Source organism: Salvelinus sp. IW2-2015, linkage group LG20 (genome assembly GCF_002910315.2).
Source record: "Salvelinus sp. IW2-2015 linkage group LG20, ASM291031v2, whole genome shotgun sequence".
Classification (NCBI taxonomy): Eukaryota; Metazoa; Chordata; class Actinopteri; order Salmoniformes; family Salmonidae; genus Salvelinus; species Salvelinus sp. IW2-2015.
Genome location: NC_036860.1, coordinates 72,410,506 through 72,554,684, shown reverse-complemented (window position 1 = coordinate 72,554,684; position 144,179 = coordinate 72,410,506). Strand labels below are relative to the sequence as shown.

The following is a 144,179-nucleotide window of genomic DNA, read 5'->3' as shown; positions in this document are numbered from 1 at the left end:
GCCCTACATAATGTTGTTTGAACCAGTTATGAGAGGATGAATGGGTAAGGCCATCACTACACTTATTTTGGTCATGCATCCCTGTCGGGAGACAAGGCTTCTAGGAAGAGGGGGGGGGGGGGGGGAGGTCATAAAGGTGTCACTTCAACTCCGAGGTGGACTAGGTCAGATGGTTTAACAATCAATCCATCAAATTATGCCAATAGTGTTTTAACATTGCAATATCAAATTTATATAGCACTTCTTTCATCAGCTGATATCTCAAAGTGCTGTACAGAAACCCAGCCTAAAACCACAAACAGCAAGCAATGCAGGTGTAGAAGCACGGTGGCTAGGAAAAACTCCCTAGAAAGGCCAAAACCTAGGAAGAAACCTAGAGAGGAACCAGGCTGAGGGGCGGCCAGTCCTCTTCTGGCTGTGCCGGGTGGAGATTATAACAGAACATGGCCAAGATGTTCAAATGTTCATAAATGACCAGCATGGTCAAATAATAATAATCACAGTAGTTGTCGAGGGTGCAACAAGTCAGCACCTCAGGAGTAAATGTCAGTTGGCTTTTCATAGCCGATCATTGAGAGTATATCTACCGCTCCTGCTGTCTCTAGAGAGTTGAAAACAGCAGGTCTGGGACAGGTAGCACGTCCGGTGAACAGGTCAGGGTTCCATAGCCGCAGGCAGAACAGTTGAAACTGGAGCAGCAGCACGGCCAGGTGGACTGGGGACAGCAAGGAGTCATCATGCCAGGTAGTCCTGAGTCATGGTCCTAGGGCTCAGGTCCTCCGAGAGAGAGAAAGAGAATTAGAGAGAGCATACTTAAGTTCACACAGACACCGGATAAGACAGGAGAAATACTCCAGATATAACAGACTGACCCTAGCCCCCCAACACAAACTACTGCAGCATAAATACTGGAGGCTGAGACAGGAGGGGTCAGGAGACACTGTGGCCCCATCCAATGATACCCCCGGACAGGGCCAAACAGGCAGGATATAACCCCACACACTTTGCCAAAGCACAGACCCCACACCACTAGAGGGATATCTTCAACCACCAACTTACCATCCTGAGACAAGGCCGAGTATAGCCCACAAAGATCTCCACCACAGCACAACCCAAGAGGGGGGGGCTCCAACCCAGACAGGAAGACCACGTCAGCGACTCAACCCACTGAAGTAACGCACCCCTCCTAGGGACAGCATGGAAGAGCACCAGTAAGCCAGTGAATATGCTACAGGGTTTAAATTCAAATGATTGTCATTCATCTCTTGGCAAATAGCCTAAAAAGTGTCAGGTCAGTTTAAAATCAGTCTTCAGGTGTTTTGTGTTGTGTTCCTTCCTGGCTCTTACACAACTAATTCTCAAGTCATGTGCCTTCCTGGAACTGTCCTGATGGAACAGGTTTACTACAGGACAACTTTCTCTTACTGGAGCCAAGTTGTTCTCTTGGCTGTTGAAACAAGACTTTCTACACATCTGTAATCCTACCAACTTTAACCTAGCTCCATCTTGACGATTACCGTAACCAACAATGAACAGAAGACACGCAGTTGACAACACATTCAAGATAAATGCATGAGGCACAAAGAGTTTATCAAAATATGAGCTTTTTAATTATTTTCCAGTCACACACCAAAAAAGTTGCATTAGTGTCAGAAGAAAAAGCTGACCGCTCAGATGTTTTTGAACACCGCAAAGGAGTCACTTCATCTTCTGTAACGTATAGAAGGTCCCTTTCAAACATGAACATTTGAACAACAAACATCCACTTCCATCCCAAATAAAAAATAGTATGTACATTCAAGTAAATTCAAGTTTCTGTAATGCAAATAAATAGGTGCTTTTGTGTACATAAGAACAAAATCCAAAAGAGAAGACCCAGTCTCTTGCAGAAGGCATTCCATGTTGAAATTGAGTGGTGAGGGGTTTCAGGTGGTGGTGAGGGTTTTCAGGTGGTGGTGAGGGTTGTAGGGAGTGAGACTTAGTCCATGTGTCGGTGAGTGAGGGGCCAGGTAGGGGTCTTCTCATGCTGCCCGCCTCCTTGTTGGCACCTCCTGGTGGGGACCGCGGTGGCCCCCATATAGCTTGGCTGCCCTCGACTCAAAGGCGTTCACCATCTGCTTCACCACCTCGTCAAAGAACAGGGTGGCCAGCTGGGAGTGCAGCGGGGACCTGAACTCGAAGGATACCTGAAGAGTGAAGGGGAGAAAATAATAAGTACACTCAAATTCCATGCTGCTGACACAAGTTTACCTATCCATCTGAGGAATATTGTTTCCTTTGAAAACAGTGCTCATATCCAAAACGAGGGACCACCATCTGTATTCCTGTTAAGAGAATTTTGTTCTCAAGGTACATAACCCAATTTAATTATATTCCTCAGTCTGAAAACCAGAATTTGTAAGATCCTGGTCGAATGAAACAGACGGAGGCCCAGCTAAAATAGTCAAAAAGGTTTATTCACGGGAACGTTCTAAAGTCAAGAATACAAAACAATTCATTTTATACTGACTTCTCACGCCCACACATTCACAAAACCATACACACAAACATACACACACACAATGTCCTGCTACGCACACACTGTCTCACTACCCAGCCGACAGAGATCAGTGACCTTGTCCTTGACACGTACTCCCCGTTCTCTCCCAAATCTCTAGTCAGGTCGTTACCAAGCTCAGACAGTCTGTGTTTATAATACCATAAAGACATATTGTTTTACCCTAATTCTGACTAGGACTACACATTTATTGATTATGATTTGATACATTCTAATCACTTCCATACAATTATATGTTTCAGGGCAGAATATTCTAATCATTCAATTAACCGATAATTCTCACCTATCAATTCCTGATTTAATGGCTGGCTGACAGACAGACAATGAACTCATTCCATTCCGCACTATTCATTATTCCTGCCAAGTCATCCTAAGGCCTTTATTAAATGAGGCTGTCCAAAAGACAGTCTGTCCTCCATCTCCCAAATCCCACTACAGGTAACCTGTCCCAATATCTGGGTCACGAAGTTCCTTGACAGGGAGTAGAGAGGGAGAGATATCGCTATGACCTCTCTGGTCAGCTATGTGAAGAGGCAAGGAACACTAACAACTACTGGATAGAAATAAAACCTAAATTGCCTTTACTCAACTTCTTCCTTCCAAAAAAAGTATCTTTATAGGTTGCGAGAAGTGCAAAGCCTGGTGTAAAACTAGCCCCCTGGCAGGCAATTTGATCTCAAGCCCTTAAGTTCATTAGTAATCACTCATGTTCGCGTGAACATCGACGTAACATTCATAAATGTTAACTACACTAAGACGACGTGTACTTCAGTGGGCTATTATCTGACCTTGCCGACTTTAAGGTCTCAGGCTGACACCAAATGAAAGCGAACTGTTCTGGTGGACAAAATGGTGGTACTCACATGGAAGTCGATGTTGCAGGAGTCTGGTTGGTCCTCGGCTGCAGGTGCAAACCTCCATATCGTCTCCAGGTGGCTGAAGAGGGATCCGTCTGTACACACGGCCTGTGAGACAACACGCACACTCATTACACACTGCTCTTGTCCAGGACATGGCCCCAGACAACGCCTCTCTAATCCTTGCTCTATGGACGTAGGAGCACAATGTTAGCAGCTAGGAGGAGGATCTAATCAATGTATTACAGACGATTTAACCCATTCAGCCGGTCCCATAGTACATTTGAATCCCACAAGTTACAGTACTGAAATTTCACATGATATGCCTTCAGAAAGTATTCACACCCCTTGACTGTTTCCACATTTTGTTGTGTTACAGCCTGAATTTAAAATGAATTACATTGGGATTGTGTCACTGGCCAACACACACAATACCCCATAATGTCAAAGTAGAATTAAGTTTAGAAATTTGTACAAATTTATAAAAACGTAAAGCTGAAATGTCTTGAGTCAATAAGTATTCAACTCCTTTGTTACAGCAAGCCTAAATAAGTTCAGGAGTAAAAATGTTGCTAAACAAGTCACATAAGTTGCATGGACTCACTGTCTGCCATAGTGTTTAAGGGAACCTATTGGTAGATGGGTAAAAAAAAGAAAAGAATAAGCAGACATTGAATATCCCTTTGAGCATGGTTTTGTTATCAATTACATTTTGGATGACGTATCAAATCAAATTTTATTTGTCACATACACATGGTTAGCAGATGTTAATGCGAGTGTAGCGAAATGCTTGTGCTTCTAGTTCCGACAATGCAGTAATAACCAACAAGTAATTTAACCTAACAATTCCACAACTACTACCTTATACACACAAGTGTAAAGGGATAAAGAATATATACATGAGCGATGGTATAGAACAGCATAGGCAAGATGCAGTAGATGGTATAGAGTACAGTATATCCATATGAGATGAGTAATGTAGGGTATATACACATAAAGTGGCATAGTTTAAAGTGGCTAGTGATACATGTATTACATAAAGATGGCAAGATGCAGTAGATGATAGAGTACAGTATATACATACGAGATGAGTAATGTAGGGTATGTAAACATTATATTAAGTGGCATTGTTTAAAGTGGCTAGTGATATATTTTTACAATACAAAGATACAGGTGTCCTTCCTAACTCAGTTGCCAGAGAGGAAGAGAACCGCTCAGGGATTTCACCATGAGTCTAATGGTGACATTAAAACAGAGAGTTTAATGGCTGTGATAGGAGAAAACAGACAATGGATCAACAACAGTGTAGTTACTCCACAATATTAACATAATTGACAGAGTAAAAGGAAGCCTGTACAAAATAAAATATTCCAAAACTTGCATCCTGTTTGCAATAAGGCACTAAAGTAAAACTGCAAAAAGTGGCAAAGAAATCAATTGTATGTCCTGAATACAAAGGGTTGTGTTTTCCCCAAAACATAACACGTCACTGTGAACCACTCCACATATTTTCAAGCATGGTGGTGGCTGCTTTATGTTATGAGTATGCTTGTCATTGGCAAGGACTAGTGAGTTTTTTAGAATAAAAATAAACAGAATAGAGCTAAGCACAGACAAAATCCTACAGGAAAACCTGGTTCAGTCTGCTTCCCAACAGACACAGAAAAGAATTCACAACATTCAGCATGACAATAGCATAAAACGCAAGGCCAAAGAACACAGTGAATATTCCTGAGCGGCAGAGTTACAGTTTGACTTAAAAATCGTCTTGAAAATCTATGGAAAAACTTGGAAATGGCTGTCTAGCAATGATCAACAACCAACTTGACAGAGCTTGAAGAATTAAAAAAAATAATGTGCAAATATTGTACAATCCAGGTGTGCAAAGCTCTTAGATTTACCCAGAAAGACTCACAGCTGTAATCACTGCCCAAAACGATTCTAACATATGTTGACATAAAAATTAAATACAGAAATATATAATTTATCAATTTGCAAAAATATCATGTTTTCACTTTGTTATTATGGGGTATTCTGTGTAGATGGGTAAGAATTATTATTTTTTATCCGTTTTGAATTCAGATTGTAACAAAATGTGGAATAAGTCAAGGGGTATGAATACTTTCTGAAGGCACTCTAAATAGGGCACAATTTCCATATTGATACAGGATGTCTACCCTCTCCTTGCTATAAACCGTGTTGTACAATGTTATCCGGGCTTACCCTGACTTGGTGGTTTGGGACAACCGTGACCTCCGAGGTGTAACGCTCCACGATGGGAGGGAACCCAATCTCCAGCTGGGCCCGGACATCCCCGTTCCTTCCCTTCACGACCCGGGACTTCTTACACCAAGGGACAAAGTGCTGGTACTGGTCCACACTGGCCACCACACTGTACATCTGCTCTGGAGTGTACCTGGATGGGGAAGGAGAGGGTGATCCATCAAGAAGATGCTCAAAGGACTACTCATGTACACTTGAAAAATAATAAGTCAGGAGTAAACATTGGACTGTGATATAGGAAAGATACAATATGCACCGGTCTATTTCAATCCAACCACATGTTAACTGAAGGGTTTCGAAGTTGAGAATTGGAAAGTGGGGCTTTAGAATCACCTCTGGTCAACAGGGGCTGACAAGACAGAGGGGCAGAGAGGAGTTGTGTATGTGATGATGTCTCACCCTAGTGTGCGGCTCTCAGAGTACTCCATCCTGCGGGCAGTGATGGAGGCAGCCAGGTTAATGAAGCTGCGGGAGGGTGTGGTTCGGAGGAGGGGGGAGGACAGCAGAAGGGTGGCACGCCGTGCTGACAGGGCCCCACAGCTGCCCAGGTGTCTGGGAGGAGGAGAAGAGGGAGAAAATGTGTTAATCTTTGGTAAAGCATACTGGTCTTATGCTCACATAGGTTAAGTCACCTGCTGTAGCGAATTTCTTTTTGATAGTCAATCTTTCCAAACTCCAGAATAAAAAAAATAACAGTTTTAAAGTATCATAACAAAGACGATCTAAATTATTTTGTCCCAATTTGGTGAAAATAGTCTTGTTGTGTGTTTAAATCCCAAACTTAAAAACAATGAGATCAGATCAAGCCCTTTCAAAGAGCTCTATAACTTCCACTATGTAGTAGGCCTATCTAAAATGGTTACTGAACTCAGACGAATTTGATGGATAAAGTAAGACACCTGCGGGGTATGAACAGAGCATGTTGACTGCACCGTGTGTAGGAGCCTAGAAGACCTGCCAGAGGGACCCCCTTCCTCTCTCAGTCCTGTGACTCAAGTGACTCAACATTCCAATACAACATCTCACATTGGCCCGCTCAAAAAACATTGCCATACAAAATATCTCACTGCTTCAAAAATGAAACCCCCAGCTTCTAGCCAAATTGATAGCCTTCCCTACATAATCACCTAGGCCAGTCCTTCCTGAACTTTTTCACTCATGCCCCCATTGCCACGGGAAGATGTTTGCGGTGGCGTGAGCTGCAGATGGCTGTATCGCACCCCTAATACAGGAGTAGTAAAGGCCTAAATATTTTTTTTTAAGGGGGCCCTACTTCCCACGGATATGCATGCCCCCCTTTCATCATGAGGGAACATCTCCTGCCCCCCCCCTTCAAATGTGTATTCTAAACATAATACAGAGGAATGATTGATTCTGCTGGTCAGAGTCTGGGAGACAGGTAGGCTGCCTCTTACTGGGGAGAGAAACAGACATTTTGGAGCCTACTGCCTGACATTCAGATAAACAGACATTTTCTAATTCTGTAGCCGAATGTACGCCAATAAAGGACAAACCGTTAACAATCGCGAGATGTGCATCTTGTCACTTAGCAATAGAAACTTTCTCCATTTGGATATTTTTTTCTTTTTCCATAATTCTTAACATGTTCAATTGTACTGCACTATTATTTGTTCCAAATTAGCTCAGGATTTTACCAAACTTTAATTGTAACCGGAAATCCATCTAAATTCTCTACATTTTTTGTTTTGTTTCTTATTTTGTTAGTTTATCATCTACCTCTCTGCTGCCCCCCTGCAAACCCTAGGGGGAGCGTCTCAGATTTAAAACATATTATTTTATGTTAAAAAAAAATATTGCCGTTCTATTCAACCATTGTGAAAAATAAATAAGCCACAGGCTACAGTTGGTGAATGATCCAAACAGTCTACACGCCGCCGGTTTTCGTAAACATGCTGGAGGATCGCTCACCGGCATTTTTGCACTTACCTGATATTTGTTCTGTTGGGATTTCCTCGTATAACTTTTGAAGAGTGTACTTCAGACATCTCAACCAGTGCCCGGAAAAGAAGAGGGGTGGTTTTGATGGCCATGCTAGAGGTTTGTGGAAATGCAAATTCTCAAAAGTTTGAAGAGAAGCGTTTACTCCTCGGCTTTGTCCAAGGTCTGCTATAAAATCATGTGTCACTCAGGTTGCATAAGTTGGACCAATAATGTATGACGTGAGGGGGGTGGGGTCTATGTCAGACAACCAATCGGAAGGAAAGATAGGAGTGTTATAGGCTATTGAGTATTCAGGTTTGATCAATCAGTCATCATGCTATAAATTCCCATACAGACCATTCATTATTTTGGGTAGTTTCAGTTTTTTCTGTTCGTCATAGAGAACTGTATCTCTCTCTCTCTCTCTCTCGCACACACACGCACGCACGCACGCACGCACTCTCATTCCAGTTGCCTACTGCAGGTATTAAAACTATTTGCGCGATCAGTTTTCGATATCGCTCATTTGCACTTCACGTCAATGATATCATGTCAGCGTGTGGGACTGTGGGTCAATTAACCTTGTCGGATGGGGCGCCCTGATTCTAGTTTGTGAGCTAGGCAGGCTACTGCCTGGGAAGGTCTCCCACTCAGAAGTACGAGATGGGGACCGGGGTAGGTTGACCTCAGGTCTTCCCACTGGAAGCCCGAGGTAGGGGGAGCGGGTGAATCTATCAAATAGCGCACCTCTAACTTTGTACAGTACAAATGCAATTAGTAAAATCAGTCACACTAGGAAATGTAACCAAATAAACCACAATTCATTCATAATACTGTGAATATATAGTTCCACAGACATGTTGTTGCATTTTTTCTGGTTTGTGCGAAATCGTAAAGAATAATATAAAACCAGTCTGCACACCACCAAGGTGAATTGGTTTAGTCTTGACTCTTGGTTGACAGTGTTGGGGGATCGGCAATGTATTGATGCTCGAGTGCAAATCAACAACAAATTGTTTCTATTCGTCTTTGTTATTTCTTTTTGATATGTATTAGTCTTATTTTTGTATATATTTTTATATTTTTAAATTATGTTATTTATTTGTGGTGTTCCAAATGTCTGAATAAAAATTACAGTTAGTGCAGAATGGTGCTTTTTTGGGGAGGAGGCTGAAGGGGGGGTGCGCCCAGGGAGCCATACAAGCTAGTCACTGGGCTGGACATAAGTAAAAGTGGCTGGGCCAACATTTTCCAGTAAAAATACCGCACAAATTCCCCCCCAACATATTTCAGTGAAAATTTGTGCAATCACATTACATAATTTAACACACAACACAGGATAAATGTGACCAGGAAACACCACACATTTCCCTTGACAAACGAGCCCGTTATTATTGCAAAGTAGTCCGCGCAAGTGCACAACTGCGCAACTACACAACCGCTTACAACATAATGAAATATACAACATGTCTATCAACTACACATTCAGAGAGAGAGAGAAGAGGAGGAGAGAAGAAAAGGAAGGAAGGAAGAATAGAAAGCCCTGAAGGTGTTTTCATTCAGCCCAAAAGAGCACCATTTTTACAATTTGAAAACAGCCACACACAATACGATAGAAAGCCGTTAGGGTTATACCATGAACTGTATGGCTGGTATGAAATGAATAGCTCACTGTGAATAAGCAAACACTACAGTATAGTCACTCGGGCATAAAAAACATGAAATCATTATACATAATTCATGTATGACTAGCTCACTTGAATCAGCAAACATAAACTCGGCCTACCAAGGCAGGCATGAAAACATGAAATCATCATACATGGCCTAATATCGGGTATGAATTGTCACAACCTGATCTGTTTCACCTGTCCTTGTGCTTGTCTCCACTCCCCTCCAGGTGTCGCCCATCTTCCCCATTATCCCCTGTGTATTTATACCTGTGTTCTCTGTCTGTCTGTGGCAGTTTGTCTTGTTTGTCAAGTCAACCCAAGTGATTCTCTCAGCTCCTGCTTTCCCCCAGCATCTCTTTTTTTCCTCACCCTCCTGGTTTTGTACCTTGCCTGTTCTGCCACTGAGCCCGCCTGCCTGAGCCTGCCTACCTTGTGCTCCTCTGGATTACTGACTCCTAACTGCTCTTGATCTGTCTTTTGCCTGCCCCTGTTGGATTATTAAACTGTTTATTCGACGTTGTCTGCATCTGGGACTTACCTTCAAACCTGATAGTACGAATTGGACATGACTGACCCAGCAGACCCGGACCAGCTGCGCAACACCATCTCCTCCCAAGGAGCCACCATCGGTAGGCACAAAGAATTGCTTCGTGGCCTTATGGAGGGGGTCCAAACGTTGGCTGAACGTCATGACCGGGCGTTGGACATTTTGCTGCCGCAATTCTGAGGGTTGTCTGGGAGGCAGCCTACCACGGTGGTAACCCCACAGCCCCTCAGTGACTCAGCTGCTAGCAGCGCCGTCTCATCGGTCACTCCACCTTCTCGGGAGCCCTGCTTATCTCCCCAGAACACTTCAATGGAGAGTCGAGCAGCTGTCAGGCGTTTCTTGCTCAGTGTGCCCTCATCTTCGAGCTTCAGCCCTCCTCCTTCCCCTCAGATCGCTCCAAGATAGCCTACCTCATCACCCTGATGTCAGGGAGGGCTCTCATCTGTGCTACTGCTGTATGGGAACAACAGCCGGCCATATGCGTTAGCGTGGAGGGGTTCGTGGGAGAGGTGAAGAAGGTTTTTGATGCCCCGTTCTCCGGGAGAGAAGCTGCACGTAAACTAATCCAGCTTCAGCAGGACTCAGCAGAAACTTTTCTGCTTCCCTTGCTCATACCCCTTTTCATGCCATTCTGCTGTGGGAAAATCAGTCTAAATCTCTCCGGGTCCTCATTGACTCTGGGGCCGGTGAGAGCTTTTTGCACGCTACCCTGGCTTCCAAGCTGAACATCCCCACTCAGCCCCTCTCCATTCCCATGGATGTTAGAGCGCTGGACGGTTGCTCTATAGGCCGGGTCACTCATAATACCACTCCCATAAACCTACGGGTGTCAGGGAATCACAGCGAGACTATTCAATTTCTGCTCAAGTCTCCTCAGATTCCCGTGGTTTTGGGATTCTCCTGGCTCCCCTCATCAACTGGTCTACGGGTGCCATCATGGGCTGGAGTCCGTTCTGCCACGCCCATTGTCTGAAGTCAGCGCAGCCCGCCCCGGGACGGCTTCCTGTGGGCTCGTAAGGTGCCCCGGACCTCTCCACCATCCCCGCGGAATACCAGGACCCCGGGAGGTGTTCAGCAAAGCCTGGGCCACGTCGCTTCCACCGCACCGACCCTATGACTGTGGGATTGACCTTCTCCCTAGCACCACGTCACCCCGTGGATGTCTGTACTCTCTGTCGGTACCGGAGACTAAGGCTATGGAGACCTACATCGGGGACTCCCTATCTGCTGAATTTATCCATTCCTCTCCCGCCGGCGCAGGGTTCTTCTTTATGGAGAAAAAGGTGCATTGCGCCCATGCATTGACTACCGGGGACTCAATGACATTACGGTTAAGAACCGTTACCCGCTACCTCTCATTTCCTCGGCCTTTGAGCTGCTCCAGGGGGCCACTGGGTTTTCCAAGCTGGATCTACGGAACGCCTACCACCTGGTGCGGACACGAGGGGGATGAGTGGAAGAATGCCTTCAAGACGGCCAGCGGCCACTACGAGTATCTGGCCATGCCTTTTGGCCTCACCAACGCCCCTCTTGTGTTCCAGGCTCTGGTAAATGAAGTTCTCCACGACATGTTGAACCGGTTCGTCTTCGTCTACATTGATGACATCCTCGTCTTCTCCTGCTCCCCCCCCCCCCCCCCCCCCCCCAAGAACACGTGCTCCACGTCTGGCAGGTTCTTCAATGCCTTATGGAGAGTCAACTGTTTGTGAAGGCGGAGAAGTGCGAGTTCCATCGCTCCACCATCCCCTTTCTGGGTTACATCAACTCTGCTAGGAGTGTCCAGATGGATCCCGGGTAGGTGAGAGCGGTGGTGGATTGGCCTCAGCCTACATCCAGGGTGCAGCTGCAACATTTCCTGGAGTTTTCCAAAATGTATTGCAGTTTTATCCGAGGTTACAGCACCCTGGCTTCCCCCCTGTCTGCACTCACCTCTACCAAGGTTCCGTTCACGTGATCCTCTGCTGCTGACCGGGCATTCTGGGACCTCAAACACCGCTTCACCACTGCTCCTACCTTGGTCAGTCCATGGTGGAGGCTGATGCTTCGGATGTCGGAGTGGGGGCTGTCGTGTCACAACGTTCTGCCCTGGACCTTAAGCTGCATCCCTGCACCTTCTTCTCCCACCACCTCAACGCCACGGAGAGGAACTACGATGTGGGAAATCAAGAGCTTCTCGCGATGAAGCTGGCGTTGGAGGAATGGGTGCACTGGCTGGAAGGGGCGGAACAGCCGTTCATTGTACGGACCGACCACAAAAACCTGGAGTATCTCCGCACCTCCAAACGCCTCAACTCCAGGCAAGCGAGATGGGCCCTGCTGTTTACCCGGTTCAACTTTTCCCTCTCTTACCAGCCGGGGTTCAAGAACGTCAAGCCGGATGCCCTGTCTCGCCTCTATAACCCCACGGTTACCACCCTGGAACCCGAGACAATCCTTCCCACCTCGTGATGGCAATCAGCTGGGGTACAGGGAAACAGGAGGCGCAGCCGAACCCTTGGGGGGCCCCAGATAACCGGATGTTTGTGCCTGACGCTGTCTGCTCCGCAGTCCTGGAGTGAGCCCATTCCTCCAGGCTGCTCCCATCGGACCCTGGCCTTCGTGCGACAACGCTTTTGGTGGCCTATCATGGTTCCGGATGTCACTGCGTTTGTTGTGGTCTGCGCTCAGAACAAGACTCCTCGACAAGCTCCGGCTGGCCTTCTGCAACCACTGCCTGTCCCTCACCGTCCCTGGTCCCTCATATCTCTGGGTTTCGTCACAGGTCTCCCGCCATGTGAGGGCAACACTGCCATCCTGACTGTGGTCGACCGGTTTTCCAAAGCTGCCCACTTCATTCCTCTCCCCAAACTACCCTCGGCCAAGAAGACGGCCCAACTCATGGTGCAGCATGTCTTCCGGATCCATGGATTGCCCGTGGACATGGTCTCCGACCGGGGTCCTCAGTTCTCATCCCGGTTCTGGAAGGTGTTCTGCACCCTCATTGGGTCGTCGGCCAGCCTGTCCTCTGGGTTCCACCCCCAGTCCAATGGCCAGTCAGAGCGAGCCAACTAGGACCTCGAGACTACTCTGCACTGCCTGGTCTCTGCCAACCCCACCACCTGGAGCCAACAGCTTGTGTAAGTGGAATACGCCCGCAACACCCTTCCCTGCTTTGCCACGGGTCTATCACCCTTTGAGTGTTCCCTGGGGTACCGCTCTTCCCCGAGCAGGAAGAAGAGGTCGGCGTACCTTCTTCCTAGATGTTTGTCCGGCGCTGTCGTCGTACCTGAAGGAGAGCCCGGTTGGTCCTTCTCAAGTCCACCTCCAGGTATCGACGACAAGCGGATCGCCATCGGACCCCGGCTCCCCGATATTGTCTCGGGTGGAAAGTATGGCTATCCACCCGGGATCTGCCCCTCCGGGTGGAATCCTGCAAACTCTCCCCCCGGTTTATCGGCCCACTTCCCATCTCTAAAACTATTAGCCATTCTGCTGTTCATCTTCTGTTGCCCCGTACCCTTCATGTACACCCCATCTATTATGTGTCCAGAGTTAAACCCATATCTTGCAGGCCTTTGTCTCTTTGCCTGTTTCCAGGCCCACCTCTCGCCCCTATCTCATCGACGGCCAACTGGCTGACATGGTGAGACACCTCCTGAGTGTTCGACCGTGGGGCAGGGGTTTCCAGTACCTGGTTGACTGGGAGGGTTATGGCCCGGAGGAGCGGTGCTGGGTCCCCGCTAGAGACATCCTGGACCCAGCCCTCATCGCCAACTTCCACCGCCGGCACCCCAGGCAACCAGGTATGTGCCCCCTAGAGGGGGGATACTGTCACACCCTGATGTGTTTCACCTGTCCTTGTGCTTGTATCCATGACCTGTCTTTTGCCTGCCCCTGTTGGATTATTGAACTGTTGTTTATTCGTCGTTGCATGCATCTGGGTCTTACCTTTAAACCTGATATGAATACAGTAGGTCACTTTGAATCAAACACATATAGGCCTGGCCTACCAAGTCAGGCATGAAAACATTAGGCTAAATCATAAATAAACAGTATTCAGGTTGCCCTTTCTTGTGTTTCACGTTTTACAGCACAAGGCGTAGATGCCTAGGCTTGGTGTTGAAAATGTAGATTATTTAATCATACTGTAGTCCAAAGAGTCCTTTCAAAGGACAACGGGGCAGTTGCAAGATACGGCCTGTAGTGGAGAAGAGTCATAGGAAGGGTGATGATGGCCCTGAGTAGTCTATTGACGTTAGGGAAAATGTCAGGGCTGCAGCTGTGCAAAACTTAAATAAGGGATTGTAATTCCTGACCTCCCCCCAATCCAGCATCCTCAACAGAGATATGATAGTGATCACATGAGGCCAGCAGTGATTATTTCAGTGCATAAGTCCTATACCCTACAGGCTGCTGCTCTCATTATTCCATTCTGATCCTCCTGGAACCGGGTGTGCAGCTCAGTCAGACAATTTAGAATTTGTTGATCATATTTCGATATGAATTTATAAAAATCCCCATCCTTGGCTTTTTGAAAAGTTTACATAACTTATGACTAGCTAGCTCTAGAATTGCAGAGGGGGGGGGTGGTACCATTTGATTGTGATACAACATTAGATCCCAGGAACCTCCTATGCATGGGGTGGCCAGTGTTCAATCTGGCAGGCCTCGCCCAGATAGGCCCTGCCATGGCTGTGCCTATGGTCACTCCCCCCACCCCAATTGAATGGTCAAATTCCAATGCAGGTGCCTCAACACTGTCACAGTGATGCTCTTGTGGAGATTCAAGTGCCAAACCACCATGCATGATGTGGGTGGTGAGTGGGTGTTTCATGACGGAGGGGATGACTGAGACAGGAAGATGACCTGTCTGGTTATGATGCAAACCTGGACTTTGGTACGCTGGTGGTACACTATCTCCAACTGTGGGTTCAAACAAACTCAGGGCAACTTGCAAATGATAGCAGGTTGACATGGGTCACATGACATGACCCACTGTATGCAGGCTAGAAAAAAACATCCATATTGTATTACCAAATTCAAAGGCCATAGCCTATGTGCTATAAGTGGCATTCAGATAACATTGCTTTAATCCACTATTTGATCAAAATAATTGTGGCTATGCTGTGACTCGTGTGTGTTGACCTCCCAACATTAATTCATGTCCTATAGCTTAGGCTACTATGGTAGGTTAGGTCAGAGGCCATAGCTCGCTCTTGCTGCTGAATGGTTGGTTAGGTCAGAGGCCATAGCTCGCTCTGTGCTGTAATGGTAGGTTAGGTCAGAGGCCTAGCTCGCTCTGTGCTGTAATCGTAGGTTAGGTCTGAGGCCATAGCTCGCTCTGTGTGCTGTAATGGAGGTTAGGTCAGAGGCCATAGCTCGCTCTGTGCTGTAATGGTAGGTTAGGTCAGAGGCACTAGCTGCTCGTGCTGAAATGTAGGTTCTTAGACTAGCGTTTGGCTCTTGGGTGTTAGAACCTCACACTGTATTTTACATAACCCACAGAGCGTAAAATAAGACCTAGTTTGCTCTGTTGAGTGGTGACATTTTGTGTCAAGCTTTTTGTGCCGGTTTGGGATGGAACGAAACAGGAGCCTCAAGTGAGAGATATATTTGTCTTGAACTTTTTTTCATAGGCTTTTAGAATGACAGTGTACAAGTCGCGGTCAAAAGTTTTGAGAATGACACAAACATTTATTTTCACCAATTCTGCTGCCTCAGTTTGTTGATGGCAATTTGAATATACTCCAGTGTTATGAAGAGTGATCAGATGAATTCCAATTAATTGCAAGTCCCTCTTTGCCATGCAAATGAACTGAATCCCCCAAAAACATTTCCACTGCATTTCAGCCGTGCCACAAAAGGACCAGCTGACATCCTGTCAGTGATTCTCTCGTTAACACAGGTGTGAGTGTTGACGAGGACAAGACTGGGAGATCACTCTGTCTTGCTGATTGAGTTTGGAGTAACAGACTGGAAGCTTCAAAGAGGAGGTGGTGCTTTTGGAATCATTGTTCTTCCTCTGTCAACCATGGTTACCTGCAAGGAAACACGTGCGTCATCATTGCTTTGCACAAAAGGGCTTCACAGGCAAGGATATTGCTGCAGTAAGATTGCACCTAAATCACAGCATTTATCGGATCATCAAGAACTTCAAGGAGAGCGGTTCAATGTTGTGAAGAAGGCTTCAGGCGCAGAAAGTCCGCAACGCCCAGGACAGTCTCCTAAAGTTCGATTCAGCTGCGGGATCGGGCACCATCCGTCAGACGCTTACTCAGGAATGGCAGCAGGCAGGTGTGAGTGCATCTGCACGCACAGTGAGGCGAAGACTTTTGGAGGATGGCCTGGGTGTCAAAAGGGCAGCAAAGAAGCCATCTATCCAGGAAAAACATCAGGGACAGATGATATTCCGGCAAAAAGGTACATGGGATGGAGCTAGGCTGAGGACTGGGGTAAAGTCATTTCTCTGAATGATCCCCTTTCCAATTGTGGGTATCCGGAAAGAAGGCTTGTCCGGAGAAGACAAGGTGAGCAGTACCATCAGTCCTGTGTCATGCCAACAGTTAAAGCACCTGAGACCATTCATGTGTGGGGTTGGCTCACTCGCAATTTTTGCCTACGAACACAGCCATGAATAAAGAGAATGGTACAACACATCCTCAGGAGCAACTCTCCACATCCAGGAACAGTTTTTGGTGACGAACATGCCTTCTTCCAGATGTTGGAGCACCTTGCATAGGCAAAAGTGATAACTAGTGCTCCGGGGAACAAAACATCGATATTTTGGGGCCATGGCCAGGGAACTCCCCAGACCTTAATCCCATTGAGAACTTGTGGTCAATCCTCAAGAGGCGGGTGGACAAACAAAAACCCACAAATTCTGACAAACTCCAAGCATTGATTATGCAAGAATGGGCTGCCATCAGTCAGGATGTGGCCCAGAAGTTAATTGACAGCATGCCAGGGCGGATTGCAGAGGTCCTGAAAAAGAAGGGTCAACACTGCAAATATTGACTCTTTGCATCAACTTCATGTAATTGTCAATAAAAGCCTTTGACACTTATGAAATGCTTTTAATTATACCTCAGTATTCCATAGTAACATCTGACAAAAATATCTAAAGACACTGAAGCAGCAAACTTTGTGGAAATTAATATTTGTCTCATTCTCAACTTTTGGTCACGACTGTACCTCATTGTTTTCATTAGACTCAAATTCAACGTTTTTAAAAAACAATTTGACCATTGTTCGCAACTATATATGGCCTTCACATAGGAGACAAAACAAACCACCACTTACAGTGACGTCTTTACGCTTTAGAGACATTATCATCGGTCACCTGGCTGTATGTTTTACGTAGTTTATAGGCTTATCCCTCATTCAAATCAGGAACTGTATCAACAAGCCAACACGATGGATAGGATTACAGTATATGTCACCTGGTGGACAAAATAAAGAACATCTGTTGACTCATGTTGGATCATGTGAGAAACACTTCAGTAATATTTACAGTAAATCAGTGAATAACATAGATTACGACACATGAACAGGTTAAACAGGGATGTTGATGAGGAGCTTGTATGCGATCTCTTGGAGGTTGAAATCTCCTCCTTCAAACTGAAATAGTTGTCATCAGATTTCACGAGTCACAACATGGACCTTAACCAGAACCACAAAGACTGAAATGTACCTCCTTAGGAACAGAACATTGTGTGTGTGTATGTATGTGTGTGCGTGTGTGTGCGAACAGACATTCATATGCTTTGTTTGTGTTCAACTGTTTGTCACTTTGTAGCAATGTTTGGAGAGGAAGGACAGAGAACCTCTTCTGTTTCTCCTCTGGGTTAGAGGTATTTCAAACATGTCCATGAAACAGGTCACAGAGCTAGAAAATCACGAGGGAGAAAGTCTGTACATAGTTCAATGTCAGAACGTTGTGAACTGGCAGGGAAAACATACTGTGTTGGGGAGAAGTGACCTACACTTAGTTCAACTAGTTCAAACTACATTTTGCAGTAGCTTGGTGGAAGTTGAATTTAATGTAAATATTGGTAGTGTTATTGACTGTTTTTTACCATGTGGTGGTGTAGCTACTGTAAACTACACACTACCTCCTTTTGCAAAAATAAAATTAAATATGGGTGCAGTAGGCAAGAATTTCCTTTGTTTTTTTTACATCATACCTGTCTAATTCTCACTTGAAACATAGTTTTGTGTAAAATACACTAAATTAGACATTCTGTTGTGACTCCAGAGTGATCTGCTCTTGCAATTTGTCATTATGACATTTAGATATGATAATTTATCACAAAGTAGTTTGGATGTAGTGAACTACTTTGTCGAAGTAATTTTTGTTAAGTAAAATATATTTTTGTTAAGGGTGGCTTAACTTCTTCCAGTGTGAAGTAATTGTTTGCTCAACACTACTAATGATTGACACAAACAATGAAATACAAGAACAGTTTCTCTCATACAGTGTCACGACTTCCGCCGAAGTCGGTCCCTCTCCTTGTTCGGGCGGCGTTTGGCGGTCGACGTCACCGGTCTTCTAGCCATCGCCGATCCACCTTTCATTTTCCATTTGTTTTGTCTTGTCTTCCCACACACCTGGTTTCAATTCCATCATTACATGTTGTTTATTTAACCCGCTGTTCCCCCCATGTCCTTGTCCAGAATTGTTTATTGTAGTCCTTGTGCACGTTATGCTGGTGTGTAACGGGTTTTGTTTACCCATTCATTTATTGTTCTGTTTACGGTGGTTTTATTTATTAAACTGCGCCGTTATAAATCAGTTTTTGCTCTCCTGCGCCTGACTTCTCTGCCGCCAGTACGCACCCTCTACATACAGACAGAACATGATAAATGCCTTAACGGGATCGATTTGACAACAGCCAGTGAAAGTGCAGAGCGCCAAATTCAAACAACAGAAATCTCATAATTAAAATTCCTCAAACATACAAGTATTATACACCATTTTAAAGATAAACTTGTTGTTAATCCCACCACAGTGTCCGATTTCAAAAAGGCTTTACAACGAAAGCATACCATGCGATTATGTTAGGTCAGCGCCAAGTCACAGAAAAACACAGCCATTTTTCCAGCCAAAGAGAGGAGTCACAAAAAGCAGAAATAGAGATCAAATAAATCACTAACCTTTGATGATCTTCATCAGATGACACTCATAGGACTTCATGTTACACAATACATGTATGTTTTGTTCGATAAAGTTCATATTTATATCCAAAAATCTCAGTTTACATTGGCGCGTTATGTTCAGTAATGTTTTGCTTCCAAAACAACCGGTGATTTTGCAGAGAGCCACATCAATTTACAGAAATACTCATCATAAATGTTGATTAAAATACAAGTGTTATACACTTATTTGTTCGATAATGTCCATCATTTATGTCCAAATACCTCCTTTTTGTCCGCGCGTTTAGTTCACAAATCCAAATTCAAGAGGCGCAGGCACTTAATCCAGACGAAAAGTCAAAAAAGTTATATTACAGTTCGTAGAAACATGTCAAACAATGTATAGAATCAATCTTTAGGATGTTTTTAACATAAATCTTCAATAATATTCCAACCGGAGAATTCCTTTGTCTTTAGAAAGGAAAAGGAACGCAGCTAACTCTCACGGGGGCACGCCTGACTGAGCTCATGACATTCTGCCAGACACCTGACTCAAACAGCTCTTATTCTCTCCCCCTTCACAGTAGAAGCCTGAAACAAGGTTCTAAAGACTGTTGACATCTAGTGGAAGCCTTAGGAAGTGCAATCGGACCAAATTTTACACTGTATATTGGATAGGCAAAGACTTGAAAACCTACAAACCTCAGATTTCCCACTTCCTGGTGGGATTTTTTCTCAGGCTTTTGCCTGCAATATGAGTTCTGTTAAACTCACAGGCATCATTCAGAAACTTCAGAGTGTTTTCTATCCAAATCCACTTATAATATGCATATCTTAGCTTCTGGGCCTGAGTAGCAGGCAGTTTACTCTGGGCACCTTATTCATCCAAGCTACTCAATACTGCCCCCCAGCCATAAGAAGTTCACTGAAAAGTATCACATGTGGTTTCTTGCAATAGCCGTCTCTGACTTTAAGGAATATTTCTCTAAAAACTGTGATTCCTACAAAACGTGTCCAGAGTTTTGGTCAACTCCGTCAGATTTGTCTAAAGTCCTAAATGAATCCGAATTTAACAGATACCATGATATTCCCTTCATCTCCTGATTAACCGTAGTGTGACAAGACCACCCATGATCTGAAAAGTTCTCTAGTTTTGATAGATTTAAACAAACAATATTGATATCACCATGGTCACAACCATAACCTGTCAACTCCATCTCCATTATATATTAAGATGGAATATGAATTTTGGTTGAAATACGTAGGCTTTAGAGTCATAAAGTAACTGGGAAAAAACAAAATTGGTATTTTGTATAACACTTGAATGAAGAAGAAAAGAAGCCATAACTCCGTAAAATGTCAATTCGGTCAGATTTTTTGTCCAACATCAACTCTGTCAGAGTGCTGAAATGGTAGAATGGTTATATTTTGTTGTGGATTGTTAAATTAATTATTTACTATGTTTTACAAATGTTTTGTATTCGACTTATATTATTAAAGACAAGAATATGTCTGTTTTGAGTTTCTGTCGTTAACTCTGTCAGTGGCTTGTCAACTCCGTCACTGATTGCTAACCCCCTTAATATAGATCTTCTTTGTAAATATTCTGAAGAAATATGTTCATCGTTGTCCTGCAATATATGTCAACTATTGAAGTACAGTACTTTCTGTGCTAGTCATCCTTTATAAATCTTGTTTTATGTTCTGAATTTAGAAAAACGTGTCAAAATGCTAACACAATTAGCCTTGGAACATTATACAGTAGTATAAAACAAAAACAAAATACATTTGGAGTTTTCTATTACGTATTTGAATAGTCTAATGTTAGAATGAAACAACCAAGGCCCTTAAACGCATGTTGGACAATAATAATAAATAAATAATAAATAAAATGCCTTTTATGGTATCTGACTAAGTTGAGATAAATCCAGTTAGGTGCATTTTATGAAAAAGGTTTTAGTTAGGAGGTTGTTCATTTATATTGTGTGGTAGCTGATACTTTGGTTTATGAACAGTTATATTTCAAATGTTGTTAATATTAAGAAAAATACTTGTAAAAGAAAAGTTGGGATTGTCTCGTCTTTCAAGAATCCCTGAGAGACAAATTCACCTCACTCTCAAATGAGTAGTACTGCTAGGTTTCACACAGTCAAATGTAACAATAACTACATTTTTAATAAAGAACTGTATGAATGATACATTTGTGACATCAATATTTTAAAAATATATTTTAAAAAGCATTCAATACAATAATATGAGATCTACATATTTTACATTGTAATAATTTAGCAGATGCTCTTATCCAGAGCGACTTACAGTAAAAGTGCATTCGTCTTAAGATAGCTAGGTGAGACAAACACACATCACAGTCAAATATACAGGATACAATCATTTCATTCCATGCTAAACAATGGATATATCGAGTTTTGCAAAAAAAATACACATTTTCATACACATACACTAAAATCTAAGAACAGTAATATCTTACACACACATGAAGGTACCCATTAGCAATCATTTCTGATTGGTGGATATAGAGTTTTGGAAATAAACTCTTCAAATGTATAAGAAAGTTGTGACATGATAGCAAAACCTCCACCTCGAAGTTGGTGGTTGAACATTGTGTGTAAAGAAGACGATTTTGGCCAACTATGTTGTTTGCTGAAATGATGTGCTTGTGTGTTGCTCCAATGCAAATCATGTGTATAACCTATATACAGCCAAAAGTTTGGACACACCTACTAATTCAAGGGTTTTTCTTTATTTTTTAATATTTTCTATATTGTAGAATAATAGTGAAGACATCAAAACTATGAAATAACACATATGGAATCATGTAGTAACAAATCTAAATATATTTTATATTTGAGATTCTTCAAAGTAGCCACGCTTTGCCTCGATGACAGCTTTGCACGCTCTTGGCATTCTCTCAACCAGCTTCATGGGGTAGTCACCTGGAATGCACTTCAATTAACAGGTGTGCCTTGTTAAAAGTGTGTTGTGTTGTGTTGTGACAAGGTAGGGGTGGTATACAGCAGATAGCCCTATTTGGTAAAATACCAAGTCCATATTGTGGCAAGAACAGCTTAAATAAGCAAAGAGAAAGACAGTCCATCATTACTTTAAGACATGAAGGTCAGTCAATGCGGAAAATTTCAAGAACTTTGAAAGTTTCTTCAAGTGCAATCGCAAAAACCATCAAGCATTATTATGAAACTGGCTCTCATGAGGACCGCCACAGGAAAGGAAGATCCAGAGTTACCTCTGCTGCAGAGGATAAGTTCATTAGAGTTACCAGCCTCAGAAATTGCAGGTCAAATAAATGCTTCACAGAGTTCAAGTAACAGACACATCTCAACATCAACTGGTCAGAGGAGACTGCGTGAATCAGGCCTTCATTGTCAAATTGCTGCAAAGAAACCACAACTAAAGGACATCAATAATAAGAAGAGACTTGCTTAGGCCAAGAAACACGAGCAATGGACATTAGACTGGTGGAAATCTGTCCTTTGGTCTGATGAGTCCAAATTTGCGATTTTTGGTTCCAACCTCCATGTCTTTGTGAGACACAGAGTAGGTGAACGGATGATCTCCGCATGTGTGGTTCCMACCGTGAAGCATGGAGGAGGAGGTGTGATGGTGTGGGGGTGCTTTGCTGGTGACACTGTCAGTGATTTATTTAGAATTCAAGGCACACTTAACCAGCATGACTACCACAGCATTCTGCAACGATACGCTATCCCATCTGGTTTGCATTTAGTGGGACTATCATTTATTTTTCAACAGAACTATGACCCAAAACACACCTCCAGGCTGTGTAAGGGCTATTTGACCAAGTTGAATGATGGAGTGCTGCATCAAATGACCTAGCCTCCACAATCACCTGACCTCAACCCAATTGAGATGGTTTGGGATGATTTGGACTGCAGAGTGAAGGAAAAGCAGCCAACAAGTGCTCAGCATATGTGGGAACTCCTTCAAGACTGTTGGAAAAACATTCCTCATGAAGCTGGTTGAGAGAATGCCAAGAGTGTGCAAAGCTGTCATCAAGGCAAAGGGTGGCTACTTTGAAGAATCTCAAATATAAAATATATTTTGATTTGTTTAAGACCTTTTTGGTTACTACATGATTCCATATGTGTTATTTCATTGTTTTGTTGTCTTCACTATAATTATACAATGTAGAAAATAGTCAAAATAAAGAAAAATCCTGGAATGAATAGGTGTTCTAAAACTGTTGACTGGTACTGCATGTATAAAGTAAAGGGTTATATTATATTATATAGTTTGATGGCTATTTCTGTTCCCCTTTCCCATTGGTTGAGAAGATGATCTTGCTCATATTTCTGATGTACTGGGACCCGTCCAGTGCTGAGATCTTAGGGCTGCTGAGCGGAATGAGGGCATTGTTGGTGTAGTATCTGAATGCAGGGTTCGATGACTGGATGGCATCCAGAAATACCTGTATTGAGAGGGGTCCAGCTATTAAATCTACTCATCAGTACTACTTACACTTCCATAGAAAATCTATAAATATCTAGTATCATATGTACATGCAGTATGCTCTGGAGACAGGGAGGAGCACCTTTATCAGATCAGCTAAATAACTAATAGATGTCAAGTAAGCAGAACCTGTACCTTCACAATATCCTCTGTGTCCTGAGCTGCGTTCTGGAACACCATCCCACAGTGTTGCAGGTACGTGTCATAGAGGCTGCGTGTGTGGGCGTCGACCTGCTGCAGCGAAGAGTCCCCTGGCTCTGCCCTCTGCAGGTTGTCCAGGAAATCCGTGTTGACAGGGCCGCACTCAATAAGACTCACACTGCACGATGGTGGATGGAGTCAATCAGTACCAACACAGATACAGTGCACATCCAAAATGAAACACTGACAAAGGGATACATGAGCTGATGACTGTCTGCACTCACTGGATGTTGAAGTGCTGCAGGAGAATGGCCAGACTCTCACAGGCGCCCTCTACTGCAAACTTACTGGCACAGTACACCTCATTAAAGGGGAGTCCTATAATACAATAACACACATAGATATGTGACTATCATGGCAATAAATACTAAACAAACCACCAAATCTGACCTCAGAGCAGTGTCTAARGGYAATTTCATYCCAYTCCYCCYCCTGTCACYCCAGCCCTGCTCTCTCTCTCTYACCCTGTAGCCCACCGATGCTGCCAGTGACCAGGATGCGTCCATGGCCCTGGGCCTTCATCCCTGGTAGGAAGGCCTGGATGGTGCTGATGGTGCCCAGGAGGTTGACCTCCAGGATCTGCCTCATGGTGGCTAGGGACTGGGCCTCCAGCGGCCCCATCAACCCCACACCAGCATTACACACTGCCAACATGAATACCACAGACAAACAGAAAGCCAGAGCACATGACATCCTGTATGCTGTATACATGTAAAGAAATTGTCGTTGATGTAAAAATATGAAGGACATCTGTTCTTCTGTTTCACACACACAACCACACACACACAAATTAACACTATTACTGTAAGTCATGACTCTGGTCGTACCCAGAATGTTCACCCTCTTCTCCCTGACCCTGTCCCTGGCATCCAGAATGGACCGCTGGTCAGTGATGTCCATCTGGAGGATGTCCAGGGTGTCCTTGTGCAGGCCCTTCACACAGTCCAGTAGACGCTCCTTCTTGGCAAGATTCCTCATGGTGGCATAGACTAAACAGAGTTGATATCAGTGGTCAGGGACATCAGAGATTTCCCCATCAGAGGTTTACCATTAAACATGTACGAAACAAAACGGATGAAATACAGAGCTTGACATTGACATTATTGTTGTCACCATAGTTTCCAAAACTAGAATTTTCTGTAATTACATTGTGACGCAGATAAACCAACCAAAACATGTTTTCTAATATGTGGATGCCATGTAGTAAACAGGCATAATACCCAGAGTGAGCTTACTGCTTCAAAGCCCTCATGCAACGAACACGCCACGTATTGTATCCATACTGTTTATTGCATGATCTTATGGCACTGAACAAAATGAACGCTTTCTGTACAGTGATGTCCTTGCAAGTCAGTCACTGCTTACCTTTGTACATTTTCGCTGGATCCGAGGCCAGCCGGACGGCCAGACTGAGGCCTATCCCCGAGGAGCATCCTGTGATCAGCACCACTGTCTGCTCCATTGGGCTGCTGGTGTACACGTCCTCTGGGTCTGCTAGCTAACGGAGAGATGAGGTCTGAGGGAAGGAGACCAGGAGATACACGGAGCAGCTCAGTAGGGCTTGATGAGGGGTGTGAGGTGAGATGGTATGGGAAGAGATACAGTTTGTGTTGTTTGCTGATGCTCAAAGTCATGTTTTCACTGTCATCCCTATCACAAGGTCCCTAGAATGTAAACAAGGTCCCTAGAATGTAAACATGCTCTCATTTCCCAGCCCAGGATGAAGTTTTGCCAGGCCAGGTGTTCCCACGAGGTCTGTCTGTGGCCATCAACTCATGACCCGAGCCCTTTCACTCCCTATTTGGTTCAAAACATTTTCTAAGACCTAAACCTCACCTGGAGTTGTGGACCGTTGAGCAAGTTGAGGAAGCTAACCTCCTAGGTATAACATTGGATAGTCACTTGGATGGTCATACTGACAAAGTTGTTGTGAAGATTGGGGAGGGTTATGTCTGTTATAAAAAATATGTTCTGCGTTTTTGACACAAATCAACTGTACTAGTTGTCCAGGCTCTGGTCTTGTACCATCTTGATTACTGTCCGGTAATATGGTCAAGTGCAGCAAAGAAAGACCTAGCAAAGCTGCAGCTGGCTCCCAACAGAACAGCAGGCCTTGCCCTTAACTGCACACACAGAACTAACATCAACAACATGCCAGTGTTTCCTGGTTGAGGGTTGACGAGAGATTCATTGCTTCTCTTCTAGTTTTTATGAGAAATATTATTGTGATGAAAATTCCTGATTCTCTGCATAATCAAATAACATTCAGCTCAGACACCCATACATACCCCACAAGACATGTCACCAGGGGTCTCTTCACAGTCCCCAAGTCCAAAATGAATTCACGGCAACGCACAGTATTATACAGCACCATGATCGCATGGAACTCCCTTCCATCTCCAATTACTCAAGCAAACAACAAAATGACCTTTGAAAAACGGATTAAACAACATCTCATGGAACGGCAGGGACTGTGAGGGGACAGGCACACGCACGTGCGCGCACTCACAGACACACTCTAACACACACATTCTCTTTTAGTTGTGTTGTTTGTATTCTTTTTTTGTTGTATGGTGTGTATATAGTTGTATTTAAAATGTGTGTGACTGTCCTTGTCTATCAGTCTATCAGTGTTTTGTTACTTGTCATGTTTTGTGTTTTTTTTGTGGACCCTGGGAAGAGTAGCCGCTGCTTCTGCTAAAGCTAATGGGGGATGACCCACTGATAGAGACTGGTGCTTTGATTTTGTCCTCAGTGTCAGCCAAACTATCACATCATTTGAAAACAAAAAATGCCAAACCTGAGAAAAATGATCTGGAACAATAAAGATCCCTACAGCAGTTAGTTACTTTAACCAGGAGATGGAAGCACTGTCATTATCAATGTGTGCAGCACAGGAGCCCTAGCCAATGGGCCCTCTCGTCAGTATCTGGTCACACTCAAACCCACACTGACCACACATTCTCCAAGAATACACAGTGGACCGCTAACACTCCACCTAAAACAATAATGTTGAGAACAGCCAGTGAAGAACAAAAGAATCTTGGATAAAAGGAAGAATAGAGACATTTTGGAGTATAATTAGTCTCTCGTTGGCTATACTGGCCAACTGACACCCACAATTACCAGAAATGCATTGGCTGAAATGACTACAGTCATTTAAAGCCTGTAAACCCCTGGTAGGATAGTTATAGGGTTCGTAGTGAGTGTCATGTGGATGCTCTTTGTTTTGGAAAGCTGCAGTCTAGTGCTATGGTAGGGTAGGCTGAAACATTGTTTCAAATCCATCCTAAGAACTGTGCCATTTAAGTCCAGACCTCTAGCCAGAGGAACTAAGTTATAGCACAAATGTTAATATATAGGCCTATGCATTATCTTGCTGGAATAGCAGATAGCAGAGGCCAGTGCTGAAACCTTGACATTTTACTACTGAGAACTTATGCAGCAGGTTAGGAGAATTAGGTTAAGTTTAGGAAAAGGGTTAGGGTTAGGGTTAGTTTGGAAAAATTGAAAGTATGCATCTTAGAAATAGTTTTCACATACAAACATTATATGTCCGAACTCCAAATCAAATAGGCTTCCAAATAATAACATGGTGTGGGTGAACGTTTATTTTTATTGGAGAATTTCTGCATGGCTCCGGAGTGGCGCAGCGGTCTAAGGCACTGCAGCTCAGTGCTAGAGGCGTCACCACAGACCCTGGTTTGATCCCGGGCTGTATCACAACTGGCCATGATCGGGAGTCCCATAGGGCGGCGCACAATTGGCCCAGCGTCGTCTGGGTTAGGGGAGGGGTTAACCGGGGTAGGCCGTCATTGTAAATTAAGAACTGACTTGCTAGTGGCCATGACTGAATTCAATCTTGAGTTAGTTTTGGGGTGTGGTTTCATGTGGGTGTCGCTTGTGTGTGTTCGCAGGTGGGAAGAGTTAGCCAAATTATTTCACCAATTAGCTTCAGCTGGCTGGTGTGCGACCTGTGGCAAAATTGGTTTCCCTTTGGATAGCCTGTCTCCAGGGCTTGTTAGGGACCGTCAATAAATTGCACAATGTAAATGGACAATATTTTCATGTTGCACACCTTTTAGTCTTTCTATTAAATGCTTTCAATATTTGTATATGAATTTCTACAATTTAAAGTTGGTTTGAGATTTTTAAGTCATTGAAATGTGGAACTATTGGATTTTTTTTTACATATTGTCCCATGTACATTGTGTAATTTACCGATGGTCCCTAACTAGCCCCATTGGGATATCCAAAGTCAACCCAAATTTACCACATGCATTACGATTGGATGCATGCAGTTGCACTCCGAATTGATGATTACTTATGTGTTGCCAGCTGTGGCATGTGGGTAGGTTTGAAAAAACCCAACCTTCATGTACATTGTGTGCAGTCAGGAACACAAGTCTCACAAAACTCAGTTTCGGATGAGACTGATGTAGTTTGAGGGTTCTTTCAATGGGGGATGGATGACTCTCCATGTGGATACAAATAGGATGGAGACTGATTACTCATTTGTAGATTTAATCATCAACTGACCATTGTTACAGCCACTGAGATATAAAGAACTGGAGACTGCATCCCAAGATGTCCGACCGTTGTTTTCAACTTAAAGTACTCACATTCGCCGAGTCATGGACCGTCTATATACAGGTTGCATCCGGTTTACATAGTCCAACTTCCCATGCGCACTAGCACTTAGTGAGCACAGGGAACAGAACTAGCAGTCATCACGTCATCCGAAAACATTGCAGACATTGGATGAATATAAAATGTTAATGTCTTCGGCTGCGGGTAATGAAAAGAATCTGTTTCAGTGACAATTGAAATAATTCTGTGGATGTTTAGTGCACAAATGTGATGACTAACGTGTCTTATTAGGAACTTCTCTATGTGTCGTCTATGGATATTGTCTTTCTCGGCCGGGTGTCAGTTAAACTGCAATACCGCAAAAAGACTGTAGGAGCAGTCAAAACTGTGCTTCTACAACCAGAAACCTGGCACCTTGCTTTCAGCCTGAACTGCCCTATGTCCTGTTCTCTTTACAACAAGTAACAAACATCTGACCAATCAGAATATAACAAAGTAGGGGACAGGTAGAAAATCTATCATTCCAATTCCAAACAACTGATTCACCATATTTTAGAATAACAACAGTGGCTTAGAAAATATTTATCATAAAATAATCCTACTCTGACTTTATGATCCTATTTACACATTGTAGTCAATTTTGACAGTAGAATACATGTTTCTGACTCATATCAATGCCACATATAGGCTGTTTTCTAAGCGAGAAGTCGTTTTTTAGGGCAGTTGTTTAATCATTTTGAGTATTCACAATAATCGTAGGCTTATTATTTTAATTTACTATGTGCCTGCGCCAGGTCACCTGACATTTGAGTTTGTCCTACATTTCCATTTGGAGTCAGAAGCGCATGGGAAAACGTGATATAGGTCAGTATTAAATATGGTATTCAGATCAGTGGCGCCTGGCCCAGTAATAATTTAACATAAGTGCACCATTATTATTCAATGCAAATAAACCAGGGGCTCAATCCATCACGCAAATATTTGCATGGTGGTGACGGTGACCTCATCCACAATGGCCATCTCCAGTCAACTCCTCTGGGTAAAAGAGAAATGGGGTTTGTTCATCTGCCAAGAAGGCGTCTATCCAGACAGCCCTTGATTTCCTCCGATATAGATCTCTTCCCCCCACGGCCATCGCAAATTCCAGGGCCCTCATAAGCCCACGCTCGACCACTCTGTCACTCAGCAGCGCTCCCTAAAGCCCCAAGTGGCCGTCGATTAAACGCATTCATTTTTAGCGCGGATATTTGCTGATTGGATCTGCATGCCAAGTGCATTAATCTCCACCTGTCAGAAAAGTGTACAGTACAGGCCTTGTCTCCAGAGATGGGCAGTTTTTCTGCTGCATGTATTTGAAATATGTATTTCAATTACTTCTGAGAATTTTGTCATTTATATTACACTGGGCTGAACTACACTCCAATGTATTTTGTAACAAGATATTTTCGAGAGCTGTAATTGGTATTTTCAAAATACCAATTACTTTTCTATACCATTTTTATAGTGGTTCACCATTTTGTGGCCCCCTTTCACCCTGCATTGGTATCAGAAATTTGATGACACTATGGTTTGTAGATAAGAGCGTCTGCTAAATTAATTAAATATAAATGTGTATGTAAAAATTGACAATTGCAAAGCATGCTGAGTATTATTCTAATGAGCTCTGCCCTGAAACAAGGTTTTGTCTAGAAGGGATACAGTTTTTATCAAAATTGACTTTTTGTATCAGGTTTAGGAGAATTTACGCAGCAGGTTAGGAGAATTAGGTTAAACTGTATCCCATCTAGACATGACCCTGAAACAAGGCCAATAATAATACCCAGTGTTGTAACGGCGTTCCTCCTCCTCTTCATCCGAAGAGGAGGAGCAGGGATTGAACCAAAATGCAGCGTCTTGATATGACATTATTTATTAAAGANGGTGGTGACGGTGACCTCATCCACAATGGCCATCTCCAGTCAACTCCTCTGGGTAAAAGAGAAATGGGGTTTGTTCATCTGCCAAGAAGGCGTCTGTCCAGACAGCCCTTGATTTCCTACGATAAAGATCTCTTCCCCCTGCCATCACAAATTCCAGGGCACTCACAAGCCCACGCTCGACCACTGTCAGCAGCCCTCCCTAAAGCCCCAAGTGGCCGTAGATTAAAACACATACATTTTTAGCACAAATATTTGCTGATTGGATCTGCATGCCAAGTGCATTAATCTCCGCCTGTCAGAAATTTGTAGAGTACAGGCCATGTCTCCAGAGATGGGTAGTATTTCTGTTGCATGTATTTGAAATATGTATTTCAATTACTTCTGAGTATTTTGTCATTTGTATTACAATGGGCTGAACTACACTCCAATGTATTTTGTAACAAGATATTTTCAAGAGCTGTAATTTGTATTTTTAAAATACCAAATACTTTTCTTTACCATTTGTTTTTATAGTGGTTCACCATTTTGTGGCCCCTTTCACCCTGCATTGGTATCAGAAATTTGATGACACTATGGTTTGATAAGAGCATCTGCTAAATTAACTAAATATAAATGTATATGTAATAATTGACAATTGCAAAGCATGCTGGGTATTATTCTAATGAGCTCTGCCCTGAAACAAGGTTTTGTCTAGAAGGGATACACTTTTTGTCAACATTGACTTTTCGTACCAGGTTTAGGAGAATTTACGCTGCAGGTTAGGAGAATTAGGTTAAACTGTATCCCATCTAGACATGACCCTGAAACAAGGCCAATAATAATACCCAGTGTCCAGAGTGACTTATAGACAGTGCATTCACCTAAGGTAGATAAACAACACATATCACCGTCGTAGCAAGGAACCGTTACTGAGAATGGTGTTACTGTTCGGGCTAGTTGCAAATGTATTTCTGTGTTTTATAATACAAAATATGTGTATTTGAAATACATTTCAAAATACAAGTATTTTGAAGTTTATTTTGATACATTGATCTTTATAGTATTTTGTCATTTTTGCCCATCCCTGTTTGTCTGCCAGCAACAAGAGGGCCCCAGTGATACAGAGGGTCTATTATTAGGCTATGATGCTGTTCTGTGCATGCTTTGTGGTGTAGAGTGAGTCCTAAGGTTTGTAGGCCTAATAGATGCATCAGGTCATGCATAGTGTGTAGTGTGTGTTTAGAAAGACCTCCCATGGAGTGCTTGCATAGTGGTGTTTGTGTCCCAATTACTGAGCGAACACACAGTGGGATTTGCCCTCGCCACTGTCACAGGCCTTCTCCTCACCTTCATGAGAGAAGCCTGGTAGCCGAGACTAAGTTTGCCCAATGTTCAGTATTGTCTGTCTCTGTCTGTGTGTATTATGTCTGTGTGTCCTACCATAGACTTTATAAATACTCACTAGGTGGTGATAAAGCCTCAGTTTCCAATACAGTATTAATTTTCTATCACTGGATATACCTACCTGGTTGTCCCATTTTCAAGAATATATATTTTTTTAATGATTATGATCCGTGTTTGTGGCTGGCTGATTGAAGATTAGATTGCACGGTGTCATCTGTAAGGATTTGTTTTCCATATAGTCAGAAGCAGATGATGCTGTTCGTATTGTGCAATGGGGTGCACCATTAGGCCTATGAGGTTCCCTAAAAGTTAATGTATTAAAGATGTGCTTGGATATGGTAATAGTGACCACATACACCACTAGGTATTTTCCTATTTTTCCTTTACAAGGCTGTGCCCTTTCTTTTTCTTCTCTATGGAGAGCTAAATTCCTCTTGACCAACCCATGGTCCCTGGCTGTATCCTTATGCAACATTTCAATGGCCTGATTGTGATTGAGTACATAGCAACCCAAAAGTGATAGGGATTTAACTTGTAAGGATACAAATGTCTTGCTACTGGCGTAGGGGAAGTTACATTGACTGTCTGTGTACAGTATGTTGTCGGTGGAACATGTTAGGGTGCATGTGATTTGACAGTAGCATTGGTGAATACAGCATCTCTTTACGTACAGTATGTCCGGATTTTGTGACCCTGAGGGAAACAGTGGGGAAACCTTCATCTGCTACCCTCATCACATCCCCCGGTGCGGTGCCTGTGTTTTCTCACACACTTTCGGCCAATTAGCCTGTCCTAGCCAAGCCAGTCAGCAGGGCGATGTGTGCTGCAAACTGTTCTACCATTGTGTCAGAACCCCATTCTGACAGCTTGGGGAAGTCCTGTGGTCCATGGTCTACTGTAGGCTACTACAGCCTGGTGCCTCTGTACGTGTCCTCTCCCCCTGCCCTGCCACAGCGGGTTCAGCGTGATTAGGTAGGAGGAGGGTATGGAGGTCTGGAAAATACCCCTCCTCGGGCCCACCTCCACAACCAGACATCCACAAAATACACACCTCTTTCAGGACTTCTGGGCTGCTTAGAGACAGAACGGTTTCCAAATGTGTTAGGCTCTGTGTATGGGTGTTTCTCTCAGTAGAAATGTGAGTGAATTTGGAGGATGTTTTGGAGATGAACAATAAATGTCTGTCTGGCACACTGAGGAAAGAGTCACTGTCATTGGTCTATGAGCAGTATGGAGATGGGCTAAGCCACAGAGAGTTTGGCTAATCAAACGAAGCTAAACGCCTTGAATACGTAGACTAAAGAGAAAAGTCTACATTTAATGACAGCAGCACATGCTCAATAGGATGTCCCATGGGAGAAAGATGAGCAGAAGTGAAACAACTGCAGATGTGTTGTGGTGACTGAGCTTGAGCTGAAATGTCACGGTACCATACCTTTATAGATAGCAGTGAGAGTCTGATTCTCATCTGCACTCTCACAGTGAGAGGTTCCTTTAAAGTGAGACTTAACAAACATTCTTGAAATGTCAAATGGCCTAACTGTGATGAAGTCCTCATGCTATATCAATTCTCATTGCATCATCTCTCATCCTAATCTTTTATATCTTTAAGGTCCATGTACCTTCACAGTATAAGGCTTTACATGCTGCACTGTTATATCAATACGACTTTTATAACTCTTATAACATACAGTCTTCCCTGCTAACTTTACCAACAGCCCAACCCTCTTGCTTACATGCGTAAAACCAAAGCCTGCTCTGCTGTCATCAACAGCATGTTCCTCATTTCTCAGCTCAGATGAGGGTGACATTGTGTCTGTTTATCTTGTCTGGGATTGGCTGATAGGGGCCGTGCAGGTGGCTTTGTGTCACCTGGGCAGTGTGAGAGGAAGGAGATAGGGGCTTGTTTAGTAAGGGTTTCACTTTGAGATAATGCCTCTGCTTGATTCCACTGTGATCACGTGATAGGATGATTATATCCACAACTAAATCTCTTTCCTAAACAATGAAGATGCTGGTGGCACCACTGACCATAAATTCAAGAACAACAACAATCAAAAAAGTGTTGAATTCTTTTGGTACTGAACAGAAGCTAACTGTGTGATAGTAAAAAAAAAAATGTTTTATTGCAACATGCACTGTGTAGGTGCAGTGAAATGTGTTGTTTTACAGGGTCAGCCATGGTAGTACAGCACCTCTGGAGCAAATTAGGGTTAAGTGCCTCACTCAAGGGTACATCGACAGATTTTTCACCTTGTCGCATTGAATATTAAAACCAGCGACCTTTCGGTTACTGGCCGAACATTCTAACTGCTAGGCTAGTCATTCGATCTCTAAAACATTTGTAAAAATATGACATTGATTTTCCTCTGATTATGACAAGGTAATAGGCACAGTATGGCACAGTACAGACATTGAATGCAAGGTCCAGACATTACTTTTTGAGTTTAGATAAACATATACAATCTATATCAATATGAAGATTTTAGAATGAAGAATTCACCCCGTATGATGCATTTTGCATCATATGATGCTGCGTTTTGCATCATATGGGTATGATTTCTGTATTTTGAAAATGACATATCTTGAAAACTTGATTGCTGACAAGCAAAACACACTGGGACAATGTCAACAATGGACTAATGAAACAAATATCAAATATATAGTTTTGGGGTGGACTTTTCCATTAACTTTTGCTAATTTTTGTAATAAGAAAATGACCTCAGATTTGTCTCATCCGGTTGAGACATTATCCTCTAGTGATGTTTACTGAAACTGACAGACAGAGGAGGGCATGCAGGTTACCTTTTGTCTCTGGTATCGTAAATAAAGTCATCTGACCATGCTGGACCAGCATACACACATAAACATGGTTCTTTACTGCTGTGATGGTTGTGAAGACCCATCCTGTTCTTTCCCTCTCTCCCATGTTTTCCTTTTATGGCATTAAATGTTAAATGCTACACTGTTAAAAAGTTCCTGTAATTGAACGGTACACTACAGGCTACTGGTTGCAGTGAAAGTAAGGTAAACAACAAGTTACAGAATGTGTACAGCTGAATGAAGGTGTGATTGCTGTAAAAGGATAGTATGCTGCTGAATGCTGGTTACTTGAGACTATACATCTCTTGGGATTTGAACTCAGAACCGTTGGTTGCTAGTGACCTGAATTTCCTGCTATGCCACCAGGTCTGTGGGCATGACAGAGATTGTACACAGATTTAATGGCCTGATTACAGTTCTGCCCTTCGCTAAAAGTTGCCCAGATTCAAGTAAAAAATGATGTGATTATTCGACAACAAAGTGAAAAGTAAAGCAGTGCTCGGGGACACTTGATGTAAAGTGCGCATAAATGCTTTGGGGATTTGAACTTGAAAGCATTTGGGTGGAAGTTTCAAGTTTGATACTTCATTCGCCACCCGCATAGGATACAGCTGAAAAACAGTACTGTGAAACTCCTACCTTGAGGGCACTTTCCCAACAATGCAGTGATAATAATAATAGTATAGATAATAATAGAACATTTAATACAAATAAAAAACACAAGAACTATGATGTGAATAAGAAACACGAGAATGCAAGTATATACAGGTCACTGCCAGTACCTTATTCCATGTCCAGGGGTACGGGAGTGTTTGAGGTGGGTTTATACATAAAAAGTGACTGGTAGTAGGATATACATGTAAACAGGGCTGAAAAGTGACTGGTAGCAGGAACATACAAATACCTATCGTAATATACTAATGGTAATATATACATGTAAACATGATTAATAGTGACCATTAGCAGGATAAATAGATTAATACTAATGGAAATCAATAATCAATGGACAGCAGTGTACTGGAGTAATACATCTAATCAATAATACGTTTAGCAGCAGTGTATGTTGTGACTCAGTGGATGGTGCATTAATATTTCAGCAGTGCCACCAGGTACATTTTTATTACCAAGAACATATATCCACACACTCTCAAAATTAGGGGGAAACAAAGTACCCTGAAAGGTACACATAGGAACTCACATGATACTGGTCAGTTCCTTTTAGGGTACATGTGCATAATAATAATCTAGTACAATGGTCAATTTTTCTCCCCAATATTTTGAATATAAGGTACAATCATCACTGTGCTTTGAAATGTAGGTGGGGCCAATGTACTGGTTTGGTTCATTAGCATATTTGTGGGTATGGTCTAATATATCTGTATCTGTGCCAACCGTCAGTGGAAGTGTTGTAGCAGTTTAAGTGGTTGATGGTTATGCTGTCAAAGGTTGACACCTTATTTATTTTTATTGACACTGGCTGTTCTGTAATTGTTGTAAGATCATGTGACATTAAAGAGCTGCACTGTTAAGTGGTTAACAAGTTAACTTTCAGGGGATAAACTATATGGCTATATCAAAATATTGTTTGATTTGCTTGCCATCTATAGTGGTGATGACACAAGTCTGACTGACAACTTTACCAAGACGAGGACTTGCTGATGTCATGCTCTTTCCAAAAGCCTAATCTCTATGCAAGCAAGCCAGTTAAATATAGCTAAATGATGCATGCTGTTTGCTTAGCTAGCAACATGCCAAATGGATATGCTACCCTCACATATCTGAAATTACATGATCAATTGATGCTTACTGATCATGAAAAGCATGCAGTTATTTGCTTCATAACTCTGCTAATAGAGCTAAATGTAGAATAATTGGAAATGTATAGTTCTGACTATGCTCTTCAAGAGATGATGATATTAAAACCAAATAGCGTTTATATAACAGTTTTTTAACAATCCTTTGAAAACTGCACATATTGTCAATGGTTTTATCGGCGCTGGAGGTCTCCTTTCCCCGAGCAGCCAAATCGAACGCTCTGCACAACATTGTGCATACACAGTGTGTACTTGTTTGAGCTCCTGTTTGACAGTTTCGATTGGGTTTCTCAAGGGGAAGCTTCCCGGTCTTTCCCCCTAATTGCGTCCATTTAGATAGATTAAGCCTGATACAGAGGCTATTTCTTTTGCCCTATATCCCGAGTATATTTGCTAAATCTACTTGTATATTTTTTATGATATGACACTTTCAACATTGGGTCATCAGTAAATAAATCTACAGACTGAGCACGTCAACCTTCCGTGCTTTCTAATTCTTTCTTTCTTTCTTTCTTTCTTTCTTTCTTTCTTTCTTTCTTTCTTTCTTTCTTTCTTTCTTTCTTTCTTTCTAAAAAAGCCAACTGACATTTACTCCTGAGGTGCTGACTTGTTGCACCCTCGACAACTACTGTGATTATTATTATTTGACCATGCTGGTCATTTATGAACATTTGAACATCTTGGCCATGTTCTGTTATAATCTCCACCCGGCACAGCCAGAAGAGGACTGGCCACCCCTCGTAGCCTGGTTCCTYTCTAGGTTTCTTCCTAGGTTTTGGCCTTTCTAGGGAGTTTTTCCTAGCCACCGTGCTTCTACACCTGCATTGCTTGCTGTTTGGGGTTTTAGGCTGGGTTTCTGTACAGCACTTTGAGATATCAGCTGATGTAAGAAGGGCTATATAAATAAATTTGATTTGATTTCATGCCATTATGCCTGCTACAAGGTCCCTCAATAAATAGACAAAGCTTTGTAGGTAAACAAGTTGTTTGCATGTATCCATTTTTATTTTACTTGACTTGAGACTTGACTTGAAAAAACTTGACTCGACTTGTTCTTATAATGCACAACTTGGACTTGACTCGAGACTCAACCCATTCTACTTGGGAGTCGACTTGAGACTCGGACTTTGTGATTCGCAACTTGCTTGTGACTCAAATAATAGTGACTTGGTCCCACCTCTGCTAGTATGTTAGCAGCAGTTAGTTGCCAGTGAGGTACTATCAGTAACTGGCTATTAAGTTACTGTGAATTTTACAATAACTTACTGACAGCTGGTTGCCAGTTCAGTAACGCAAAATGTATAGCAACTTCCAGGCTACTGACTTCCATTAAGTTACTGTGAAATGCACACTAACTAGCCATATTGACATGATTCGTTATTAGCTAGCTACACCATGCTGGTCAAACCAGCTTGGCCAGCATCCAACCAGCACTGACCAGCTTGAAATCTATGCTGGTCTATGCTGTTTTCTTACACAGGGAATGTAACCACATCATAGAAATACAAGTTATAGAATAATGATATCCCTGATGACAATGATGATGATTACTGGTAGGTGTTTCCCTTACAGTTTGTGAATGAGGCTAGTGGCCTTGCCGTGTGACTGATAGAGAGTTGAGCGATACGATATGTGACTGATTTCAGGAAACTAGGCGTATGTCGCATGTCACTACTTCACAGGAGCGGCATTTGAACGAAAACATACATTTTTCATCAAAATGCTTTTTTTTGCAGAAATGTGTTTTGGAACATGTACACTTTTATGTGCCTTAATAACAAACTTGTATTCCATCCATAAATAGAAATAAAATTGTTAAATTACGAGCGATTACTAGTTGGTTATGCCACGGAAAAAGCCAGGAGCTGTCACGTTCCTGACCTGTTTTCCTTTGTTTTGTATTTGTTTTAGTTGGTCAGGGCGTGAGTTGGGTGGGTTGGTCTAGGTTTGATTTTCTATGTTGGGATTTTGTGTTCGGCCTGGTATGATTCTCAATCAGAGACAGCTGTCAATCGTTGTCCCTGATTGAGAATCATACTTAGGCAGCCTGGGTTTCACCTGTGTTTTGTGGGTGTTTGTTCCTGTGTCAGTGTTTGGGCCACACAGGACTGTTTCAGGTTAGTCACGTTTGTTGGTTGTTGTATTTTGTAGTGTTTGTTGTTTTCCCATTAAAATATGAATACTTACCAATCCGCATCTTGGTCCGATCCATGCTCCTCCTCGTCTGAGGAGGAGAACGACTACGACAGCCGTTACAGAAACACCCACCATAACAGGACCAAGCGGATTGGAGAAGGAAGAAGAACAACAGCAATGGGGAAAAGAGGAATGGACTTGGGAGGAAATCCTAGAACGGGAAAGGACCCTGGCAGAGCCAGAGGAGTGTCGCCGTCCAAAGCGGAGCTGGAGGCAGCGAAGCGGAGAGGAGGTTTTATGAGGCGAAAGCAAGGCAGAGCGGCTGGAAGCCCGAGAGGCTCACCCAAAAATTTATTGGGGGGGGGTAAAGGGGAGTGTGGCGAAGCCGGGTTGGATACCCGAGCCATCTCCGGGCTTACCGTGGAGTGAGAGGGCGTCGTACTGGTCAGACACCGTGTTATGCGGTGGAGCGCAGGTGTCCCAGTAGCGTGCTTAGCCCAGTGGGGCATATTCCACCTTGCCGCACTGGGAGGGCTAGGTTGGGCATCGAGCCGGGTGCCAGATGAAGCCGGCCAACATATCTGGCTCCAGTACGTCTCCTCGGGCGGCGTACATGGGCACCAGCCTTACAGGTGGTGTCCCGGTTCGCCTGCATAGCCCGTGGGGCTATTCCCCTCGCCGCACTGCGCAGGGTACGGGGACCATTCAACCTGGTAAGGTTGGGAGGCTCGGTGCTCAAGGCACGTGTCCTCCTTCACGGTCCGGTATATCCGGCGCCACCTTCCCACCCCAGCCAGTACCATCAGTGCCGAGAAGTATGGGACACCACAAGCACAGGCTTCCAGTGCATTTTCCAGAGCCCTGTTCCTCTCCACGCACTCTCCTGTGGTGCGTGTCTCAGCCCAGTGCCTCCAGTTCCGGCACCACGCACCAGACCTAACTGGTGCGCTCAGCAGGTCAGAGTCGGCCGTCTGTCAATCGCCCCTCCGCTGCTTGCTGCTCAGCGCAGCTGTGTCTGAACTGTTTCTGCCTTCCAGCGCTGTTGACTGCCCTGCTTCCAGCGGCTGTCTGAACTGCTGCTTCCAGCGCTGTCTGAACTGCTGCCTGCCCAGCGCTGCCGTCTGTCTCGAGCTTCAGAGCGTGCCGAGCCCGGTCGCAGGACCAGCCAGAGCCGTCGCCAGGGACAGCCAGAGCGTCCAGCAGGAGCCGGAGTCGCCAGCAGGACCGAGCCAGAGCCGTCCGTCCAGACAGGAGCGTCCTGACAGAGTCGCCAGAGCCAGCGATCGCCAGATGACCGACGCAGGATCAGCCAGAGCCGTCACCAGATCACCAGAGCCGTCCAGCCCAGGATCAGCAGGCCGTTCAGCCAGGATCAAGCCAGAGCCGTTCCAGCAGGAGTTGCAGCAGCCAGGACTCTTGCCGAGCAGCCCAGCCAGGATCCGCGGAGGCCAGCCAGCAGGATCCGCCGGAGCCAGCCAGCAGGATCCGCCGGAGCCTTCCGGCCAGCAGAGTTCCGCCAGCAGAGCCTTCGCCAGCAGCTGTCGCAGCCCGCACCCCACCAGCCGGATCCGCCAGAGCCTTCCGCCAGCAGATCCGCCGCAGAGCCTTCCGCCAGCCAGGATCTCGCCGGCTCGCCTCATCCGGTGCCTCCCTATCGTCGGTGCTGCCCCCTCAGTCCGGTGCTGCCCTCAGTCCGGTGCTACCCCTCAGTCTGTTACTGCTCTTTGGAATAGTGGATTGACATGGAGGGTGGATATTGGGGAGGCCACGGAAGCGGGGGTTGGCTAATGGTGGGGTGGGACCACGACCAGCGCCAGAGCCGCCACCGTTGCCAGAGACGCCACCCCAGAACCCTCCCCTAGACTTTGTGCTGGTGCGCCCGGAGTTCGCACCTTAAGGGGGGGGTTCTGTCAGTTCCTGACCTGTTTTGTATTTGTTTTAGTTGGTCAGGGCGTGAGTTGGGTGGGTTGGTCTAGGTTTGATTTCTTATGTTGGGATTTTGTGTTCGGCCTGGTATGATTCTCAATCAGAGACAGCTGTCAATCGTTGTCCCTGATTGAGAATCATACTTAGGCAGCCTGGGTTTCACCTGTGTTTTGTGGGTGTTTGTTCCTGTGTCAGTGTTTGGGCCACACAGGACTGTTTCRGGTTAGTCACGTTTGTTGGTTGTTGTATTTTGTAGTGTTTGTTGTTTTCCCATTAAAATATGAATACTTACCAATCCGCATCTTGGTCCGATCCATGCTCCTCCTCGTCTGAGGAGGAGAACGACTACGACAGCCGTTACAGGAGCCTTCCCGCTAGCCATGATTGGCTGAGATAATGGATAGGCCGGACATGCCGGGAAATAAGTTTTGATTGGTCTGCCATGTAGCATGCTTCTGTCTATAACATGTGTTGACAGGCCTTTCTACCACGCCGTTTTTGAAAGATATAACGTTAGCCATTGAAAACTACAAAAGTTTTGCTACTTTCTCAACACCATTGATGGCCTGAATTTAGCAGGCGCTATCGACCGTTCAGTTGGAAAAAGTGATGGGCTACTTTCTGCACACACCACGGTCAGTGAAAACCGGAGTGACTTGACACAACACTGGCCAAACAAGATGTAGCTACAAACAAACGGAGTTCAATGGTTCCAGTCTTCCATGAAGTGTTCATCCATGTATACGGATAAGATTCTATCTACATTTTCAGATATAAGTTAAAAATTGTCAGAAAGTTGTTTTTATTGCACCTTAAAGCGTACTTTTAGCTAGCAAGCAAATGTTAGCTTGCTGGCTCGCTAGCTAATGTTACGTGTGTGATCTGTGTAGCACTATCATTCGAATCAGAAGCCCATTTGCATTGCTAGTTATAGCCTAATGTTAGCTAGCTAACATTGAACCTAGTTTGTTAGCTTTAGCTACCTGCAGATTCATACTACAGCTATGACAATGTTTATATTGGTAATAGTATGACTTGGGATTATGCCGGTTCATTGTTTAGCTAGCTAATCAGCCAGATTATTACATAACCCATCAACTTAGCCAGGTGTGTCTGGGGGTGATTACGCCCCTTTATGTATTTCATGAACATGTGTACATGTCTAGACAATAGTGACCCATCCACTTATCTAGATGTGGCTGGGGGGTAGTTATAGCATTTCCTTCACATGACCGATCAATTTAGACAAGTGTGTCGGGTAAGCGTCAGCTAATAATGATAAAAAATGTACACAATATTTTTATCTGGACACTTTCTCTTTTGATATTGCTACTATGCATTTGTGAAGCCTTAAAGAGATGGGTGGGGCTAAGGCTTAAGAGGGTGTGAATGATGCTGAATGGGTGTAGACAAAGAAGAGCGCTCCAGTAGGTGTACTAAAAAATTCAAGGGCCATTTTCTCAAATGTGGGGTTACAAGTTTAACTTCAAAGCAGAATTACTTTCCCACTGTTTTTCAAATGCAGTGTATGATATACCATTTTCTAGCTCTGAGTCTCTACTTTTATCCAATGTAAAAAACACAATTTCAAATTTTGCTACATAAGCCTGAATCGAGGTGGTCGGTCACATATTGTAGATTTTGGTGGGATATATGGTAAAAATTAAAGGTATTTCTCCATTCTGTGGAACTCATCAGGTCTGCAGGGACAGTGGTGGGAGATTTAAAGAATTCCCCCCTTTGAGAGAATTTGATCCAAAATGGTAAAAACCAAGGAGCTATAACTTTATATGCCTGCTTAGGGCTTCTAAACCACAAACAGATGGGAAACGTGGAGAGTAGGAATAGTTCCATTCTTGCTACCATGGAGTAGATGGCAGGTTTACAGAGGCAGAGAGAGAAGAGAGAGCCTGAGAAATGCACAGCACATTTTTCACAAGCTGGCACGGAGGGAGCAGCTTTCACTCCTCTCTGGTAAAGTCATCAAGGCCCAAACACAAGAGGACGGGTGGAAAGAATGGATCGCTCTGAGCTAACAGACTCACTTCGAAGCACAATCAGCACTTTTATACGGTGCACTTTTCACATGAGATGAAATGGAATTAGTTAAGTTCACATATTTTCTAAATTACTCACTTGACAAAACAATAAAAATGGTTGAGGGAGCATGCCATACTGAAGTGATAACGCATGATAATAAATACTTCGTAATGAAATACGTTTTCAGAACATTGATAATCTTATTGGTATTTGAAGCCGTGCCGTGGCACCGCTAATATCAATAATCTGAGAACTGGACAGATAAATGATAAATTGTACTGCTCATTGCAACAGCATTTCCAGGAAAAACATATTCGACATTCAATGGCTCCAGCAATAGTCCCCAGGGAAGCCACAGGCCAATCATATGCCACAGGATAAAGTTAAAGGTCACTCAGATCCTGTCACGGCCATGGAGCAGAGGGTTATATATTATGAATGTGTATTTTCCCAGGGAGCCTTGGTGCAGGTCTGCAGAGTGATGTATGGGGCAATGGTGGGTATGGAAGTGTCCTTTATGGGACCAGAGTCTCAGTGCGTCAGTTTTAACCCTCAGGGCCACCACAGCACCCGGCAGTTTGGCATTCCACTAGTCCAGTTTCTGTTTCGAGTCCCAGCATTCCAGGAAATGCCGGGGATTGTGTCGTGGGAAATTTCCCCCATCTACTTGAATAGACGGCCAGCCATTCTTTATTTTCAGTTATGTCGGGGACATCCTGTTCCCGGTTTCTCTTGAGTTTGCTCTAGGCCCAGGGCAAGCCTGTTTTCAGCCCTGAGGTCTTGGCTGTTGACTAAGTCAAGGTCTGGGTCAGTGGATGACAGAGCTAGTGGGGATACGTGACCTGGCTATGCAGCTGAAGCATCACGGTGGCTTTTCTGATGAATGAGTCTGTCAGATTGACAGGCATAAAAAAGAAATGTCAAAATGAACAGGGCTGATAGGTATCTTCCCTGTTCAGTCATTACAGTGAGATCTGTCATGCTGGATGTTATACATGGGAACGACAAGCCATTTTAATTTCTGCATAGATTCATTACAGGTCAGATCAGGTAAACCCCATACATTTAACATACGTTTACAAGTATGACATAATTCATTGTTGTTTGAGTGCATGAGACATGTACGTCAACCGTGAAAACAAGTTAGCAATAAGAGGACCCTGGCTCCATACTCAGAAGGTAATTGGAACATTTGTTGAACGGCATCACAAATTCCAGTTAGCGTGCCAGTAAACTAAATTCCAGAGAGCTTTATCTCTTCCTCTCTGGCACAGTGTACCTAGCCCCAGGTGCTGCTGGGTGAGACTGCCAGGGAGCGCTCTGCCTGCTCACCTGTGATGTGGGAAGCTATAGTGACAGGGGGAACGCAGGCACAGCAGGTGAGTCAACCATACAGATATGCACCTAATTGTTCCCTGCAGTTTAACCAGACACATTTCCACCACACTGCACAGCGCTCAGATAGGTTCACACGCTATACTCCCTCAACCAGTGCTTTCTCAACCTGCTACAGCCTCTTCCTGTCTCTATTCTCGTTCTCTCTCTTTCTTTTCTTCTTTCTCTTTCTATAGTACTGTATATGTCCTTCTGTAAATGTATTTGATCCTTCCTCCGTTCCTTCTCTCGCTCCCACACACTCACTATCGATCTCTCCATCTCTAACTCTGACACACTCCGTCTCTCGATCCGCCCCCTCATAGTTTCAGTATAGCTGCCTGCTGCCTGGCGTGATTGTCTGTGCTCTCTCATCTATAGACAGAGCTGATGAGCTGTGTGCTCTCTCACCACCCTCCGTCCCTCTCTGTTTTCAGCTGACTCAGTGTGTGGGCACGGTGAAGTGGGTTGTCTGAAGGACAACAGAGTGCAGGTAGAGGTAAAGGTAACATGGGCCCTGACACACACACAAACACATTACTTTTGCACGTTTTGGCAAAACGTGTCTCTGCCTTCTCTTGTCTGAGGCTCTTTCCTGTGTTCTCTCCCAGTGAGATGTAACACTTTGTGTGCTGGTTGCTAAGACCCACTTCCTCAGCCACTCTAACACAGAACAGAAAACAAACACCACATCATTCTACAATGAAATATGCTTGTGATTAGGCTTTGGCTCTGTACAATACTACAATACTACAATTTTGTCAGGTTTTTACAAGATCAGCTTCAAAACCATATCTCTCTGTTACTTTTGTCTTTCATGAGTTACAGAGATTTTTTTGCATCATCTCTTGTTTTGTTGCTTCTTTTTTTATTTTTGTTAAAAGTATATATTATCTTTATTCCACATTTCAAAATACAATTTTTCTATTGGTCACATGCGCTGAACACAACAGGTGTAGACTTTACAGTGAAATGCTTACTTACGAGCCTGTTCCCAACAATGCAGAGTTAAAAAGTTGACCTAAATACAGTTTTTTTGTATCGCTTTGGTACTATTTTCACAAGTATGTGGTATACTTTCACAACCCTTAGTTCAAAACTCAAAACAGATCATCAAAAAGCCAGTTTTCCCAAAACATTAAGCACATTTTCAATTGACTAAGTACAACACACAAAATCACACGGTAACTTTTTCACCAAACCTAATCAGAGTTTCATCTAGAAATACCTTCATATAAAGTCATTGCCTTTCCCAATGCAATGCTCACAGTACTTTTCATATGATTCTCTTCTCATTTAAGTACATTTGACCATAACTTAATCCAACTGCGCTTAATGGGCTAATCACTTAACAGTTTGGTAAACCCATAGATTTAATGGGTTAACAGAGGCCTTACCATGACAGAGGCTGACAGAGGCTTACCCCAATCTGAAAAAATCAACTGTCAATTAGATCATGAGAACATTTTGCCAATAAAACCGGTTAGCTCTTCAGGATATGCACTATTCTTTACCATTACATTTACAGTAAATTACATATTGTAATGCCAAACATGTTACAGTATTCTTATAGTATGATCTATTGACAGTGTACTCTGTCCTACCCTCGGAATTGACAGAAGACCCCATGGTGGTGGCCGTGTGCTGCCCGACCAGAAGGAGTTGGCCGTGGTGGAAATGGTGAGGGCCAGGATTGACATACGGCTGTCCGAAATAAAGCAGGCCATTGAGGAGGACGATGACACCTTTGTCAATGTAGCATCCTTCAGCCTACCAACAATCACCGCCTTTTGAAGAGGAACCAGGTATCTATGAAACACATGTACCTGGTGCCTTACGAGAGAAACAACGACCAGGTGAAACAACTGCGGGCTGAGTGTTCAGGTATATCACTATATACTGTATTACTGTTACTAGTTAATGCAGATGCTACTTCACAACATGATATTGGAAGTATACTGTAAAAAATAACTGACCAAAATATATTTGTAGATGGTGATGGTGCTTGATGCTGCTGTGAACCATGACATGATTTGTTGATGAAGCGGGCTTCGACCTGGCCAAAACTCTGCGCCATGGCGGAACCTCATCGGCTAACGGGCGATCGTCCAAGTACCTGGACAACGTGGGGGAAACATCTCCATGTATGCAGCTGTCTCTGAAAATGGTCTGGTAGAACGTTGCCCATTACTTGGATCAGACAACGCTGCACACCTCATTGTGTTTCTCAATGAAATTGAGCAGGCCTGTCAAGGTGAAGGGGTCACCTATGTCATTGTATGGGACAGTGTCAGGTTCCACCATGCAGAGGTGATTCAGGCATGGTTTCGGGCCCATCTCCGATTCGTGACCCTATACCTGCCCCCATACTCTCCTTTCCTCAACCCTGTTGAGGACTTTTTTTCAGCATGGATGTGGAAGGTGTACGATCGCCATCCCCATGAGCGTGCCACCCTCCTTCTGGCCATGGATGAGGCATGCAACAACATCAATGCAGACTAATGCCAAGCTTGGATTCGCCATGCCAAAAGGTTTTTACATGAACAATGAGGACATTCATTGTGATGTGGATGAGACAGGCTTGATGCAAATTAATTTGTGCTAACCGTTATGTTTCATTTTCATTCATTTCGTTTTTGTTTTATTACATCTCTTACCTTTTATTACAGACAGTACACCTATGTTGCAATTATATATATAAAAAAATTGGGGCAAGAATGATTGTTGAGGATGGCTTCATTGACCACACCTTTGACTAGACATTGGATAGATATTATGGAAATTGGAGATTTTCTGTACATTTTTTGGGGTAATGTAAGTGTATTGCTTATTGTGAAGACGGTGTAATCTACTGTAATTTACAGTACTGTAGCATGTTACTTTCAGCAGCAGTACTTCTAAGGGCAGTTTGAAACATACTGTATCTTGCATTGCTTACTATTGGATTAACTGGTAGTTAAAACAACTAAATTGAAAATATATCATATTGTGTTTTGGTGTGTGTGTGTGTTGGAGTGTCAGTGTAGTTTGTGTGAGTGTGTGGGTGGGTAGAGTCAAGTGAGTGTGCATAGAGCCAGTGCAAGTGAGTGTGCATAGAGCCAGTGCAAGTGAGTGTGCATAGAGCCAGTGCAAGTGAGTCAGTGCAAAAAATTACGATAAAGAATGAATAGTAAAGGAGGTCAATGTAAATAGTCCGGGTAGCCATTTGATAAGCTGTTCAGCAGTCTTATGGCTTGGGGGTAGAAGCTGTTCAGGAGCCTTTTGGTCTCAGAAAGAACAGTCTATGACTTGGGTGGCTGGAGTCTTTGTCAATTTTATGGGCCTTCCTCTGACACCGCCTGGTATAGAGGTCCTGGATGGCAGGCAGTTCGGCCCCAGTGATGTACTGGGTTGTACGCACTACTCTCTAGCGCCTTGTGGCCGGATGCCGAGCAGTTGCCATACCAAGCGGTGATGCAGCCAGTCAAGATGCTCTCAATGGTGCAGCTGTATAACTTTTTGAGGATCTGAGGGCCCATCCCAAATCTTTTCAGCCTCCTGAGGGGGAAGAGGTGTTGTTGTGCCCTCTTCACGACTGTGTTGGTGTGTTTGGACCATGATTGGTCCTTAGTGATGTGGACATCGAGGAACTTGAAGCTCTCGACCCACTCACTACAACCCCGTTGATGTGAATGGGGGCATGTTCGGTCCGTTTTCTGTAGTTCATGATAAGTACCTTTGTCTTGCACATGTTGAGGGAGAGGTTGTTGTCCTGGCAGGTCTCTGACCTCCTCCTTATAGGCTGTTTCATTGTCGTCGACCGCGCAGTCGTAGGTGAACAGGGAGTACAGGAGGGAACAGAGCACGCACTCCTGAGGGGCCCCCGTGTTGAAGGTCAGTGTGGCGGATGTGTTGTTTTCTACTCCCACCAACTGGAGGCACTCCGTCAGGAAGTCCAAGATCCAGTTGCAGAAGGAGGTGTTCAGTCCCAATGTCCTTAGCTTAGTGATGAGCTTGGAAGGCACTATGGTATTGAACGTTGAGCTGTAGTCAATGAATAGCATTCTCACGTAGGGGTTCCTTTTGTCCAGGTGGGAAAGGGCAGTATAAAGTGCAATAGAGATTGCGTCATCTGTGGATCTGTTGGGGCGGTATGCGAATTAGAGTGGGTTCAGTGTTTCTGGGATGATGGTGTCCAGTGTTTCTGGGATGATGTGAGTCATGACCAGTCTTTCAAAGCATTTCATGGCTACAGATGTGATTGCTACAGGGCGGGAGTCATTTAAACGGGTTACCTTGGCATTCTTGGGCACAATCTGTCTGGCCCTGAGGCATTGTGAATGTTATTCTGTTTAATGGTCTTACCCACATCGGCTACAGAGGGCATGATTATACAGTCGTCCGGAACAGCTGGTGTTCTTCTATGCTCGCTTGACTCAAAACGAGTATAGAAGGCATTTAGCTCGTCTGGTAGGTTTGCGTTACTGGGCAGCTCTCAGCCGGGTTACCTTTTATAATCTGTGATAGTTTGCAAGCCCTGCCACGAGCATCAAAGCCGGTGTAGTAGGATTCGAACTTAGTCCTCTATTGACACTTTGCCTGTTTGATGGTTCATCAGAGGGCGTAGCAGAGTTTCTTATACGCGTTCGGCTTAGTGTCCCTTTCCTTGAAAACTGCAGCTTTAGCCTTTAGCTCAATGCGGATGTTACCTAATCCATGGCTTCTGGTTGGGATATGTACGTATGGTAAATGTGGGGACATTGTCGTCGATACACTTATTATTGAAGCCGGTGACTGATGTGATATTCTCCTCAATGCCATCGGATGAATCCCGGAACATATTCGAGTTTGTGCTAGCAAAACAATCCTGTAGCTTAGCATATGCTTCATCAGACCACTTCTGTATTGAGCGTGTCACTGGTACTTCCTGTTTACGTTTTTGCTTGTAAACAGGAATCAGGAGGATAGCGTTATGGTCAGATTTGCCAAATGGAAAACAAGGGAGAGCTTTGTACGCGTCTCTGTGTGGAGTAAAGATGATCTAGAGTTTTTTTCCCACCTAGTTGCACAGGTTACATGCTGGTAGAAATGAGATTAAACACATTTTAGTTTTCCTGCATTAAAATCACTGGCCACTAGGAGCGCAGCCTCCCTGAACATTTTCTTATTTACTTAATTGAGTGCGGTCTTAGTGTCAGCATCGGTTTGAGGTGGAAAATAGACAGCTACGAAATATACAGATGAAAACTCTCTCGGTAAATAGTATGGTCTATGGCTTGTCATGAGGCATTCTAACTCAGGTGAGCAGAAACTTGAGACTTCCTTAATATTAGAGCTATTGTAGAAAAAGACACACACCTCCCCCCGATCTAACTGGACTCTGCCATTCTGTCCTGCCGATGCATAGAAAACCAGCTAGATGTACCTTATCCATGTCCTTGTTCAGCCATGACTATGAGGATCTGAAGAGAAGAATGGGAGAAACTCCCAAAATACAGGTGTGTAGCATCATACCCAAGAGGACTCGAGGCTGTAATCGCTGCCAAAGGTGCTTCAACAAAGTACTGAATAAAGGGTCTGAATACTTATGTAAAATGTAAATTTCAGTATTTCTATTACATTTTTTGCTAAATAAATGTTAAAAACCTGTTTTTGCTTTGTCATTATGGGGGGGGGGGGAAACTATTCAATCAATTTTAGAATAAGGCTGTAACAAAATGTGGAAAAAGTCAAGGGGTCTGAATACTGGGGGATTGGTTATATTTCGCTGGTTGTTTGGGATCAAAGAGAGGTGATTAACCTATGAGAGACTATACATTTGTTATCCTTTTTGTTAAGTCAGTAATTACTATGATTCAAAAAATACCCCAAAAGATTTTGAAAACTTCATGTGAAATGTCTGGAAAACAAAGATATGATAAATGAATTGAAATTTGAAACACAGAAAATATGTGAACTGGAAATATTAACAAAAACTGACCTGTGGGAAATTATGAAGTCCAGAATATATATATATATATATATATACACTGCTCAAAAAAATAAAGGGAACACTTAAACAACACAATGTAACTCCAAGTCAATCACACTTCTGTGAAATCAAACTGTCCACTTAGGAAGCAACACTGATTGACAATAAATTTCACATGCTGTTGTGCAAATGGAATAGACAAAAGGTGGAAATTATAGGCAATTAGCAATTAGCCCGACGTCCCCCACCTGTGGACGTCGGGCCCTCATACCACCCTCATGGAGTCTGTTTCTGACCGTTTGAGCAGACACATGCACATTTGTGGCCTGCTGGAGGTCATTTTGCAGGGCTCTGGCAGTGCTCCTCCTTGCACAAAGGCGGAGGTAGAGGTCCTGCTGCTGGGTTGTTGCCCTCCTACGGCCTCCTCCACGTCTCCTGATGTACTGGCCTGTCTCCTGGTAGCGCCTCCATGCTCTGGACACTACGCTGACAGACACAGCAAACCTTCTTGCCACAGCTCGCATTGATGTGCCATCCTGGATGAGCTGCACTACCTGAGCCACTTGTGTGGGTTGTAGACTCCGTCTCATGCTACCACTAGAGTGAAAGCACCGCCAGCATTCAAAAGTGACCAAAACATCAGCCAGGAAGCATAGGAACTGAGAAGTGGTCTGTGGTCACCACCTGCAGAACCACTTCTTTATTGGGGGCTTGCTAATTGCCTATAATTTCCACCTTTTGTCTATTCCATTTGCACAACAGCATGTGAAATTTATTGTCAATCAGTTTTGCTTCCTAAGTGGACAGTTTGATTTCACAGAAGTGTGATTGACTTGGAGTTACATTGTGTTGTTTAAGTGTTCCCTTTATTTTTTTGAGCAGTGTATATTTTAAATCAAGTGCCAATATTTAGATAAACCACAAAATAATAGATAGGCCTATATTGAGATATTTAAATGATATATTAAATCTCTCGTCTTTGAATAGGGACATTGTCTGTAGTTTGTAGTAAATAAGTTAGCTTACCTCACTTGTTTTTCCTCCTTTTCTTCTTCTCTCTTCCCTCCTCCAGAGAGACCCGCTGTCTTTTCAGACCTTCCGTGATGGGATGGGAGTGCTGGTGGTTGGGCCATCATTGGGAGTTAGGGGTGGAGGGGAAGTGGGGAGGGAAACAGTGAGGGATGGGAAGAGGACTTTACTGGTTCCATTTCTTTCTTCTTCTGCTGTCTTGGCTCTCTCTCTCCTGGGCTCTGTCTCCTGGACCAGCAGCTGTGACTGCACACACTGCCACAGCGTGAGCGGTGGTCTTGCTGACTGTCTGGGGTGCTGGGTCAGATGCTGCGGGCTCACTTTCTATCTCTCCCTCCTTGTCAGGCCTGGGATTAGAGGCTGCACCTGTTCTTACCATGCCCGCGTAGGCCACTGGACATTGAAAGAAGCTTCTTCAGTACAGTATTTTGCTTTATGGCCCAGGCCAGCACATTTCCAACATTTAACATTATGACCATCTCTGACCTAATGGTCCAGACTCTGACATTGCCAAAACTGGCATTTCAGGTATTTTTCTAGAGAGGGTGCTCCACCCAGAGCTTGTTATTGAAGGGAAGCTTTGCACTGATTGACTGCCAGCCACACTATAAGTATATTGTTACCTGAGAAACCTAACTACAATAACACACATATAAACACGTTATGTAAGGGCAGTGGTGGAAAAAGTATCACATTTTCATACTTGAGTAAAAGTAAAGATACCTTAAAAGAAAATGACTCAAGTAAAAGTAAAAGTCACCTAGTAAAATACTACTTGAGTAAAAGTCTAAAAGTATTTGGTTTTAAATGTACTTAAGTATCAAAAGTAAAAGTATAAATCATTTAAAATTCCTTCTATTAAGTCAACCAGACGACACGATGTTCTTGTTTGTTTAATTACTTACGGAAAGCCCAGGGCACACTTCAACACTCGGATATAATTTACAAACAACGCATTTGTGTTTAGTGAGTCTACCAGATCAGAGGCAGTGAAGGGATGACCAGGGATGTTCTCTTGATAAGTGAGGGAATTAGATTAAAAGTAAAAGTTGTCAAAAATATAAATAGTAATACCCCCCAAAAAACTGTTTAAGTAGTACTTTAAATTATTTACACCACTGTGTAAGGGTACATATGGAAGGGAACATAGGGCTGAGGGAACATAGGGCTGAAGGAACATAGGGTCCCGGGAATATAGGTTGAGGGAACATAGGGCCCAGGCAACATAGGGCTGAGGGAAGGGAACGTAGGGTCCAGGGAACGTAGGGTCCAGGGAACGTAGGGTCCAGGGAACGTAGGGTCCAGGGAACATAGGGCCCAGGAAACATAGGGTCCAGGGAACATAGGGTCCAGGGAACATAGCGTCCAGGGAACATAGGGTCTAGGGAACATAGGGTCCAGGGAACGTAGGGTCTAGGGAACATAGGGTCTAGGGAACATAGGGCCCAGGGAACATAGGTTGAGGGAACATAGGGCCAAGGGTACACAATGTTATAATGTCATTGCGGTTTCACAACCCAGGTATGCAAACAACACTAGGGAGATCACCTGAAATGTTTTTCTTCACTGCTCTAATTGATGCTATTAGATTATTATATTTCCTGCTAAGAATGTGTTGTCACCTAGCTAGCTACCTACTCCCTGTACTCGCCCAGTAGTCCAGCCTAGCTACCTTGTTTTCACAGTTAAACTAATCCTCACAATTATATCAACTGTACCTCCTCCCTGAATAGGGCTGAGACCTCAATAGAAAGAAATGTCACCGGTCTTCATTTTGAGCATTCCTGTCATAGTGAGTCATTGTTCTGAGACCTTGTTGATTCTTATTGATTGTTTCATCATTGTTCAGCAGTTTCTAGACATGAGTATCTGGATGGGTGCGGTTTACGAGAACCATGTTTGTATTGCCTAGATCTGCCATACCATGAATCACCACAGATAGTTTTTTAGGTTGGATGACTATATATAGGCATCAGTGGAGAGACGGTTTACGAGAACCATGTTTGTATTGCCTAGATCTGCCATACCATGAATCACATCAGATAGTTTTTTAGGTGGATGACTATATATAGGCATCAGTGGAGAGACGGTTTACCAGAACCATGTTTGTATTGCCTAGATCTGCCATACCATGAATCACATCAGATAGTTTTTTAGGTGGGATGACTATATATAGGCATCATGGAGAGACGGTTTACCAGAACCATGTTTGTATGGCCTAGATCTGCCATACCATGAATCACATCAGATAGTTTTTTAGGTGGGATGACTATATATAGGCATCAGTGGAGAGACGTTTACCAGAACCATGTTTGTATGGCCTAGATCTGCCATACCATGAATCACATCAGATAGTTTTTTAGGTGGGATGACTATATATAGGCATCAGTGGAGAGACGGTTTACCAGAACCATGTTTGTATGCCATAGATCTGCCATACCATGAATCACATCAGATAGTTTTTTAGGTGGGATGACTATATATAGGCATCAGTGGAGAGACAGGTGTGCATCAGCACCCCACATACTGTAGGTGTTTATTTTCCATTCCTTCTCACTGTTCTGTTCTTTCAGATTGTTCTTATAGATTTCAGATTGATCTTTGTGATTTTTCTAGTGGTGATGAGCCTGTCTTCGATGAAGAGGCACTACGGCCGTTTAATGGCTAAACTAACCCTCTGAAATCTCACTGGGTGAAATCATCTGGCTAGGTTCATTTGAAAGACAGGCCCAGCAGGAGTCTCACCCGTTTTGACTGGTGTCCAGACCAGGGCTTGCCTTCTGGGGTTTTTGTTTCCACTGGGGGGAATAATGTGTCACCACCATACTCAGATAGCCTGTCTACACAGGAGGCATTGCAAGTCTGCATATTATTCTGGTGCCTCACTTTGACATGGGGGAATAGCTTAATTGAAAGACACTGATCCCCTAAGTCTCTCCCTAGCTGGGAAAGTTTGGGGAAATAGAAGTAAGAGTGAGAGAATGGTAAAGACATCCAGATAAGACTGAGTTTGGTATTTTAAGGGCATTTAACTCTAAAATCCCATGATTCATTTCATGAACCAGGGCCAATAAAACATACATTTAAATCAAAACTTAAATAACAATCACAAAGCAAAACAAGGATAATATACCTCTCAAATTCATTCTCCAGACACATTGTTGGCCCCCTCAACATTAGGATACGATAGCAGCGAGTTGGGATGATTTATTATATCATGGCCATTTTCCAGAAATCCCATTAATCCCGAGAATGTATTTGTTCTATATAGACCCCCCTAGTCCCCCCTACTGTTTGGGAGGCTGTGGATGCACATTCCGTGTACTCAGAAACATTCCACAGGCCCATCTGTCTCTTATCGTTTCACAGCATCACTTCCTTCTCATAAAAACCAGGGAGACCATGGAGAAATGAAGCCAAGATCTGAATTGTGTGAGTGTTTTTAAAAGGCTGTACGTGCCTATCAGACATCGCCACTGCCTGTTTGTTTACCTTGTCCCAGGACCCAGGCCTCACTTGACCTGTTCTATGCATCTGTCAATTCCTTGGCAGTAATGATACATTGCAACTTGCAATGTTAAGTGATATTTTAAGTGCATTGTTAAGTGACATTATCTCGACAAATGAATGGGTCTATGCCATTTTTGTCTGACCCAGTACATTGGCCAGGTCTACTTACTGTCTGGAGTGGATGTGGGGTGATTTGACCAAGGTCGATGACCGTCTCTCGGGAACATGATGTGCTGCACGTCTCCCCGGAAGTCTCTTAAAATTTCTCCACCAACAACTGACTCCTCAGCTACACTTGACCCTGATTTGTTCTGTTCTCTGTTTGCCTGAAATCTGTCATACTTACAGTGATTTTATAGGTAGGTATTTTAATAAACGTGATTTATTGGTTTTGACAGTAAGTAACGTTGATTACGTAAGGACTGAACGAGAACAGTAGAATAATACTGCTGTGGGTTCATTTCTCTGGCACACAAAGTCTGAATAGTGTTCATAAGCAGCCTGGTCATGGGGCTGTACAATCATGTCAAACCTGTCCTGTGGCAATTCAAGTTTAGCTCTGGGAGTATTTCCATTAGACTATTCTATTGACGTTTGAGAGGAATGCCAACTCCACCCAGATTAAAGACATAGCAGAGCTTCCAATTCAAGTTAACTCTCCTTTATGAGTTCCAGTCATTCAGAAGGGTACTTCCTATGTTCCTTTCTAGGTGTCATCACCCATCCCTCTCAGATGTTCCTCATCCACTGTGAACAGCACCCTGACCAGTATTCTAAGGCTTACCTAGAACGTAGTGTTTAACATGTAATCATAGAGGACACTTGTCATGACCTGAGTCCTCTGCTGAGCGGTCGGTTGTATATTTCCGACCCAGGTCCGTTACGCTCTCATGCCTGACTGAGTGAAATCACGTGCCTGTTGTTATGTGTCTGTCTCTTTGATCAGTGCCCGGTATCGTACACCACAGTGGACAGATACTGTGGTCGTCAGCAAGGTCACTCTGACCACAAGAAAGAGACAGCTTCAAAGGAACTAGGAAAAAACTGAACTGACAAGATAAGCCAGATCGGGCTTGAATAAGGTCTATTCGCTAGAACTTTGATCATGTGCGAAGCGTGAGAAAGATTTTCAGACACATCACAGTAATGTCGTAAAATATGTCCTCCACTGCATGTGGTATAAGTATTTTGATCATGTCTATTGAGAGTAGAGGGAGTGATTCACGGCATGTGACAGTAGGGTTGGTGATGTGTGTGAAATGCTATCTGACTGCCCCAGTGTTGATSTGCTCTCAGAGTTGGTCCACAGACAGTCTCAGGCCTGTCTCTGAGTTTAACACTGGAGTGGCAGCAGATTCTTGTTGGCCCAGCCTTGCGTCAGCAGGGGGAYTCCKCTGGGCTCTTTGTCTGTGAGCTGCATTCCTCCCGGTCCCCACGTGTTGCCATCCCCACACTCRCGCGCCAGCACAGTGGCCCCRCTGCACACAGAGACACAAGCAGGGCCTGTGCTGCAGCTGAGGAGAGGCAGGGGTGTGAGAAACATGCACACTGAGGTCAGAGTTATGGTCCGGGAGGCGAAAAGTGGCCCACACCCAAATAACCTYAGCCTACAGTGAAGAGCGCTCCCTCTTCATTAGCATCCCTCAACCCCCTAACAGCCCCTCCTCAGGCGAGGAGACGGGACAATGGTGCAATTCAACATCTCTCAACACAAGAGCCATCAAAATGCTCAATTCTGCTCTTTGTATGAAAAGGAAGTGTGGTCAGCCTAAGTTACCCGACTTCAAAAACACGACAGCAGGACTTTGATCTCATCGGGATGGGAGAAAAAAAGCATCTGGAGAATCTCCACCCACAAGCTCCACCACCACCACCAACACCATGTAGTAATCTCAGATCGTAACACACCACTGATATTGATTATGAAGAGGCTGTTTAAGCTAACAGATGGTGTGCTGCACCCATTCACCCCTCCCTCAATGGGCTTTTTGGAGGAGGAGTGTGTGTCCCCCCGGCCCCCTCCCACAACCAGAGGTGTTTCCGTCTAGGGTGCAACAGTGGTGGGACATCCATTCTAGACAGGCCACTCCCTCTGGATGTCAGTAGACAGAACAGGGGACCGGGTGGCTGAATCACAGCCAGTGTGTTGTATGGCCACATTTACAACACAGAGAGCAAGATGCAACACACCAGACCAGTAAAAATCTGACACCCTCTGAGTTCCTTATAGTATATTTGGGGGAGACCATATTTCACCTTTCATCATCCTACATCCATATGTGTACATTTGTATCTAATCCTCTGAAGTACTGTAAAATGTGAACTTCTGTTGAAGGCTGGCTTTGTAAATGTTTCTGGTGGAAAATCTGGTCATCTGAAACTGAGAAGGCAGTGTGTGAGGGAATTGGTGCTGTGCGTTGATGGTCCGGTTAAGGGAGTGATGTGTTGAAAAGCSGAGGGGGAATGGGGAGTTGTATGGTAGGTCGTTTTATCACTGGGGTCATGAGGGACACATGAATAACTGGCTGCTGACATGTGCTATAACTCATATATGTTGGGTCCTCAAGCTGGAGGAAACACAGACACTCTCAAGATGTGAGGTCGCCCTGAGGTGTCTTATAGGCCAAGGGGTGAAGGACTACTAAAAGAACCCAAAGAGTGGGTTTATGGGAGAGGAGAGAGCTACACCCTCATTTAGGGTTCCTAAGAAATCTAACTTGGGATTTAGGATTTACAGGAGGTGATCTGTTTGTGTGGAAGTGAACAAAACACAGGAAGCACAAGCAGGCTACTGGGCAAGCGCCAGTACTGCTCCTCACCATATAATGGGGTGAATCTGAATGAGTTCACCAGACAGACGAGCAGGACTGTGCATGATCAGCTCACACGGACAGAATCAAAGAACTAGAGCGTGGAGAGAGAAGTACCCCCCCCCCCCAGCCCTTCTTCCTTCTTTCGTCAGATTCTGCAATGGGCTGCTTGTGTTGCCCCCCTCAGAGTTTTCCTGGACCCATCAGCTCTGCCCTCCTGACCTCATCTCTTCTTACACGCTACGACCTCTCACTGAAGCCAGCTGTGAGCTGGATCTGGTCCAACGCCCCCCTTTATTCCAGCCACTTTGAGGTACCGCAGGAAATCCAGGAAATTCCGAATGGATCTGTGGTCCAGTCCAGTGTTCCACAGGGGGAGGTTCAGGTTAGGAAACGCTCGCTGTCATCTAGTGTTTGTGGAACTGTAGCGACTATAGTGTAAGGATCATGTACACTCAGTGGGGATGAAGACGTTGCTCATGGCTTTGTTGTGGTGCTTGTATGATTATTCTGGCTGCTGTTGAGTATGAGGTAGACTACATTCCAAGGCCCAATATTAAGATTAAAAGAATTTCCCCATGCAGAGATAGTTTGGACTCCAGACGCCAACGGTCATACTTTTGCTGTAATGTCAGAGTATGAGTGAGCTATCAATATTGTAACTGTAGACATTATATATAACGTCTGGATTAATCATATTGAAGAAGTAAATCAGTGAAACAGGCCACTTTTTATATTTTCCATGTATTTGTAGGGGAGAGGGAGAGTCATCATTTCATGGAGTCTGTGAAGGAAGAAACCACATGGAAAAGGTGGTAAGCAAGTTGGGTTCACGTGTATTTTGTTATAGGTTTCATGATGCTTGTATCTAAACCAAGGTAGATGTTTTAAGATTGTTTTATACATCATTTGGACTCTCTATAAGCTACAATATGAGGTCCTAAACCTAGCATGAAAGTGCATCCTTGTAACTGTGTGGGTTAATATAGTCAAAATGTTTGCCTTGGGTTAAGTTGAGCCAATAGCCATGGGGTAAGTTGAGCCAATAGCCACCATACCCCATACAAATTATAATTACATTTTGTCAGTTTTATGCATTAAATGCATAGTATTTTTGCAATGTGTCATGCTGTCATTGGGTTTACGCCACACCGGCAGTCACGAGTCATGAAGGCAGTCAAATTCAGCAAATTCCGTTTATGTACGGTAATTATGGTTCTCCAAGCTCTCATGCTGCTTCTGGTCATTAGTAGCCTACAAAACTGCTAACTGCCTGGTACTCAGTACTCTATTGTCCCTCTAATCACTCTGACATCAATGCAAATGTATTCGAAAAAATCTAATCAAACACTTCATGAGAGCCCATGAACTCATGTTGCGCAACATTTTTATAGGCTATGCAATTGCGGGAGAAAACAGAGTGATGACCTCTAATAAAAAGAGGAGGATCAGCTTTCTATAGGCTAGGTCTACTATATTTATTTTTCAACTTTCCTAATATTAAGCACATTGCTTATATGTACAGCAGGAGTCTAGCCTATCTGGCTGGCATGAAAATAAACCACGGGGGAAAAACGTCCTCCATTCGTTATTTAAGTGCATAGATTACATATATTTTACAGCTGCCCTTGTTTCGATACAGGTGCATGATAATGGTCCATTCCAAATCAAAACAAATGTCACACATATATTATTTAGTACATGTAAAGACAAGATTAAATCAATAATAGTCTGATGGGTGACAATAATAGCCTTGTGAATATATAACTTGTGAATTATATATTATCACCTGTGAATGATGCCCAGCATAATATTTGGGGGGTGCATTACGGCCACAAAGGGGATGAGGCTGTAAAATTTGAGGCATTATCAAGTGCTTGTCAAATTGTGAATGAGAGACTGATGTAGTGTGTACAGCCTGCATAAAAAAACAAAGCAGTGCTCATGCCTTTCAAACAACTATTTTCAAATCATCATTAGAGTCTCGTCATGCAGCCTTACAATGTCTTAAACATCAAAACATAGAGCCCAATGTTTGTAGAACAACTAAAGTTACATTAATAACTCTAAATTAAGCACATAGGACTACATATTTCTTTGTTAACCGTTCAACACAGAATAGCTGCATGTGCGCACTCCCTCAAATCGTTTGGAGAAAATATGTATATTTTATTCAGCTTTGTTCAGTTGTATTCTTCATACTATGAAATAATATAAAATAATGCCACAGAATTATGAGCAAATCTTGTTTGTCGCCCACAGCCATTTGGCATAGCCACATCAGGACCTAACATAAGGACAACTCAGAGTATGCTTTTAATTTCTTCTGAAATAGACCACATTTTCTTCATATCATGCCTCTTTAGACCTGTCTAAAATTAATAATGGATTTATTGTGATGGTGTAGGCTATATTACATGGATTTATTATACTTTTTAAAATGGCTTGTAGGCTATGTGTGGAAGCCAGGAGATGCTAAATGTGTTTATGTTAATTAACGGTCAATTACTGTGAGACCAACAGTTATTCGCTTGACAATCACCGGCTGACGAAATTTCGTGACCGCCACAGCCCTCTGCATATGAACTCAAGATAATGCATTTTTATTATTTCAGAGATGAATCATCATGCCCCGTGTATACAAATGTAAAACAAGCACGGATCTAGCCCCCTTTGATGTTCTTGAGAGAGCATCCAAGGAAGTCAGAGAAGGGAAGAAGTCCATTCGAGCAGCAGCAAGTGATAAAGAAAAATTGACTGAATTACACTGAAGAGGTACATTGACAAAAAATAAAACAAACTTACCTGTGTGAAAGAGAGGCTATGATAGAGTAGCAGAGGCACACAAGGTCTTATCTGATGATATGGAGTCTGAGCTTACTAAACATATCACAAATCTTGCAGACCAGTTTCATGGGTTAGCTAGTAGCCTCAAATGCAGAGAAATCGCCTATGAATTGGCACTTCTAAACAACATCCCCATCCCAGACAACAGGTCAAGAAATGGAAGGGGAAGTGATATTGAACAGAGAGACCTATATCTGAATGTAGGGGTACATTTAAGATTTACAATATACCACACCCCCATTCCATGAAGGACATTTTGATCTTCCAGCACCATCACCCACTCTCACAGGACATCACCCACTTACCCCAAGACGGCTCACCTTACTCTGTCCCTATAATCAACGTACCCCATAAATTGTGGCAAGAGACCACTTTTTTTGGACAAGCTATGTTTTCAAAACTGTTATGTTTACATAAATTTTGATTATTTCCAGGGATACATAAGATTCTGACATATACAGTACCAGTCTAATTCTTTTTTAACAAATCAAAATATATTTTAGATTTTAGATTCTTCAAAATAGCCACACTTTGCCTTGATGACAGCTTTGCACACTCTTGGCATTCTCTCAACCAGCTTCATGAGGAATGCTTTTCCAACAGTCTTGAAGAAGTTCTCACATATGCTGAGCACTTGTTGGCTGCTTTTCGTTCACTCTGCGGTCCAACTCATCCCAAACCATCTCAATTGGGTTGTCGGGTGATTGTGGAGGCCAGGTCATCTGATGCAGCACTCCATCACTCTCCTTCTTGGTAAAATAGCCCTTACACAGCCTGTAGGCGCAAACCAGATGGGATGGCATATCACTGCAGAATTCTAAATAAATCACTGACAGTGTCACCAGCAAAGCACCCCCACAGCATCACACCTCCTTGTCCATGCTTCACGGTGGGAACCACACATGCGGAGATCATCCGCTCACCTACTCTGCGTCTCACAAAGACACGGCGGTTGGAACCAAATATCTTAATTTTGGACCAAAGGACAAATTTCCACCGGTCTAATGTCCATTGCTCGTGTTTCATGGCCCAAGCAAGTCTCTTCTTCTTATTGGTGTCCTTTAGTAGTGGTTTCTTTGCAGCAATTCGACCATGAAGGCCTGATTCACGCAGTCTCCTCTGAACAGTTGATGTTGAGATGTGTCTGTTACTTGAACTCTGTGAAGCATTTATTTGGGCTGCAATCTGAGGTGGAGTTAACTCTAATGAATTTATCCTCTGCAGCAGTGGTAACTCTGGGTCTTCCTTTCCTGTGGCGGTCCTCATGAGAGCCAGTTTCATCATAATGCTTGATGGTTTTTGCGACTGTACTTGAAGAAACTTTCAACGTTCTTGAAATTTTCCGGATTGACTGACCTTCATAACTTAAAGTAATGATGGACCGACATTTCTCTTTGCTTATTTGAGTTGTTCTTGCCATAATATGGACTTGGTATTTTACCAAATAGGGCTATCTGCTGTATACCAACCCTACCTTGTCACAACACAACTGATTGGCTCAAATGCATTAAGAAGGAAAGAAAATCCACAAATTAACTTTTTAACAAGGCACATCTGTTTATTGAAATTCCAAGAGTGTGCAAAGCTGTCTTCAAGGCAAATGGTGGCTACTTTAAAGAATCTCAAATAAAAAATATATTTTGATTTGTTTAAGACCTTTTTGGTTACTACATGATTCCATATGTGTTATTTCATAGTTTTGATGTCTTCACTATTATTCTATAATGTAGAAAATAGTAAAAATAAAGAAAACCCCTGGAATGAGTAGGTGTATCCAAACTTTTGACTGGTAATGTATGTAGATATATTTGTTCAAAAGAATACCTTGTTATAGTGATGCTGAATGAATCCCCTACTCAATAAACTGTAAACACAAGTCAGCACAAAGCAGGAGAATAAAGCACAGGATATTGATTATTTTTTAGAAGTAAGAACGCTTACTACTTACAATGACAATACCCTAGGACGTAAGAGTTGAGAGTATTGGGAAATGTGCCATCTGTCTAGTGTATGGAAGAGGAAGAGGAAGAGGAAGATTATCCACCTCCTCTGACCTGTGACCCCTACCTCATGTCATGTACACTGCAAATTGACCACAACTAAGCCCAAAAAGAGATTGTATTTGAAAACAACTATAATTTAATATAATTTCACATGATCACATATGTATTTATTCTTTATTTGTGGGAATACTTGGTGAACAGATTTCCTAAATGAAACCCATTGTTAGCTGAATTCCTGGTGATTTTATTATTTTTGACCAAAGAAAATCACCTGTTTCTGACCACTGATGTAGAACATAATGCAGAGTAAAAGGTATATAGAGTATGACATTCAGAACTTGGGTATCAATCCGCCTGTGCTCTGAGTTACCCGTGAGACCCACGGTATGTGGACTACGCCTCACAAATTTTAACTGTTGTATATTTTATGAGGGATATTATGATTTTTGACTCTACTTTCAATGCATTTGACGTTGAGACATTCCCCTGACCCAACCACAAAACTCTCCCTGTTAGTCTGGCTCTGTGGTCCGATGGATACAAGGTCCATGGCAACGTCTTAAAGATCTTGTTGGCTGGCGTTTAAAGCAACTTCTTCCTCCCACACTCATTTATTCTCTGGGAAAAAACAGTGCTGGAGCTTTTTCAATTCCTCATTAGATTCTGTACCAAGAAGGCTGTTGTTGAACATTTTGATTTGTGTATCCTCTGATATATTTGTTGTTTGTACTTTTGTAGTAGTGCACACTGTCTGAACATGTTTCATGGTAAATGTTGTTTACCAGTTTCCTGTGTCAGTGTTAGAGCTGATTATAACCCATGTTTCATACAACAAATGGTGGACAGTGAGTATACAGAGACCTTAATCCTTAAGAGTCTATTAACGCACCCGTGCTACAATCTAAGTAACGCAATAAAAAATACCCATCAAAATCCGTCAGTTTATTGTATGGGCTGCGACCCACCTATGTAGGTCTTCCACATCTGCGGTGGAAGGTGGCCGAGGTACAGCGGTGTTTGTCCGACCAGAAGACATCCCAAAAATCGTCCTTCTCACAGAAACTTCTGTAGCGTCTGAACGGTTTGGCCTACAAACTAATATGACCCCTCTATGGAAAGATGAGACTCACAGGTGTCAGGGTCTCGTCTGAAGTTAACCCATACAAATTAATGGAAGTATGGAGGTCGTTTTGTGGCAACAAAAATAAGGGGTTAAATATGTGTCCAAAAAACACAAAAATATTTCATGAGCTTTCTTATATCTCCTAGATATAGGACAGACACTTTACAACCTTATTCCTTATCATTTCTTTTTTGACTGTCTTTTTTGCCATTTATGAATGTGCTATTCCATGCTTTTCTATGAGATATAGTAGTAAAAGCCAAACTCAATATTTTATCAAATCATTTGTAAAGATAATTTTTTGATACCTAAAGGGTTCCTAAAATGTCAAAATCAAATAGCTAAATGATCCATGGTACTTAGTACTTTTAGAGGCATCTGCATGCTTCTCAGATGAAACAGTTTGGAAGAGTTTGTGGGTATATTATGACAACCTTTTGTGACATTTTTGTTTGTTTCGGTCTTCATTAAGGGTTTTTTCGACTGTTCGAGCTTGAGAAAACTCTCAAGGCAAGCTCAAGTCAGTAGCCGAAGTCTACGCCCCTTCGTCGGTGAACAGTATGGATTCTTCAATAAAGTCCTTGTCGTCATTCAACAAGAGATAACTCGTTTTCATGCACATTCTTTCATTGCGAAATAATGCATCTTGGTAAGATGTAAAATTGTGCGACGAAGATCTCTCCTGCAAAAACGTCAAAATGAATGACAGATTTCTTGAGTTATCTTAGATTAATTCGGACTATTTTGAGAAAGTGTGTACTGCATGAAAACGAGTTGGACTACAGGAAAAGGAGGGCCGAACAGGCCTCCATTAACATAGGCAGGGTTGTAGTGGAGCGTGTCGAGAGTTTCAAGTTCCTATCATGGTCCAAACACACCAAGACAGCCGTGAAGAGGGCACAACATCACCCTTTCCCCCCCAGAAGGCTGAAAAGATTTGGTATGGGTCCTCAGATCTTCAAAAAGTTATACAGCGGCATCATTGAGAGCATCCTGACCTGTTGCATCTCCGCCTGGTATGGCAACTGCTCGGCATCCGACCATAAGACGCTACAGAGGGTAGTGCGCACAGCCCAATACATCACTGGGGCCAAGCTTCCTGCCATCCAGAACCTATATACTAGGCCGTGTCAGAGGAAGGCCCAAAACATTTTCAAAGACTCTAGTTACCCAGGTCATAGACTGTTCTCTCTGCTACCGCACAGCAAGCGTACTAAGTCTAGGTCCTAAAAGACTCCTTAACAGCTTCTATCCCCAAGCTATAAGACTGCTGAAGAATTAATCAAATGGCCACCAGGACTATTTACATTGAACCCCCTACCCCCTTTGTTTTTACACTGCTGCTACTCACTGTTTATTATCTATGCATAGTCACTTTACACCAACCTACATATACAAACTACCTCGACTAACCTCTACCCCCGCACATTGACTCGGTACCGGTAGCCCCTGTATATAGCCTCATTATTGATATGTAATTTTATTGTGTAACTTTTTTAAACTTTAGTTTATTTAGTAAATATTTTCTTAAACAGCATTGAACAGCATCGTTGGTTAAGGACTTGTAAGAAAGTATTTTTCGGTAAGGTTGTTGTATTCGGCACATGTGACAGATACAATTTGATTTGATTTGGCTACGGCATTTCAAAATGGACAAACAGCACTATTGCCGCTTTCAAGGAAGGTCTTTTAAGGGAGTTTGCAAAAACGCTTGTTTGGTCCGTCTAGTCGTTGCTAGGTGCCAGCCGAACTGAGGCATGCTGACGCCTTTAGTGGGTGCTGCAGTTGGCAGGGGGGAGGAGGGAGGGAGGGCATGTTGTTGGAGGTTAGGTGGTGTTGCTAGTAGAGCCCTCTGCAGCACCACCTCTCTGTTTTCCATTTTGAAGTAGAGACCTTACCATATTATTCTAGGACTTTTTGTTTTTGTTTCCTGGAAGGGTGTTTGTTACGCCTGACTGCACAAGGCGACAGCAGTGAAGTGATTTTTGTTTCTCCCTCGCTAAACATTAAAATTCTTTCTTAATTGGTAGAAGACACAACCAAAAGCCTCTAAAATGAAGGCAAATTCATTTATCGTAATATCTGTTATTCTCAGATGATGGTCTGTGACTGTGTGTGCAGTGTTATGGTATAAGTTTACAATGCTCTGTTTTGGAGTCTGGTGTCTTACACAGGTTTTTTTTGAAGCGGTGGGAGTGAGTGTTGTGTAGCGTCTCCAGCTGCTCCTTGTCTGACTCAGTCAGACCATGGTATTTCCGCCTGCCAGACTAGTGTTCTCTATCTCTCTCTCTTTCTCTGCACACCACTAATCACAGAAGCCAAATCAAATATATTTGACAATCTTTGCACCTTGAGTCAGGTGTTCTAACGTGACTCCTATCTCTTCACCTCCTCCTTTCCGCTCTCCATCTTCCTCCCTTCTTCCACATCCGCCGCCCTTATGTGTTTAATATTCGTCCTCATGCAGCTTCTTTTCTCTTTCTTCACTTCCTTTCTTCCTCTCTAGTCTTTCCCTCTGTGTTTGGTTTGGTCTTGACTGTCTAGGTCAAGCCTTATGCTATAGCAGTCTCCTATTACTTTCCCCCCATTTATCCACCAGTCATACAGAAGCCCATACATAGGAAGCGTAGGCATACGTGAGGCTCCGCAACTGAACACTGCCCATTGAGAAAGGCTCCTGTCCCACGGTTTAGCAGGATGTTATGCTGGCCATCTAGAGATGGTGGAGACACATACCAGGACTTGTATGTTTGTTTTGGGAGCTCATCTGTTTCTCTCGCTTTCTCTCTGCAATTATTCGTTCTATTTTTTCCCACATCGTCAGACTGCCAGGAAGAGACAATATTAGCTTGTTTTTGGTTACAACTAAACCCTGACACAGGCATGCTGTTGATGGACGGCCACGGGTGCAACATCGCGGTTGCCCAACACGACCCTCTCGTCTGGGCCTGCAACAGGCCTACAGTTTCAGCAATCTTATTTCATCGTGTTTGATCACATCTGACATCTAAACTTCAGGATGAGGTATAGCCAACGGTATGTACAGTAAATCTGGCCCATGTCATTTCTAGGTCTCGTGTTGCCTTGTATTGGATTAGGGAGACAATGTGCCGGCTATGAGGGGGATGGAGTCTGGAGACACTTGGCTGCCTACAGGAACAGCTGAAAAAGCTCTGTCTGTCTGTCCGTCTGTGCCTGCCTGTCTGTCTTCCTGTCTATCTGGGGCAGGGCAAGGCTGCATCTGCTGGAGCCATGCAGACCCTAAATGTCTTTATGATGGTGTAATAGCTGCATGTAGTATGTGACCACTGAAACTGATCTGGGCAAACTGTAACATGCTTTTGAAAGCCTCTGCTCGTGACCATTTGTGGCGTCAGCTTGACAAAGCTGAAACTATTGTATGTTTGTCTGGTTTAGCTAGCAGTGCTTACTGTATATGGTTTTCAGTAACTCACAGGTTTGGCTTCTCCTTTTTGCAGAGACGTTCCCTGAATCTCAGTGTAGCCCAACCAATATATTTCAATAGCATGGAATCAAGGTTGATCATACTGTATCTCTACCCTAATCCGATTTTTCTGTCACATTTTACAAGTATATCAGTCCATACGTGTATACATTGCCTATTTCAACCTATCTGCATGCTATAGACACACCTCGACACATGAAGACACGTGCAGTGTGTGTCTGATAGCCATGTGCAGTGCAGTAGAGTTATCGTTATGTCTTCCTCCAGTCAGAGACGTCACACGGAGCGATGGGGCGTGGCAGGATGTGGCTTAACATCTCTGCTGCCTTCACCTGAGAACAGCTTTCATCTTCTCTTTTTTACTCTCTTTCCCTCCTCACTTTCTTTCTCTCTCTCTCTTCTTGTGTCTGCTTTGCAACAGCCCATGCAGCTTGAGCTCAGAGAGAGAAAACATCCTGTCCTCTGGAAAAAATGTAAGTCTGTTGAAAAGATGATTGAAACATCAGCACTGGGCATCCTGCCGTGCATCTACAGAGCTACTGTAGCCTACTGTGTGTACATTCTGGGGAGCGATAGCTCTATCTTTGTCTTCCCAACCGATTCAGACCTGTTTCAGTGATAAACACATGCTGCTGCCAGAACACTGTAATGTACTGTTAATGAAGCAGTGTGTGTGGGAGAAACAGGCCGCTGAGCTTCATACTCCTAGCGTGCCTCAATCTGTCTCTCATCATTGACTCACTCTCTCACTCTCTCTCTCTCTCTTTCTCTTTCTCTTTCTATTCTCTCTCTCTCTCTTTCTCTTTCTCTCTCTCTTTCTCTTCTCTTTCTCTCTCTCTCTCTCTCTTTCTCTTTCTATTTCTCTCTCTCTCTCTCTCTCTCTCTCTCTCTCTCTCTCTCTCTCTCTCTCTCTCTCTCTCTCTCTCTCTCTCTCTCTCCTCTCTCTCTCTCTCTCTCTCTCTCTCTCTCTCTTCTCTCTCTCTCTCTCTCTCTCTCTCTCTCTCTCTCTCTCTCTCTCTCTCTCTCTCTCTCTCTCTCTCTCTCTCCCCCCCCTATTAGACAGTGTTCAGGATAGGAGAGCTGAACTGGGACCAGCCATTCTAGTTTGATTAACAGTGATGATCCATCGAGTCGGCCTGTCTCTCCTGTTGCTATACTATTGTAGGTGTGAAGGAATGACTAACATTATTCACTCTTATGGATGCCGCTCCCAGGCTGGCAAACAGGGGGTGTTAGCTTTGGCTGGGGTTCAACTCGGAGAGATGCTAGCAATTAGGAGTGTATATACGCCCTGGGGGAAAGGCTTGATAGATGAGGGCTATTTGGGTCTGCCGGAGGAAAATAAATAGTTTCACCCCATTTAGACAGAGGGGTGTGGGGTTTGCACTAATTCAGCCCAAACAGTAGTCTACCTTGATAGCTGAAGGAGTTCCCTCGTTTTGGTCACCAAGGAAAAGTTAATTAGACTGGAACAAAGAGAGCACTTTTAGCAGTTAATGAAAAAAGTAATTCATTAAACATATTTTACCTTGAAGCAAAACAGGAACTCTCCAGGCCTAAGGTTAGATGCCAATCAAAAACAAGTTGGTATCTATGTGTAAGCTCAGTGCATACATAATATAAAGTACCCATGTACTGTACATTTGTACCTATGTACGCATGTGAAACCTGAGTTTTTCCATGGAAACTCAAATGAAAACATTACATTATCAGCTGGTGATTTAAATGAAAATGAAGTGATACTGAAGTGATACAAAACAGAAACTTAACCCAGTTCAACTGGGAAGGTGAAATATGTCACCTCCATCAGATTGCATTGTGAATGTGTCAGCTCTCACTTAGCATTAGAATCTAAATGGGAACACACAGAAATGCAAACAAGTCCCTCCCTTGCCCTCCATTTGGCAAATCAGACCATAACTCCATCCTCCTGCTTCCTACTTACAAGCATAAACTCAAACAGAAAGTACCTGTGACACGCTCAATATGGAAGTGGTACGATGAAGCGGATGCTAAGCTACAGGACTGTTTTGCTTGCACAGACTGGAATATGTTCCGGGATTCATCTGATAACATTAAGGAGTTTACCACATCAGTCACCGGCTTCATTAATAAGTGCTGTGGCAGAACAGGGGGTTTGATCAAAATGTTTACACTGATCAGACATGGACACAAGTGTGATAGCTCAGTTTCAAGGGTGTTTATTAAAACAATAAAGAAAAATAAAATAATAGCTCTTCTCCGGGTTACCGTCTTCTGGGCTCTGGGGTATTGCTGTCTCCTTAGGGGGGTAAAAACAGAGCCCCCTCGTTTCTAGCAGACTGTTAGGACGACTATATGGGAGCAACCTCTCTCCCCGAAAACCCCCTGTGTGATGCCCTTCTGGCAGCTTCATGGGACTCGTATGGTTGGTGAGCAATCAACCCCTTGATTACGCACCAGCCTCAATCAGCCCCAATTAGTCCTGGCTGGAGGGCCCGTCGAGACCTGGCACGTCCAGCAGAGGGTAAGAGGGTCCAGCAGAGGCTTAAACAGGTTAACAATCACAAGTTACGGTTTATATCGTTCCTTTTCTGTTTTTCTTTTAACCAGTGAAATCACGTTTTTTTTACATTTAGCTCATTAAATGACTTAGAGCAGGCAAGCTAGTTGTTTACATACACGCTGGACAGACAAGTGTAGCCTCCCCTTATGGGTGGGGAGAGAGCAAGAGAGGGTTGAGGAGCAGGTTTGAACCCCTAGGCATCTTGTTATGACATGCATTATCTGAATTAGGTCCACAGAATTATACCTAGGAGGAGTGGCTTCTATGAAGGAACTTTGAATGCCCTTTGAGCTAGCTAGCTAGCAGGCTTGAAGGAGTAAGCTAGCAAGATTGAGCTAGAAGATAACAAGATTGTGTATGCAGAGCGGCACCAGAATAAAAAATAACTTCTTACGTTTTTGTAGTTAATAAATCCAACGTGAAATGTGATAACTAGGCCTATAGTCTCCTTAAATTGCATTGAAAAAGTTAATCCAGTCTTCTATATTGGCTACAGCTCAGCATTCAACACCATAGACCCCTCCAAGCTCATCACCAAGCTCAGGATCCTGGGATTGAAAACCTCCCTCTGCAACTGTATCCTGACTTCCTGATGGGCCATCCCCAGGCGTTGAGGGTAGGCAACAAAACATCCACGACGCTGACCATCAACAAGGGGGGCCCTCAGAGCCGTGTGCTTAGTCCCCTCGTCTACTCCATGTTCACCCACGACTGCGTGGACGCTCACGACTCCATCACCATCATCATGAAGTTTGCTTACGATACAATGCTGGAAGGACTGATCACTGATAACAATGAATCAGCCTATAGGAAGGAGGTCAGAGACCTGGCAGTGTGGTGCCTGAATACACCCTCTCCCTCAACGTCAGCAAGACAAAGGAGCTGATCGTGGACTACAGGAAACGGAATGGCGAGCACGCTGCATCCACGTTGATGGGGCTATAGTGGAGTGGGTCGAGAGCTTCAAGTTCCTTGGTGTCCACATCACTAAGGAATTAACATGGTCCACACACACCCACACACTTGTGAAGAGAGCATGACAGCACCTCTTCCCCCTCAGGAGGCTGGGTCCTTAGATCCTCAAAAAGTTCTACAGCTGCACCATTGAGAGCATCTTGACTGGCTGCATCCCCGCTTGGTAAGGCAACTGCAAAGGCACCCGGCCGCAAAGTGCTACAGAGGGCGGTGAGCTCCCTGCCATCCAAGAACCATACAACAGGCGGTGTCAGGGGAAGGCCCAAAAAACTGGCAAAGACTCCAGCCACCCAAGCCATAGACTGTCTCTGCTACCACACGGTAAGCGGTACCAGTGCACCAAGTCTGGAACCAATAGGACCCTGAACAGCTTAAGACTGCTAACAAGACTGCTAAATAGCTAATCAAATGGCTACCCGGAGTACCTGCATTAACCCATTTTTGCACTAACTCTCTTGCAGTGACTCTATGCACAAACACCGGACACTACCCACACACTAACATAAACTTACACCAACACCCCAACACACACACAGACACACTATATGCGCCCACACACAACATGCATACTGACGCCACTCTCTCTCTCTCTCTCACACACACACACACACACACACACACACACACACACACACACACACACACACACACACACACACACACACACACACACACACACACACACACACACACACACACACACACACCACACACACACACACACACACACACACACACACACACACACACACACACACACACGCACACACACATACACTTTCACACTAACCACATAAGCTGTTATTGTCTATTATCTATCCTGCTGCCTAGTCACTTTACCCATACTATGTGTACATAGCTACTTTAATTACCTCGTGTCCCTGCACGTCAACTCGGGTATTGGTACTCCCTGTATATAGCCATGTGATTTTTACTCGTTATTGTTATTTGTTATTCACAATGTTTTTATTCCTTGTGTCATTATTTGTATTTGTATTTTGTATCTTATCTTTAACTCTGCCTTGTTGGAAAAAGACCCGTAAGTAAGCCTTTCACTGTTAGTCTACACCTGTTGTTTACGAAGCATGTGAAAAATGTTATGGGAAGTGCATTTTTCCCACGGATTAAAAACGACATGTGTCTGATAACTACTTTAAACCAGGCACCTGGGTGACCCCCCTCTTCCTGTAGGATTGACCAAAGTCACACAGTTCATCAGGAAACGTTTCATCACTGGCTTTTCCTTAGTGTTGGAAAAGCTGCAGCAGTAAAAGAAGAAGAAGAAGAAGAGGATTGCACTATATGTGATTGACACCTTTCTTATTCAGCCTCACTGATCAAAATACAACAACAATGGTTTGACTGTTATCATCCAAAGCAAGATGATTGGGCATGAAAGCCGTTTTAGGATAAAGTTGATGGTCTGCATGTCAAGAGTCATTTGCTGTTAAACAGGCTAGTCAGTATTTCTCAGTATCAGTCACCTCCTCAGAAAGTGGTAAATAATCCTATCAGGGATCTCACTTTGACAGCTTTATCTAAATCTCAATTTAGCAACGCTACCCTATGTCATCACCAATTCAACGTTCCCATAGCTTATACTGTATGTTTGTCTCTATGAAGAAGTGACTTCAAAGCCACTCTAACATGAGTAAATACCAGTGGGGGCTGGTGGGAGCTATAGGAGGACAGACTCATTGTAATGTCTAGAATGGTATAATGGAACAGTATCAAACAGATCAAACATATGGAAACAACATGTTTGACTCCGTTCCATTTAATCAATCCCAGCCATTACACTGAGCCCATCCTCCTATAGCTCCTCCTACCAGCCTCCTCTGGTAAATACACATAGATGAAACCCCATTACTTTTGGACCTGACTGCTCTTTGTTCCTCCGATTACCAATGAGTGAATGATATCACTTTGACATTCTCCTCCTTAATTTGCTCCTTCCCTTTGTTGTTTTATTCTCTACCCTCGGCTGCCAACGGTATTTGGAGTCAGTCTTTTTGTGCCTTTTCTATCACTTGAACGTCACCACGGTACGTCAGCAGGTTCTGTTGTGGCGAGTGACGCACAGCACCATTGTGTGGCCGGCGAGTGATCAGGACAGTACAACGGCTCACCGCCAGCCCGATGGAGGGGACATTTGTTCCTTTTGTTAGCCACAATAGATGTGCCACAAATACCACCAGTTGGACAAAGAGGGGCTGGGGGGTAAGACATGAGAGGTGTGTGTGGTAAGGATCTAAATCAACCTAAGCTATTAGCCCTATGTGGTTTTATGTGGTGTGAGACCTTCCTGCTCCTTCAAGGCATCTTTACACTGAGTTCAGAACAAACACAGAGGAGATAGCAACAGTGTGTGACCTGGGCCCACCCTCATTACCTCATCGCTCCTGTGTCACAGAAGTGTCACCATAGTGACTCTGCAATGATATCATCCAAGATGACCTACTGTCAACTGGCCCAATCATTCTGCACTTGTACAGGGCGTTAGGTACCAAACCTACAAACCTTACAAGGCTAACAACATTTAGATATTGTTTCTAGTCCCATCTGCCAAGGGTTTCAAACATCCCTGGACGACAGATGGCTTTGGTTCCCAAATACTGAGAGGCCAGAAGGACATACAGTGCCTTCAGAAAGTATTCACACCCCTTGACTTTTTCCACATTTTGTTGTGTTCCAGCCTGAGTTCAAAATGAATTAAATTGAGATTTTGTGTCACAGATCTACACACTACACTCTACACTCAATATTTTATAAATACCTCAGCTCTGTAACCCACACATATAATTATATGTAAGGTCCCTTAGTCAAGCAGTGGATTTCAAGCACAGATTCAACCACAAAGACCAGGGAGGTTTTCCAATGGTTCGCAAAGAAGGGCAGCTATAGTATTGGTAGTTGGGTAAAAAAAAATGACATTGAATATCCCTTTGAGCATGGTGCAGTTATTAATTAGACTTTGGATGGTGTATCAATACATCTAGTCACTACACAAATATAGTTGACGGAAAGGAAGGAAACCGCTCAGGGATTTTACCATGAGGCCAATTGTGATTTTAAAACCATTACAGAGTTTAATGGCTGTGATAGGAGATAACTGAGGATGGATCAACAACATTGTCCTGAACACAAAGCGTTATGCTTGGGACAAATCTAACACAACACATCATTGAGTACCACCATTCATATTTTCAACCATTGTGGTGGCTGCATCATGTTATGGGTATGCTTGTCACTGACAAGGATTAGGGAGGTTTTAGGTTAAAAGAAACGGAATAGAGCTAAACACAGGCAAAATCCTAGAGGAAAACCTGGTTCAGTCTGCTTCCAAAAGACACTTGGAGACAAATTCACCTTTCAGCAGGACAATTATCTAAAACACAAGGCCAAATATACACTGGAGTTGCTTACCAAGAGAACATTAGTGGCCTAGTTACAATTTTGACTTAAATAATCTTGAAAATCTATGGCAAGACTTGAAAGTGGCTGTCTAGCAATGATCAACAACCAACTTGACAGAGCTTGAAGAATTAAAAAAATAATAATGGGCAAATATTGTATAATCCAGGTGTGGAAAGCTCTTAAAGACTTACCCAGAAAGACTCACAGCTGTAATCGCCGCCAATCAAGATATTAGTGTTTTAAATTTCTATTAAGTACAAAAAATATATATAATTATTCTTCCACTTAACATTACAGAGTATTTTGTGTAGATGACAATTAAATCAATTTTAATCACACTTTGTAACACAACAAAATGTGGAAAAAGTCAAGGGGTGTGAATACTTGTTGAAAGCACTGAATGTGCAGGTATGGTATTCTACTGTAAACAAGCAATGACAGGCAATGCATCTCATTCATCCAAGACGGATTTAGGCAGAGATTAACTAAAGTAACCTTTCAGGGCATCACCCGTTCATTAGTGAAGATCCCATAGTGCGTAAGCAACAGTTTATATCTAAGAACCATAAACACAGCAGGTAGACAACCAGCAATCATCCTCCATGGGGATTGAACATGGTGTAAGTCTGCAACTGAAATCTTTCACCCCTTTTAACATGGCAAATTTCCTCATAGGGGTAAGTCAAGGACTCTGTCTTTGTGAACATTATATTAATTCTATAACTAGTCAAGAAAGCCCCCCATGTTCATTTCAAACAACAGCCCTATGGTTGGTTGCCTCAAGTCATCACTAGCTCAAAGTCTTCTGTCTGTAACCACTGAAAAAATACTTTAAAACTAAAGACATATGTCTAAAGACATAAGTGTGCCAGAAACTCCATCGTCACTCTGTCAGTTCTACACTTTTAGAAAAAAAGGTGCTATCAGGAACCTACAAGGGTTTTTCAGCTGTCCCCATAGGATAACCCTCTGAATAACCCTTTTTTGTTCCAGGAAGAACCCTTTTGGTTCCAGGTAAAAACCCTTTTAGGATCCATGTAGAACCCTTTCCACAGATGGTTCTACCTGGAACCCAAAAGGGTTCTACCTGAAAGCAAAAATGGCTCTCATTGGAACCAAAAAGGGCTCTATCCTGTGGGGACAGCTGAAGAACTCTTTTGGAAGCCTTTTTTTCTCCTAAGAGTGTAGAGACGTGTTCAGTGTGTGTCAGATAGGGCTTTGAAATGCGATGCCTCTCACCGTTGATACCACACTTGGCGTGTGTGGAGACGGCACACCCTCCTCAGACCGCCTGCCTGCCTGCCTGCTGGTGCCTGTCCATGACATGCTGCCTCAGCCACGCTAACTCCCTCTCTGTAGAAAAACAACCAAAACAGAGAGAGAAGGTCATGGTGTTCCTTCCCTCAGACAGAAAAAGAAAGTCACAGTAGTTTATCAAAGGAGAAGATCTCCACTTAGCTACTCTAAGATGGTTTCTGAGGAGCCTCATAAAGGAACAGCAGCAGATGCCTATCTACCAGCATGTGACAGGGTCTAGGCCTAGGGAGAAAAACACTTATATAACAAATTTCCCAATTAACAGACCCTAGTGGCACTAAGAAAGAGAAGAGAAATAACCATATTGATTAATTGGATAAAAGATCTGTTTCACTAACTTAAAGGCAGTTCTAACTAAGGGTGCTTGGCAGCGTAGATTCCTCCAGATATTTCTTCCAGTCCTTAAGTTCCCAATTCCTCCGGGTACGTTACACTCATCCCTTTCTCCCTCCACACGGATGATGGCAGACACCTCACGTGAGGAAGGATTGTGTGTCACATGATCTCAGCCTTGTGAGGAAAGATTCACTTAGAGGGCCCTTTGCCTTGACAYGTTTGTCTGTGTCTCTAGCTGGTCTCTCAGTGCTATTGGATGTCATTGGATTTGCAATGTTGTGACTGAGACAACGTGCCCAGCCACACCTCTGTGCTTGTTTGTTTCTTAGGTCATGTAAGACTTGCACACAATTTTATGCTACTCTTTTTCTGAATGGAGCCATTTAGCTTACGTACATAGCTAAGAGTTCAGTGTTTTCCCCTGATATACAGAACCATTCAAATGCCCATTGAAGAACATCAGGCACATAACTTTGACACTTTATCTACCAGCTCCGATCCAAATCTTACACATAAATTGGGTTTTTGTTAAACAAAAAGCGTTTTTTTTGTTTTTACCGACAGCAGTCCAGACCGATTGGTTCCAGTCCCTCTGAAAGTGCTCACGGTCCCCAGGTCACGGCTGAACATCTCGTATTTATGTGAGTTGAACTGCAGACTGGTAGGCTAATTCAATGGTATGTTTTCATTAGGTCCCAGGGGCCGAGTAGAGCCCCCTCTCTAACGTTGCCTGTCTGGACTCTGACCCCAGTTTTATGCAGGGTAATAGCGATGGGGGTCAAGGCTTTGGAATGCACCCAGCCCAGACTTAAGGTAACAATTTGAGGAGGCAGGCAGCAACATTACAGGGTTATGTAACCCATAGTCGCCGGTCCTTAATGACTTCACAGGCCCGCTGGAATGTCCAATTCTCAATAAGTCTCTCTTTTCACCGCTCTGTTTGTGGCAACACTAATTAGGTTTGGTGTTGTAACCTTAAACAAATCCTTTGTCTGTGCTGTCCTGTGCTGTGCTGTGCTGTGGTGGAAGAAGTACTAAATTGTCACACTTGAGTTAAAGTAAAGATAAACTTAATAGAAAATGACTCAAGTGAAAGTGAAAGTCACCCAGTAAAATACTACTTGAGTAAAAGTCTAAAAGTATATGGTTTAAAATGTACTTGAATACAGTGGTGGAAAAAGTACTGAACTGTCATAATTGAGTAAAAGTAAAAAGTAAAGTAAATACTATTTTGTTTACTTAAATACTGTTCACCAGACGAGTGGCGATTTTCTAAGTTGCATTAGTCGTTTTTAATGGCCACCTGACAACCATAACTAGATGCCTGAATTTTAGATTGGGTTCTTTCCATTTTTCTTTTGTTGTTTCATTATTTATGCATTCCTGTTCTTTCCCTCTTAGCTGCTCACATATCTCTCTCCTTCAGTATAAACACAGAGAATGAGGATTGGGCTATCATGGTCAAAAACAAAGCCTCACCCAGTTTCAAGATAATTATGTTGCCTACCATTATGACACCATTGATTGATATTCAACATCAGCAGCAGTACATTTGCATTCTGCTACAGCAGGACCCTGTAAGCTGACTGGTCCTGTGAATGAATGGCTTGATAAAGATCAACATTGCACCTTGCCACATGTGGTCTTTCCACTCTACACCATTTGTAAAGTGAGGTCATAACCTCAACCTCTACCCCCCCGCTCCCTTATTGTCTGGGATGTGTCTCAGCTGTGTAGAAAAACTATACCCCAAACAGAATGACCAGCTCTGTTTGTCCAGGGGGCAATCCACCCCAACACAGGGGCCTTCTGCCCTATAACATTGAACATCCTCGGCCCAGGCCAGTCGTGACGTCAGCAAGCCTCTGGCGCTTAGGTGACACATTTCCTAGGGGACGGAGCCCAGCCCAGGTCTGGTGCTGCTGCATCATGGGCCAACTTACTCTGCTCTGCTCTACTGCCAGTTGTAAACAGCAATTACTTAATGAGGATGCCTGAATTTCTGCCATGCATGTTGCCCAATTTACTGGGTCTCCATTGTGGCTGCCCAATATACTGGGTCTCCTCTGTGGCTGCCCAATTTTCTGGGTCTCCACTGTGTCTGACCAATTTACTGGGTCTCCACTGTGGCTGCCCAATATACTGGGTCTCCACTGTGGTTGCCCAAGTTTCTGGGTCTCCACTGTGTCTGACCAATTTACTGGGTCTCCACTGTGGCTGCCCAATATACTGGGTCTCCACTGTGGCTGCCATTACTGCGGTCTCAATGTGGCTGCCAATTGCTGGGTCTCCACGTGGCTCCCCAATTACTGGGTTCCACTGTGGCTCCCAATTTACTGGGTCTCCACTGTGGGCTTCCCAATATACTGGTATCTTCTGTGGCTCCCAATTTATACTGGGTCTCCGTGTGCCTCCATTTACTGGGTCTCCACTGTGGCTTCCTATATATCTGGGTATCTTCTGTGGCTTCCCAATTTAATGGGTCTCCACTGTGGCTACCCATATCAATATACTGGGTCTCCACTATGGCTCCCCAATTTACTGGTCTCCACTGTGGTCCCAATTTACTGGGTCTCACTGTGGTTCCCAATATACTGGGTATCTTCTGTGGTTCCCCAATTTACTGGGTCTCACTGTGGCTCCCAATATGCTGGGTCTCCACTGTGGCTCCCAATTTACTCGGTCTCCACTGTGGCTCCTATATACTGGGTATCTTCTGTGGCTTCCCAATTTCTGGGTCTCCACTGTGGCTACCCAATTTACTGGGTCTCCACTATGGCTTCCAATATACTGGGTCTCCACTGTAGCTTCCCAATAACTGGGTATCTTCTGTGGCTTCCCAATTTACTGGGTCTCCACTGTGGTCCCAATATGCTGGTCTCCACTGTGGCTCTCCAATATACTGGGTCTCCACTGTGCTTCCTAATATACTGGGTCTCCACTGTGGCTTCCCATTTACTGGGTATCTTCTGTGGCTTCCAATTTACTGGGTCTCCACTGTGGCTCCCCAATATGCTGGGTCTCCACTGTGGTCCCCAATATAACTGGGTTCTCCATTGTGTCTGACCTATTTACTGGGTCTCACTGTGGCTCCCCAATATACTGGGTCTCCACTGTGGTACCCAATATACTGGGTCTCCACTGTGGCTCCCCAATTAACTGGGTCTCCACTGTGGCTCGCCCATTTACTGGGTCCCACTGTGGCTCCCAATATACTGGGTCTCCACTGTGGCTCCCAATATACTGGGTCTCCACTGTGTCTGACAATTTACTGGGTCTCCACTGTGCTACCCAATATACTGGGTTCATGTGGCTCCCCATATCTGGGTCCCACTGTGGCCCCAATACTCTGGGTCTCCACTGTGGCTGCACAGGGAGGGAGGGATGCTTTCTTCTTTTTTGGGTCCTGATTAAATTATGTAATTATAAGATAAAGTGAAAACTGTGATCCTTGACAACTGCCTACTTTTTAAGTTATTTTGGACTTTAACGTGGTTACGGGGCCATGATATTTCAGGCCATGATATTCAGGCCATGGTAGTTTCTACTTTGTGTGTTCTTTGTTCTCATCTGTCTTCCATGAATAAGCTGCCAATGGATGGGGACATGTTGTGCATTCTTGCCAGATACAGGCAGCAGGGCAGGGCCTGACATAAATGTGCCACTCCCAGTGGTGGGTGAAGGATACTCATTGTTCAGGATGAGAGAAGAGTAGTTCCTAGCATCATGCCATGGTCAGTCTCACTGCCTGCATGCTTGCAGTATATGTGGAGAGATGCATGCCTCCACCTTGGTAAAACCTTGCCAAAGTAATGATGGACACATTTGATTGCTCACTTGCATACAGCATGTTCTTTACATCAAACTCTTATTGTTTTTAGGTGTGTGTGTGATGTGTGTGTGTGTGTGTGTGTGTGTGTGTGTGTGTGTGTGTGTGTGTGTGTGTGTGTGTGTGTGTGTGTGTGTGTGTGTGTTTTTGGTGTGTGTGTGTGTGGTGTGTGTGTGTGTGTGTGTGTGTGTGTGTGTGTGTGTGTGTGTGTGTGTGTGTGTGTGTGTGTTGCAAAATCTAAGCAGTAGGCGGTAAAGTTTGGTTACTTACTACCTGCATTAGAGGTGTAGTTGTGTCCATTTTTTTTTAAAGACATCTACTGAGGCAGTAGGAGTAGGCAACCTGTTGAATGCCACCCCAAGTGGGCTAGTGCCTGTCTATCAGCCGTGTCGTAGTATGCTCACTGACTTTAACCCTCCCCTTAACAAAGCCAAATTACCATTGGCTTTCATGGCACAGCGTCACTGAGAAAGGCTGGCTCTGCGATAGAGCTCATTGTTGGGACTGTCTGTCCACACGCAAACTAACATACAGCGCTTGGCTTGATTACAGCTGCGGTGTATTAGCAGTTCCTTCATACTTTAATGATTCATCTGTCTATTTCTTGCCAGTCAACGTCTATTTCTGAGGGTCACAGAATTAACCTGGGGATTTTTTGGGTGCTGAGAAGTTTGCTGTTCTGAAGTTTCATTACAGCTTATTTTTCTCTTCATTTAGCTTCCTCTATATTTTTTGTCATGAAATTAACTTGAACGTATTGAACAGCTAATATAACTTCTGTCAAGGAAATATATTTTATCTCTCTCCAATCGGACTGCAATAACAATGATGAACAAGAACGGGATGGTGACAAAAATTCACACGAGAATTAGGACCGATCCTTTCACGAGCAATTATGAGTTGCTTGGCAGAGAATTGGGCAGGTAAGTCGGTTGAAATGTTTAATAGGTTACCCTGTCCAGATCATGAAATGATGAGATAGAATAGATGTCAATGCACTAAACACTGTTAATTCTTTCAAGCGAGGAATCACAAATTTGAAATGTTTGTATTTTTCTCTCTGCACGTGCAAACGGGAGTAAGTGAACATTTCACCGTGTCGGCCCAATCCGGTTGAGTGGCGCTGGCACTGCCATGGAGACTCTCGATTTGCGCCCATTGAATTGTTTTGTGTGGTTGGCTTTTCTTTTTTTTAAGGGAAATCTGTGGGATGTATTCTTCTTCGTGTGAGCCCTGATATTTCTTTAAGTATAACCAGCCTGGTCTCATTGACTAGACGTAACATAGTAAACGTAATTCTGGAGACACTTAAATTAGTATGATATGTTACTTTTGGTATGGTTACTTATGGCAAAAAAAGGTTGGTTGGCCAGGCGTATAACGTGAACGTCTAGCATGGGTGTTGGATTCTCATCACAAACAACTTTAGCATTTTAGCTACTTTGCAACTACCTAGCATGTTAGCCTACCGTTCCCCTAACCTTAACCCTTTACCTTAACTCCTAACGGTGGGGTAAAGTACTTCAGTACTATATGTTTTTGTGTGTGTGTGGGGGGGTGTATCTGTACTCTACTATTTATATTTTTGACAACTTTTACTTAACTACATTCCTATAGAAAATAATGTACTTTTTACTCCATACGTTTCCCCTGACACACAAGTAGTCATTACATTTGAATGCTCAGCAGGACAGGGAAATGGTCCAATTCACACACTTATCAAGAGGTCATCCCTACTGCCTCTGATCTGGTGGACTCACTAAACACACATGCTTCATTTGTAGAGTGCTGGAGTGTGCCCTGTCGATCTGCTAATAACAAATGTAATTATGCCATCTGGGTTGCTTAATAGAAGGAATTTGAAATTATTTATTTCACCTTTTTGTTACTTAAGTATATTAACTAAATACTTTTAGACTTTTACTCAAGTAGTATTTTACTGGGTGACTTTCACTTGAGTCATTTTCTATTAAGTTATTTTTACTTTTACTCAAGTAAGTACTTTTCCACCATTGACTCTTAACCCCAACTCCTAGCCTAGTGAACATTAGCAGCTAGCGAATGTTAGCAACAACAAATTGGAATTCATAAAATATCAAACTTTTTGCAAATTTGTAACCTATTGTATGAATTGCAGTTCGTAACATACCATACTAAATGGATGATGGACAGCCACAAATGAATACATACCATATGAAAGGTATCATACTAAATGGAGTGTTAGGATTTACGTACAGAATAATGCGAAATTGGTATTAAAAAGTTGGTATTACGAGCTCTGTTGAATTATGATAACAGCCTCTAATGCACAATTGCATGGGTAGATCATTCTGAAAGGTGTTCATGACAAAGATGGTGGATAAATTAAGATAATTCACTCACACATTTACCATTGACAAAAAAATGTCAGTTCGGTCTACTTAACTGGGTGTGTCTCCCATAGACACAAATGCACTAGCTGCTGGGTCTGGTCTAAAAAAAAACAGCGAGTTGGGTGTCTCACTCCCTCTCCTGTTAATGATCTTGTAGGTGTTCTTGGGAGTCCACCTGACAACTGCGCAGTCACATATTTTCAGTCACAATAAAGAGCATCATAATTATGCCTCTTGTGGTCTGAGAACTGGTTTTGGTATGTAGGCTACTTTTTTTTCATGGCTGATTTTACACGAGTAAGGAGTTGATCAATGCGATGCTAATTTAACCTTGTTTTTCTATGTGGTGTTTTATTTTGGGGCAGATGGTATGTTGAATGTCACTTAACTCTGAAACGGGACCATTCTTCTGCTCATGATACACATACAGTATCAACACTAGCACCAACAAAAATGTCCTTCATTTGGAATTCATCCCAGCCTCGCGCAATGGCATGTGAGACTTATCTGATTCTCCTTCAATTGTGGCACATTCTGTCGCCTGTAAACAGATTTCAGATGTCAGAGGAGAACTTTACCCTAAATCCCTATATATCCCTTTAACTGCTGCTGCTGTGGGGGCTGTCGGTAGAAGGGTGAATATGCAATGCATTTTACCAGCCCCAGTCCCATTATTTGCATGAAATATGCTCTGACCTACATGTGCCATCACTGGACTCAGTAGCTCCCTATATCTCCACCATCCAAGAAATCTCTGGCACACACAAGTTAACACAGGAAGAGATGTTTGCTATTATTCTGTGTTTTCTTTCCAGGATCCAGACCATGCCTACAGCCTCACCCATGGCTGTTTGTTTGGGTCTGTTACAGTGGGCTATTTCCCTGCCAATCAGCCCTGTTTTGTCCTGGGGGTCAGGGTGGGGGATAACGTGTAATTACCATCAGTCTCCCTCCGCCCTGCTCCGGCCCCCTGTTGTTCTCCACAGATGAGTGTGACGTACCATGCATTTGAACCCCGACACTAACGTGTGCATTCCAAGGGGGTTGATGGGGAGGTCTCAGATTTTTAAACTCCCCAGGTCCAATACACATGGAAAATGTTTTATTTAGAAGCTGTTGACTAGGATTATTATATAATCTGGACTTGGGACATCGCTTCTGTCTCAGGTGATATTGTACCAATACCCCATGCAACCGTCCTTTATAACTTCATAGGGAGTGGGAGACGGGGAGATATTTCATTTCTCTCTCTTCTTGATAGTATGTAGTCGGGGGCTAAATAAAGACTCATTCACTTTGCCAGTTGGTAGCAGCCAGATTTCCCTGTCAGACACCATGGGACATCCTGGGCCAGCAGCCAGGACCTGGGGGTGCTGTTTGAGCTTTGAGAGAGTCCAGCATCCTCTCGACACTCCTTCCACCCCCATCTCTCTCTCTCATCCTCATCTTCCTCCCATTACCTCCTCGCCCCCACAACATCCTGATCTGGCCTCATAAATCCCATTAAGTGCAGGAATGTGAGCTGTGTTGGATGCCAAGAGAGCAGCTTGTCAAGATTAGATGGCCAGTAGAAGAGGAAGGATGGATCTCTCCCTCCCTTTCTCTCTCTTCTCCACTATGTGAATTGTGGCTCTGGTGAACCTGCTGGAGCGGACTTCCGCAATAACACCTTTGATGGCTTCTGAAATCTGCCCCTGATTGCTTCCCTTCAATGAGCCCCCCCCCCCCCCCCCCCGTCTGTAAATATGCTGACACAAATCAGCCATTTTGATAACGTAGAAGAGTTTTGACTTTGAGGACAAGTTACAAGAGTTGACATGAAAGGTATTGACTTTGAACTGGTTGGAACAGGTCCCTGTTTCTAGGTCAAATGGTTGTCCTCTGATATTTAGTTAGTGAAAATCTAGGCTATCTTCACTATGATTTAGAAGGATGGCAAAGGGGTTGTCATTTAACAACAATGTGTGGGTTTTTGTGTTTGAGGGGAGTTTGTGTGAGAGAGGCAGTTGAAGGCGGTCAGCTGTCTGTGCTCTCCAGACATGAGTCACTCCCCTTTTGAGAAACAGACCCCACAGAAAAAACAGTTTCTCAGTTAGATTAGTGCCATCACCACCACAAGTTCCTGGGTTGGTGTCTCTGCATACTGGATGAAAACTTCCTCTTATGATCCCCTGTTGATTTGGAGAGTGACACCTCATACATGCTGACGTGAAGCTGCATACTGATGGATCTGCAAATCAGGTGTTGGTGTGTCGGCATAATTGCCTTTTCTGTGGGATTTGGGATTTACACAGACTGTTAAAGACAACCTTCAAGGGGCAGACGTGGTTTCTGTCTGAGTGTCTTTTGGAAGCAGCTTCCTGCTCAAGGAGAAGGCTGACAGTAATGTCCTCTCTCACGGGTCAGACATTTTGAATTGAAGCATGTTGAATTTTAGGTTTGTATCCACCTCTAACCCCTGTGCTCTTGTCTCTGGTGTGTTACTACAGACAGTGTGAAAACAGCAGGGTAATGATGGCCTAGTTTAGCAACCTTTGACCTGTTGTCACCATCTTCAAAGGCTTCCTGTTTCTCCTCCGCATCGCCTGGGGTTTCTTTTAATTTCATCTGCAGTTCCCAGCACAGAGGTAGCTGCTCTGAACTTGGGGAATTGGCTAATTAAAGGAGAAAGGCTTTGACTTTGACTGGTTTGGGTCTTTTGATTTGGAACAATGTGCCCTAGCAATCCTCACTAGGGCTGGGAACCAGTGGGAGTGAAGAAAGGGGAAGGAGGAACAGCCCACAGGGAATGGGCCTGTGCCAGCTAACATATCCAGGAGGAGTAGCAGGCTTTGGTTTACAGCACCGCCAGCCTGGAGGAAAGATGTGAGAAAATGACCGGCACCAAGATGACATTCCATCCCCATACAGGCACTGCTTTTAATAGCAGAACTGTGCAGTTTCCATGAATGGTTACCTTTCACTGCCAGGCTCTGTCTAGCTGAGACATCTGACTCCAAAGCAGTGTCTGTCGTTTGTCAAGCAACATGGCAGAAACAGTTGTCAGTTGAATCAGGAAAGTGAGGGAAGGCCGAAATTCACTAACAGGGTTGCCAAATGATTTACTAAGTGACGTTGCGGCCTATTTTTTCAGGGGTTGGGAGGACTCCGCTGTGGCCTCCTGGACCCCCTTCTCCCCTAGTCCAGCCCCAGGGAAGTGGGTGGTCCTGGTCCTAGTGCAGGGGCTGCCATGTTTGCTGGTCAGCCTGCACAGGCCTTTGTGTGGCTGTCCGAGGAGATGCAGGGTCCTGCCAAAGGTCTGGTTGGAGGCGTTTGGGGAATTCCATTTGTCCCCCGCCGCTGTAAGAATGGGAAGTGTACAAGGCTCCTTTATCGTCCTGGGATGGTGTTTGTAGAAGGCTGGACACAGTGGGATGATTCTACACATCGGATTTCCTGCCCACACCCGCAGTCTGACCCGCAACACCTCTGCTGAATCCGTCAATGTACGCAGCAGCAAATGGAATGCTCAGATGGTATTCTAGAATTGTGGTTGTACGTTCCTCTTCTTTTCTCTGTGGGTGGGGCTGGTGGACAGACAACAAGCCCAGCTGTTGCGCTCCTCTCTTTATGTTGACTTTTAAAGAGTGCAATTAATCTTATCACCCCCTCGCCTGTCCATACAGCCACTCAGGCCCAACCGTCACTCCCGTCTCCTGCCTGTCAGGCTCTCCACTGTGGAGGAGGAAGAGGAGAGAGGGATATCTTACTACACTGATGAGGGAGCCTATCACTTGGTGTTCATCATCAGTCCTATATTGCGTAACAATGGTAGATAACTCCATGTGTATCCCTCTGTTTTGTAATTCCACTCAGCCCACATCTTCATTTTCCTTGGTGGTCTTTCAGTGGCCTTTCAGTTATTGGTTGCGTCATAATTGTTTGGTGCTGTAATTGCTGTTTATCTCTGCCATGATTACTCCCTGCAGGTTCATGGCCAGAGTCAATCAGAGTTACCGATAAGACATTGAAGACAACCAAATCAAACGTGTAAGCCTACTGTCAATTAAACTGTTGTGTTTCTGATTATTCAACATATCCCTTTCCCTTTTTATTTTTCTCTTCCCAGGGGAAAGTTTGCTGTGGTGAAGAAGTGCATTGAAAAGGCGACGGGGAAGGAGCACGCTGCCAAGTTCTTGAGGAAGCGTCGGAAGGGCGAGGACTGCCGCATGGACATCCTCAACGAGATCGCTGTTCTGGAGTCAGCCACGGCTAACCCTTATGTGGTGGCGCTGCATGAGGTCTACGAGACCAACTCTGAGATCATCCTCATCCTCGAGTGGTGAGTGAACTCGTATGCGTCGAAACGCAAAGACCATGGAAAAACGTGGCGTGTACAGTATGCGAGTGTGTGTTTGGATCTCTGCACCTCCCTTAGGTCATGTCACCAGTGATGGGGGGGAAAATGCTGGTGATGGTAATCTAGAAGACCTTTTAAACTCTCCGTACATGTTGACGCTCCACCACAATGCAGCACTGCCAGGAAAAACGGGATGAAATGATAAGGTTCCTAATGAGGGGGGAAATGAGAAACCATTATGCGCCATTTACAGAAAATACTTTCCGTCTCTGCAGGTTTTTCTATTTCTGCGTAGTTTCGAGGGGTTTTGATTGATGTGGTCGCCTGAGTCAAAATGTATTCTGCTTATATAAAACATGGGATTTTTTTTTTAATGTGATCTTTGTTTCAAAACCGCATGAGCTCTTGCATAGACAGGGTGTTGAGTGACGTGAATGCCAGAGTTGGGTTTCTTGAGAAATGGTAGATTACATCTCTCCAGTCTAACCCTAACGCGTCGACTTCCCGTGTTGCACTCTTTCTTCTGAGGATGCAGCTGCGTTTCACTCAAGAGTTTCTCACCTGAAAAACAGCTGCATGAACACGCAAGCCAAACGCACGCATGCCTGCTTGAACCTTGTAACCTTATAAGGAAATGATAAGTCCCCTGTGGTTGGTCGCTGTGCTCATAGCCACATCCCCGATTCTTGTTACCTTGTCTGACTGTGATTGTGTCAGTGTTCCTGTAAACAGACGGACGAAGATGGACCAAATGACTCGGTCTAGAAGATTCCTGACAATAAGTATTTGTTACATGATACATTCTTAAGGAAAGCTAGCATCAGTCAAATGATTTCATCATGTTTCAAAGCATCCATTCCATCCAGACACGGGTGAACCAGTCAGCATCTGTGCTGCATCCATCTGATCAACAAAGCACGGAGGTCAGGGTGGAAGGAAAGGATCTGTCTGGTGTCATATCCTATGACCACTATCTAGTGTATGTGTCATGTCTGTCCTCCATGACCACTCTGGTCTCATTCTAATTAGGAGCCAGATGGTAATAAGCGTCGTACTGATCCCCAAGCCCCATTTGACAAATAGACAACACCAATCAGTTAATCTAGAAGACCAAAAGACGGTGTCCCCTCCTGACCCTGGTCTGGTCATAAACCACCCACATCTCCACCCATTCCCCTCCTAGACATAGAATGCTCCTGCAGAACAAAAGGTTCCCTATACGGGGGGGAGGTGGTGGTGTTATGTGCTTGGCCTTGGACCCCAGTGTGAAAAGAGGAAGCAGAGCCACTATTTCATGCCTTCAGGGGGTCAGCTCTGCAGGGGCACGCACTGGTCCATAGCCCTGCACTAGCTGCCAAATAACTTTGCGCTTCCTTGTGCGGTCTTCCTTTGTCTGTTTGAGAGATTCTTATAGGCCTATGTTCATCCAGATCCCAGTATAGGTTATGGCTCCTAGTGAAATCCCCTACTAACTTGGTAATCTGCAGCCATTGAGATGCTGTTGCAGCCTGTATGACTGTGAACTCTTTTCCTGTTAAAGGGCTCTCTGACCTCAGCGTGGGCTTTGCTGCAAACCAGAGAATAATGTTCCGTTCCCTGTGGGTTTACATAGAAGCCGTTAGTGACGCTCTCAAAAGTAGCACACACACAAAGTAGCATACTCATACTCACACATTGGCACACATTGGTCTGCACATAGCCACAACCACATCCCCACGCGACGTATGAGAAATGGAAATGATAAACAAAATTTTCCTCATCAGTAAGTTTAAACCCAGTCTGCGCGAGCACCGCAAACACACCACATAGCGACTAGTCTAAACGAAAATGCCACTTTTTTTAATGAGAAATGAACCTGCGTCGTCTCTGCTTAGAACGCATTCTGACGGTTTAATCAGAATGGTTTTCCGTACTCGGGGCACAGTCCATGGGCTGCTTCTGATGGTGGGGAATAGTTGCAAGAAATACATTTCTTCAATGGTTCTTCAACAAACATTAGATTGTCATCTGTGTTCCCAACTCTCTACATGTCTTCTCAAGGAAAACCCATGGTGTTACCAGAGATCAAACAACCCTCTAGGATGAGACCAAACATCTTACGTTTTTGTCATTTTGACAAATACAGTATTGTGCAGGTGCATTTCTAGAGGTCTACGTTATATGTGGGGAAATTAGATGAACCAAGTCACCTGACGTTAGCTGTGTGTACACTGTGACCTTGAGAAACTAAGGTTTGGTCCAACCCTCACACTACATATTTGTTTATCATCTGGCAAACAATACACGATACAAGTGTTGTGAATACTGTTTCACCTCAGAGGCCTTGAACTCATGACACTGCTGTAAACTGAGGTAACTTCAGATAAGAGGAACTCAAAATCCTAACCAATTACAGGCAATCGGATAGTCTTGGGAATGGCAGTCCGGTCCACAGATTGCCCGGCCAATCATAACCCTAAAGCAGCTTTAAAGCTTTACAGGGTATGTTTCTGAAAATGTATCACTTTGACTCGCTTGATCTTTCAGCGTTGACGGAATCATTCCTGAGGTAATTTTTTCTAGAACAGTTTTTCAGCCCCTCTGTAATTGGGAAAGAGGGTGATGTTTTCTTCTCCCCCGCTGTCCTCCTAATTCTGCTTTCATCCTCAAGTGTAACGGTATCTGATGTTTTTACGTGGGTATTGAAACATCTTACGTAATGCAAATTGAAACCCTCACCTCCAGTCCATGTCAGCCATTTATCTTTGTCACTTCAAATGTATGCAGTCCTCAGATAAGTAAATGGATTATATACGAGTCTTTGACCCACATCTCCACTGTCTGGCATGGGCTGGCCTTCATTTAAAACTGCAATAAAGTCTTCAGGAAATCTTTTTAGGAACTAGTAAAAGTGTTTTTGAGGATGAGGGCTGTCTAATAAATTGTATTCCAATTTTCGAAATGGAAAAACCTCCTTGAAAAACAGTTTGTACCGAGTTCTCTTCGTTCTAGTAAGGTTTGACACATCAAGTCTCCTGTAACGGAGGATGAGTGTTGTCACAGCATAATCCCATCTAAATGATGACAACTCTGAAACCAGAATATGTACTGTACTGAGTACACAATGCAGTCAACACACAGGCCTTGTGAGAAGTGATCAGTAGTAGGCTTTGAGGTTTGGTAGCTGGCCAGCAAGAGTAAAATGCCTATTCCTGGAGATCTTAAGCCCAGACTAACCGAGTTGGCTTGTGAGAATGCAGCCAATATCGTGAAGTACATACGTAAATACACACTCTGTCCCACATCCTCTCATTGAGAAGTCATGGCTCGTCGGTCTTCAGCTCATTCTCAAGTATCTCTTTGACCGCCCTCCGCCCAACCCTGATGTTCTGCGGGTGACGGCTACTGTGCGTCTCTTTGATGGGACTCTGCACAGTTCTTCTGTCTTAAGTGGATGGGGAAACCATTCCATGTCATCTGTCTGCTGACTGACAGTGGGGAGACTGATCCACCGAGGCATAGAGGGAGAAATGAGACCATACAAACATGATGGCAGGAGATGTATCAGATCTTTCCATAGTGCTTGGAAAGTATGTCCTCAGTCCATTTAATTCCTACAGGATGGGTTTTGTTAGTACTAAAAGCCTCGTCTCCTTCTAGATGAGTTTATTGAAGTACTTTGGAGGGTATCTTTGTTTCCGCCTATTGGTAATTAGTTCAAACGGGGAAAGGAAGGGGTGGGATAATTAGACCTATTTGAGTCAATTGTATTCAATTGAGACCCGGCACATGGAACAGATGAATAATGAGTGGCACGATCAGTTAGCTTTTAAAAAAAATTGTATCATGCAGTTGTCAGCAAGCATAAATCCAAGCCATGCTTCCAACGACACACTGATGTCTCTCATTTCCTCTCGACCCCCCCAAAACTGGTAAACTAGGCCTGCTATGCACATTTGGTATACATGGGTACTGTAGGGACTTTGGAGGGGGGGTCAAAAGAGACGGCCAGCAATAAATGCGTGGAGCCCCAAACGAAAGGGGATTTATATGGCCCACTGATGGATATCCAGGAAAACAGGACCTCATATTTTCACAGCTGAGGACAGTGAAGGTGAGGATGCAACGGCGCGAGGCTAACCGGGGATTGGGTGGTGTGGTTATGTAACAGTTATGCCCGGGCCATGGTCGCAGATAAAAAGCATGTGTGCTGACTAAATCCCCCACACATGGCTGTGCTATTTGGCAAGCATCCTCTCTCCAGGCTTTTCATCTGCTTTGGAGAAACATCCAACACAAATCTGCCATGTCCCGGACGGCATTGCTTACCATTGTTACACAAGCATGACAAGAATTGACAAACCAGGAATTTGGCTTAACAAAAAAGATGTCAGCATTTTAATTTGGTAATTAGCCTTTCTATTTTCTAAGTGGATCCAAAAATAGGATAACCCCCCTAATCCTGAGTAGTTAGGAGTGGATGCCCAGATTGAATAAACTTCCAATTTTTGGGGAGCGACACAGCAGTATGGTGGTAATCCCAGCAATTTAGTGTTCTATCCACTACTGTAAAACTATGGGATCGTTTCAGTGTCCTGTCACTGTCTCAACTCTTTATTATACGACAGGGATCTCTAGTTTGAGAGATTTGAGAGAGAAAAAATCCCCCTTTTTTTAAAAGTTTTTGACTTAACTGATCTGGAATGTGTGTGTGTAAACTCTGGCAAGTCTTATCCGGGGCTGGCACTGACTGATATGGGTCCTCGTATCTCGAGTCAAAGCTGAGGTCAGGGAGGCACCATTTTTCTTCTGATTTCCCTGTGGGAACGTCGGAGTGCCACAGACAGGAGTCACATGCTTTGTGTGTGGATGTGGAGCATGGACCCTGTTCCCAAGCCCAAAGTACAATAACCACAGGGCCTGTTGCGTAACTTTAAAAGTAGAAAATCACGGGCTAGGGCTCGACACACTTCACCGTGTATGTGATAACGGGATAGAGGTGGGTTTGTCATTGTCATCATGTTTGAGTTGATAGTGGTACAAATGCAGTGATTTACAGTGTAAGGGTGTATACTATTCATGAGTGTAAATGCTTTACAATGCATAATCAGCAATCGATCACAGCAGCCCAAGTAAAAACTACAGATATAATAACCATGTACTGTTTGTTGTTCATCTCGTCACCATGGCTCTATTTTGATCCTCCATTGCCTCTGTTTTCCAGTGCCGCCGGTGGAGAGATCTTCAACCAGTGTGTTGCGGAGAACGACGAGGCCTTCACAGAGAAGGATGTGATCAGGTTGGCCATACAGATCCTCACCGGCGTGGCCTGTCTGCACCGCAACAACGTGGTCCACTTGGACCTGAAGGTCAGTAGAAAGCTCATCTCGGAACCCAGAACCAAATCCGCTACTAGTTACGGCTGTCAAAGCGAGAGACTAGTAAAAAAAAAAAACAGGGCACCCCTGGAATGGTCGACTGTTTCTCAACTGCCATATTTCTCCCCTTAAGCAATGAGAAACCCTTAATGTGGCAGAGCAGTAACTCTTCCTGTACATGGGACATGTCTAGCAAATAAAGACGCCCATCCAAGTTACTCTGTCAGCTTTTAACGAGTGACAACTGTTTTTATGTGAATGCTGCATAGTTCTCGTCCCGGAGTTCCCGCTCTTACAAATGAACCCTGTCAGGGTCTGGTTTCTCTCTAGAACTTATTTTGTAAAATACTGCAGGGTTGTGTCACAGAAGACACAGAACAAAAGCTGTAAGTCTTATAGGTTTGTTTTGTCTGCCCAGTGATGTCAAAAACATTTTGTATTGTTGATAATGATGAATAAAAAGCTGTTTTGGAGCGTGTTAGAACTTGGCAGACAGGTTATATATGAAGAAACCCTCCTCTGATCCAGGGGGTTTATGAGCAGCGTTTTTGGGTGAGGGGGACTGAACCGACTGTCCCCAGACTAGATTTGATTGGCTCCCCATTTTCCTTTTCTACTCTCCCACTGATAGACAGTATTAAATCTATTCCTGGTGAAATGTCACAGGCTTGCTGTCTCTGGCTCTGGTCTGTCTCTCTTGGTCCTTCATTTATCCTAGATTTTTTATTTTTATTTGACCTTTTATTTAACTAGGCAAGTCAGTTAAGAACAAGTTCTTATTTACAATGACGGCCTACCCCACCAAACCCTCCCCTTACCCGGACGACGCTGGGCCAATTGTGCGCCGCCCTATGGGACTCCCGATCACAGCTGGTTGTGATACAGCCCAGGATCGAACCTGGGTCTGTAGTGACGGCTCTAGCAGTGCCTTAGACCGCTGCGCCACTTGGTCCTCCAAGATGTCCTGGCCAAAGGCCCCAGGCCAGGAATCTAGCCAGTATGACCCGGAGGTTAAGCATCGTACATGATATAGGAGCCAGCTAATCTGATAGGCCCTCCAAGACATCCCACCTTTCCTTGGAATCATCTCATAGGCTAAGGGGATGAACCTGGTTTAGTGATATTGATGTAACCAAATTGAAACCCTCTGGGGCTGTACACTCTGTGGGTTTGGCTTATTCATGTAGAGGTAGATTAGACTCTTTAGTGGGAGGCCTTGAGTCTCAATGACTACTCAACTGATTAACTATCTATCAAGCATGGTATTTGACCTCTGTCAATTCACTTATCATGCACTCTTTGGATTTGGTCTCATCTGTCTTATCTCGGTCTCTCCCCTCAGCCCCAGAACATCCTGCTGACCAGTGCCATCCCACTGGGTGATATCCGCATCGTGGACTTTGGCCTGTCCAGACGCATGGACAGTGTGACAGAAGTCCGAGAGATCCTGGGCACCCCGGAGTATGTGGGTGAGTCCTGCCTCCTGGCTTCTGCAGTCGGTTTATATCAATAAGGAAGATAGATAAGCAATTCTTAACTTCAGTACTGTAAAATGTTTATCAGGACTAATTGCCGTTGTCTATGCTATTCCAGCTCCAGAGATCCTGAACTATGAACCCATCAGCATAGCGACAGACATGTGGTGGGTATGCGCTAACGGGACCGTGTCAAGCAGATATCAGCTAGTGTCCTCAATACATCTYGKTTTTTCCAGAAGCCATAAAATATTGATMWCMMSMSMSMRCYMCASWGKRRAWMTSWGAGAAAWAYWYYYCCWYRTSTYKTRKWSTSWSACMYYTYYCYCYYCYYCWYCTCTCAGGTCCATAGGGGTCCTGACCTACGTCATGCTGACGGGCGAGTCTCCGTTCCTGGGGGACAACAAGCAGGAGACCTTCCTGAACATCTCCCAGGTCAACGTGGACTACTCCCAGGATGCCTTCGAGGGCGTCTCCTCCCTCGCCATTGACTTCATTAAGACCCTGCTGCTCAAAAACCCCAGGTGAGGAACAGGATAGGTCCAAGAATCAACACTCAATTAGTTCAATGCCACAGCCCGACAGATGGATGTTCTCCCACCTGTCCCATAGTGAGTTCAATGCTAATTAACACGTGAGTGATGTCATTCATACTGCTGTTTGCGGCACATCCTCGTTAAGTCTCCCGATGCGTGGTAATGTATATGAACAATTTAATATAAGGATACGGGTCCTTGTTACGTTTCATCTATTAACACGTTCTGTGTCACCACTGTCACTATTTGGCCAAGTGTTCCAGCACAGAAGGGCTAGATACTTTATGTCACCATCATGTCTCAATGACAAACAGCCGTAGTCTATCGCTGTGATCCAGGGCCATAATCTTCACTCAGTATAATTTAATTGCTGCAGATTATCGGCGGTATAAAAAAGTGGGGAAAATTCCTGTGTGTCTGAGTAATCCCAAAGAGGGGAAAGGCTGGGATGAAAAAGTGGGCTTTGGTGGTTTTTCAAACAGACTGTCAGGGAAAGAGAAGTGTCTGAGGGAAGGGGAGGGACAGGAAGTTGTATAACTGCATATTTGTCACCTTTTTACCATTGGCTTTCCTTTACATATATTCACCTTAGCTATTTCAGTTTTACGTTCAAAACGGATGAACAGAAGCTTTAAGGTCCTTGCTGCCTAGACATTCATGATTGATTTGAGATCTGACACGCATCCTCTCTGTCTGTGTCCACAGGAAGAGAGCCACTGCAGCGGAGTGCCTTAACCACCCCTGGCTGAATGGACCAGCTGACCTCTACACCCAGCTCCACGCCAGTTCTCTACCCTCATTGGACGAGCCTGAGACCAGCCAATCAGAGTCTGAGCCTGAGAGCCCGGCACCCTCCCCAGAGCTGGAGGGCATGGGTTCGTACATGATGTGCCCCGGTCAGGTAGACCTGAAGACAGGCCGCAATGCCTTTTCCTTCACTTCTGAGCCCTTCCCCGCGCTGCCAGAGATCCAACAGGAGCTCATCTGCTGAGGAAGGGCTCCACTAGACACTGTGTGTAGTGACTGACTGGACTGCTGTCACAGAATGGACACTGTCTGGAAGCCAGTGAGACCTGGTCTGGTCCGACGCAGGGCCTCCAGCTCTGTTTGACTCTGTATGTGTGCTGCTGCTACTGCTGCGATGGATGTGTGATATCTGTCTGAGCTCAGCTGACCGTGTGCAGTAAATCCATGCGTGTTTGATGCATGTTACCCTGTGCTCATTAGTGTGCTGATGTCTGGTAATGAGCCACACTGACACACTTTTAATGCATGTGTAGCGAGGGTATTGTAACTGTATGAGTGTTGTGAATGGAAGGAGTGGGCCAGTTCTTTGTGCTCGGCTATGAAGACTAGAACAGTGGGACTGACTTCATCCATCACTTGGTCTGGTCTGCACTCTCAGTGAAGGAAGTCCTGCTTTGTCCCAGGCTGGGTTGATCCCATGTTGGCCCTCAACCTGGCTCTCACCTTGGCTGCCCTTCACGTTCCACTCCCTAACTGACCTTTGAACCAGTACTTCTCCTCTCCTTTGTGAGGATGTAACTGCTGACCCTGAGAGGAAATGACGTTGGCCAACAGGAAGTTGGAACCACTTTGCTTTTGTTGAGGTCTGAGCCTTAAATGCCTTTCATGATGTTGATTATGAAGGATGCCTATGTGGTTAGACAGATGTCCCTAGATGAGATGCTGCCTACGCAGCAAAGGAAAACGAACTGACTGACTGTGTTAGGGGAGTGCCCTCACAGAAACCAGTCAGAGGGTTAAATAGTCTTCTCTGATTTTGTTTGTGTTCATATGACCACTTCAGGCCCCCCAAAATAGTAAGCCATCTCAATCACCACATCTAATTAAATCACATCCTTTGTTTAGTGGAAGGACAATCTTGATGTCAATTTAAAGCACTTTTTATTTTAAGAATGAACTACACAAATGGTCAGAAAGTAATAACCAAAGTCTTGATGAAATGGCTCAAAAAGCACAGTTTAGTTGAATGATTAATTAAGACACAAATGTACATGGCCACTTCCCACCATCTATTGTTAATATATTTGCGTCACTCGTTTCCACCAAGTGCCATATAGTTCACCTGTTGTGTTTCTGTTTATTCTTGTAAGATTTTTTGTTGTTGCTATTGTTGCACAATTTCCATGTACTCATGTTTGAAATATCAGTTTGCCATGTTGGATATGTCACAATATATTTCCCTTCAGGCTTTGTGAACTTTTGTCTTTTTGAAGAGGAAGTGACTAGGATTCAATGATTTGCAACCAATTGAAAGGCTTTGAAGAAAGCTCCTTTTGGATATGTGGTGTTTGAGAGTGAAGATAAATTACTCTTGAGGACTTCTCAAAAAGTACTGAAGTGTATATTGTTTGATAGTGTAAGAATAATCTGCAAAATATTTTTAATATCCATAATGTATGAACATTTTAATAATTATTGTATGCCTCTTTTTTTGTTTATTTTTATTTTTATCTTGACTCTGTACTTTTGACTTTCATTCCTGGTTACTGCTCATGAATTTCAGGCAGGTTTGCACTTGTGTCCAGGTGGACGTTACATTGAAATTAATAAATGTTTTTTGGCATGCCTCGCAAAAATTTATCGAAGAACAATAAATGTACATTTTGTATTAAACTATTCATCTTGATGAATTAACTTCATTGTGTGGTCTGTTTAGGCATGGAGCAACCACTGCTTGTCTTGTTCCCTCAACCACAAAGCTTTAGTCTGGTCAGAATGTAGTTCCTTGTACAAAGGACCAGGGAACACTTGTGACCCATTTTAACATTATTCTCCTCTTGTGTGCTGAATATTATGGTCTCTCCACTTGAAAAACATTCCTCAAACTACAGTATCATTAGTTTACACTTAAGAGCATTTCCCAAGTGTCCGTCTTTCCTGTTTTTGGTATTTTTGGGGAAACAAGTTAAATGCAAGAACAACTGCTGCGTTTCCAGAAATATCTAGCCACACTTCACAGGAAATACCACTTGAAAAGGGACATGCTGTGATGCTTTCTTCACTGGTGTGTGTGTGTGTGCGCACACACTGTTCAACCTGCTGCAAGTAAACAAGGGAGACAATGTTCCTGCATGCCAATGTTCTGGATTCTTGCTTTAATGTGCTCTTCCGCTGAGGGTCGGCACTGGGCCCAGTCCAGCTAGCTCCACTCAGGCCGTGTTGAGCTCTGGACTGACGGACAGACGGGCCCTGCCTGGAGTGACTGTTTCCCTTGAATATCCTGCTCCTTAGACCTTTGGAATGCAAGAAATGTTAGTAACTTTCCCTCTCCCTTTATTCACCCGTGTTAATATAGCCTTTGTTTTCTCGGCAGGAGTGGCTCTGTTTTGCACCATGGCTATATCTTCACACCTACCAACCCCATTCACACCCTCGCACGCACACATTATGCAAACCATGACAGAGATGATAGTCATAGCCTATGTTGCTGGGTTTCACACAGTTGCGGGAAAATTGTCCTGATATCTGGAAGACAGCCATTGTGAGTTTTTTTAAATTAATTCGGGTGTAGTTCTGTCAAGACCAAAGCCTTCACGGAAGAACTACAGCTCAAAACCACTGGACCAATACAAATGAAAAGAATAAAGCAAAGCTTCCATAGACACTAAGATAACCTGCTCTCTGGAGGAGAAGCAGATGCAAAGGCTTTGGCGTAGAGGTTTTCCTTTGGTTTAGCAGTCCTGGCCATCTCTTTCTACCAAAGCAGGACATACCAAATTGATTCAATGATCTGTTCCAGCAACTAACTCATCCCCATTGACCTTCGCCCTCACATCTCCAGCCATGATGTTAGTAGTACTCTGTGAACTGTGTTGCTGATGTACAAAACAAAATGTGGCCGTTCTGTTTGAAAATGTCAGACGTCTGGATGCTAAATCGTTCCTGCTTAAAGCAGCCAGCGAGCTTTTTGTTCCCTGGTAACCAAGCGTCCTAAAAGAGCAGAAGTTGTCACAACCTTGATCCCTGAGTTGAAAATGTAACAGGGAATCAGAAAAGCAGAACGTGGGGAAGAGGAGGAATCTTTTGTCTTCCCATATAGACTCCATTGACTGAACTCAACATCCCCAGTTACAAAACCAAGATTGACCATGTTTGACAACCGGTTGGAATTAGGGATCTGGACCGGTGTTCATTTGAATTGTTGGAGCGTAGGGCAAATACTATGCAAATAGAATGTTGGACTTTGTTTCCATAAGATCGTATCGATAGGATGTCATGAGAGATCTTCCTTATGAGATTAGTGTGAAGGCTGTTTGTATGAAAGACCAAGCCAACACACGGCCTTACCATGCTCTATTTCAATACTTAAGGACATTTAGCAGCTGACACCATGGGAATAAAATCTCCCAGACTTTTTGTTTATACCCCTGCCTACTTTATTTTTTTTCTCTCTTTTCTGTTTGTCTTTATCCGTCGCGTTTCTCTGGTGCTCTTTCATTCGCCCCGTTCTCTTCAATCTCCTAGAAGCTGCTCCCTCACACCTTACATAACGGGGAAATGATTTGATGCTTATGTTCCTGATTAAAGTTTCATTATGGTGTGATCATGTTGATGTCAGAGTAGTCAAGAGGGGGGGGGATCACAAAACAATCCCTGCTCAGGGCCTTGGAGGGGGTAGGAGGTTCGGCTGCCTTAGGATACTCCCTCCCTCTCTCCACCCCACCCCCTTTACTCTCCTCTCTCTCAGGACCTGCTCACCTTTTAAATATCAGAACTTGTATCCGTTTGACAAGCTTCGCATGTGAAAAATGATTAACAGCATTGTTAATGGTACAGCAATTAGATTCCAGTGAACTTTCTGTGCCATGTTGTTCAATAGGCAAGCCTGTCAATCTATCAACCCCTCAACACATGGCATTCCATTCCCCAGGCCCAGACAAATGATCCAACAGCGTTCCAGAAAATGTTGTAAGTGTAGCCTACAACATTGACAGTTCATTGACATACCAATTAACCTGGTATGTGCCTGTTTGTCTGGCCCTCTCCAATTAGTTGACTTGTTGTGTTACATTCCAGCATTGACCTCAAGTATCTCATGTCTTCAAGTGCAGTTCACAGTTCACAGTTCACTCACTGAGAAAAGACCCAGAGGTTCATGTCTTTGTGTTTCATGGCCAGTAGTGTTTCCTATTGATAACAAGACCAACCACGGCACGTGCAAATACTGTTCCTCTAATGTGCAGTGACGTTCTGCTTGTGTCCTCTATAGATATCAACTAACTAAGAGAAAATTGTCGTCACAAGTTAGTCACGCTTTGAAGAGAGAAAAAAATAAATTGTTCGGAGAGCACAAAGCCTATCCTAACCACGGGTAATATGTTTCTCATGACGAGGCATTCTCAGACAAGACATTGAATGCCATTGGTTAAGCACAGCTATTTATTCTTTCCCTGGAAAAATCCTAAGAACACAAAAGCATTCTAAACAAAAAGTTGCCAGGTCAGATGGCTGATGTCTGTTTTTTCTCCGTCTGTGGCAACTGTATCCTGCCACAACATGGAAGAGGCAGGCAGCATTGACAGAAAGGATATTATTGAACTTGGTGATACTCCACTCAGGGTGAACTTCTCAACTTCAACTCAATACCTTCGAAAAGGCCCAATCAAAACAAGAGGCACAGCTAAGCCAGTCCTTATAGGGTTCATTTTCTGTGTGGTGGGTAACCTCACTGACAGCAATAAAAATACTGCCAAACAGTTGTTTGAACTGGAGTACTGTACATGCACACACACACGAACACTAACGCAAATACACGCAGGCACCCACAGTGAACTCTGTGGGCTCATTGTGACTCTGCTAGTGCGTAAGGGAGTCCAGTGTTTCAGAGTGAGGGGGAACAGAACTGAATCTGGTGGTCTGGATCATTCAGAGCTCTTAGTCATTTCCATCCCAATCACAACATGCACACTGTTCACTTCAGCTCTGGAGTTCTGGGGTTGGGGAACAGTCAAGTACACAACACGCTCTCTAGCTGCGATAGGCTGATACGGTTGGTCTTTCCCTCCTCTCCCGGCCTTTCTCAATACCTCTCTACCCTGTGACTTCTACTCTGCCACGCTTGTAGTTGTCAAAGAGGAAGGGAACAAAACTCAGGCCTCCTGGATTTAATTGCAAGCTAAGACTTGCGATTCTTCAGTGACGCGACATAACTGCCACTTGGTGTGCCCATGTGAGTTGAGGATCAAAGACTATTTACCATGATGGTTTTATCTGGTGGCTGGCATTGGCTGTTTTTGGTTCTCGTTTGGTGACATAACTGTCATTTTGTGTGTGTGTGAAGGAGAATGGTGACAACGTTGTGCTGTGTGATGATATGATGGCCATGGCAGCTGGTATTACTGGTTCTGTTCTGGCAGGTGTGTTGATGAGGAGGCAGGGAAACCAATACATTTGTGTTCTTTCAGTTTAGGACCAGCTGATGTATCAGGATACCATGGAAGAACTTGATGGAACCCTCAAAGAATACTTTCAAGGTTGCTCGGGGGAGCACAGGACACGTTAACGAGAAGAAAGGCTGTCATCGTTTAATTTGTGTGTCTGTAGCTTCTTCTTCCTCCACTCCTCCTCCTTCCCTCCTTGGTGTTATGTAACTCACTCACACAGAGGTGTGTTTGTGTATGCGTGTGTAATGCCGTCATTAGAGTCAGATTCTCATATTGTGAGAAACTTCCTGATGTAATCGGCCATATCGCTGTGCACAACAAACCCCGCTGAAAACAATGGCGAGGCCAGACAGGTCGTGGAAAAGTGTTTCTGTAACAATGTTATCAGCGCTCTTAGCAGTAATAACACTATCGTGAGGAACAGCCCTAGCCCTCGGAATAGGGGGTTTCTCCGTCCCGGCCTCACCTGAGCGTTTAACATACCTAATGTACCTGTCACTCAAGTGTCTAACGCTTATCATCTCATCAGTCTCTCCGACTCTACCTTCTTACACTATCTGTCAGCTGTGCCAATTTAGGTTTAAGGAGTTTTTTCTTTAACCTGTCTCAGGATAAACTGACAGATGGTACATTATTTAAGCTTAAGAGGTAGCTACTGCTGTGGGGAAAGAGGGGGGCCTTCAGAGGAATGTCAAGAGGTAACAAGTCCTACAACTCCCAGGACAAATTGTCTCGTCTTTCCTCCTCTGTTATTACATGGCAAACAAACAGGAGAGACTTGATTTCTTCAATCAAAGTTGATTTCTGTTTTTAAGTCAGATATTTTACTTGAAAGATACATCTTCTGAGAATGGGTCAGTCATCCTGGTCAAAATGGGTAACATGCTATGGTTAGGCCATGTTCCACAGTCGGGGTCATTAATGATCCTGTAATTCACAGATCATTTTACTCCCGTTACCGAGTAATGGCTGTGGTTTATAGCGGTGCCTTGGATTAAAGCTAGAAGAGGATTTCTCCATCATTTCAATGTGCCTGCAACTCAGACAGTAGAAGCAGATGCACATTGGAATAACTAAACAATAACTGGGGCTAGAAATGATTGGATATGTGTGCCGCCAGTTTGTCACCTCTAAGAACCTTGTGGTTGGCTGAGCACTGGGGTTGTCACATCCAAGGTTCATTGGCCCTAATTGTGGGAGGGGGAAAAAAAGTGCCGACCTAAAGAAAAGCATATGATCGATCGAATTCTGAGTCACAGATTGTGGTAAACGAAAAAAAACGCTTCCGTAAGCCTGTCAAGAGGATGTTAAAGGAGTGTTAGAATCAGGCTAATGAGTTTAGCAAGGTACACACTGTTCCAATTCCATGCTAGAGTACACTGACGTCCCTATAGACCTGTGTACTGTACATACAGGCCACACACAGACAGGCAGTGTACAGTACACACAAGTGTATAAAAATAGACTATGCAAATACTGTTATTCAACAAAATACCGTCAATGGATAAGGATTGGACTTTGAAATAGGTATCACCCCCCCCCCCCCCCATCCCMCCACAGCTCTGTGGTGGGGTGGGGGGTGGTGACTGCGCACATATTTGTACCTAATTGATTAATATCACATCTTGAGCCTGTAAGTCCCTATATCTTACTGTACCTGGATCAGTGGATGTGAAGATTTGAGAAGCAGAGCCAGTACAACAGCTGTAAAAGCATATTTTGACCCAGGAGAAATCTCTTGTAACCATACTAGAAAAAGAACATTCCAAAGGAGATTATTTGTGGTCAGTTAAAGAACACTGTATATTTTAATTAGGTAAAGGAGAATAATAAACTCATCCTTACTTTCTGCTTTGAAACATGACCAACAGGGGGGGGGGGGGGCTGGTGATGTAAACACAGTGGGGATTGTAGGCCTCTTACGCAAGCCAGCTCATACTGCTGCTTATCCATGACACGTCGGGCAATAAAAGTTGTCTAAAAAAAAATATATACGATAAATAAACTATTATTACTTTGTGCCGATACGGCAGATGGTGGCCTAGTGTTGAGGGCCCTAGAAAAAAGAATTTGTCTGGAGAAGAACAGTGTTCCCTCTTTCTCCCAATGTCTGAGGACTACTGTTTAAAAGGGCACTTTACAGTAACACATGGATCAGAACCACACCATGTAGACAGAGACCCCATAGACATAGTTAAATTGAGGAGCCCCTCGACATGCCTTCCCTTGTGTTGTCCTTGTTATTCCTTGAGATAAACCAGGTCAGGTTTAATTAAGGGATGGGGGGGGGGGGGGGCTTTTTTTTCAAGCTGTCTTCCACCGGATAAGAGGGTCAATGTGACTGAGCTAGCTGTGCAGCAGGAGAAATATCTAGTGTGCACTTAAGATGTTTGGAGTAATAATATCATAACACAATCCCCTGCCATAATAAGTCTTAAATCAGGTCAATCCATTATGCAATGAAAAGTGGTTTTACTATAAGAAAGAGCCATTATGTGAGAGCGGATGAGTGTTACAGTAAGGGCTCAGACGTTTCTGGACTCATTTCATTTTGGTTTGCACGGAGCTTTAATATATCACATTCCAGCCACAAAGTACACATGTAGAGCAGGTCATTCAAATAATTGATGTGTCACCGAGACATTTTAGCTGATGTTATTAAGACCTTTTTACACATATCGGATTCTGGTAGGACAGCCAAGGAAAAGCTCCCTTACGGTGCAAATAAAGCTTCCTTCCGTTGACAGCTAGTTTTGAAGAACAGAGCACTGTCTACTGAATAACATTTACATTACTAGAATGATTCAAGTGAATAAGCATTTGGCTGCTTGACCAGTGATAACTCCAGTCCAATAGCTCCCTCATGGGGACTCCTGAGAAACTAGATACTAAAACCATACCTGCACTACACTCAGTAACCACCAGAAAGTGCCCTTGGCTTGGCTTTTGTCAACCCTGTATTCATATAGCCAAAGTTTCAGTTTCAGCACAGGCTTAGACCTTGGTGTTTGAGAATGGATTTTGAAAGCATGCATAATGCATTAACCGTTTTCCATAATACCCCCCCAAAAAGTGTTGGAATTAAATGTAATAAATAAAGTGTGGTGCTAGCATTAAATTAATTATTATCCACTTAATGGCATTTTACCACACTCAAAACCCAACATTTACTTGATCTGTTAACTGCTCACTTGAAACACATGACCCTCCACCAATCCCAGCCAGAAGAATTGTAATAAGTTGTTTAACCAGCTCTTTCACGTTTAATGACAAACACATACAGATTCTCAATGCAACTACCCTCCTATTCAGATTTAGTTGATGTCTCATATTTATGACAATACACTGATCTCCTTTACATATTCCTGTTGTGTGGTCTGCCCTTCCCTCTCCCCTCACACAGGCCTACAGTCACGGTGTGAACAATTCATTAAAACAGGTGTGGAACAAAAACAAAACACACAATGACCAATAATCTCAGTCACGGATTATCACAGAAAATCCAGCTACTTTCTACACTATTGAAATACTCCACACTAATATGACACGTGACAGACATGTTACCCATAGTTCACTGGGTAACATGTAGTCGAAAACGGTGCCGTCAGTATAGAACACATCAGGTCAAAAACAGCAGAAAATTATAGGACGTGTGTCAAGATCTACCTCTGATACATGAGATTCAATTCACTGCATCACAGAGAAGAAACTGCTATCATGAGTATAATGGTAGAATTCATTCCCTTTAGACTTTTTTACAGTAGAGGTCGGTCTGATTTTACGTGCTTCAGAGAATGTGTGGGTCAACATTTTTCTATGTGTTCTGTGTATTAATATGAGCAGCGATGTGAGAGGGAGATGTTGGTAAGGACAAGGGACAACTAAAAAACAAAACACACTTAAATCCCTCCAGTAATCTCCTTTACTGGATCTGAGCCTGGTGCCATTTTCTCTCATTTTCCATGGACATCTACTGTATCAATGACAATCTGTAGATTAACTCAATTTAGACTACCCGAAAGCTAGTCCTTGTTTACAATGATCAGAAGTGCAATTCTCACAGTGAGGTTCAAACACATCATTGGACAGGTTTCACAACAAAAACACATTAAATAATTTATCGAACAAAACAAAACAATCACGGCACCAGGTTGTGAAATAACGACGTCATTAACTTCAGATTTTCAGAAAGAGCTATTTTACCCAAGATCCTGACCAGTGAGCTCAGAGTTAATCACATGGGTTCCTATGGCAACACCCAGGGTGGGTGGAGTCTACCTTACACCAACATCACATTGGCTGTCAAGAGGAACAGAGTGAGGTTATAGGAGCAGTGGTCAGGACAGTGTTCAGTCCTCAAACCTTCCCTCCAGAATGCTTTCAAAGGTGAACGGGAGGAACTTGAAGCCCTGGCCTACGTAGAACTTATTCTGGAATTCCACCCTAGAGAGAACAAGAGAGGCAACAGTTAACATCAGGCATATTACAACAAGAATCAACGCAAAGATCAATGCTACACAGACATATATACAAAAATCTTTTGAAAGTAAACCTGAGGAGTCCCTTTAAACTGGAGTGTCTTTGAGGTGCAATATAGGTAGCCCTTAATGATTGTATCAAGCCAAAGCCAGACAGAGATGACGGCAAGATGAGATGACCCCTGCTCTCCATTCCACAACCTCCCTGTGTAACCCACTTTAACACACCCACGGTAGGGCCTAGGCCTGGTCCTCAGAAGCGAAACACAACCCTCTTCCCATCTCCCCATTTATAAAATCTCCCTGCAAACTAACGGCTGGATAACCTTTCAGTGGAGGAAGCAGACATGCTTGCCATTCCTCCCTACGTCTGGAGGTAAGTTCATCTGGGTAGGCTGAGGCTCTAGAATACACTTACAAAGAAAAGGTCAAACTTAGTGGCATTATGTTTGATGTAGTCAACTAACACTACTTTCCTTCAGAACATTTAAGGCAACAAAGGAAAAGTGATAGGCTTTGTGTTTCTATGAATCTGAGATCGTAATTGCGCCCTAGACTGAAAACGGATTTACAGTGAGCTCCAATAGTATTGGGACAGTGACAAATGTTTTGATATTTTGGCTCTGCACTCTAGCATTTTGGATTTGAAATGATACACACAAATGTGATACCCTCCACAAAATGCTAACCTCACCCTGTTATTGTAATGGTGAGAGGCTAGCATGTCTTGGGGGTATGATATTTGTGCGTCTAACTTTCTCGATCATCATTATTCACGATTCATTCAGGATTATCCATAATTATGGTAGCATCCACATTAATGTAGTGTTTAGAAACATATTCTATTCTTATTTACAATAAAAGTGATTCCAAAAATGACAAAACAATATTTACCATTCAATTCTATTGGGCACAAAATAATCCGAAACAACCAAAACAAACAGCAAATGCATCCAACAAGTTTTTAGAGTCACAAGCTTGATGTAGCCATTGTGTACTAGGAATATGGGTCCAAATACCAAACTTTTGACTACTTTAATACACAAGTGAATTTGTCCCAATACTTTTGGTCCCCTAAAGGTGGAAGGGGGGCTATGTACAAAAAGTGCTGTAATTTCTAAAACGTTTCACCTGATACGGATGAAAATACCATCAAATTAAAGTTGACAGTTTGCACTTTAACTACAGTCATTGTATCCTTTCAAATCCAAAGTGCTGGAGTACAGAGGCAGAATTTGATTGAAGCTAAAAATGGCAGAATCTAAAATAGACCAAGAAGTGTTTAAGGGATGACTCCTCTCTCAGCTACTGGAGGAATCTCTGGCTGGATCAAATGGTTTTGGAATAGGAGCGAGTACGTATGCATGTTGGCCACAGCTTGATCAACATGTACTACTGCTATACATTTTACAGACGCCTGACATTACTGTGGCAGTTCAAAATCACATTTACAACTGTGTTAGATAGCGGCCACTAAGCAAAATAAGAAAAAAAGAAGGCCTCATGTCCTGTTTGCCCTTCCCTAAGGGCCTTTCAGTGAGTGGAGCATTAGATTCCAATGTGCTGGGGAAATACAGTGATGAGGGTCTGTGTCAGTGCTGTGCGAGGGTGCCAGTGGATGATCACTTCCAGTCCAACAGGGCTGTTCCGAGACACCAGAAGTTTCTCCATGATATCCTCCACTGCTTTATGGGATGCAGAGAGATTCCAGGTTCCTGGCCAGGAAAGAGCTGGAGGTGAGAGCTGGAAATCCACAGCTCCCCAGTAGCACCGTTCTGCTTAATACCAGTGGGACGGAGAGACACGCCCTGTTTCCATTGAGACACACACACACACGGTTGAGGGCTCAGACGAGGCCCCGAGGAACTAGAGCTAAAACGTCTGTTACCATAGTTTCACCAGCAGGGGGAGCTACAGGGCTGAGCTACACCTCCATGCCCTCTGACAGAGGAGGAAACTATTGAAGACATGCTCCTTCCTTTAGAGTCTACAGACAATCACGGATTACAAAAACAAAACCAGCCCGGTCGCGGGCGTCTTGCTTCCAAACAAATCAAAACAACTTCTTTGCGCGCTTTGAGGACAATACAGTGGCACCAACGTGTCCCGCTACCAAGGACTGTGGGCTCTCCTCCGTGGCCAACGTGAGTAAAACATTTAAACGTGTTAACCCTCGCAAGGCTGCCGGCCCCGCGGCATCCCTAGCCGCGTCCTCAGAGAATGCGCAGACCAGCTGCCTGGTGTGTTTACGGACATATTCAATCTCTCCCTATCCCAGTCTGCTGTCCCCACATGTTTCAAGATGGACAAGTTTGCAGACGACAAGTGGTAGCTTTGATTACCAACAACGATGAGACATCCTACAGGGAGGAGGTGAGGTCCCTCAGAGTGTGGTGTCAGGAAAATAACCTCTCACTCAATGTCAGAAAAACAAAATAAATTATCGTGGACTTCAGGAAACAGCAAAGGGAGCACCAACCTATCCACATCGATGGGACAGCAGAGAAAGTGGAAAGTTAAGTTCCTCGGTGGACTCATCACAGACAAACTGAAATGGTCCACTTATGCAGACAGTGTGGTGAAGAAGGTGCAGCAGTGCCTCTTCAACCTCAGGAGGCAAAAAAAAAAAAAAGTGGTTTGTCACCGAAAACACTCACTAACTATTACAAGTGCACAATCGAGAGCATCCTGTCGGGCTGTATCACAGCCTGGTACGGCAACTGTCCCGCCCATAACCGCAGGGCTCTCCAGAGGGTACTGAGGTCTGCACAGCACCGGGGGCAAACTACCTGCCCTCCAGGACACCTACACCACCCGATGTCACCGGAAGGCCAAAAAGATCATCAAGGACAACAACCACCCGAGCCACTGCCTGTTCACCCTGCTATCATCCAGAAGGCTAGGTCAGTACAGGTGCATCAAAGCTGGGACCGAGAGACTGAAAAACAGCTTCCATCTCAAGGCCATCAGATTGTTAAACAGCCATCATTAGCACAGAGAGGCTGCTGCCAACATACAGACTTGAAATCATTGGCCATTCTAATAACTGGAACACTAGTCACTTTAATAATGCCACTAAGAATGTTTACATATCTCGCATTACATCTCATATGCATGTACTGTATACTATACTACTCTATCTACCGCATCTTAGCCGCTCTGTCACTGATCATCCATATATTTATATATTCTCATCCCATTCCTTTACTAGATTGTGTGCATTAGATTTTGTTGTGGAGTTGTTAGATATTACCTGTTAGATACTGCTGTACTGTCGGATCTAGAAGCAAAAAGCATTTCGCTACACTCGCAATAACATCTGCTAACCATGTGTATGTGACCAATAAAACGTGATTTGACCCAAGTCAATGAGGACTCCAGACTAGCAGAAGATGGAGCCCTCCACAGCTTACAGTGGCTGTTAAGTGCAGGGAAGGTTCTAGAGACCTTAGTTTGAGACTCCACAGTGTGTGTTTCTCACCAGTGCAGACGCAGTGCGTGCAGGAAGGCAGACAGGCCCTCCATGATGAGCAGGATGCAGACAGTGAGGACGGCGAAGGCCCCGAAGATGATGGACAGGGCAACGAAACCCCCAAAGCTCCTGGAGGACAGGCCAAGGTGCATCACCATGGTCCACAGAACCTCTGACAGCTCTGTTGGATCACAGAGGAAGAGAAGGAAATCAACTGTTTTACTGTACCCTTTCAAAGAGAAACCAAAAAGGGTAGAGAGCGAGACGCAGCGAGAGAGGAGAACATGAGAAAGGTTTATGTACTCACGTGCGTGGGCCAGGCTGAGGGCCCATAGGCGTAGGTAGGAAGCTGTGTTGGAGATGCAGCCCAGACAGTATTCTATGGTGTGGATGGCCTGGTGCACAGCCACGTCCCCAAAGTTAAACTGGAGGAGGGAGAGAGAACACACATCCAGTATGAACCCCTAGGTGACAAGTACACAGCAGTACAGGGACCGGGAGACTGGTCCAAATGAGGTCCGGGGCAATCTCTAACGACAGTAAAGTTCATGGCTAAACGGTACCACATTGAGGAAGACATTCACTAGATTAAAAACAGCTCCAGAAACAGCAGCCTGACCCACTAGTCAGACCTCTGTAGCAGAGGTCTCCCAAGAAGCTCCTTCCCTACGACCCATGAAGCAGACAAATGAGGAGCTGTGCAGGATATGCCATGCTGGTAATGGTAGTACCACCTCATGATCGGGGCAGACAGTAAGTACTACTAGTCTCAGTGTGCTGCTGCGCGTTAGAAGAATCCCTTGAACACCCAGAGACAGCAAAAACTCAGACCCCACACAGTCAACAGCCTCAGAACACACACATGCAGGACAGAGATACACACTATCACACGCACGCAGAGGCTCAGAGACAGACTAGCAAGACATGCGCTTTGGGTAAGGGGATGGGGTGGGGGAGGGGCATGAGTGCCTGGCTTACCACTTCCTCCTCGGGGGCCTTGAAAGCAATTGACAACAAGTTAGGTTTGTTAGTGACAGGTGACAGGACAACAGAACACAGTGAGAGAAAACAATGACATTAAAACATAGGAAACGGAGATGTATAATATACAGAAGGTGATTAGGTGTTGCAGTCGTCACAGGCACTGGATCAAAACTACTGACAAAGTTTAAGGGGCAGCATAAAAACATTATGGCACTGGAATCTAGGGGATGCATAACCATTCCTCCAAAAGCATGCATTTGAGCATGCTTAGTATTGTGACAACATTCTACTGTGACATTTCCAGATATATCTATAGGCCTTTGGCATATTGTTGCCGAGTTTGTGTCTGTGGTTGCTAGGGGAGACAGTGATGGGGAATGTAGTGAGCAATGGGGTTGGTGACCCACTTCTGACAGTGACAGCAGGTGGGACTGGGCTGTTTGGGTTACACCCTGCTCAGCTATTCAGAGAGGCTGGTTAGGAAAAAGCTAACTATAGCTTTAGCCTAGTTAACGGTAGTAGCCTAGTTAACGGTAGTATAGCTATTTACCATATCTAAGACCAAAGATGGTATTTCCCAATTTAACACAAATTAATGAATTAAATTCTGTCGTTGAGGATTAACACGGTTAGACTAATTTGGATACTTGACCGGAGTAGTTTATAGGCAAGAATTCTGTAAAGGTGGCCTGTGAAAATGAGTTGCTTCATGTTAAAACAGAAATGCTATATTTACTGTGTTAGTTACTTAGCACCCTGCCTGCCTGAACACCTGCTAGCCAGAGGGAGGAGCCGCACAACTCTAAACACATAACACAAAACGCAGTCTGGTCAGTGAACTGGAAACACACTATGCAATGAATAAAAATGGCTTGAAGCGGATTGCATGGTGATACATGCAACCACTCCAATCCATCCAGCCTTTTGTTAATGAGCCAGAGCTCACATTATCAACATGCGATGTGACACAGCTCTAAAACGTCTTGGAAATGAATACAACATACTAGAATTAAAAGATTAGTATGCCCTGTCCACTGAATCACATCGAGATCTCGTCTCGTCCAAGGCCATAGAGTTTATAGTGGCATGGACTGTAGAGACTAACATTGCTAAATAAAGTAACCTCCAATCAAATAAAATTCCTCTCCACTTCAAAATGTCAACAATGAGAGAGGAGAGGAATCTGTGTGAGGCGYTTTGAAAGCTGCTCTATAAATCTTCGGTCCTGGAACCATAAAAGAGCAAACTGTCTGTAAACAGCCATAACCGATTCCTGAGAGCTACAGAAACAAACTGACAGCTTGTCCGGTTTGAGGTTCACAGGAGCCTGTTGTATCGTTTCATATGTTTATCAGAAACTCCGGAAAAGGGAGAGAACACAGAACAATCCCACAGACGGTTTACCGTCACACTGAATCAACTCTAAAAATGTAAAACTACATTTCTGTAGGTATTACAATAACGCACATGTTGAGTAAAAAAAGAGCTGCTGGATTAGCTTTGTGGTCAGTTTCATTTGCTCCTGCCAGATAACACTTCTATAATGAATACGTATTCTATGCTGCTGTTAGTGAAGCAGGGAATATGAGAGCTCTGGTAAAGTAAATGGGTTGGATTTCTATTTGGCTGACGACTTCATTATTCAAGGTTATTCCATCTGGGCTAGGTCTGGATCATATTGCCTACAGCCGTGTCCAAAGGGATCCGCTATTAAGTCTTGGGCCAAGATTATAATAGACTACTCTGGTCACATACTTCATATATGCTAGGCCAACAGAGTGGAGGCTGGGGGCATCCTGGTTTCTCACCTCATGCTCGTCGTTCTCCGAGTGCTGGGAGAGTTGGTCATGCTGGATGATCTCAGCCTGGTCCTCCGTGGGGCCGTTTCCCACCCGGATCCCCCCAAAGTTCTGGGTGCCCTGGAGGAACAGACAAGAGGACGACAGGGGTTATTGCTGGGGTGACGAACGCTACACTCCAGATCCCAATGGTACTCAACGGAACAAATGTGTGTGGGAGGGCAGATGTTAGTACAGTACCAAGTTCTTCTGCCAGAGGTACTGTCGCCGCATAACCAGGGTTTTCACTATCAACATACAGGGAACACACGCCAGGGCTATCAACACCAGCAGCGTCTGAATAACCATCTGTGGAGGGGAAGRACGAGAGAACGAGGGATGTTAGATGCGTATGGAGCGTCACACATTATCCCACCATAAAATGGCTCGCTCAATTAAAAAAAAGGGCAGATTGACAGATGAAAGGATGGATGGAATGATCACCTGTCCTCTGTAGAGGGGTTGGTTGGTGGGGTCGCTATAGTTGAACAGGAACATGTTGATGAAGGCGATGAGAAGACTGGGAGCATTTCTGGAGGTGTGAGCGTCGTAGGCCAACCACTTATAGAAGACCAGGATGACYAGGTACCCAAACARACTGGCCATGAACACAATCTCTGGRATGAAGCCCAGGTAGATATTCAGGGGTTTCTTGAAATACCTTCAGAAAAGAACAAGACATGTTTACTAATCGGATAAACCAGTCCTGGTACAGACAGGAAACAAACTGTCATGGTTGCTTAAAGTTAGTCTGGGATAAAAAACATAAATAAATAAAAAATCACCCCACCACTTGCTTTGGTAGACAGCAGAGGGATAAGGCTGGTGAAATATAAACCCTTTCAAAATCATAGACAGTGCCCCTTATACAAGGACTGTAGCTTAAGCGTGACTCACAGATGGTTGAAGAGACTGAGAGACACTCCAAACAGCATGTGGATGACCCCCAGGATCACTGACATCTTCATCTTGAAGGAGTTGAGGAAGGTCAGCTTGTTGGTGGCGATGTTCCAGATCTGAAGAACAGTCAAACAGTTATAAGACAATGAAATCCAGATGATAGAAATGTAACATTACATTTATCAAAATAACACTTTTTAGCTCACATTCCATCTTTATTCAAAGGGGATTTTAGCTTGTTTTCACAGAGACTGAGTACTCACTGGGTCAATGCCAATGGGGTAAGGTCCATTGAAGACTCCTCTTACCGCGGGGTCCAACTGTAAAACCTTGTTTTCATCAAGTGTCTGAAACCTGAGGAGAACATCAAACATGGCATGAATCATCACTTCACAGAGGGCACTGCCAACAAGGTACAGGAGGTAAACTAATCCAATCCACAGACAGTATGAGACAGACAGAGGTGGATACTTACGACCAGGTGAGGTTGTTAGCGCGGGGGTCGAACATGGGCCTGACGCTCCAGCCAGACCCAAACAGGTTGAGGGACTTGGAGAAACAGTCGTTGTAGATGATGCCAGTGTAGATCGAGAAGACGCCCATCAGTAGGATGATGTAGCGCCCAGCAAACACCATGCTGAACATCTACACAGACAGGAAGTGACACTGTTTGAATCTAACACCATGTTGAACATCTACAGTCGCAGACAGGAAGTGACACGTTACACTGTTAGAATCAAACTACGGCCACGTTCTGTTGCCAAACGCTGTAGAACGTTGCAGACAGAAAAAAACATGAATAGAGCCGAAGTGATTCCTTATTCTACATGTCAGAGGCATGTTTGTTCTACATAGAATATTCTAATCTGAACGTTCCAAAATATTGCGTCCTGCTGAACGCGCACCACGGCAAACATCCACACAGACCAGAAGTGATACTTTACACTGTTAGAATCTGGTCTCAGTTACATTTTGTTTTAGCCATAGAGGATTTGGTTATTTATTCACACTCAAAAAGCACCAACTTGAATGTTAAACTGGCCATCATGATGCCACTACAGTGTTAGAACCATAGAATCTGTCTAAAGCAGAGAGGCAACCAAGCCCTGTTTAGTCCCCAGTAATGCAGCTAGAGGCTGGATAAGGGGCGAGGGATGGAGCTGATGGGCTGATGGCAGGGGTAGTGATGTCCCTACCTCGTTGTCGTTCTTCTGGGCGACCAGGCGGCTCTCTCTCAGGACCAGGTAGAGGGCAGCGCAGGTCATGAGCACCCCGTGGCCCAGGTCCCCAAACATGACAGCGAATAGGAAGGGGAAGGTGATGATGGTGTATGGGGCTGGGGACAGGGAGGACTCATGAGCGTACACATTGAGGAATGGGAGAGTGAACCAACCCAAGCTCACACTGACACACGTACCAGTGATACACAACACAGCATGATCGACAGTGATGGGGTGATAATGGGGGAAATAGACTTGGCACCGGGGGTGAACATTTATCACCTGCTTTGGCTCAGTGATCTAGCCAGCTGGATACATAGACACTATGTGAGTTATGAGATCCCTACAAAATAAAAGTCTGCTGCCTAGTGAGGTACATGAAACAACAATGCCTAGTATTTGAACAATTGGTAGTTGAATGATGGAGAGAGCGACGAGGTTGATGGTGTCAGATGTGGTTACCTGGGTTCATCTCGCGGTAGTTGCCGATACCGTAGGCATCTACGATGTTCTGGAAGCCCGAGGTGAACTTGTTGGTCTTGTTGAAGGTGGGCGGGGTCTGCTTGGTCTGCATCCTGTTGAGGATGGAGGGGACGGTGGAACCACTCTTCTCCTGAAGACCAAGACAGAAAGACGGYCAGAGAAACGCGCTCAGAGRATGGTCAGGAGGACACAACAATACCACTCTGTTAACCTCTACAGGGAGTTGAGGTATTCAGCCCTACAAGGCATTGAGAACAGCAGGAGTTGCCCTGCAAGCTCAATCTCCCATGAATGTGTCTAACAAAGGGATGTTGTGTTGTTCCAGCCAGAGTCTGACTGTCAGCTGCCCTGGGATCTCCTCAGCACTCAGGAATGAGAGGAATCCTCCTGCTTTCCCCATTAGTCTGTAGACTGGGCACTGGGACCTTCCATACCTCCATCACTCACAAAGATCTGCAACAACGTCTTCAATAAATCAGATGAATATGACAGATTCATTTCCACAGCTGGTTTAGAGATTAATCTATCACACTACATCTGATCTCCCACGCCTGCTGTGTGTGAAGGACAACAGCTTGTCCAAGGGATGGTTTGATGGCTGAGATAGAAGCAGAATCGTTGTGTGTATTGAGGGCAGTATGTCCCCGTGTTTCTCAACCAGACATGTGGGGTAAAAATAGCCTGGTGGGATAAATGCAGCATGGAGACTGAATGCTGTGCGTGACAGGGTTAAGCCCTTACTGGCATGAACAGGACTACAGAACAGGACTACAGAAGAAGACAGGATTACAGAACAGAATGACGTCCTGATACCGCTGGAATCTAGCCTCATGTGTAAAATCCTCACATACCCAGCACTCACGCAGTGCCTCTCCACGCCCTGTTAGCACTGTCTCTCAGTCTGGATCTGTTATGACTTAACGGCCTAACACAGGCTAGGCATAATGACCTCAAAGCTGGGTTAACTGGTGACTATGAAGCGAGCTTCATAGTCTTACGCTGGTTCTTAATGTCTTAATGCTACAGTGTCTTCCATCAAAGAACTTGACCTAAACAGTATGATAGAAATGTCCCATTAAATAGATATGGAATGAACCCATTCCCACTATTTTCAACCAGAGCCCTATGGACTCCAAAAAGGTAATAGGGTGCTATTTGGGAAGCAACTTAAAACTTCCTGTACCTCCCCCATGCCTCTAGTCAAGACGGGTGTCCACTCGACTCACCGTGCCTCTCCGCAGGGCGAACTGGATTGAGTCCATGTCTGACACGGGGCACCACACCTCAGCGATCAGACACTTCTGGGTGACATCGATGTTGCACAGGTTCAGGGTGTGGTAGATGGCCTTCATCTTCCTCACCTTGATGAACCACACCCTGACGGTCTTGGCTGCAGCCTGCAGGACCCGCTGTCTGTGGTCCTCCGTCTGGTTCAGCACCTGCAGCGGAGAAGGAGATCAGGGTTTGAGATATGGAGACAAGATGCGACTAGGATGCTACTGTAGTTGAAACCTTGCGTGGCTGGGTACAGAACATATCCAGCTGTGTAACTAGCTCAGGTGCTCTGTCCTAGACAGTCTACCGGCTGTTCATGTGTCTGACAAAGTGTGCAGGCAGTTCTCAATTAACACATTCGCACTCAGCATTTAAACAAAAAAAAGGTATGCGCATAACTAAACCGACCTCAAATGGAAAACTAACAGATGCAGGCCACTGCCGGAGTGTGTGGCATCAGGACAATCCTCTAGTCGTTTCCACTCAACGCTAGAATTGTGTGGGGCGTGGCATTGGTCTGCATAGTGTGCCTTCCCTCCATGTCCAGAACAGCAAGTGCTGTTACAATGAATCATGTTCCCCTTCTTATTTGTGGAGGTGGTTCACATTAATAGAAGGCTTTGCTGGGCAGTGTGCACTATGTGATCAAGTTTGATTAGGGGTTATATCAGACCCAGCATAGCTGGGTTTCCCAGAAGAGCCAGCAGAGGTGTTCTCAGGTATACAGCACTGACTCATATCAAGTTAATGTCTTATGATCAGCGGATTGCTAACATGCCGCTACCCTACACCCACTCTCGCCCACGTTGTCGAGACCCTCTCACGCCCACAAACACACACGGTTCACTCCCAAACTAGCGGGCCGGGCATTTCCCCTCCACCCTCGCCCTTCTCTCTTGACGACGACTATCCCGCCCCCGTAGCGACGGGCATAACAGTGACCCCTCAAACAGCGAGGCAAGCATTCCCAGGCACTTACTGGCAATGAGAGGTTGTTAACATTTCTGGCAGACAGGGGGCCTGCCAAACGTAATTCAGAGTCTCTCGCTCTCTCCTAAGCTCTCCGTCCACACTGGGGGCTGTAACTGTTCCTGAACCGCAGAGATTCTCAACACACACCACTGAAACACACACACACCACTGGGTGTCTGTCTATCAGAGAGAAGTGGTATGCGAGTGACTATTTTTTTAACTTCAAGCTAAGCCCATTCCTGAGAATGCGAGTAGTAAATGTGGTCACTATGTGAGTGTGGGTGAGAGTGTGGGTGGAGTAGGTGGCTAATTGGCTGAACTCAGTGTAAACCACCCTGATGATCAGCTAGCCAAACAAGGAAAGGGAGCCTTCTGTCCATCCAAGTGCAAACCATCTGCACCACCAGACTACGTAGGGCTTTGGAGCAGAACACAACAACAGAAGTGGGTATTCCCAGAGGGAGTATTGGGTTTCTCTTCGTATAGGGATGGTGTTGCACCATACGCTGCTGCTGTTCCATGGAAGGCTAAACTGAAGTTCTGTCTGTGCGGCCTGGACTTCTAAAGACCACAGCTCACATGTTGCTCAACCAGAAAAAAAACTGAAAACACTGAGACAGGCATTGTTCCTGGGTCACCAGACACAGTTGGCATAAGGAGACAGAGGTGGTGTGTGTGTTGGGATTGGCCTTCACTCCCAGTCCCGTGCCTGTTTTTGCCCCGTTTTAGAGCAGTGAGTCACTGTGCCAGGTTTAGAGGTGCTCTCCCAAAGCCAGGCCAGTGTGTGTGTAGGCAGGAGAGTATATCCACTGGCAGAGGCAGATCCAGTTCAGCCACCTCATGGGCCTGGCACGGCACGAGTGACAACCGTTTCTGACCTCTCCCTGTAGCTTTTTCGCACCCAGCCCATTGATGCTGACGCCCACTACCACCAAAGAGATTGAGTGAGTTAGAAACTGAAGCCAGAACGTTTGAGATATGAACACTGCAAACAGACAGAAGTTAACTCAATTTGAAGGCCTCCCTAATGTGATCAACAAACATTTCCTCTGTGGTGTTGTGTGATAGATAAAATATCTATTACGGCAACACTGATGGGGGAACTAATCTAGTATCAGTCTTTCCCTCCACTTCATCATAATTTGGCTGAGGGCTTGACGGCTCAGTACAGAGGAAACGGCAGAAAGAGGACCTGAAACTTCCGCGGACATTGCATCAGCAAGACGCAGAGCAGGAAACCTGAGGACGCAAAAGTCTAACGTTAGCAGAAAGTTAAATAAGAGTCCATCCAAAAAGCACATCAAATTTCGTTCCTCAAACGATTGACTAAAACCGCCTTTGAATTAGCCACATACCTCATGTGGTCACCTACCACTCCCCTCCACCACAGCCTCTGGCAGCGGAGTATACAGTTACAGGGAAAACAGATCACTGATCAGAAGCTATGATAGAGCCCAGATCAAGTTCACAATGAAAACAGATGAAATATTGAAAGACTAATTCACTTGAAAAATGTAAGGATCTGTTAGATTTAATTTATGTAACAAGACATGATGTAAATATCTGTTAGTTTTGGCTGGCTGGCTGGCTGACTGTGGGTGGACTCCCTGTCTGTGTTACAATAGGCCAGGCAGGTCGTACCATCTGCAGGTCATCGATACGGGTGGCCACCCCTGCAGCCATCTCCTTCCTCTCCTGGGGGGTCTCTGGACAGGGGTACAGTGATGCTCGGAACCTGAGAGGTGAAGGAGAGAGGGGTTGATCAACCCAGAGTGCCTGGAGCGGAACAGAAAACCAACTACAACATTCCTCTGTCTAGATTAGTTAGTGTTTCTTGAATTTCTCAACCAATCATAGCCCCGTACCCTTCACATATCTTCTTAACCCGAGTCTTCAGCTGATCTCCTTGGAAGAATATGATGAAGACAGACTTATAGACCTGGTCACCCTGTAGGGGAAGCATATAAACATGAGTTAAGTGAAGAGAAGACAAAACCTTTCCTGATAGTGATACTTCTGCACTATCATAAAGTGTATGGCTGAGGTCGCATGAATAAGGACATCAATGCCACTCATATGACAATCACACAATGCCACCAAGCGGTCATGGTACAACAGTATCCCACTGAATAGGTCACACAAAATCCTGCACAGTTTTTGTTCCCCTAAATCCTCCAGATTATTATACTAGTATCAGTGAATAGTTACTGACCGTGGCAGGGTCCTCCAGCGAGTCTTCAATGTCTGCCTGCCTCAGGAACACGTTACCACGGCAAACCCTCCACAGCATCCTCTCAAACGTGGGAATGCGCTCCCTGCTGATCACCCCGGCAACAAACCTACAGGAAGACGATAAGGCATGGATCAGCATTTACAGTAGAATAGCTACCAAATGTATATCCCTCATCTCAAAACAAGGTGTTTGATATTTGCAATGAGTTAGGTCCCTAAATGGCAGCTCAAGTTGGAGCTGGTCCAAGATCAGTCCGTAATGGTATTACAGAATGAAACCCGGGCACATAAGGACAGAGGTCATTGATTTTGTTTGTTCACACTGGTGATGAAAGCATCCTCTCTGGATAGTGGTGGACATCGGAATGGTAGCTGAGGGCATGGATCACAGCTCACATGTTGCTCAACAGCTGCAAAAGCCATGGAGTAGCATCAAACAGACATCAGATGGAAAGCCCTAGGGCCTTGGGGCACTGCATCCGTACCAAGCAATCCATTACCAAATGAGCACTAAGCTTTGCCACATCCACAGTATTGAGCTATTTTAGTTACCGTTTTCTGAGAGTGATTTTTTCTCCCCATTTTCTGTTGAAATTGTCCCCGATTTGCTTACTCTTTATGACATTTAAATCAAATCTCTTTTCTTTGTCTGCAAATAGATTACAACCTTTGAAGTCCCCCCTCTTCTACAATGTGTGTCCATGTATCAATTTTGTGTTGCTGGTGTTTGCATGCTCTGTRAACTGCTTATCATCAGTCTGTGATTTGYCTATCTGCTCACTCTCTCCACTACTGAAGACAGAACCCTGATAAACAGAGCTACATCTTACTGCCAAGCAACAGGCTAGAGTGGTAGCACCTGTAGTAGTAGTARTACTGGCCTCTTACCAACCATTAAAAGTCATTAGGAAACAATTGTCCACCGATACTGACAGAGCATGTGGGCTGTCAGCTTAGGGACTGAGTACGCAGAGAGACACAGAGCACCGCCGCACACACTCCGTCAAGTGACCTTAGTGGCCCGACTAATCTGACAGCCTGAGCTAGTGTGGGCCAAACCATTTAGGTGTTACACTGACTCCACCTCCAGGAAGAACCGATGGTTTAATGCAATGACAGTCTTTTCATTGACCTTTAAGTCTCGAGGATATGGCTAATCCTTCCTTAATAGAGTGGACCAAGGACTCAGACTCACCCCAGTCTGAGAGGAGCACGGGTCCCTGCTTCAGTGGGATCCATCAGGGTAGACGACTCCTCCAGCAGGTTGGGGTCCTCCATCTGCAGCGGGGTGGAGAGAATGACAACCATTACATGTAGACCAAGAGATTTTCAGCCAATTAGACGTATGACAGCACATTCAGAAATGCATCCCTGTTTTCAGGAACAACTGGCTTGCTTTGTTGGGGAACTAGTTACACCCTGGGAAGGTTTGACAGATCAGTGGCTTGAGCTCTGGGCAGGAGCATGGTATTGAACACAGGCCAGGCTCTTCATAAAACATAGTAAACAGCGAGCTGGGGTTTATATGAACAGTAAATGATTGGCAAAAAAGGCTACACATTCAGCTGAATGATTTACCCCCGTGCAACCTCATAAGCGCTCGTAAAATAGGTGATAACATTCTAAGTTCAAGTAGCTTTGCTTACAAACTCAGTGGAGTGGATTTGATGCAGGTCAAAGGTACAGACAGTAGGTAGTCTCGTCTCTGTCATATGCGAATGACTATCTGTGTATGGCGTATTACTCTGCTATGTAACCTAGTTGCATCATTAAACTTGAATAACTGGTCTGGGGTTGGGGATGTAATTACCTAGCCGTTATAAATACACAAGCCTTATGCTACCATATACTGTACACAGGATGCAGACATCTGACCCATACTAAGTTAACATGATCCTAGGATCCATTATGAAGTCCTCAAGGGGCCTAGTCAATAAGGCAGGCACAGAAACACTGAGTAAGTAGTGAATCGGTTTGTGTACAGTGGAGTTGACCTCGTCGAAGAATTGCTGGGTGCGGCGCAGGATGTGCTTGAGCTCCGTCAACTCCAGGAAGTTCTTCTTCAGGGCCTCCTGGTTGGTGTTGATCTCCTTCAGCTCATTCTCCAGCTTCTCAAAAGTGGCCTATAGAAACAGACAGAGGGTGATGGGGGAGTTAGTGAGCTGGGGACATGGTGAGTTGAACACTTTGTAACCAGAGTGGATTCTTAGAGAGAAGTTACCTCCAGGTCAATCATGTCCCTAGGGAGGGGGACCTCTGGGTTCTCTCCCGTGTCCACCATTGGAATGTTGGCTTTCTTGATCTCCTTCTCCACAAACCCTGTGAGAGAGCGAGATGACTGGGTATGAGTAGGGATAACTAATAGCAGTGATGGTGTCGTAAATATGGGGGAGAATAATCAGTGAAGCAATGGGTTAAACACTTGAGCTCACTCACGAAGCTTGCGGTCCATCTCCTCACATCGACGCACTTCGTTGACAAACTTGCGCTGAAACACGTTCACGTCTGGGTTCAACTGAAATGCAAACATGCAAACTATTCAAAACCTTTTGCCATCGCAGAGATAAAAATGCCTTCAATCTATTTGCCATTATCTGTCATATACAATTAGAGACAAACATTGTGTTGTAACACTAAGATGCATTCAAAGAAATTRTAGCTTAGGCWACTTCTATAAAAATGCAATAACTTATCCAGGAAAYCTCAGAGCGAAAACAGCATTGCTAATATCTTCTGAAAACAGTGCGGACACCAGTTAGCTATCATTTGGTCTTATGAATGAGGAGAGGTAATACAACCACATAAAGGGTATAATAACAGCATACTGGGTACAACAGCTAGTCCCTTTCAGTGTTTCCCCTAGGATCTTTTTCAGAACGTGTGGCAAAGTTGGTGTGGGGGATGGGGAGAATGTCCTTATGCTGGGGCAGTCTGGGGGAATGCACACCAGTGAGTTTTTTGGGGGAGAACGACTGAGAAATTCACTTCTGGTGACTTTTTCAAAAAAGGACATTCTACGGCAAAATGCATTAACGTTAAATTATGTTGACACCATCTGAAATATAATTTCCCTTTAAAAGCACTATAGCCTAACTGATGCAGCATAGCAGCTTCAAATACATTGGCTGAAACATGGCATTGCCCATCTGTATTTACCTCATTGAAAAACACCAAAGACTCAATGAGTCAAATGCTACAAATATACACCGAGTGTACAAAACATTAGGATCACCTGCTCTTTCCATAACAGACTGACCAGGTGAATGCTATGATCCCTTATTGATGCCACCTGTTAAACCCACTTCAATCAGTGTAGAGATGAAGTGGAGGAGACAGGCTAAAGTAGGGACAATTGACTATGGACTGTGTATGTGCGCAATTCAGAGGTTGAATTGGCAAGACAAAATATTTAAGTGCCTTTGAACAGGGTATGGTAGTAAGCGCCATGTATCAAGAATGGTCCACCACCCAAAGGACACTCAGCCAACTTCACACAACTGTGGGACGCATTGTATTCTACACTGTCCAGCATCCCTGTGGAACACCTGACACCTTGTAGAGTCCCTGCCCCAACAAATTGAGGCTGTTCAGAGGGCAAAATGGGGCGCAACTCAATATTAGGAAGGTGTTCCTAATGTTTTGTACACTCAGTGTACATTGTAACTTCAGGGTTTTTTTCTGGAACAAAATGGGGCTTAGGTGGTGAGTGTGTACGTGGTCAATAGCGCGATCTCCAACAGAACATTTGAGGCCCTCTTGGCTAAAAAAGTGTTCCTGCAATTCTACACATTCTGCAGTGTTCTTATGCTGAGTGATTTAAAAATATATAAAATAATCAAATGGGGGCCCCATGGCTTTTTTTTTTTTTCTTCTTGGAAATTCTCCAACTGTCATTTTTATTTTGGTGATTTTTAGTTCTCAAATATGATCTTATAAAAATAAATGTTTAGGTCCATTGTATTTCCTACATACTTCTTCAGGTTTCAGTCATTTATGTTTAAAATGAAAACATTATGCCATCCCAAAAATGTATAATAATTAAGTGGGGCGGCAACGATTTAGCAGCGGCGGATATGGGAAACACTGCCTTAGTTATCCCCAACGCCATATGATCCCTGGAGGGATGTCACGTGTGAGCTTTCCCATGCTCAGCCTAAAGGGTCAGCTATGTGCACATGATGAAAATGTTGCAGACGCCAAGGTATGTGCTTTCACAACCATCTGACTGATTCGATGTTACTACAACAGACTACCATATTCATCTACCTTMTTCCKGAGTTTGTCCTTTGTTAACAGYCATACATTACACTGYTCTAGACCTATATAGCCTKAAGATGGATTGACAGACAGAATAGCACTYAAAATAGGAAAGGAGAGAYAAKMASMRWRKYYWRSYYYWRRRRSAKCASMAYRAKGARKRRWRGAAGARAAGCCTGGACRACTYACATCACGGAATTGCACCATTCCGATCTCKCCCAATTCGCTGACGCAGCAGTAGGCAGACTCTGATTGGAGGTAGAGCTGGGCCAGGGTCATCTCCTCACTTCTGAAGAGTTCCCCCATGATGGCGTAGTGTGGTGCACCTGCTCAGCACAGCGATCAATGGGATTCTCCTGGATATCTAGCTAGGGACAAAGAGATTGAAAACATCACCTGCACAGTAAACAGGAGAAGCGGAGTTCCACCAGAAGGGATGAGCCTCCAATGTCGTCAAAAAGACAGCCAACTGAGAATACATAGGCCTACATTGCCAACGGAGATCCCTTGTGTTGTTTTCTTTCACACTACAATAGCCTTAACTTCTTTATTTGAAGTGTAATTTCAGAGAAAAGGATACTGGCATAGACCTGCACCCTCTTCTAATGTGTGTGTTGTAAGGATGACCCGAATTGTACAGCAGTAATGAACATTCTGTAGTAGTGGTGTGATAGTTTATACTTAAGCCAGAAGCAGGCGTGAGACTGAAAGAATCTTGACATCTAGCCCCCATAATCGTTGAAGGAATTCAGTTTGGCTCATTAGTCATTATTTTGTCATGAAACTGGGGAGACACGCTTCAAGAACAATAATACATGTAAAAGTACCATCATATGTGCCAGTAAAATCCTCATTTAGTTTCATCTCACAATAGGATCATCTTGTACAATCAATTACAGAATTTCTAGCCAAGCCTTTGAGTTTCTCAGTCTAGGGTGCAAACTGACTCAGGACAGACAACAGGTTCACACTATATTCATTAGAAGTAAGTTAAACACACATATTCATATGTTCTTGAAGTGCAAATGCCTCGAGTGGCATAATAGGTTTAGCTAGCTAGCTATGGATTAAACCGCATCATGTGATCTGATTTAGCAATCAAGCAGGATTAAATCTTCAATATTAACGCCAACTACAACGGTTGAACAAGTGGGGATACATTTAGCAAACTATATCGTTAAAGTCCATGCAAGAGGATCTCTTTAGTAGGGTCACTGCTTGTTCAGAATATCTGCGTGACCATTTTTTGTCTGCATCCTTGACAGCTCGAGTCAGGCAGTGAGTCTTATCAGCTGTCAAAACACACAAACACTAATGTTAGTTACTCGTTAACTAGTTACATTATAAGAACAAAGCAGTTCGTTATAAATTTAATTTCGGTAGCCAGCGGTACAATTAATTGTCAGCGTATATCGATTCAAAACCGATATGAACTGACAATTAATTGCACAGCTGGCCAACTGGCTAATTTAGCTAACTAGCTAACAAACATTACTAGCAAGCTAGCTAGTTAGCCAGGGCGCAGGAGAAGCACTTGTTGGACCTCAAACTTTCTGGTAACGTACGCTGGCTAACGTTGCTCAGCAAAAACAATGTTATATTACAGTACAAAATTACTAGCTAACGTTTTTCCTCGACTGACACTCAGGTTATTTGACAGAAATCTAGATAATCTTAAATCATAGCAAATTAAACCTAGCTACGGTAACCGGATAACTTTAGCGAGTTACACAGTGAGGTGGATGTTACCGAATCATCCGTAACGTTTGCTTTACTAGCTACAGGGGAAAAAAACATATTTTGGAAACAATGCTGGTATTGAATAGCGAATACTGTCACCAAACCATAAATTTCTTACTATTGTTGTAGCTAGCTACTGGTCTTCCGCTCCTGGCTCCCAGTTTTCAACGCTATTCCACACACAGCCCTCAACGAAATATCAGCTGATCAGCCTTCACGATCAGAGGCTTGGCTACTGACGTCACCTATGCACGATATTGATGATCATGATGATGCACACCTCAACTCATATGAAGATAACATCTAGTTGTTGGCATTCACATAAAAAAAAAAAATATTTAGCAGACGCTCTTATCCAAAGCGACTTACAGGAGCAATTAGGGTTAAATGCCTTGCTCAAGGGCACAATGACAGATTTTTCACCTAGTTGGCTCGAGGATTCAAACTAGCGACCTTCGGGTACTGGCCCAACTCTGTTAACCGCTATGCTACCTGACAATTACAATTGCCCAAGCCACAGATCTGGGTGCAGATTCGTCAACTCCAAATTGGAAGGATAAAACATAATGACTTCAGAAAGTATCCATACCCCTTGACTTATTTTCTCACAATTTTTCTCCCCCATCTACACACACAACCCATAATGACAAATGTTTTTAGATATTTTTGCTAATTTATTGAAAATGGAATACAGAAATATCTAATTTACATAAGTATGAACACCCCTGAGTCAATGCACCTTTGGCAGCAATTACAGAATTTTTATTTTAAAAAAATTGTCAAGCTCTGTCAAATTTGTTGTTGATCATTGCTTGACAATAATTTTCAGGTCTTGCCATAGATTTTCAAGAAGATTTAAATCAAAATTGTAACTCGACCACTAACATTCACTGACTCTTGGCAAGCAACTCCTGTGTATATTTGTGTTTTAGGTTATTGTCCTGCTGAATGGTGAATTCATCTCCCAGTGTCTGGTAGAAAGCAGACTGAAACAGGTTTTCCTCTACGATTTTGCTTGTGCTTAATTCCATTCCATTTCTTTTTTATCCTGAAAAACTCCCCAGTCCTTCACTATGCTTGAAAATTTGGAGAATGGTACTCAGTAAGGTGTTGTATTGGATTTGCCCCATACATAACACTTTGTATTCAGGACAAAAAATTTATTGTTTTAGAAATGTGTTTCCCAGTTTTACTTTAGTGCCTTATTGCAAACAGGATGCATGTTTTGGAATATTAGGTTAGTATTGTGGAGTACAATGTTGTTGATCCATCCTCAATTTTCTCCTATCACAGCCATTCAACACTGTAACTGTTTGAAAGTCACCATCGGCCTCATGGTGAAATCCCTGAGTTAGGAGAGATGCCTGTATTGTTGTAGTGACTGGGTGTATTGATACACCATCCAAAGTGTAATTAATAACTTCACCATGCTCAAAGGGATATTCAATGTCTGCTTTTTTTACCCATCTACCAATATGTGCCTTCTTTGCAAAGCATTGGAACATTTCCCTGGTCTTTGTGGTTGAATCTATGTTTGAAATGTGGGGTTCAGAGATGATGAGGTAGTCATTCAAAAATCATGTAAACCCTATTATTGCACACAGAGTGAGTCCATGCAACTTATGTCACTTGTTAAGCACATTTTTACATATTTAGGCTTGCCATAACAAAGGGGATGAATACTTATTGACTCAAGACATTTCAGCTTTTCATTTTTCATTCATTTGTAAAAAAAAATCTAAAAACATCATCCTACGTTATGCGGTATTGTGTGTAGGCCAGTGACAAAAAAAATCTAAATGTAATACATTTTACATTCAGGTTGTAACACAACAAAATGTGGAAAAAGTCAAGGGGTGTGAATACTTTCTGAAGGCACTGTATCTGACCATAAAGCAGAGGTTAGGGGCAAACAGAGCCATGTATTTATTCTAAATATATAGCTCTGGGGGCAACTATACCAACACCTAGTAGTGTCTGTGATTGTGATGTGGCCCTCAATTGAATAAGTGCACTTACAAGACTAGATACTGACATATTTCCTTTTCTATTTCAACAGCTTGTTGCTAGAGTGTGTAGATGGGCCTGTCCTGTGTGAGTAAGTTGGTCTCCGGTGTGCCCGTACATGTGAGATTGCTGGCCAGGTTAACTGTGACTGGTCAAAAAATGTACTACGAACCCTGTAATGAAGAAAATGTATATTTGGAAACAGGAATGGCCATGAATGTAAACTTGAGTGACTGACTAGTATTGACCTGGCAAGAATGTGTTAGCTTACTTTCATTGGAATTGATTGCTGAAAAATGACATTGTACAACTACACAACGTGGAGGGCCCATGAAGACAATATGCCCTCTGCTGGAGATCTAAATGACAGTGTAAATCACCATTCTTTTCATCCTCTTCATGCAAGACATGTAGAATCCCAAAAAAGAGAGTCCACATTGCTTACAAACAGATTTCTATAAGGATACGATATTCAGGTGGGGTCAGTTTGATGTGTCTACCACCGCCTACAGCAGAAACATAAATAACACTTGGACAAATATAGCAGATAAAATCAAATCAAATCAAATTGTATTAGTTACATGCGCCGAATACAACAGGTGTAGACCTTACAGTGAAATGCTTACTTACAAGCCCCTAACCAACAATGCAGTTTTAAAAAATATAGATAAAAATAAGAAATAAAAGGTAACAAATATTTAAAGAGCAGCAGTAAAATAACAATAGCGAGACTATATACAGGGGGGTATCGGTACAGAGTCAATGTGCAAGGGCACCGGTTACTTGAGGTAATATGTACATGTGTGTAGAGTTACTAAAGTGAATATGCATAGATGATAACAACAGAGAATAGCAGCGGTGTAAAAGAGGGTGGGGGTGGGGGGGGGGGCAATGCAAATTGTCTGGGTAGCCATTTGATTAGGTATTCAGGAGTCATATGGCTCGGGGGTAGAAGCTGTTTAGAAGCCTCTTGGACCTAGACTTGGCGCTCCGGTACAGCTTGCCGTTCTGTAGCAGAGAACAGTCTCTGACTAGGGTGGCTGGAGTCTTTGACAACTTTTAGGGCCTTCCTCTGACACCGCCTGGTATAGAGGTCCTGGATGCCAGGAAGCTTGGCACCAGTGGTGTACTGGGCCGTTCGCACTACCCTCTGCAGTGCCTTGCAGTCGGAGGTTTTGTCATGCCCTCTTCACGACTGTCTTGGTGTGCTTGGGCCATGTTAGTTTGTTGGTGATGTGGACACCAAGGAACCTGAAGCTCTCAACCTGCTCCACTGCAGCCCCATCGATGAGAATGGGGATGTGCTCGGTCCTCATTTTCCTGTAGTCCACAATCATCTCCTTTGTCTTGATCACGTTGAAGGAGAGGTTGTTGTCCTAGCAACACACGGCCAGGTCTCTGACCACCTCCCTATAGGCTGTCTCGTCATTGTCGGTGATCAGGCCTACCACTGTTGTGTCATCGGCAAACTTAATGATGGTGTTGGAGTCGTGCCTGGCCGTGCAGTCATGAGTGAACAGGGAGTATAGGAGGGGACTGAGCACGCACCCCTGAGGGGCCCCCGTGTTGATGATCAGTGTGGCGGATGTGTTGTTACCTACCCTTACCACCTGGGGGCGGCCCGTGAGGATGTCCAGGATCCAGTTGCAGAGGGAGGTGTTTAGTCCCAGGGTCCTTAGCTTAGTGATGAGCTTTGAGGGCACTATGGTGTTGAACGCTGAGCTGTAGTCAATGAATAGCATTCTCACATAGGTGTTCCTTTTGTCGAGGTGGGAAAGGGCAGTGAGGAGTGCAATAGAGATTGCATCATCTGTGGATCTGTTGGGGTGGTATGCAAATTGGAGTGGGTCTAGGGTTTCTGGGATGATGGTGTTGATGTGGGCCATGACCAGCCTTTCAAAACACTGCATGGCTACAGACGTGAGTGCTATGGGTCGGTAGTCATTTAGGCAGGTTACCTTAGTGTTCTTGGGCACAGGCACTAAGGTGGTCTGCTTAAAACATGTTGGTATTACAGACTCGGACAGGGAGAGTTTGAAAGTCTCTTCTGTGTATGTGTGTGTGTGTGTGTGTGTGTGTGTGTGTGTTGTGTGTGTTGTGTGTGTGTGTGTGTGTGTGTTGTGTGTGTGTGTGTTGTGTGTGTGTGTGTGTGTGTGGTGTGTGTGTGTGTGTGTGTGTGTGTTTGTGTGTGTGTGTGTACTGGTATATTAAATAAATAAAACAATCCATGTTTTTATTCTCACTCTGAGTTTTTCTCCCTATTCTCTATCTCATTTACATTTATCTCATTTACAGGTTGGACTTTGACTATAGAATACCACAGCATGAGTCATAATACCCAAAACCTAGCGTCAAAAAAGAAAATGGTCCCAATCGTTTTTCCACCATTCATTTTTCCCATGGGGATTTTAGAACCATTTGAAATAAGGTCTGTGCCTCGTGTAGGCTTACCTTGGCGTGACGTTTTGATAGACAAGGTTGCTTTTATCACTAGATTTGCCTGTGTTTACCCCCCCCCCCCCCCACCCAAAAATGAAATGCTAATTAGCTGCTAATGTGACTATCATATGTGACTATCATTTCAGAATGCCATGATGATCTGAACGAGACTGCCGAATTAAGGCAAAGGTAAGAATCTCTGGATTAACTATCTAAGTTTAAAAATGAATAAATTGGCAAAATGTATTTATATTGACAATTCTGTGAACTGTCTTGTGCAAGTTTTAAATTGACACAATACCTGTTAGCAAAGATGTCAGCTAGAGATGACGTGCAGGAGCTTGCAGGGATTTGTAGTCTTGCATGATGTTCACTTTGATACTAATTACCATTTTCAAATCTGAGAGTAAATAGAATATATTGATAAATTCACCTTGTCCGAGAGAGATATATATGGCTATCAAAACGTCACGCCAGGGTAAGCCTACACAAAACACAGCCCTTATTTATTTTATTTTATTTTTATTTTTTTTACATTTTAAAATAAGGGCTGTGTTTTGTGTAGGCTTACCCTGGCGTGACGTTTTGATAGCCATATATATCTCTCTCGGACAAGGTGAATTTATCAATATATTCTAAAAGTGTATGGTGGAAAAACAATTGGAACCATTTCCCTGTTTGACCGCTAGGTTTTATGGGTATTATGACACCTCCACTGTCGGGCTCTATTCCCAGTTATAGAACATGTCTAGCCAAAACTCTATTCTGACTAAACCATGTGGTTTGATATTTGAAATGACAGATTTGATTAAATTAATTACGCAAGTGACTGGACCTTTAAACTTTGCACTTAATCTGTGCCAGTTTGTGCCATTGTGTGCATGTTTGGCTCCTTCCCCTGCCTCCCCTCTGGAAGTCCCTACCATGGGGGCGGGGTCTGCCAGGCTCTGCCCCACCACTGGGGGTGGAGACAGAGGCTTGGGGTTGTTATACCCTCAGGCTGGGCAGGGGATGGGGTGGAGCCCCAGGAGCAGGGGGGCGGGTGGGTTGGACTGGGGGCCGGCTGTAGGAAAGGAAAAGTTTGACTGGGTGGTATCACAGGGAGTCCCGTCATTTGAGTCAGGACACACATGCCTCAGCAGTGAGAGGCTCCACTCCCGTTGGTTGGCCAGCATCCCAGGGTAGATGCAAAGACAGAGAGAGAGAGAGAGAGACTGAGAGGACTGAGAATAAGAGAAAAAGGAGGAAAAGAAAGACAGCAAGAAGACAAGTAGACTAGAAAGTGGGAAGAGGAAAAGCTCCAAAGAAGTGGAAGAGTAAGTGTCCCTTCATAGAAAGGAAAAGTATTTGGATTTGACTTTTGGTCAGGGTGGCCCCTTAAAGTTTGTTCTCCCGGTAGTGTATTTTTATCCTCAGTGAGCGTGAGAGCTGAGTGGTGTGTGTTTGGACTTGACAGCCATGGCGGATCCAGCAGGCTTGCAGCAGGAGCGAGTGGCTCTGACCGAGGTGTCTGACGACGACGAGGAGGTGTCCCTGGTAGCCGCAGCGGTCCAGCCCGCCACCGACAGCGATGAAGACGACATTTCAGAAGAAGTGGACCTGGTGCTGGCCACGGGCTCGGGCACCAAGAGTGAGGCGCAGGTAAACGGGGTCATGGTGCTGACCCTGCTAGACAAGATCATCGGGGTGGTGGACCAGATCCAGCTGACCCAGAACGGGCTGGAGGCCAGACAGCAGGACATGGAGAAGTCTGTTTATTGCATCCAGGGAGAGCTGTCCAAGCTGTCCAAGAGCCACACTGACACGGCCAACACCGTCAACAAGATGCTGGGCAAGGTGCGCAAGGTCAGCGTCAACGTGAAGACGGTCCGCACCAACCTGGAGAAGCAGGCTGGCCAGATCAAGAAGCTGGAGAGCAACGAAAACGAGCTGCTCAAGAGACGGCACTTCAAGGTTCTCATCTACCAGGTGAGAGTGGGAAACGGAGGGGTGTGTGTTCAGACATGTTTACCAACAGGCTCTGAGGCCAGGCTGAATACAAGTGTGCTATCTTTATTCGACCAGTTTGCTCCAGCAGGAAAATAATCCTGCTGGAACAGGAAATGTGAAATAATAAGTGGATTATAATTAATGGACATTTTTTGTAGGGGTTGATACATTTTTTGTTAGGATAAATCAAGTCTGACATTTTTTAAGTGGAAATTACAAACTTTAGAAGCCTTTTTAAACCTTGAATACAATACAATTTTCATTTTCTGCTGCGCAGGAACACTCTCTGCGGCAACAGAGTGATAAAATGAAGGTAGCATATATGTAGTTTAGTAATGCTTATCCATGAAAGTTATTAGAACGTGTTAGCAGTGTATCAGTGTTAGAGTGGATCAAAAGATGGATACACAGCCACTTGTGTATGGTAGATTGTAGCAGTGGGTTGCGGTAGGCTGCTTCAGATGTGAGGTGGAGAAACCTTGTACAAGACCACTAGATTCCATCACAGGGTTGGGTGAATTCTCCATGATGCATGGGAAAATCATGAGCTGGTGTGAAATACACTCTGAACTTTATTATAAAGTTACAGCAACTGTTTTAACGTTCTCTCACCAGAGTGAGTGGCTCCTCACTCAGGGATGAGTTTACCCTAAACTGGTATTGCTCTAGCTGGTATACTTGGCCAAAGCTATTAGGCCTCAGGCTTTCCATGACCGGTGAGTTATTTAGACCAATGAGGTATTTAGACGAGTGAGGTATTTAAACCAGTGAGGTATTTAAACCAGTGAGTTACTTAGACCAGTGAGTTATTTAGACCGGTGAGTTTCTTAGACCAGTGAGGTACTTAGACCAGTGAGTTATTTAGACCGGTGAGGTATTTAGACCAATGAGGTATTTAAAACAGTGAAGTATTTAAACAGTGAGTTTACTTACCAGTGTGAGTTATTTTAGACCGGTGAGTTTCTTAGACCAGTGAGGTATTTAGACGAGTGAGGTATTTAGACCGGTGAAGTTATTTAGACCGGTGAGTTATTTAGACCAGTGAGGTATTTAGACGGTGAGTTATTTAGACCAGTGAGTTATTTAGACCAGTGAGATTATTTAGACCAGTGAGTTATTTAGACCAGTGAGTTATTTAGACCAATGAGGTATTTAGACCAGTGAGGTATTTAGACCGGTGAGGTATTTAGACCGGTGAGTATTTAGACCGGTGAGTTATTTAGACCAGTGAGTTATTTGGACCAGTGAGTTATTTAGACCAGTGGGGTATTTAGACGAGTGAGGTATTTAGACCGGTGAGTTATTTAGACCGGTGAGTTATTTAGACCAGTGAGGTATTTAGACCGGTGAGTTATTTAGACCGGTGAGTATTTAGACCGGTGAGTTATTTAGACAATGATTTGACCGGTGAGTTATTTAGACCGGTGAGTTATTTAGACCAGTGAGTTATTTGGACCAGTGAGGTATTTAGACCAGGAGGTATTTAGACTGGTGAGTTATTTAGACCAGTGAGGTATTAGACCAGTGAGTATTTAGACCGGTGAGGTATTTAGACCGGTGAGTTATTTAGACGGTGAGTTATTTAGACCAATGAGGTATTTAGACGAGTGAGGTATTTAGACCGGTGAGTTATTTAGACCGGTGAGTTATTTAGACCAGTGAGGTATTTGGACCAGTGAGGTATTTGGACCAGTGAGTTATTTGGACCAATGAGGTATTTAGACGAGTGAGGTATTTAGACCGGTGAGTTATTTAGACCGGTGAGTTATTTAGACGTGAGTTATTTAGACCAATGAGGTATTTAGACGAGTGAGGTATTTTAGACGGTGATATTTAGACCGGTGAGGTATTTAGACCAGTGAGGATTTAGACCAGTGAGTTATTTGGACCAGTGAGTTATTTAGACCAGTGAGGTATTTAGACCGGTGAGTTATTTAGACCGGTGAGTTATTTAGACCGGTGAGTTATTTAGACCGGTGAGTTATTTAGACCAATGAGGTATTTAGACGAGTGAGGTATTTAGACGGTGAGTTATTTAGACTGGTGAGGTATTTAGACCAGTGAGGTATTTAGACCAGTGAGTTATTTGGACCAGTGAGTTATTTGACCAGTGAGGTATTTGGACCAGTGAGTTATTTGGACCAGTGAGTTATTTAGACCAGTGAGGTATTTAGAACCAGTGAGTTATTTAGACCAGTGAGGTATTTAGACAGTGAGGTATTTAGACCAGTGAGGTATTTAGACCATGGGTTATTTAGATCAGTGAGGTATTTAGACCAGTGAGTTATTTAGACCAGTGAGGTATTTAGACCGGTGAGTTATTAGACCAGTGAGTTATTTGGCCAGTGAGGTATTAGACCAGTGAGGTATTTAGACTGGTGAGTTATTTAGACCAGTGAGGTATTTAGACCAGTGAGGTATTTAGACCGGTGAAGGTATTTAGACCGTGAGTTATTTAGACCGAGTGGTATTTAGACCAATGAGGTATTTAGACGAGTGAGGTATTTAAACCAGTGAAGTATTTAAACCAGTGAGTTACTTAGACCAGTGAGTTATTTAGACCGGTGAGTTCTTAGACCAGTGAGGTATATTAGACAGTGAGGTATTTAGACCAGTGAGTATTTAGACCAGTGAGGTATTTAGACGGTGAGTATTTAGACCAGTGAGTTATTTAGACCGGTGAGTTATTTAGACCAGTGAGGTATTTAGACCAGTGAGGTATTTAGACCAGTGAGGTATTTAGACCGGTGAGTTATTTAGACCAGTGAGTTATTTAGACCAGTGAGTTATTTAGACCAGTGAGGTATTTAGACAGTGAGTTATTTAGACCACTGAGGTATTTAGACAGTGAGGTATTTAGACCGGTGAGGTATTTAGACCGGTGAGTTTTAGACCGGTGAGTTATTTAGACCAGTGAGTTATTTGGACCAGTGAGTTATTTAGACCAGTGGGGTATTTAGACGAGTGAGGTATTTAGACCGGTGAGTTATTTAGACCGGTGAGTTATTTAGACCAGTGAGGTATTTAGACCGGTGAGTTATTTAGACCGGTGAGTTATGTAGACCGGTGAGTTATTTAGACCAAGTGAGTATTTAGACCGGTGAGTTATTTAGACCGTGAGTTATTTAGACCGGTGAGTTATTTAGACCAGTGAGTTATTTGGACCAGTGAGGTATTTAGACCAGTGAGGTATTTAGACTGGTGAGTTATTTAGACCAGTGAGGTATTTAGACCAGTGAGGTATTTAGACCGGTGAGGTATTTAGACCGGTGAGTTATTTAGACCGGTGAGTTATTTAGACCAATGAGTATTTAGACGAGTGAGGTTATTTAGACCGGTGAGTTTATTTAGACCGGTGAGTTATTTAGACCAGTGAGATTTGGACACAGTGAGGTATTTGGACCAGTGAGTTATTTGGACCAATGAGTATTTAGACGAGTGAGGTATTTAGACCGGTGAGTTATTTAGACCGGTGAGTTATTTAGACCGGTGAGTTATTTAGACCAATGAGGTATTTAGACGAGTGAGGTATTTAGACCGGTGAGTTATTTGGACCAGTGAGTTATTTAGACCAGTGAGGTATTTTAGACCGGTGAGTTATTTAGACCGGTGAGGTATTTAGACCGGTGAGAGTTATTTAGCCGGTGATATTTATAGCACAGTGAGTTATTTGGACACATGAGTTATTTGACCAGTGGGGTATTTAGACGAGTGAGGTATTTAGACCGTGAGTTATTTAGACCGGTGAGTTATTTAGACCAGTGAGGTATTTAGACACGGTGAGTTTATTTAGACCGGTGAGTTATTTAGACCGCGTGAGTTATTTAGACCAATGAGGTATTTAGACCGGTGAGTTATTTAGACCGGTGAGTGTATTTAGACCGGTGAGTTATTTAGACCAGTGAGTTATTTGGACCAGTGAGGTATTTAGACCAGTGAGGTATTTAGACTGGTGGTAGTTATTTAGACCAGTGAGGTATTTAGACCAGTGAGGTATTTAGACCGGTGAGGTATTTAGACCGGTGAGTTATTAGACCGGTGAGTTATTTAGAGACAATGAGGTATTTAGACGAGTGAGGTATTTAGACCGGTGAGTTATTTAGACCGGTGAGTTATTTAGACCAGTGAGGTATTTGGACCAGTGAGTATTTGGACCAGTGAGTTATTTGGACCAATGAGGTTTTAGACGAGTGAGTATTTAGACCGGTGAGTTATTTAGACCGGTGAGTTATTTAGACCGGTGAGTTATTTAGACCAATGAATATTTAGACGAGTGAGGTATTTAGACCGGTGAGTTATTTTAGACCGGTGAGGTATTTAGACCAGTGAGGTATTTAGACCAGTGAGTTATTTGGACCAGTGAGTTATTTTAGACCAGTGAGTATTTATGACCGGTGAGTTATTTAGACCGGTGAGTTATTTTAGACCGGTGAGTTATTTAGACCGGTAGTTATTTAGACCAATGAGGTATTTAAACGAGTGAGGTATTTAGACCGGTGAGTGTATTTAGACTGAGGATTTAGACCAGTGAGGTATTTAGACCAGTGAGTTATTTGGACCAGTGAGTTATTTTAGACCAGTGAGGTATTTGGACCAGTGAGTTATTTGACCAGTGAGTTATTTAGACCAGTGAGGTATTTAGACCAGTGAGTTATTTAGACCAGTGAGGTATTTAGACCAGTGAGGTATTTATAGACCAGTGAGGTATTTAGACAGTGGGTTTTGAACAGTGAGGTATTTAGACCAGTGAGTATATTTAGACCAGTGAAGTATTTAGACCAGTGGTTATTTAACCAGTGAGGTATTTGGACCGGTGAGTTACTTAGACCAGTGAGGTATTTAGACCAGGGAGTTATTTAGACCTGTGAGTTATTTAGACCAGTGGGGTATTTCGACCAGTGGGGTATTTCGACCAGTGGGGTATTTAGACCAGTGAGGTATTTAGACCAGTGGGGTATTTAGACCAGTGGGGTATTTAGACCAGTGGGGTATTTAGACCAATTAGTTATTTAGACCAGTGAGGTATTTAGACCAGTGGGTTATTTAGACCAGTGTTTCTCAGCTCAGGACCTCGAGGACCCCCAACCGTACACATTTTTGCTGTAGGCCCGGACAAAAACACCTGATTCAACTCATTAGAGGGCTTGATGATTAGTTGACAAGTTGAATCAGGTGTGCTTGTCCGGGGCAACAATACAAATGTGTAAGGGGGTACTCGAGGACTGGAGTGGAGAAACACTGATTCAGACTACAGGAGAGGAAGCTCTTTCTTGAGAGCTGAATGCTGATGCGATGGTGTAATTTATCATTTGGATGTGTGTGTAACGTATACTTTCTTGTAAAACATAATGTCAAAGATTTCAACATTGGAGTTACGTGCATGTATCCCAATTTAGGATTCAGCCCTTTCTGTCAATCAACAGGAAATGATATTGCAAAGATTGGCTATCTATGTTAAGTGAGTTAGTTAGTAGTGATTCTCATCTTAGCCCCACTGGGCACATACTGGTTGACTCAACATTGTTTCCACATCATTTCAATGAAATTACGTTGAACCAACGTGGAATACATGTTGAATTGACGTCTGCCCGGTGCGGTAGTTTGCATGAAGAATGATACATGGAGTGAGTTCATTGACCTTTCCCAGACCATAGTGTCTCATGATTGACAAATGCGGCTAATGCTATATAAAGCCAGACCTGTGGGACGAAATCATAAGACCATAAACACAGTAGTACCGGTGGTCCACATGTGATTAAACCAACGCCCTACCTATGACGACTGATTGTGACAGATAGTTGAAAGCCTCAACACAGTGTAAGATGAAGACTTAATTTTAGTCCTGAAGCGGTGCCATGCTGTCTATTCATCATGGCCTATCTGGCTGGAAAACCCACAACAACGCTGTGTGAATAGAGAACCGTGGAAAGAGTCAACTCTACTCTACTATAAGTAGTTGTAGCCTCCAACTATATGCTCTTTGCAAGGCTAACCAAGCTGCTTTCAGTTGAAGTCGGAAGTTTACATACACTTAGGTTGGAATCATTAAAATTCGTTTTTCAACCACTCCACAAATTTCTTGTTAACAAACTATAGTTTTGGCAAGTCGGTTAGGACATCTACTTTGTGTATGACACAAGTCATTTTTCCAACAATTGTTTACAGACAGATTATTTCACTTGTAATTCACTGTATCACAATTCCAGTGGGTCAGAAGTTTACATACACTAAGTTGACTGTGCCTTTAAACAGCTTGTAAAATTCCAGAAAATGATGCCATGGCTTTAGAAGCTTCTGATAGGCTAATTGACATAATTTGAGTCAATTGGAGGTGTACCTGTGGATATGTTTCAAGGCCTACCTTCAAACTCAGTGCCCCTTTGCTTGACATCATGGGAAAATCAAAATAAATCAGCCAAGACCTCAGAAATAAAATTGGTCTGGTTCATCCTTTGGAGAAGTTTCCAAACGCCTGAAGGTACCACGTTCATCTGTACAAACAATAGTATGCAAGTATAAACACCATGGGACCACGCAGCCGTCATACCGCTCAGGAAGGAGACGCGTTCAGTCTCCTAGAGATGAACGTACTTCGGTGTGAAAAGTGCAAATCAATGCCAGAACAACAGCAAAGGACCTTGTGAAGCTGCTGGAAAAAACAGGTACAAAAGTATCTATATCCAAAGTAAAAAATAGTCCTATATTGACATAACCTGAAAGGCCGCCCAGCAAGGAAGAAGGCGCTGCTCCAAAATCGCCATAAAAAAGCCAGTTTGCAACTGCACGTGGGGACAAAGATCGTACTTTTTGGAGAAATGTCCTCTGGTCTGATGAAACAAAAATAGAACTGTTTGGCCATAATGACCATCGTTATGTTTGGAGGAAAAAGCAGGAGGCTTGCAAGCGGAAGAACACCATCCCAACTGTGAAGCACGGGGGTGGCAGCATCATGTTGTGGGGGTGCTTTGCTGCAGGAGGGACTGGTGCACTTCACAAAATAGATGTCACCATGAGGATGGAAAATTATGTGGATATATTGAAGCAACATCTCAAGACATCAGTCAGGAAGTTAAAGCTTGGTCGCAAATGGGTCTTCCAAATGGACAATGACCACAAGCATACTTCTAAAGTTGTGGCAAAATGGCTTAAGGACAACAAAGTCAAGGTATTGGAGTGGCCATCACAAAGCCCTGACCTCAATCCTATATAAAACTTGTGTGCAGAACTGAAAAATTGTGTGCAAGCAAGGAGGCCTGCAAACCTGACTCAGTTACACCAGCTCTGGCCCATTCCTCCTGACAGAGCTGTGGGAAGCTTGTGGAAGGCTACCCGAAACGTTTGACCCAAGTTAAACAATTTAAAGGTAATGCTACCAAATACTAATTGAGTGTATGTAAACTTCTGACCCACTGGGAATGTGATGAAATAAATGCTGAAATAAATAATTCTCTCTACTATTATTCTGACATTTCACATTTTTAAAATAAAGTGGTGATCCTAACTGACCTAAGACCGGGAATTTTTACTCTGATTAAATGTCAGGAATTGTGAAAAACTGAGTTTAAATGTATTTGTCTAAGGTGTATGTAAACATTCTACTTCAACTGTATGGCTGTCTCTTTGTATTGCCTTCTCCATAGCAACAAGTGGGGGTACCTTTCCCCTGTGTCTCAATACAGAGTAGCCTAATTACATAGTACCAGGCTGTATACCTCCCAGTCACACCACTCCAGTGTACATACATAAAGTCCTAGTCAACCAGAGGGATTCCGTTATGATGAGTGAGGGAAAGGGAAGGGAGTCTGAACAGCCCCTCTCTCTGTGGCAGCCTGCTACTCAATGGGCTGGTGTTTTTTTAGCCCTGCGTGCTGCAATGTCTGTCTAATGGCTTGCAGCTGGCAGCCTCATGACAGGACGAGACTTTGGGTAGTTTGCAACCTGGCTGGGGGCAAGTTCTGTGATGTCTTGTCTCCTATTCAGACCTGGGTACAAATACATGTGCCTTTGAGTATCTGGTATTTCAAATACTTTTTCTGTGTATGTGAGTATTTTCTGATACACAGACCAAAACAAGTACTTTTATTTGAGTATTTTAATGGTTATTTGTAAAAACCAAATAGTCTGCCAAATTGTATTTCACAGTGTTTTCAAATAGTTATTTCAAATACTATTTTTAAATATCTGTGTTAAATGCATGGGAGTGTTTTTGAGTAAGTGTTTTTCAGTATTTCAAATACTTTCCAAGTATATTTCCAAATGCATTAAAATATTAAACTACTTGTCTTTTCAAATAAAATATATCTGAATGCTTACTTTGAATGTATTTGAAAGTAATTGAGATATTTTAAATTGTATTTGAACTCAGTTCTGCTCTTATTAGCTGGCATGATTACAGTACAGTATATCAACCAGAGGAGAAGAAAGCAGAGGAAGGACCTATTTGGAAAATCTATTTTTGCCTAATGCCTAAATTATATATTTTGTCTTTTAGTCTTTAGAAATGCCTATAGAGGTCAATATAATGCCTTATAAAACATTGACATATCTGCTTTTTCTGAACATAATTAACTAGAAGAGAGTTAAAGGTGCGTCAATATCTGGTAGCTGGCTGTTGGAGGCCATCTTGATCAGTTTATTCTAGAGTGTCTGCATTGGCTTGCGGTCTTATTTTCAGATCCCCTTCCTGGAATGTCCACTGTGGCACTAGGTTACACTATTGGCATTTAGCAGGAACCCAATCAGAGACGGCCGGTCTTAATAAATTACCTCAGTAAAGGAGGGCCCCCCTGCTGTTTGACACACTGCTCCTATCGCCCTGTCCTGGATTCTGTCTGAGGCATTCTGACTTCTTTTACGGTCTGTGTGCGTGCGAGCAACCTAATGTGAAGTGAAAAGTATTACAACACTTTTTGGTTTCTCTGTTTACTGATGCCTTGTCATTTCCCCAAATTCATGCTTAAGCAAGGTCCAACAAAGCCATAGATGGAGCTGAAAATTCCTGTCACATTTAGTTCCTCATCCTCTCCATCACCTGTGCTTTGCCATTCAAAACAACTAACTAATATTACTGTTGAACTGTGACTGTGTTAACCTTGACTCCCATATTACTCTATGAACTTTGACCCCTATGTTACTGAATGTACTTTCTGACTTTCAGAATGGTGACTGACTGAATGCCACTGCTGTTACTGTCTGAACTGTCAACTGTGACTCCACTCCACACCACTGTAACTGTCTGAACTGTGACTCCACCAGTAGTCAGTCGTATGAACTGTGGCTTTCATGTTGCCGTAGTCCTACACGGTTCAGTCCAAGCTCTATTTATTGCCAGCGACTGCATGGTGTCGGGTTAAAGGATATCGGAGGAGCTCGGCCAGAGAGTGACAGCATGGTGAATCAACACTGGCTCTGAGTCAGGTTTCACCTCTTTTCACTGTCTCTGTGGCAAACGCTCTCAGCTCGTTAGTGTGCGTGTGTGTGTGTGTGAGGTCAAGCAGGAAAGATTCCCATCCTCTATGCATCAATTGCTTGGGTAGGAACATGCCCAGTGCTCACAGTGCTCACAGGACTCAAGGACCCTGCAGACTGCCTTCGAGCCAACAGCGATAGCTTGAGGCTCAGCTCTCCGCAACTAAGCCCAGTTGGGGCGAGGTCATGGTGGATAGCCTTGACTCCCTCCCCTCACTGTTCGACGACGTAGTGTTGGGGGAGGTTGAGTTAGGGGATGATGAGGATGACGATGGGATTAATCTCACGGAGATCCTCGAGATTACGACCACGTTCTCCCGCCCTCTCAGGTCTGCTGACCTGACGGCCCGAGAGCAGTGGAGCTGCTCCTCCTCCAATAGAGTTTGGGCTCCTTCATCTAGTATCTGCAAGCGGGCTCAGGGCCCGTCAAGGGAACTATACGACAGAAAGAGACTCCAGTCACATACAGCCCCAATAAAGGAATTGCTCCCTGCGGTACCAGCTTGCCTCGGGGAGGCTAATGGCTTGTGGGGAAAAACCCTCACTAGCAGGATTTTTGCTAAGGGTACCCCAAGCCTGGACATACACAATATAGTTTTGGCAACTCTCCCACGGTGCAGCTGTCACTGGCTCACCACACCAGCCCCATGTGCTGTGTTATTAACGATACCAGCGCCTTACTGCCTCCGTTTTTCAGAAAACGAACATGGTCTTGGCCCAAGCATTTAGAGCTCTCAACGTGACCTCTTTACTGTTGAGTAATAGCCGGCTGAGTTACTGTTGGAGGTGAGGAAGAAACTGAACTTGAACTTGGAGACCCTAGACCCAGATTGGGAGGAGATCTGTAGGATTACAGACCATAGCATCCGTGCTTCCTGTAGTGTCATCCAAGGATGTGGTTATACCATGAGCCTAGTGGTGGTGGGAGAAATTACACTTTGGCTGAGAATATCCAGCTTAACAGGCAAAGAAAAAGTGGACCCCCTGGATGCCTGAGCGACACCAATCCTTTCCCTCCTCATCTTCGAGCCCCCTGATGACCAGTGATTTTCCAGTCGGCAGTTACAATCCTGCTTATGACTAGTCCTGGCAGCTATCGTCATGAAGGGCTTTTTAAAAATGTTTTTATTTAACCTGGTAAATTGACTGAAAACACATTCTCATTTACAGCAATGACATGGGGAATAGTTACAGGGGAGATGAATGAGCCAATTGTAAGCTGGGGATGATTAGATGACCATGATGGGATGAGGGCTAGATGGGAATTTAGCCGGGACACCATGGTTAACACCCCTACTCTTACAATAATTGGCATGGGATCTTTAGTGACCACAGAGAGTCAGGACACCCGTTTAATGTCCCATCCAAAATACAGCACCCTACACAGGGCAATGTCCCCAATCACTGCGCTGGGGAATATTAGACCAGAGGAAAGGGTGCCTCCTACTGGCCCTCCAACACCACTTCCAGCAGCATCTGGTCTCCCATCCAGGGACTGACCAGGACCAACCCTACTTTGCTTCAGAAGCGAGCCAGTAGTTGGATGCAGGCTGGTATGCAGCTGGCTAAGCATAACATAGCAGTTATCCATCCTCACTTGGAGAGCGAGGCATAGCCAGTGAGAGAGAAGAAAAAACAGGCCTGCCAGCTACTTATGCACGCTCAATGTTTTTACAATTGGTGCGTTTTTGTCGTGGAGCAGTTGTGTGACTATATCATTGCGTTTCCCCTGCTCGCAAGAGTGTGAGGAAGACAATTATGCTTGAGAATAACCAGATGGTGGGAGACTGGCTCCTTTTATGGTCTCTCACCACATTTTCCACTCTACCTGTTTGTCCCCAACAGACGCATTTGATAGGTACTTTCGAGAGAGTAGGCGGTCCTAGCGAACCCCACATGTGATACATCTCATGTACATCATCAGAGAACTGGGGTTACGCAAATAACCTTACGTTTTCAACTGCCGATAGTGTCAAGTCAAGTGGGGGGTTACAGTACGAGTTAGTTACTGCAAGTCAGAGGATTATCTGAGTATGTTTGCATAGGTGGATGCACTCGTGATCTACTGCGAGTGTGTTTTCCATTTGTGCATGTTCCGTGTTCCATGTTCCGTTTGTGCATGTTCCATGTTCTGTCCGTGCGTGTTCCGCGTTTGCGTGTGTCAGCTTGTGCTGGCGTCAACCACAGCTGTTCTTCTCTCGTGTGAGTGCTCTCTGAGAATAGCCACATCCTTTCATATTGCTAGCATCAGGGAAACACTCTGACAGTGATGCTTTATAATTAAACCTGGAGCGACGGGAGAACACACGACCCCCTTGCAACAGCAGGGTGTGGCAATACTATTGGACACTGGCACCCAAAGACATATCTCACATTTGTTCTAGAAGAGGAAATCATGATAAGTCAAATAAATGGCCTCTCCCATCTAGTGCATAACCTATGCTATAACCTGTTTAGGTTTTTCCCTGGAGAGAAACACATGCCACTCAAACACTCTGTCCTTGTGAGAGAGTGTGAGGAAGAGAGTGTGAGGAGGAGAGTGCGAGGGAGGAAGAGTCTCTGAGGGTCCCAGAGTCCCAGCAGCAGCTGACAGTGTTGTGGCAGGCCCAGGGCAAAGCCACATCTCATCGGCCCTCTCTCAACTACAAATGTCCCTTGACCCATCTTCTATCATCCTCTCTCCTCCTCCTCCACTCCTCCCCATCGCAGGGATGCTTCCGAGGTATCTATGGACCAAGGCCTCCCGCCCATCTGATCATTGCAAAGAGGGTGTGGCACGAGCTGTCAGTCCACTCATTCATCTGTTATTGAAGACTCAGGATCTGTGTGTCTATGATGGACAAGTCTCTTCAGCATCCCTGTACTGCTCTGGCATGGAGTCAGGGGACAGTGACAGTCCTGTCTCTGACTCTATCACAGGGGACATCCGACTTCTCAGTTACAGCTTGTCTCCCCCAGTCTCAGTCCCCAACCCCAGGCAAACCTGGCAGCACTTCAGAACCAATTACCTCAAGCTTGTGACCCCTCTATGGTCTAGTCAGGGACTAACCTGTCCTCCTAGACGCACTGTGATCACTGTGGGGGAACCGGGGAGGGGTGTGATGATGGCGTACAGTAGGGTGGAGAGAGAGAGGAACGAAGAGATAGACAGCAGCACCAAATTAGTACGCTGATTCATCCCCTTGGATTCTCCCACTTTCCCTCACTCACTCTCTGTCTCTCGCCCCCCTCTGGGTCAACCTCTCCTGTCATCCACACTCCTACACTCCCCAACCTCTCCTCCCCTCCCTCCCTCCCTCCTTCCCCTCCCCCTCCCCCTCCCCACCCTCTGGTACCTGCAGCTTGTGGAGAGATGTCTGGCAGGCTCTACATTTCACTGTTGCGTGTCAGCTCTTCTGTAGAACACTGGCCGAGAGATTCAATACTAGGGTGCATGAGTGTTTGTGTGTGTGAAAAGTCAGTTCACTGCCCCTCTCCCTCACTGTTTCACATTTCCGAATGACACACTGGCATGGTGTTATGTTCTATGTTGAGTGCAAATTTAGAAGTTGTATTATATCAGTTTTGGTAAGCCGTTCATGTACAGTTTATTTGAAGTGTATCCCTTCATGCCCGGTAAGCCGTTCATGTACAGTTTATTTGAAGTGTATCCCTTCATGCCCTTTCACCTTAATTCCACTCACTTTATTGTTATTTTTGTTCTAAGATGTCTGCCTGACTATTCAGGGGATCCTAAAAGTTGTATGGACAGATCAGAAGGAAGACCACAGCCATAACATGGCAGGAAAAAGGGGAAGCCCTCGCTTTGACAAGGAGATCCTACATTCTTGTAGGTTAGCGTCAAATAAAATGTTCCTCTTCTTTCCTCCGATGTGGGAGTTTCCTTGAACTTCCTGAGTCCACTCCAAACCACAGGTTCTTTCTGTTGGCTCTCCCTCCCATCATCACCATCTTTATCATGGCCCAGGATCAGACTGGAACAGCCTGGAGCCAGCTAGCTACATGGACTGTATCTATTGGCACAGTGCAGCAGTCTGTGGTCCTCTACTGATTATCTCCCTCTTCTCTCATATCTGTTCTGGCTTTAGGAGGAGCTCAGCCATGAGCACTGAGCTGTCATTAATTTAGTTTTTCTTTCCTTTTTATACTTGGGAAAGATCCAAAGGCGCTGTGAAAGGTGCGCTTGCATAGGTTTCACATCACAGTATCATTCCCTGGCTTGAAAGGAATCTCTCTGCCAATTTGATCTAACGTGTGTAAAACGATTGTGTATTATTTTAACAATGTGGTTCCACTCTTGACAAAAGGCGTGTACGCCTTCCCTTGTTACGGTTCTTCGTGCTTTGTCCTGTAACTTTATGTTTCAAGATCACAGAATAGTTATTTTCAGGTTTTTTATATTCTCTTGTCACAATATTCATCGAGTTTATGTCCTAAAGAATGCAAAGTATGCCCGATTTCAAATCAACCCCTGGCCCCTAACACAAGACACGGATATAGAAACAGATAGACAAAGATGTGACAGGATAGGTTCAATCATTTAGCTCCACCTAATAACTCCACCTAATAGCTTGGTAGAGTTTCAGACATATTGCTTACACAGTTGTGTCAGATCAAGGAGGGCTTTGCCGTGGTCTGGTTCTGGTGGTAGATCCGCGTGCCGCGTGCCGCTAAAACCCGACTACATATGCCCCCCAGCGGCGGTGGTTCCATCCACCTCTCTTCTGTCTTTCATTACACCTGCCTCTACCGTAAGAGTCCCCAACTAGATTCTGAGTGGATGGTCTGTGGGACGGAACAGGATTATAATCATTTGTACACTGCAAATTGACAGAATGAATCCCAAACAGATGGGCCGCCTGTTGAAGACCCCTGGTCCACCCTATCACACCCAGTCCCAGTCACCCCCAACAAATACTAAAGGGTAATGAAAAGCCATTCTCATTCTAATCATTTCTTTACAAAGATCAATGGGTTCATGAAGGTTGACAGATCTGTCTCATAGCTAGCATCAGGGTGCCATGGCTGTGTGCTGGCTTGATTAGAGATTGGCTGATAGACAGTGTTACTCTTGCGTACAGGCTTTTCTGTCACTGCCGGTGGG

At 44.0% G+C, this 144,179-nt stretch overlaps 5 protein-coding genes across 10 annotated transcripts in view; 2 read left to right on the top strand and 3 right to left on the bottom strand.

The window, feature by feature from the left end:
* Positions 1 to 1,587: 1,587 nt before the first annotated feature.
* On the bottom strand, positions 1,588 to 7,847 carry LOC111981853 (coenzyme Q-binding protein COQ10 homolog, mitochondrial). Its single transcript, XM_024013323.3, has 5 exons — positions 7,645 to 7,847; positions 6,097 to 6,249; positions 5,638 to 5,830; positions 3,421 to 3,522; positions 1,588 to 2,186 (listed from the first exon to the last, which is right to left on the bottom strand). The coding sequence occupies exons 1-5, from the start codon at positions 7,746 to 7,748 to the stop codon at positions 2,022 to 2,024; spliced, it is 717 nt and encodes a 238-aa protein (XP_023869091.1). The 5' UTR covers positions 7,749 to 7,847; the 3' UTR covers positions 1,588 to 2,021.
* Positions 7,848 to 21,175: 13,328 nt separating this feature from the next.
* Positions 21,176 to 25,243, bottom strand: LOC111981751 (estradiol 17-beta-dehydrogenase 1-like). The gene is made up of 6 exons (XM_024013161.2): positions 25,036 to 25,243; positions 24,498 to 24,659; positions 24,135 to 24,314; positions 23,895 to 23,988; positions 23,605 to 23,788; positions 21,176 to 23,428 (listed from the first exon to the last, which is right to left on the bottom strand). The coding sequence occupies exons 1-6, from the start codon at positions 25,130 to 25,132 to the stop codon at positions 23,261 to 23,263; spliced, it is 885 nt and encodes a 294-aa protein (XP_023868929.1). The 5' UTR covers positions 25,133 to 25,243; the 3' UTR covers positions 21,176 to 23,260.
* A 54,080-nt stretch (positions 25,244 to 79,323) lies between these two features.
* On the top strand, positions 79,324 to 93,955 carry LOC111981079 (serine/threonine-protein kinase 17A). Its single transcript, XM_024012218.2, has 7 exons — positions 79,324 to 79,755; positions 85,313 to 85,525; positions 90,747 to 90,891; positions 92,243 to 92,369; positions 92,494 to 92,542; positions 92,720 to 92,899; positions 93,617 to 93,955. Exons 1-7 carry the CDS (start codon positions 79,658 to 79,660, stop codon positions 93,900 to 93,902), a joined length of 1,098 nt encoding a protein of 365 aa, XP_023867986.1. The 5' UTR covers positions 79,324 to 79,657; the 3' UTR covers positions 93,903 to 93,955.
* A 9,270-nt stretch (positions 93,956 to 103,225) lies between these two features.
* Positions 103,226 to 123,387, bottom strand: LOC111980603 (V-type proton ATPase 116 kDa subunit a 1). 5 transcript variants are annotated; one of them, XM_024011419.3, is made up of 22 exons: positions 123,291 to 123,387; positions 121,622 to 121,800; positions 119,612 to 119,690; positions 119,397 to 119,494; positions 119,170 to 119,298; positions 118,371 to 118,453; positions 117,156 to 117,282; positions 116,809 to 116,891; positions 116,585 to 116,678; positions 113,923 to 114,135; positions 112,676 to 112,826; positions 112,190 to 112,329; positions 111,469 to 111,638; positions 111,257 to 111,347; positions 110,991 to 111,109; positions 110,538 to 110,754; positions 110,295 to 110,402; positions 110,064 to 110,174; positions 108,250 to 108,267; positions 107,579 to 107,696; positions 107,281 to 107,452; positions 103,226 to 103,764 (listed from the first exon to the last, which is right to left on the bottom strand). In XM_024011419.3, exons 2-22 carry the CDS (start codon positions 121,736 to 121,738, stop codon positions 103,671 to 103,673), a joined length of 2,532 nt encoding a protein of 843 aa, XP_023867187.1. In that variant the 5' UTR covers positions 121,739 to 121,800; positions 123,291 to 123,387; the 3' UTR covers positions 103,226 to 103,670. The 5 variants fall into 5 exon arrangements, with proteins under 5 accessions (XP_023867187.1, XP_023867185.1, XP_023867186.1 ...); XM_024011417.3 differs by having other exon boundaries at positions 119,158 to 119,298; positions 123,291 to 123,381; XM_024011418.3 differs by having other exon boundaries at positions 119,158 to 119,298; positions 121,622 to 121,796; positions 123,291 to 123,380.
* Positions 123,388 to 128,698: 5,311 nt separating this feature from the next.
* Positions 128,699 to 144,179, top strand: part of LOC111980877 (caveolae-associated protein 1-like) — a 40,143-nt gene continuing 24,662 nt past the window's right edge. The window contains exons 1-2 of one of the 2 annotated variants that reach the window (XM_024011922.2): positions 128,699 to 128,934; positions 129,075 to 129,586. In XM_024011922.2, the coding sequence (XP_023867690.1) occupies positions 129,077 to 129,586 (510 nt within the window). In that variant the 5' untranslated portion in view covers positions 128,699 to 128,934; positions 129,075 to 129,076. Of the gene's footprint in view, positions 128,935 to 129,017; positions 129,587 to 144,179 lie in introns of both variants that reach the window. The other variant, XM_024011921.2, reaches the window with a different exon arrangement.

Coding starts and splice junctions, on each gene's coding strand:
- LOC111981853 (XM_024013323.3), bottom strand. CDS start 7,748: ATGGCCATCAAAACCACCCCTCTTCTTTTCCGGGCACTGGTTGAGATG. Junction 5,831..6,096: donor TCTGAGAGCCGCACACTAGG/GTGAGACATCAT, acceptor TTCCCCATCCAG/GTACACTCCAGAGCAGATGT. Junction 2,187..3,420: donor CCTGCAACATCGACTTCCAT/GTGAGTACCACC, acceptor TTCACTCTTCAG/GTATCCTTCGAGTTCAGGTC.
- LOC111981751 (XM_024013161.2), bottom strand. CDS start 25,132: ATGGAGCAGACAGTGGTGCTGATCACAGGATGCTCCTCGGGGATAGGC. Junction 24,660..25,035: donor TCCAGCGAAAATGTACAAAG/GTAAGCAGTGAC, acceptor AACTCTGTTTAG/TCTATGCCACCATGAGGAAT. Junction 23,789..23,894: donor CTGCAGCACTTCAACATCCA/GTGAGTGCAGAC, acceptor ACCATCGTGCAG/TGTGAGTCTTATTGAGTGCG.
- LOC111981079 (XM_024012218.2), top strand. CDS start 79,658: ATGATGAACAAGAACGGGATGGTGACAAAAATTCACACGAGAATTAGG. Junction 85,526..90,746: donor ATCATCCTCATCCTCGAGTG/GTGAGTGAACTC, acceptor TCTGTTTTCCAG/TGCCGCCGGTGGAGAGATCT. Junction 92,370..92,493: donor GGGCACCCCGGAGTATGTGG/GTGAGTCCTGCC, acceptor ATGCTATTCCAG/CTCCAGAGATCCTGAACTAT.